Source organism: Microcebus murinus, chromosome 18, assembly GCF_040939455.1.
Source record: "Microcebus murinus isolate Inina chromosome 18, M.murinus_Inina_mat1.0, whole genome shotgun sequence".
In the NCBI taxonomy this organism is placed as follows: Eukaryota; Metazoa; Chordata; class Mammalia; order Primates; family Cheirogaleidae; genus Microcebus; species Microcebus murinus.
In genome coordinates this window covers 26,123,899-26,265,650 of record NC_134121.1, presented here as the reverse complement: position 1 = coordinate 26,265,650, position 141,752 = coordinate 26,123,899, and the positions used below count along the sequence as shown (strand labels likewise).

The window sequence follows — 141,752 nt, the reverse complement described above, 5'->3', positions numbered from 1 at the left end:
GACCAGGTAAGTCACATGGCAGGACTCTGGCCTCTGGACACTTTGATGAGTGGATGCTTGTCTGTGGCTGGGTTCCATGTGTTCCTTTCCTGGGACTTTCAGGTTTGGAACCAGGAGAGCTGTGGAGCCTCCCTCCTACTGTCCAGATTGTCACCTGTGAGGCGATGAGCTCCCTGGCACCGTAGTTCCCACCGTGTGGAGTAGGAAAGAGGAGGATCGGTCTGCTGAGGGAGAAGGGTGGAGGCATCATACAGACAGAAGTGGAGAGGCAGAGAGCAGAGGAAATCTCTCTGTCATCGAGTCCCTGCTTCCTTTTGTTCCTACCACCCCGCTGCTTTTACACACTTGGTTTCCAAGAGATGCTCTTGTGTCCTGACATTATTTCCCCTGCGTAGGTAAGCTGGCTTGAGCAGCGTTCCTGTCCCATGCACCGAAGGAAGCCTGGCTCATTCACAAGGCACTCGGTTCCTTCCTCTCCCACTGTCAGAACCCGCACCTTCCTCCTTCCAGGACAGCAGTAAGAACATGGCGACAGGAGTCGTACCACCCATGCCTCGGTGACAGTGACGCTTTCTGGGTCCTGGTGTAATAAGAGTCTGCCATAAGTCAGGCTGTATTTTCTTCTCAATAACATACCTTCCTTAAGATTAAAGTCAGATTTGACTGTAGCCACGGGGACAGGGACAGACTGCAGCAGCATGGCCAAGGCGGCCCATCCTTTGGAAAATGATGGAATAAATCATAAACTATGGAACCTATATTAATAACATTTTTAAAAACTTGATGACACACCTACACAGCAGGTGCTGTCAAAATAGCTACCACCAAATATTGAAGAAGTGTAGGCTGAGTATCTCATTCAGACTGGGAGCGGTGTGAGGCCCGGCATTCCAAGGCCAGCAGAACTCAGTCACTGTCCCGTGGGGTCAGGCTGGGCAGGACACACACACACACACGGACAAACAGAAGGGGCAAAGTACCAAGCACAAGGAACAGGGTGCTAAGGGCTGCAGAGATGGGGACTTCACTCCGGCCGGAGGTGTCGGTGGAGGCTGCCTTGGAAGAGGAGTGTTTGCTCCGAGATTCACGACTGAGCGCCCAGGCGGACGGGGCAGCGGGAAGAGCATGTGGAATGGCCCCAGCACGGCCTGGGGAAGGAACCCGCGCGTGGGGTCACTGCCGATGGGGGCCTGCGACAGAGCAGTGGAGACAAGGCCGGTGGAGGCCGCCCTGGAGGGCCTCGTGTGCTCTGCCCCGGGGCTCGTCCTTGGGCTTGGGAGTGGGAGAAAACCAGGAAGGGTTTTAAGATGGGGAGTGGTCTTGGCACACGTGCAGTTATTAGTGCTGCTCAGTAATTATTTCTGGCTCTCCTTCCGGGCCCTGTGGTGGGACTGCACTGCCTGGCCGCCTGTGGTTGGACGGGATCCCACGGAGATGGCCAGCGAGGCATGCGTGGGAGTGACGTGTTGTTTCTCATGTCTGGTGTAAGACCCAGTGGAGTTCTCTCTCCTTCCCTCTGTCATGACCACTGGCATCCAGGGTGATGGCTGCTCCGTAGGCCTGGGCCTGGGACAGCAGCCGCAGAAGCCCCCACTAGACCTGTAGCATGAACAAGCGATGGACCGTTACTCGTTTTAAGCCACTGGGATTTGGGGCGATTGGGTACCGGCACATCCCGGTCTCCTGATAGACACAGCAGACTGGTGGGCTGGGACGTCGGCAGCGTAGGCCCGCGTGCTGGGCCTGTGTCCATGCCCACGGAGGACGCTGGGGCCTGGGGGCCTGGAGCCCTCAGACGGGCAGCCCAGGGACTGGCCCTGGCCTCACCCACATCTCATTGTCCACGTGACCAATCAATACCCTTGACCGGGCCAGGTGCGGTGGCTCATGCCTATAATCCTAGCACTCAGGGAGGCCGAGGCTGGAGGATCGCTTGAGCTCAGGAGTTCGAGACCAGCCTGAGCAAGAGCTAGACCCTGTCGCTACTATAAATAGAAAGAAATTACCCCAACAGCTAAAAAAAATAGAAAAAAATTAGCCAGGCACAGTGGCGCATGCCTGTTGTCCCAGCTACCTAGGAGGCTGAGGCAGGAGGATCCAGGAGTTTGAGGTTGCTGTGAGCTAGGCTGATGCCACAGCACTCTAGCCCAGGCAAGAGAGTGAGACTTTGTCTCAAAAAAACAAAGAAAAAAAAATACCCTTGACTGCCCTGCACCCCCAGCCACCCAGTTACTTCCCAGAGAAGTGGGAAATTCTGAATATGACCATAAAAAGTTAAAAGTGAAGGCCCAGAGAAGTGACACACATAAAAATGACCTTGACTTGAAAACTAACACATGAACTTTAAAAATGCAAGTCTCCTTTCAGCTAAATAAATAGAACCAGTCCAAGAAATGGCACACACGAATTTCGAAAAGTGTGACTGAAGAAAGAGCCTCAGAGAAAACAACATAGAATGGAGAGACTGAAAAATATAGCAAAAAGAAACCTGGACTTCAAGGTCCTAGATCCGCCTTCAAAAGATCCCGTTTTTTGATACAGACAATACAGCCTCCCAACACCCATCCACATGATCCCCTTCCATTCAATGCGTAGGGAACACCTCCGGGTGCCCAGGGGCCCTGTGTCTCTGGGACATTCAGACACCAGCTCTGTCTGCGTGGAGCTTACAGTCTGGTGGGACATGCAGACAGCAAAGTGGGGCAAACCACTCACCTGGCCAGGGGTCATTGGGGTCAATGTATAAATCACACCTGGCAGTGCACACAGCAGCCCGGACATGCTAAACGGGTAGTGATCACTATTATTAAAATGCCAGAGACCAGTCAGAGACCACAAGGTAGTGTGGAAACAAATCTTCTGTTCAGTAATCACTGGAGAGATGTGCATTATTTAAAGTCTACAGGGAGGCAATTTGTAACATTCAAAGGTACAATGGAAACTAAAAGGACATTATCGCTTTATACTCTTAAGTCCAAAACACTTCCTCCTAAGCCCATGCATGGGAGTCTCAAAGGTCTGTTGTAGCTTCTGTAGCTTATGTGGTCCCTATAACACCGGGTGGGCACAGGGAGGCTGGGGAGGAGGGGGACTGGGCTCAGCAGGCCACGCACTTGGCACTAGTTCTCTGATCCTGGGCCCTGGCACACCTGGGCTACACGGCTATGCCCAGACCGTGCCACCTGCCCTCTCCCCCACCCCTGCATATAGGGATTCTTACGGCCATTTACACAGAATTTAGAAGTCGTATTCTAGGGAGCTAGACTCTCTACGTGTATAGCTATGTTTTGCTCTTAAGAGAGGAAGCAGTGTAGAAAGAACATAGATTTCAGAATCATAAGCATTTGGAGTCAAATCTAGTTTTGTGACCTTGGCAAGTTACTTAATTTCTCTGAACCTCAGTTTTCTTAACTATAAAATGGGTCCGATAATGAGGGCTATTGTGAGGATATAGACAGTATATCCTATTCACACACACATGCGTGTAAATATATGTATGCATATGAATACATATATGGATATAACACACATATGTATATTTATATACATATACACACTTATATGCAAAATATTTTAATGTATATATTTCCATATATATACACACAGATATGTGTGTGTGTGTATTTATATATTGATATATGTGTACACACATGTACATGGCCTACCACAGTGCCTGATACCTGGTCAGTCTTAGTACCTTTCTGCAACCGAGGCCTTCCTTAGTATTGACCTACAGTAGCGGCTTAGGATCTCTATGACTTGAAGAATAATAACTGTAGGGTCTCCAGACCACCCCCACCAAATCCCTTCACAGCTGCTAAGCACCATTATTAGAGTTCAAGTGCCAAGCTGTCTCTCCAAATGCCATTAAACCTGGTGCCAAGATAGAAGAATGACATCAGACAGCTGACAAAAGGTGTTGTTCTAGGCCAGTAGAAATGTCACCTGCTGGTCCAAGTCACCTTAGAACCATATGGGCCCCAGGCCAGGCTTGAGCATGTCTGTCCTGGTCTCTAATCAGGTACTGAGAGCCCAAACACCAGGAGCACAAAGGTGACATTCTTGGTCACCTTCTCCTTTTGGTTTTCTAAAACTTCTAGACTTTAATTTTTGTGAGTAATGTAAATCTATCCATCTGAAGTCAAATGCCCCATTTTTGCCAGTTCCTAAGAGGATGGCCGGGGAATAACTTCTATCTAAAGAGGCTTCTGGGGCACCTGTTAAGCAAGGCGGGCACTCTGGGCAGTGGGCTCTCCTGGGATGTATGTTCAGGGGCCGATTCCCAGGCTACACCCGGGGAGGTGGGGAGTGGAGTGTGATGGGTGGGCAATGGCTGGCTGGGAACCGTGCTCTGCCGTGGGCGGCTGTCCCAGTGGGCCTCCGGATGAAACAGGATGGGCTCCCAAGAGGGGCTGTGGGCCCGACTCATGGGACTCACCAGTGGCCACCTGCATGCTCCCCACTGATCAGAACCCTCCCCCCAGGCTGGAGCCCCCTTCCTCCTGCACTCCCCACGCTTCCCCTCGTCTCCGACAGCAGAGGACAACGGGGAGGAGAAAGAGCTCAGCTTTCCTGAGCGCCAGTGTGTGCGGGCCCTGGGCTGCCGGCTCCCCCTCGTGTGATCACGCTCCATCCTCAACGTGCAACAGTGTCCGGTGATGTGTCGAGATGAGGAAATGGAGGGAGGAAGGGAATCTAAATAACTGGCTTTTATGGGCATGCATGAAGCTAAATTTAGGATTCTATGACTCCAAAAGGCAGGCTCTTCTCACGGAGCTGCTGTGAGTGACAGACCAGCCTTGGATTTCAGATGGGGCCCTCTGACCGCCCGGGCAGAGGGTCTGCACTTGAGGCGAGGGGAGACACAGCCAAGGGGTCTCACGTTACATACGGGTCCAGACATTACGCTCACCCCGTTGTGGTCTCATAATTATCCGCCGAGGAAGGAACTATCATCTCCCCCATTTTCCAGGTGGGAAAACTGAGGTCTCCAGCGGTTGAGCAATCTACCAAAGGGCATGAAGCTGGCACACGGTGGTTCAGGCCATCTGGGTCCCGAGCCTGTGCTCTTGGTCCTTATGCTCCCTCTGCACCCAGGGGGTGGCCTCCAGGGTGGGGAGACACAGGGGTTTAAAGATCTTTGAGAGGGAGAATTGCCAGGACTTGGTGAACAGTGAGATGGGGCCGAAGAGGGACAGGACGGGGTCCAGGGTGACAGCTAGTTCTGGCCGGAGAGCCCAAGGATGCAGCCTTCTTCCCCCATGAGAGGGAGTAGTGGATGGCGGAGGGCTTAGGCAGGGAGCGGGCGACAGGAACTCGGTTTGGGGCAGATTCATTTTGAAAAGCCTGTGGTGCGAACAAGCCAAGTCTGTCTGGATTCACAGGCTGATCACAGTCCAGCCATCCACTTAACAAATATTTATTCAACGCTTAATTTGACAACGCTGTGTGCCAGCCCTTGGCGCGCAGGCTAGAACCTGCTCCTGAACGAGAGGCCCCATTTTGCCGTGTTTATTTCTGATGGCTTCTCTGGTGTTATCTTGTTCCTTTCTTCAAAATTTCCACTCCCAGCAGTCATCAGTTATCAATCACAAATGACAGGCCTGTGGCTGGAACGACACCTCCACCACTCAAAGCCACAGGCGTGTGTCTGCCAGCGTGTGGAAGGACCTTTGTGCTGACAAGGGTGCAGGCTCTGCGTGTCGCAGCCGGCGGTCAGGGGGGACTTGGAAATTCGTGTGTCTTTGTTCATCTTTCCCTAAGTGTTTCCTCCTGCCAGGGACACGGAGATGAGAAAGTGCAGGTCTCAGCCTGCGGAGAGGAGGGGAGGGGAGGAGAGGGAAGGGCAGGGGAGGGGAGGGGAGGGCAGGGCAGGGAAGGGAGCCACACTCCTGCCAAGGGGAGAGGATGGACTGACTGCAGAGAGACAGTTGGGAGGGGGTGAGGTTGATTGAGAAAAACCTCCGACTCACTGATCTTGTATCAGATTGTGGCTGTCAGTAGAGCTTATCAGAGTGTGGTGAGGTGGAAGCTACGCCCATATCCCCTGGCAAGTCACTTCTCATCTCTGAGCCTCCCTTCCTGATCTGAAAACGGGGAGAATGCTACCTACTTTGCAGGGATAGTTTCGGGGTTCCCACGGGAAACTGGTTGCAAACTGCTAGGCACATAGTAGGTCCTCTGCAACGTCAGTCATTTTGGGGTTCTCGACGAGCAACAAGCTTCCTGTTCCAATGATGCCTGTGAATCCACTTGTCCTTCTGTAAGTGTCTATGGGTGTGTGTGTGTGTGTGTGTGTAGGTAACTTTGTGTATTTTTATATAGGTAGAACACATCTATATAAGACTATGTTTTAGATTAATTTTATGCAAAAGAGCAATACATTTGGTTTGCATTGGTGTGGTTTTTTACATAAATGTACAACACAGTTCTATTCCTCAGTTTTTTACATTTCCATTGAAAAGACTATAACATCAAAGAAAATTTCAAAAAATTATACCCTTTCCCTGAACATTAGGACACTTTCCCATGCCCTCTCTCTGTCTGTCTGTACTCACAGCCAGCCATGGTTTCCCGTAGTTGTATCACATTCTACCCACTGTTTTGTACTGTGCTTTTTGCATGTAACCCTTTCTCAAATGCCTCTGTGTGTGTGTGTTGGGGGGGGAGGAGTGGTTAGGGGTGTATTTAATGTCTTCGTATAGATAAGCTTTGAGAGTTTCATAATATTCCATTGCATTGATGTTTAGTTAAGAAATCACTCCACAGCGTCTAATATTTCTGTCTTTGCTTGCGATTCTTTCTGGATGAGATAAGATCTTGGGATAGGATCCTTTCTATGCTAATGCTGGTGTCCTTTCTGGATACTTGGAGGACTCTCTTCTCCTAAGTATGCACATGCTCTTTCATTCTGAACACTCTGCTAAAGATTAGGATTTAATATCAGAATTTGGTCCTTTCTAGACCACGTGGGTTGACTTTTCCTCTTTTAAGATGCAAATGCAACAATCCCAATTGGTTGCTACTTAAACAAGAGAAGAGGAAATTTATTGTATTTCAACGAAAGGATGGAATGTTCAAAAGAATATACATATAGTTGAAAATAATTAAAATAACAGCTTAAGTTTACTGAGTGCATGTAACTATCAGGAACTATTCCAAGATCACTGTGTCCTCACAACAACTTGACGAGTTGGGTGCAATTCTTATTCATGCTTTGCAGAAGAGGAAGTTCAGGTCAGAGAAATTAAGTGACTTGGCCAAGTTCACACAATCAGGAAGTGACCTGAACCTGGATGGGCCGACGGCAGAGCCCATCTAGGGCAGACCCCAGGTCTAGGTTAAAATCCCAATCATGCTATTTGCAAATCAGGTGTCCTCTTTTGCCAGCCAAATGACTGCTTGGAGTCTCAGCTTCTCACTTGCCAAGTGGTAGTGGCAAATCCTGTCCAGAAGGATAGGGTGTGAATTAAACAAGGTGACTTGCAGAGAAGCTCACACCTGCACCTGCCATGAGGTGTTTGCTCAGTAGCCCAGCTTGGCCCCTGGACCCAGAAACGTAACTGTTTTCTACTGAGATGTCTGTGCTCCTCATTTGCCTTGTTATTTTGGCTTGTGAGCTCATCTTCCCTGAGAATACTGGCCACCTCTTCAGACAATGCTGGTCGTGAGAGGCCAGGTCCCTCTGTTTCAATCGCAATGAACTCAGTGCAGGGGGAGGTACACCCGTCAGGACAAAGCTCAGGCCAGATCTTTTTCCTTTGCCTCTTAGCTCCATTCCACTCCACTCTTGCATCCCCAGAAATCCAGATTGGATGGAAACTGAGTAAGTCCATCTGCTTTCCTCAGCCTTTCAGAAGCACAGGTCTTCCACCCCACTCTGATTTTATTCCAGAACACACACAGGCCACAGGTCAAAGTCTCCATAGGTCTTTTCCAAGGCTGTGACTGGGGAGAAGAAAGAACAGACTTCTTAATATTTCCCCCTCTTTTTTAGATATCTGCTGTTGTGCTTGGCTGCCTCCTGCTCAGGCCAAAGCCGCCATCACCTCCCACCCTACCCCCCAACTCATGATAGCACCCAACCTCCAGCAGTTTCTCGTGGCTTTCAGTTTTTCTGTTTCTAAGTCTTTCGGGTTCTTCTGGAGTTAATCTTGGGAAGGGAGTGAAGCAGCTGTGCTTGTTCTGAATCTTGGCTGGAAATGCAACCTGAAAGCAGCCTCCATTTTCCATCCCTCTCGCATCTCATAGAACCCATTCCATGGGGCCTTAACCTTTCAAATGCACACACCCATGTACACACACATGCACGCGTGCCAGGCTACTCCCCAGCATCGCCAGGGTTGGGGGAGACGTGTGGCAGGAGGAACTGACAAGACCCAGTCTCCGCCCTCGCTTGTCACCAACTCCTCCTTCTGGGCTGGCCAGAGCTGCCCATGATTCCTGGTCTTCCTGAGGCTTTGATGTCCAGGTTTCTCGTTGAGACCATGAGATGCCCCAGGGTCCTTCTGATCCCCTTCCTACCTTCTTACTCATTCATCACATATTTATGGAGCATCAACGATTTGCTAAACACGGTGCTCAGTGAAAACTTGAATTGGCTTCTGCTTCTGTCACTTATAACCAAAAGTGTCTTAGCTAAGACCCCAGGTGCTATTCTGTTTCATTTTACAGATGTGAATCTGAGGAACAACAGGGCACATGAGGAACAACAGAGCCCAAGCGAAGAGCCTCAAGAGGTAAAGGTGGAGCTAGGAAATGGACTTTGGGGGTCAAGCAATCTAAGCACAAATTCTCACTTGCCCATTTCCTGGGTAGGTGACCTCGATGAGCTTACTTTCTGAGCCTCAGTGTTCTTCTCTGTAAAATGGGGAGAATTACAATAACAGCTGCCACTTGTGTTTATCGTAGGATTCAATGAGCTCTACCTGAGCACTGAGCTCTACCTGCCTGGCATAGAATGAGCACTCAGTGAATACTGTGTTAAGATGATGACAGCGATGATGATGATGACGATGGAGAAGGAGACACATTTAAAGTTGTTCATGTTGACAGATGCACTGTGGCCCCCACATGGTTAAAACCACTGGAGATGGGAGTGTGGGGAAGGAGTCAACATCCAACACATGGAGCAGAGCTCAGACCTCATGAGAAATCCCAGGCAGGTCTCAGGGAGGTAAACTGTTTAATCTCTGTCAATGGGCTGAGTTAGAACTGTCCCTCAGCCTGGATCACAAAGCAACAAACCCTTCAAGGACAGCTACAAAGTGAAGTTTTTAAATCTCAAGGTTATTGCATAATTTAAAAAGTTTAATATCTTGTGTAATAAAAAAAACCATATATTATTTAAATACTCTCTTTTTCCCTATAAAGTATCTAGAAGAGGAAGGGAGAGACAGAGAGAGGAGAGAGAGGAAGGGGTGAATAGAGACAGACAGACAGTGAGAGAGAGCTCTCAAATATCATTTAATGCCTAAATGTCACAGGCTTAAAAAATTCAACAGAATTCTCATGCCTTCTTTCCCACTGGGGGCTACCCTTTAAACAATGACCTTTAAAAAAACTCAAGTAAACAATCAGCTCTGATACGGATGACATCTGTTCTTTATCAGCCTGCACATTCCACCACTGCTGACAGTATAAATTTATTAGCCCAGATGGTCAGTATTTTGAGCAATAGATCTTTGGATCTAACAGATTCTTGTGGACTGCATCTGTTTGGGGGCAGATTCCGTCCTGGATTCTTCCAAGATGAGATGGTTTAAATAATTGTCATGTTTTGTGGTTGTAAAAAAAAAAAAATCCCATTTTGACGTTCCATCTGCCATAATTAATCTGTAGACTCTGGAGGGGAGGCAGGATTGGCACACAGAATACTCTCCAGGAAAACATATCAATTAAATTGCAGGAGCGGGCTCCCCAAAGAGCTGGAATCAGGGATCAGAAGTCAGTGTTGCTCAGTGGAAAGGGCATGGTACCTGAAGTCTAACTACCTGGGGGTTCATGTCTCGGCGTCATTAATAAGCTCCCAGAGGAAGCGGTAGTGCCAGAGAGAGACTCCTTTCCAGATAACAGCAACCACAGGCAGGTGTTTTGCAGGCATCCTGGAGACAGCGACCCTGTTGAGAAGTGTAACCCTGCTTGAAACTGGAACTTTGAACAACTGCACACCGAGAGACCAATAATTCTTTGTCATTAGCATTAAATACATTGACACATGGCAGTGAACCTTCCCAGACCAGGCTAGTGTGGGGTCAGAACAGCTCGGGTGGAGGTTTGGCAGGTTCTGAACGGGCTCAACACATGGAAATGACTTTCTTAGCTAAGGGATTTATACTTGCTGGAGAGAAGGAATGGGAAGTTAGTTATCGGAATTTTACTCTACGTAGTATGATTGCAAATATTCTATCCTCATTCCTTTGCCTATCTCTAAAGACTCAAATATGTAACAGCCCTTGAGCGTATTAAGAAAAGTAAGCTCTGAAAATGGTTGTCTGTACTGTCTTCAATGCTTTTCTTCCATCCTCTCTTGAATCCTTTCAAATGACTCTTGTCAAGATCCCCAAGTGATGAATGCTAAAGCCAATGGTCAGTTCTCGGTTCTCATTGTCCTTGAACTCTCCAAAGCATTGGCTCAGTTGATCGCTCCTTCCTTTCTGAAATGCTTTCTTCCCTTGGCTTCCAGGACACCACATTGTCCAGGTTTTCTTGTCTACCCCACCTATTCTCACTGATCCTTCTTAGTGTTCTTTCTTGGTTTCATCTCACCTTCCTGAAATGTCAACAATGGCAGGAGCCAGCGCTCAGTCAATGGACCTATGTCTTCTTCACCTACATCCAATCCTTGGTGACCTAATCCAATTCCATGGCTTTAATAACCATCTGTAGTTGAACCATAAGAAGTCATCCTTTTGTAGGTCAAATGGTTAAATGTCAACGCTTCCAAATGGTGAAATCTAATGACTCCCAAACGTTCTCTCTCATGAGCTCTGAACACCCCCATCTACCTACACATTGAGCTTAATATCTTCTCTTGGATGTCAAAGAAGAACTACAAGCATAGCTTGACCCAAACCAAACTCTGATACCCCCTTGTCATTCCCCTCACCTCCCCTTCCAAACCTGCTCCTCCTGTATTCTTGCTTATTTCTGTTAATGGTAACCGCAGTTGTTGAGTTGTTGAGCTAAAAAGGAAATAAATAAATCCATGCAGTTACTGTTGAATCCTCTATTCTCCTGGTACCAACATCCAGTCCACCTGAAAATCCTTCGGCTGCTAACGTCACGTTGTATCCAACCCTGACTGCATTGTGCTGTCTCTATCACAGGTTGGCTCAAGGCACTACTACCTCTCACCTGGTTTATGCAATCGCCTCCCTACTGGTCTCCTTGCTTCTGTCCTTATCACCTAAAGCAGCCAGAGGACTCCTGTTAAAATACAATTTATGTCATGTTAATCCTTTGCTCAAAAACCTCTCTAGGGGCTTACTGATTTCCGAGTCAAAGTCCTCACAATGGCCTCCCGGTCTCTGCAGAGAATGGGTCACTGTTTCCTTGCTTGGCTTTAACCCTGAACTTCTCCTTCTCACTCGTTCCAGGCACACTGGCCTCCTTCTTGTTCCTGCAGAAACGCATCTGCCTCCGGCCTCTGCGCTGGCCGGTTTCTGCCTGGACTGCTTCTCCCCGGACAGCTGCATGGCTCACGCCCTCACCTCCTCCAAGGCTCTGTGTATGCGTCACTTTCCTGCCCCCCGCTTCAACACGGCAGCCCGCTCTCCCGCCTTCCTGTATTGGTCTTGTCTCTTCGCCGTCCCCGATGACTGGCAAGGAGGTTTCTCCCTGCGTTGCTCACTGACGCGCCCAAACACTCAGAGCGGCATCTGGTACATCGGGGGGTTCAATCTGGGCTCGTTGAGCACATGAGTGCCAGGGCCAAGCGTGTTTGTGGGAGAATGTCTGTCACCCAGAAGGCTTTTAGGAAACTCTCTTGTTTTCTCGGGAGAAAACAGGCACTGCAGTAGCCAGCAGGGACGTGTAGCCTGCCCTAAATGCAGCCGAGTCATACTTGTCGTTATGCTTTGGGGCTCACTGGTTCTGTTATGTGCCATCAAGTGGCAGATCCCACGCTAAGTGCCGTGGATTCACGGAGGGCAAAGCCAGACTGGAGCTCGGGTAACTGTTGTGAGGGAGGAAACAGTGCAAGGAGAGCTTGATCAGGAGTATTTGGGAAGGCTTCTCGGAGGAAGGGGCGCGTGAGCCGGGATTGTTAGGGGGATATCCTCTTCCTGGACCCCAGATAGAAGCCTAGTGCTATAGCTGCATGGTTGGTGGGGAAGTGAGTACCTGACTCCTGCCAGGCCCATTACGGTCACTCGCTGGGAGTGGGAGAATGTGACTCTCTTCTTCTCAGGTGGCTGAGCTTTTGGCTATGAGCGCAGAGCTGCTGGTGCAGGGGACCTACAGGAGGGGACTCAGGCCACGTGAAAAGGAAGTTGGGCAGGTGGGTGGGCAGCTCTGACGGCTGTGCGTCTCTGCTCCAGTGTCCCCAGATTCAGTCACCTCTGCTCTCGAGTTGTCTATGGGATTGAGCCAGTAAGTTGGGTTCTATGAGCTGACCGATTAGGTCAGTGGTTTAGGCTAGTTCGATTCAGGGATTTTCCGTCCCTTGCAGTCCAAGCATCCCAACCCAACCCCTCCACTCCCTAAATGGAACAGGGGGTCCCCCCGGGGAGAGGGCTGGACAGGCAGGGGTGAGTCCCTGGGAGGAGGAGCCCAACACAGCAAGACCTGGACCCTCCTCCTCGGCCTCTTTCTGCTTTCTTGCATTGACATCTCTTCCCACAAGGGCCATGTCAAAAGGGAGAGGGTCTTGGACTGTGGTGGGAGGGTCATGCCAGGGCCAGAGGGCAGCCGTGACAATGACCAGGGATAGAGTTGGACCAGGTGGGGCCTCAGCTGGCTTAGCCAGTGTCTTGCCTTTTCTAAAGGGATCATTAAGATAGGAAAAAAGCCTCTCGGGATCCAAGATTAAATGATTATCATGACTCCTTTCCCTTTCCTTTCTTGCCTTTTATTGCCGATGCTCCCAGCCTACAATTCAAAAAGCTCGGACACTGAGAAGCAGGTCTCTCTCTGTCCCCCACCCCAGTTCCTCTTCTTAGAGACAGTGTCTCTGCCTCCTTCCAGAGGAGGCTCACACACACACACACACACACACACACACACACACACACACACAGGGAATATGTAAATTTGAGTGACTGTGATGTCACCCAAAGGTTACGTACTATGCATGCTATTTCCTCCTTTGCTCTGAGTACTTAATAGATGTTGGATATTGTGCCATAGAAATACACACTACTGTGGCTCTATTTTTCTCAACAGTTGCTGACTACTCTATTACATAGAGGTAGCATGTGCTTAACTAGTTCCCAATGAATGGCTATTTGGTTTGTTCCCCATATTTTGCTGTTACAAAAGCCTTTTGAGTGTTCAAAGAGGCTGCACACATCTGTGGGCCTATGTTCAGGCCTATGGGTAGGGTGCATTTGGGGATGTTTCTCATTTAATTTTCATTTGTGTCCCTCTCCAGATCTGAAATATACACACACTGTCTCTCCTGGCTCGGAGAGAGGGTGTGGTTAGGTGACGGTCACAGAGGGGATGATGAGCAAAGGCAGAATTGGAACTCAGACCCTTGGCCCGCAGCCCGCAGGCAGTGGCCCTGCCTGCCTCCACGTGGCCTCCCAGGATGGAGGTGGTGAGAGTAGCACCAACCGGCGATGAGCTGGGGCAGGTGCAGGAGTGGGGCTGGGGAACGGGGTGGCCACATGCCAGACTGTTGCTAAGGAAGGGGCCACCCAGAGCGCCGTCCAGATCTGGGGAAGGAGAGGTTGAAAGAGGCAAGATCTAGAGAGTAAATTTCGGAGTGAAAACCAAAGGCAAATATTTATTCTTCTTCCACTGTAATGGGACTTTCAGCTGGGCTCACGGACACCCAGAATAAAAGTGACATTTCCTGAGCTATAAATGGCTATATCATGTGACAGCCTCCAGCAGCCCTTGGGGAAAGGCAGGGCATGCACCCACTGCACCGCTTCCTCACCCTGCCCTGCTGCCTGGAGTGCAGGCCCCCTGGGGCTGGGGCTGTAGGTCGGGGCCATGCCGTGGGGATGGAAGAGGTGCTTCTGGAAGGAGCCGGGGTCCCTGGCAACTTTGTGGAGCAGAGCCTGGACCTCAGGCCTCTGGACTTTTACTTGAGAGATTACAGACTCCCGTCATGCTTAAGCTAGGAATGTTATGTGATGCCTTCGTGCAGCCAAATCAAATCTGAGCAGACACAGAAGGCTGGCACGCTGAGTTTGTTGAATGCTTATGGTCACAGCAATGGATTTGTCTTGGGCTCCATTGGCGAGATCACCTGTCCGCCTTGGTTATGGGCACAAATGAGATAGTGTCAGGGAAAGGGCTCGTGGAGTTAGGAAACCTGGGTCCCCACCAGGCTCTGACGCTGACAATACGTCACACGGCTTTATGGAAATAACCATCCCCTCTGGGCCTCAGTTTTCTCATCTAGAAAATGAGAAGTTTGGGCCACAATATCTTTGAGATCCTCCTAACTCTGATGACTAAGCTCTGCATTAGACACTTGACCTGGATCCCACTAGCCGTTCCCTGCCCACTGGGTGGACAGTGATCTTTCCCTCCTCTTGCTCCTTAGGGCATGTCACTGCTACAGCCTTGGGACTGTGGTCCCGTGTTCCTGGCATCTGTCTTCTCTGCTAAAGTTCTCTGAGGACAGGCTCTCAGCCTGCTTCCTGTGACAACCATGTCGGATTCTAGAACAGGGCCTGGTGCATCATGAGTGCTCGGTAAACATTTGTCTAATAGAGGACCCGTGGGCATAGGCGTGCCGTGGCTCCAGATGGAAAGGGCACCGAGGTCTGTCGGAAGGTCTGCAGGGGAAGAACATCGCCGCGTGCGGTCTGCCTGCCCTGATGACACGGGCCTCCCGTGATAACAAGATGGTCCACTGTGGGCCTCGTGCAAAGGAAAGAATGTTGGCATTGGAGTCGGACAGCTGGGTGGCCTTGGACAAACTCCTTTGAGCCTTAGTTATTTCTTTTTTGGAGAGAAATATACCATGCCTGCTCTTCAGGGCTGCTGGGGCGCCTGGATAAAGCAGCTCATGCCTGGCTCTTGGCGTGGCCCCTGGTGCCGAGCAGGGGTGATGCTCATATCCCTCTGTCCCCACATCCCGAAGCATCCTTGCAGTGCCCTGTAGGGGAAGGAGGGAGCCTCGAGGGATGGAGACCAGAGGCTGCTTGCTTTCTCCAGGGGAGGGGGAGGGTCACAAGTGATCCCTGGAGAGAACTTTCCCGATAGGCCGTTGGAGTCCACATCTTCAACTCTCTGCTCTCTGAGTCCAGCCCCCTACCCTGACCTCCCGCTGCCCCCCACCAGCAGATGGAAGATGCCACGCTTGAGGCTGGGCTCCAGACCGCAGAGACGGATGCATTCGGGGTCACTATGCTTCCTCCTGCTAGATCACCGCCCTGAGTGTCCGTCATTGGCATGCGGGGTCAGACTGAGAAGCCACTGTGCAGGGAAAGGTGCTGTCCAGAGCGGGGACATGTCTGGCGGCAGCTTCTGGGGCAAGGGCTTTGCACCAGGGGGCCACAGTCGTCGACCTAGGCCAAGGATAGAGCCAAGTAAGCATGGCAGCTGCTGGGATCGGCGGAGTAGGGACCAATGGAGCGACTGTGGAGGGGCGAGTGAATCGTTATTGATCAGTTACCATGTGTCAGGCATTGAAGTGTGGCTAGGGTCCAGCAGTCCTGGGGTCTGACGGTGAACTTGCTGTTAACCAGCCGTGGGACTTGGACAAATCCCTTAACCTGTCTGTCTGAGCCTGTTTTCCCCCTCTGTAAATGGAGAAGAAAGCACCACCCAGCAGGGCTGCCGTGAAGATTAATGAAACGGCACGCACCCTGGCCTATCGCCGTAGTGTGGTCTCCTCCCAGCCACTCAGTGAGGTCGGATGTTCTTTCCATTTCAGAGATGACAAGATGAAGGTCCAGGAGGGTGAAGTCTTGCCTGCAGCCTACAGAGCTGGAGAAAGACACAGCTGCGATGTCATCCCAGGCCTGGCATGCCCCTGCCCAGCCCGTGCTGGTCCCCGTGGGGCTGGAAGAGAGAAGGGAGAGGAGCCGCTGCCCACACCCGCCCGCCCTGCCGCAGCCCTGCCCCCTCGGTGCTGCTGAGCTGCGGCAAGCTGCACCCACAGAGGCTTTCCCTGCCCACCCCGGCTGTTAATTTTGGTCTCTGTGGCTTGGTCCTCTGCAGTCACACCTTCCTGTGAAGTCCCCTCATCCCCACCCCCCAGCGGAGAATGCCCTGCGGGGGGGAGGGGGTTCTTTCCTGAGGTCTTTGACCTCTTCCCCTCTGAGTAGCTCATTCCATCCCCCACCACCCTCACCCGCCACCCCCACCCCGTTGTCATCCCTCCCACCCGGGAGCCCTGTCAGCGGCACTTTCTCCTAGCGTGGACACCAAAAAAGAGAAGGAACAGAGTAGGTGAGCCACTTCCCCTGGGTGACACCTTCCCCAGAAGGTCCCTGTGGGCCATCAGCGCCCTGGTGGCTTCCTTGAGGAGAGGGGACAAAGAGAAAGATAAAGCCCCGGCTCAGAACCTCCCCATTCACCTTCGCCCCTGTCCTTGTGCCTGGGGACCTCTCACCCAGGCTTCGCAGTGGGGCTGTCTGTGTCTTCCTCCTGTCACTGGCTGCCAGCTGAGCAGTCCCCTCCTCCACAGGGAAGCGTCAGTCCCTGCCTCCTGGCTGCTGTTCCACTCTGCACCCTGCTGGGTGCTGTCATCTCCACGATGTCCACCCCACAGTGACCCTGCTCAGCTGGGGCGCCCTACCCTCACGGCAGAGAGGAGGTCTCTGCGTCTCAGGGGAGGTCTAGTGAATCATCCAAGGTCACGGCCCCTGCAAGGTGCGGAGCTGGGATCCCAGTCCAAGCCCAGCGCTCTCTCCACCACCCCCAGCACGGGCTGGGCACAGCCGCGCTTTCTTCCGTTCTCTGGGGGGCTTTTCTCAAGAAGAGTGTGAGCTCTGTGGGGGACACACATGGAGTGCCAGCTCTGTCCCAGGCTCGGACCTAGCTCCTCCAATCCCCTCCACACCTCCGGCAGTGGGTGCTGGCTTATAGCCGAGGAAGCAAGGCCAGGAGAGACAAGTGACTTGCCCAAGGTCACACATAGCTGGTGGAAGCCCCCCAGGGCCTGAGCCTGGTGCTCTACCTTCCTGGAAGGACAAGCGTGGGGCTGAGCGTGCAGCCAGGCTGGGTGTGACTCCCTGCCTGGCCTGTCCACTGGTGACAGGCTCCTCAGCTATGCTACGTGCTGCAGAGTCGGGCGTTTTGAGGTGAGAGGGACAGTCAGCGGCAAAGCTTACTGTAGCCTGGCCCTGGACACCGAGTAGGGGCTCAGTCAGCCTCAGTTTCTCTCTTCTCTGTCCAGGCCTCAGCCCCTGGGAAAGGGATCTTGGATTAAAGCAAAGGGGACGTTTGGATGGAGTCAAGCATGTGCCTTGCTGGGTCCCTGGCGGCTTGCTCTTTCAGCTTCCTTGACCCTGCTGTGGGCTGTGGGCCCTGGAGAGGCCGATGGCCATGCTCCCTCTCTGATCTGCAGCCTGACCTTTAACCTCCTCCCTCCTGCTGCCCGCCTAGCACTCTTTCCCCTTCCCTAGCACACTGTCCATGGGTTTCCACCACCGAAAGACCCTTCCTTCTAAACGCCTTTCCACTTCCTGTAGTTAGCATCTGGGCAGATTCCCTGAGTGGGCACATCTGTCTGAGTCACTGTCCCCTCCCAGCCCCCACTCGCTTGGCACTGGGCTTCTCACGGCCTCCTTCCTGCCCTGCTCCACCGAGGGGAGCTGCTCTCTGTTCCACTCTGACCGCCTGATTCCTTCTTTGACAGCTACTTTGAGACGGGGCAGCGTTCCCTCCCCATCCCCCCTGTGAGCACTTAGTCTGAGCCCAGTACTGCCGTAAGCACTTTCCGTGCATTGTCTTATTTGACTTTCACATCACTACGTGGTCATGACGACTTAGTAATTGTTTCCTCTTAGCGATTCAGAGAGCTTAAGGGATTTGTCCCACCTCACATAATCAGCAAGTGGTGGAGCCAGGACTTGAACCCATGTCGGGCTGACTCCAGATCCCAGGCAGTGTGTGATACACAAATTCATCTGTGTGGTGTTATTAATAGGTCCTGAAGCCAAGGGAAGGACAGACAGGGCTCCTTCCAGCTGGGAGAATTTGGGTGCCCCTCCTCCACTCAGCTTTGTGGGGAAACTTTGGCCGCTAAGCGCCCACTTGGAGCCCAGAAGGTGCTCTGGGATTTCCCAGAGCCGCCAGAGGGCCACCACGTGTGGGAGGGAGGAAGACTGAGTCTTCAGGGGGCTGAGGGGTTCTCAGAACTGAAGGCCTCAAAGGCCTGGAGCCCAGCCATGCTGGGGAGGGTTTCTCAGCTCCTCGGGGGGGGGGGGGTCAGGGCTGCACCCTTGGCCTGGGCATAGCTTCTCCGGGTCCTGTTCGTGTCCCAGTGCTCTGCCTGCAGGGACCCCTGGCCGTGGGGGGACAGACACAGAGACAGGCATTGGTGGGGCATGGGGACAAAATGAGATAAAGCGTCTAAGGAGCTAGGCATGGAAGCTGGGATATAGAAAACTCCCAAAAAACGTTAGCGGGTTCTACTGCTTGGAAACCGAGCCTTTAGAACGCGTGCTCTAGAAGGGCAGGCGGTGCCGAAGAGAACTTCGGTGGCCGTCTACACGCGCGGTTTTCACATGGGGAGATTTTGGAGTGTGCAATTGCTCTAGGAGCCCCTTGTCAGGGTCCAGGGAGGGGGTGAGTCGGCTGCCCACCTGTCCTCGTCTGTTCATATTTTGGGGTTCCCTGTAACAGTTGTTTGGGTAAAAGTGTGGGGAGCAAAGCAGCTCTGTTGCTTTTTGAAAAGTTTGAAACCTACATATTTTGCCCAGTGATTTCTAACTAACACGGGCCCCTACATGAGCACCTCCGTGGGCCAGGGGCAGTGGTGTTCTCTCACTGAGCTTCCACAAGCAGCTTTCCTTCGAGCCCCATTTTAGACTCAGGGAGCACAGGCAAGGGGCAGGTAGGGTGTGGGGGTGTGGCCTGTCTAGTATCACTCACCCGGTAAATGGTTTCTGGGGTCCTCTTTTCATTTCATTCTCTGCAGGAAAAGAAGAGTCAGTTCCCTCCTTGTAGTGATCTCTCTGCCTTTTCTGGTGAAACAATGCTTCATTGTCATTTGGAATCCACATATTTGTTCCTTATGTTAGTGTGGCTATGCAAGGAGGGGACAGTCCACGAGAAGGCACAGGTGGGAGGTTTGAGTTAAGCCGCCTGCAGTCTATGTTTGATTTCACTGGTTGCTTTGCACCTACAATCTCACTCAGATCTGGTATTCACATACACATAAACATGCTCCGACCAACACATGCTTAGACACGGCATCTACAGCAGAGCTTCGGGTAAAGACACTCTGTAACACATGTGTCTGTGGAGGTGCACACACAGAAGCAGGTGCCCAAGCAGAGAGATGGTCAGACACGCAGACACATACATGTATCCAGACACACATAATCACAGACACACACACATGTGCATGTGCATATAACTACATACTAATTGAAATAAGTTCTCTCGGAAGCCCAGTTTGACCAGCTTTGTCTTTAGAAAAAATAAGGGATCTGGGATTTACAAAAAGAAAAGTTAAACCAACAACAGGATACAATTTCATTCTTATTAAAGTGTTAAAAAAAAAGGAGGGAGCTAACACCATCACTCAATGCTAGAGATGACATTTTGGGAGTCAGGTGTATTCATACTGCTACCAACAGAGTTAACCGTTCATTTCTTTTGGGAATGCTCCTCATGCATGTTCCAGCAGTCAGAGGTGTTCTCGTGCCTTCTTTTCCTGTAATTTCACTTCTAGGAAGTTAATCTAAAGAAAAACATCCTAAGTAGAAAACAGGACTTATAGGAAAATAGTCATGACAGTGTTATTTAGAAATAACCCGCTAAATATCTATAATTAAATCGCATCACCTCAGTCTGGTGAAATATTTTCAGTCATCACAGTGGCTGTTATGAAAACTAAGTGGCAGCCCAGAAAACGCTTAGGATAAAGTCAGTGAGAAAAGAGGACACAAAATTTGGTGTTCACAGTGATTGGGACAATATAAATATTGGTCTAGAAAGAGCTAAGTAATAGAAAGGGGGAAGCCGTTCTCTGAGAGGGATGTGACTATTATTGATTTTTGTTTGCATTTACTTTAATGTTTTATCATAATGATTTTCAATTCCAAAAGCTACCTGTAATATATAAGTTAGATTAGACCCAAGCCAGCCTGACAAGTTCAGCAGAGATCCAAGCCACTGTGGATGATGGAGACCTACCCCCTACGTACGACACGAGGGGCCAGGTAGACAGTCACGCTCTTATATAATAATGCCATTGGCACACTGGCCCTTGTGAGTCCCCCAGACTCAACCTCCAGGAGTCTAAAAGGACAAACTACACAGTGCCCATGTGTAGTTTTGCCCCATGCGCGCCCCATGCCTGAGCCTCAGCTCTGCTATTCTTCCAAGCCCTGAAACGAGTATTTCCTGGTAATTTCTACTTCTCACTGATGTTCTGACCTGAAGTTCTGATCTCCCCCGAAACAAAGATCTCGCTCCTAGGAGTTAAGGTGACTCTTGGTGGAAAACGTTGTCTGGAATCAGTAGGGCCAGAGGCCAAGTCCTTGGCTTGCCATGAACTAGCTCTGCAACCTTTGGCCCAAATCCTGACTATCCATTGAGAGTCCGCTCTGTCGGGGGCTGTGGCAGATGGCCCGCATCGGTGGTTCTCAAATTTTAGGAGCATTGGGGTCCCTTGGAGTGGACGGCTTGTTAACACAGAGGTTACGGGGCCCCATCCCCAGAGTTTAACACTCAGTAGGGCCCAAGAATTTGCATTTCTAGCATGTTCCCAGGTGTACTGAAGCCATTACTCTAACTACATATCTCATGTAAATGAAGGGCCTTACACACAATCCCTCTAACTAAGGGCTAGAGGAATGGACCCACTTGGCACGCCTTTTAACCATCTCTGTCTCATTGTGTATGAGGAGTAATAAGATTACCTTCTTCTCTTGCAAGAACTAAAGGATACAATGACTGTGAACGTGACATTCCAGACACTGGTAAGGTTTGCTGCTCTGTGTATCCCTCCCCTCCCCCAGCCCCAAGAAGGGTGGGGCAGGAGCACCCCAGCCCCCCACCATTGCAGAGAACAGCGAACAGCCTTTTTCTTGGAGTATGAACCATCTCCAGATGTCAGGCCTTTGCTAGTTGGTTTTTGCTGTAGCTTGTTGAGAATGAGCTGACTCAGATGTAGCCGGGGCGGTTACTGCTGTCACCAGGAATCCTTAGCAAAGTGACAGACATGCACTGCTGGTGACTCTGCAGATGTACCAAGTTTTGTGGTTTGGGGCTTCTCGCTCCTACTTTAGGTGCGGCGTGGCTGAGCTGAGGACGGGGGAGCGTGCAGAAGGAGAGGAAACAGGAGCTGTTTAGCAATGGGCCCCAGAGGGCAGCCTTGCTTCAGCGCCCCGACCCCCAAACCCGGCTGAGCACAGGCCAACCTGAGCTGTGTCATGTGGGCACGACAGGGGCTCTGGCGTCAGACATGCCGGGTTGGGATCTTGGAGCTATTAATGCTACTCTCAAGCTGTGAGCAGCCAGTCCCTTCTGTGCATCTCAGTTTCTCCACCTGTGGTATGGGGAGAATAACAGTGACGCTTGTTGGGTTGTTGTTGGGGGCTTGATAAGCTAATATATGTGAAGAGCACGGCTTGGTGCCCCACCAGAATTGTTTCCTGGAAGTTGAGATGGTTCAAAAACTCCTAAAGCAGAGTAAGAAGGTAAAAATAGCCAGGGCACTTCTGGTGAAGATAAATATAAAAACACAAAAACCACAGAGGGGGGATTTATGTTGCCAGACACCATGGCTTGTGATGAGTTGTAAGCTAACGCAGCGGTAGACAGGTTGACCAAAGAAATGAAACGAGAAAGTCCAGAAGCAGAACCACGTGTGTGTGACGCTATGGTAGGTGATAGGGTTTGTATGTCAGTTATCTGCTTTAAAGAAAATATGAGAAAAATGCTAGAAAGAGCTACTTAAATTTTGACACCTATAAAGGTTCAGGTTTCTGCTTTCTTCCAGTGGCCAAACAGTATGCTGCTTTGCCTTGCAATCTAGCAAGGCTAAAAGCATCCTGTTTTCAGCGCTTGCTGTTTAAACTATTTTATTTTGGGAAAAGAGGTAAAGTATGGAGGTGAGGTAGAGGTCACCTCTTCACAAATATTTCCATTTATCCTGAATCTTAATATCTAAGATAATCACAGAGCAGTGTCATTGGTGGCCAGAGCTTACATGAGAGGAAACATCAAACTCTTCCTGCGATGGACCCGACCCAGGTGACCTATCTGGGACCAAATTTATGCTTTTTATTTTATCCTAAGACCTATAGATGGACATCAGCATGGAGACTTGGTCTTTGTTCTAAACTAGACTTATATACATTGGAGGAAGAAAAACCCTGATATTCATTGCCTTTTAGTGTGCCAAAGAAAAGCAAGAATGTTTGAGAAATCTTCTTTGCCATAATGTTAGTTAAGTTTGACAACAGTCATAATTTATCTGCTTCATGTGTGGCAAGTACAGTCATGGAATTTTGCGGTTTTTTGACAGGTTTTCTGCCAGTGTGGATATTATTGCCACTCTGCAGTTGGAAACTTGTCCCTTATCTAACTAAATATTAACTAAGGTTTGGAGAAAAATGAATTTGTATCTTTTATTAATTACATAAGGGCCCATTTAACATCCTTATTAGCCAAGCAGAGTAAGTGGATCAATATGTGGACAACCAGTAAGCTTTTGTAAAAATACTTAAAAGTACCATTATGGAGAGTGTGACCGTCTCTAAAAGCTTGTTTTTAACAGTGAAAAAAAAATCATCATCAGAATTTGCTTCTGTTTACTGTAATTCAGGGAATCAAACCGAAATACCTTCAGGGGGCCAGGGAGGGTTGCCTAGGGCAGGCAATGAGTTAATTTGCTCTAGTTTATAGGTTGATAGGTGGCAAACAGGATTTACATACAGGTGTAATTACCCATAAAATTATAGGCAATTTTCCAGTTTATCAAGAAAGGCTGGTGATTTTCATATAATTTAATATTTAAATTTTGATAATTAAATGTTTTAAATAAAAGGCTGTTGCTCCAACAATATGTGGTAGACTGGGTGTTAAGAGTACTGCTTTTGCATCTTCTGATGTCATTTAATTACTTTCTTGTTCATCTGTAACTTGTTTGGGGTTTGATTTTAAGCAAATGCCTTTCCAGTTTTTACTAACCTCATATGGGCAGTAACTTCTTAAAAGCATCCGTGAAAGAATTCTAATTGATCTGAATTTGAAACAAAACTAATGACATCTGCCAAGTAGAAGACCAGCAAGAAAAAAACTGGTTCCTGGGAAGAGGTATAGACAGTATGTTACGTAGTTTCAGGGCAGAGATTTTGTCCATAAGGTTAACTATACAACCTGCTGCCTTTCTTAGGGCCTTATTATTCCACAGTAACCCGTTTCCTTGCTATTTTGCTTTGGTGTAAGCAGAGTTCTTTCTGCAGGTTTTCTCATAAATGAAAACATTACAGGAATACCAAAGACAGCAATGTTTGCACTAGTGATTTATAAGCAATAGCATGGAGCCAACATCGATTACTGAAAGTCAACTAATGAGAATTTGAGACTTCTGAAGTATATGCCTAATTGCTTATGTGTCTTACTTCAGAGTCACTGGAACGTTCACTCCCAATATATATATATATATATATTTGGAAAGCATGCTTTTGTTTTCATTTGGTAGTTTTGCTTATGTTCCCCTTTCTGCAATCTAGAGACTGCCAGCTATTCATCCTCTCTGTAATCCCTATATTATGCCTGAAGAGTAAGCACTTAACAAAACTATTGAAATCTTTTGCTGTTTCCGACACTGCATTTGTAAATATTTATATTGCTATTTTTCTGGGTTTCTTTGTCTTCTGGACTTAAAATCTGGGGCAGTTCTAAGGGTGGCATTGCAAGGTGTGAGAATTGGTAATTGCATTGTGGTATGTAACCCTATGATTGAGTTTGTTAGACATGCACAAAGATTTGAAGATCAATAAAAATGAAAATGGTTCTCAGAATAGTGGAGTTACTATCATTTGCGAAATTTATACATCATTTCAATTAAAATATATGCTTTAAATAGCACATATTTGAAAACAAGTAATGAAAGGGAGACTATATTGCAATACACAAACGAATGGGGTTAGTAGAAGGATCTATATCAAGAGCTCCTTCATATCTGTGGGAGGCTGCATTCTTGTTTAAAAAGATTCAGAATATATTTCCTCACACCACTGACTTGGGGCTTGGCCATGTAACTCCCTTCAGACAATAGAATGCTAGCAGATATGACATGTGCCCTATCCTTGCAGAAACTTTAAAAGCATTGCAAGTTTCTGCTCAACTTCTTTCTCTCTTTCTTTTTTTTTTTTCTTTTGAGACAGGATCTCATTCTATTGCCTAAGCTAGAGTGTAGTGGTGTCATGATAGCTCACAGCAACCTCAAACTCAAGGGCTCAAGGGATCCTTCTGCCTCACCCTCCCAAATAGCTGGACCTACAGGCACATGCCACCATGCCTGGCTAATTTTTCTATGTTTGGTAGAGATGGGATCTTGCTATGTTGCCCAGGCTTGTCTTGAACTCTTGGCTCATGCAATCCTCCCACCTTAGCCTCACAAAGTGCTAGGATTACGGGCATGAGCCACCGCATCTGGCCCATCCTCTTTCTCTAGGACCCCTTACCAAGAGAATGACATGTCCTGAGCAAGAGCACAGGGACCTGTCATTCTAGGCACAACAATTGGGAAGACCCATGACAAAGACCTGACCTGACTCATAGCTTGGAGCAGAGATGCAGTTGGCCCGTAGACTTGAGAACAAAAAAGAAATGTGTCTTGTGATAAAGCCACTGATATTTTGGGGATGCTCGTTACCGAAGCTGAAGCTGACCCATACGGAATACCTAGGATAACTAGAAGTGGAAGATTGCTCTAACCAAGGGATAAAATGTATGGTTTTGGCTTTGGGGCCGAATAGCAGATGGCGAGGAAATTTCTATAGGGGGCTGGAAAAATGGCAACCTACGTAATGTAGCAGTGAAACTATTGGTAAAACTGTCACATATGAGAACTTGGAAGGCAGAAAGAAACCTACTGACTTTGTGGCTTTGGGAGAAGAGGTTTTGAGACAGAATGTGGTTAGTGTGAGTTAGTTGTTACTAGCTATATTTTGTAAGGGACCACAAGAAAGAGAATGACATCAGCAAAGCACAAGCTCATTTGCAAGTGGAACTGAAAGGGAACATAGAAAATCTAGAAATTCTAGGGCTTACAGGGTTGAAAGATGAAATAATTTTTCATCTCTAACTTCTGCAATGTGTAAAATATTCCCAAAATAGGACACAGCTTTAGGGCACAGATCAAAACAAAGACATGAGCATTAACACTCAGCCTGCAGGCCAAGACCAAATCCAGGAAAGGACTGCCACTGCCTTTGTTAAGAGCTCTGATAAGAATGAGGTGCTTCTAGGGAATACTGATAGTTGGACAAAATGATATGGAAAAGGTCTCCTAAACCCTGATGGTGTCAAAGCACTTGAAATTGCATCTAGAGAGAGCGAGGCCTGTCTCAAAATGAATTGTAGATTTGGCTCCTGACACTCTGAAAAGAGTTTTTGAGAGAGTTCCATGGCTGAAGGTGCTGCCAGTCTAGATTAAATACTACCATAAAATGACCATAAAATGACCTTGAGCCCCAGCATTCTGCAGGCAGGAAGCAGGCTGATGATGCTGATAAGAAAAACACAAATACCCAAGACAAAAACAGAAAAAAAATTAGGACTAGACATTTCGCAGAAGAGAAAACACTTACGGCTGATAGAACTTTGTCTGAACAGGGAATATTCTGACCCAGCAATTCCACTTTTTCACATACACCTAACAGAAGTCTTACATAGGTAAGAATGTTTATATGGAAGAATGTTCAGAACTGTGTACGAGGGCAAAAAATCTAGAAAAGACTCAAATGCCCATCAAAAGCAAATGGATGGATAAGCAATAGAATATTTATCCAGTGGAATATTATACAGCATGCAAAACAAATGAACTGCTGGTGATATCCAATCATACATGTACTAGATCATACATGTACTAGATCATACATGTACTGAGTAGTAATAAAGTACTACTCAGCAAAAAAGTCAGTCTCTATGATTATAAACAGTATGATACCCTTTTTGTAAAGCAAAAATAACTAAAGGAAAATCCATATACATTTTGGAAACACATATTGACTAAATTTATAGAAAACAGAAAGCAGGGGGATTGGGGATATTGGTGACCTTGGGTTGGGGGAATCAGGGAAAGTAGTATACGGTGAAAATATGATTAGATGTAGGTTGGTGTCAAGGTCCTGGCTTTAGTTTTAAGTAGTGGGTCACATGGTTTTATGGCATTATTTAAAATAGCTAAAAAAATTTTTTTTAAAAAGATACTGTTTTGATGGTTTTTTAAAAAAATTATAGAATATTAGAGCTGAGAGGGTCCTTAGAAGTTGATTATTTCTACTCCCTTATTTTCGAAATGAGAATGCTGAGGCCGGGACTGGGAGAGCAGCTGATCCATCTTACATAAGACGTGAGGACACAGCCCACCCTGGAGACCAGAGCTATTAACCTTGTTCCTCTTGCAATCCTCGTTATCTCAATACTGCTGCCCTCAAGCCAAGCCTGCATCCTTCCTTCCACTTGTCCCCCAGCCCGTCCCCCAGCCCACCTCCCAGTCAGTCCTGCTGCCCCCCTGTGACACACCTGGATCTACCCACTTTGCATTGCCCCTGTGTCAGCTAGAGCCACCGCCACTACCACCGGGACTCCTGCCATGGCCTCCTGAATGGTTCTCCTACCTTCTCTCTTGTTCTCCACACAGGGGAGAGAGAAATCCTACTGAAAAAAAAAAAAAAAAAAGGAAGTCAGCTCCCATCCCTGACAACATTTCACAACTGGCTTTCTAACACACAAAGAGTAAAATTCAAACTCCTCACCATAGCCCTGCAGGCTTCACATGAGCTGGGGGTCGCCGCCTTCCTCTTAGACGTCATTTCCTGCCATGATCCCACCACAGGTTTTGCATGTTACCCTCTCTTTCTTCCCGGGACGCTCCAGGCTGGCCCCTGCATGGGGCAGACCTTCCATTTCAGTTCAGCCGTGAGCAGGCCAGGCCAGGAAAGCCAGAGAGCATCCCTGGGCCATGGTGGACAGGAACTGGGGTATCAATGCCCCAGCTCCCTCCCTTCTGGGTGGGAGAGCTCAGGTATATACTACAGGCTGTTTCACACTGCGTCCCTGGAGGATGCCGCCCCACCATGGGGCTGGCTTGATAACAAGTCCTTTATTAAGTCCTCCCTTCCCTATTCTCCTCCCCCACTTCCTTACTAATTTTTCCTGCACCTTCCAAATGGACCACTTTTACTCAAACCTTTGTCTTGTGCAGAGGGTAAGCTAAGACACATTAAGCCGTGTGTTTGCTATTTCCTCTGCCTAAAATATTCACCTCCTTCATCTTCACACCTTGTCATTCAAGTCTCAGTTCAAATGCAAACTCTTTAATCCCCCTCTAGTCATAGCCTTTTGTTATGTGTCTTTCATTGACTTATCCTATTTGAAATTATCTTGTTTATACACCCCCTTGGTGGAAAATGATGTCTCTCCCGCAAGGTGTTAGCTCTACAAGAGCAAGTGCCTTGTGGGTCTTGGTTCCCGGCACATAGCTGAGCGCCCAGCACGGAGTAGGAACCCTTTAAATATTTGTTGACTTAATTAATGAGGGCTTCTTGCTGGGAGGGATGTCAAATATTGCATCAGGGGTGAGATTTACTGTAGCTGATTGAATATATGCATTTCTAATTGGCACAGCAATTGCCGGCCTGTAAATGGATACTGCTTTTGTGTTTTTGAGTGGTTGATTCTCTTTAATGGGTTTAATCTGCTTCCAAGTATTTTAAAGTGCTCACAATTGCTCTGCTAATTACAAATCTCCGATAAACTCTCCATTAAACCATATCTTCTAAGTACCTTCGGCCCGATAATACTGTTAGAAGGAATTATAGATGGCTGAAAGTAAAAGAACCACATTTATTTAATAACAGTGTCTTAAATTCATCTTCCCTTTCTGTTGATGGGCCTGAACGAGTAAAGCCAGATTGCATTTACCTGGTTTCTCATTTACATAGGTGACACGCTGGCGGAGGCTTGCCCAGGGAAACACCGATGTGGAGACTACACAGGAATGCTCCAAATGCAGTCCTCTGGAGGGGGCTCATCTTGTTGCATGGCCTTGACCCATCTCTTGTTCATCTGGCATGCACCTGCTTCAACGTGGGACTGCAGTCTTCTGGACTTGCAGGGCTGTGCTTGGGGAGAGAAGACTATATATTAACAGAGTCATGTCAAGTCTGATGGGTTCTCTAATGGGAGACTTCAGACCCCCTGGAGAAAGAGAAGACACAGTGAGTCATCATTGGCTACCTTTTAAACCCTCAGCTTGGCCCCAGTACTTTGCCTGGGGCATGTGGGTGGAGGCCTGTGTGTGTGTGTGTGTGTGTGTGTGTGTGTATGTTGCTAATCTCTAAGAGCCTTGATTTCTTCATCCCTAAAAGTACATTTTTAATTAACTATTCCACATCCTGTTGTGAAGCTCAGAGTTGCAAATGAGGATAAGGGACCGAGGGAGCCACAAGTCACTGTGAACATAAGGCTATTGCTGTAACTGGCGGCCTCCGCTTTGCCCTCGTCTGACACGGCACGTGGCCACGTGGCCCTGTGGTGGTGTTCTAACTATTACGCCCCACGAAATGACCTGAATATTTTGGAAGAATGCAAAGCTCCCTTCTCACAGAGTTGGGAAGACACAGTGTGGAAAAGGCAGGGTTTCTCCGATGCCTGGGAGGCTGAGCCGACGTGGAGAAGGGCCTGAGCGGGCTGGGACGGCCCAAGGCAGGGCCCGGGCCTGGGGAGGGCGAGTGAGGGCTCAGGAGGGAATTTGCGTGCATCAGGTATCATTGCATGCATGTGGTACCATGTATCCGCGGGAGTGTGAAGGCTTAGGGCTTTAATCAGCTCTGTTTGTTAAAACATGGGCAGATAAGGCTCTGGCTCTGTTTAAACGTGGGCAGCTCCTGAACGTTCACCTAGGTGTTCCTTCAGCATCAGCCAGTGCTTATCACATCACACCTGGCATCGGCATCGTGTTGGGCAAGGAGCTCAGGGTCTAGCCAGGAAGGCGGGCGTGGGATGGATAAATTACACGGTAAGGCAGTATGGATGACTGCAGAGAGAGGAGCAAAGTGCCTGGACCCCCAGTGGAGGGGGATTTGGGAGGAAGTGGAGAAGGCCTCACGGAGGAGATGTGGAACAAGGTGTTGTCAGAAGAGTAGACAGGGTGACAAGGGTACTACTCCCTGTAGAGGGAGGAGCAGTGACAAAGCCCAGGTTGCAACTGGCGAAGGGTGTGAAGTTCAGTCTTGCAGGATAAGATAAGAGGTTTGGGCAGCACCCAGGAGCCACCTCTGCTGAGATTGTGCAGAGGACTGGTTCAGAGGTGGTGTCTAGAGGCTTAGAGCTTGTGTTTGAATCCTCTTCCCCAATGACTAGCCAAGTAACCTTAAGCAGCTTCTCTGGGCCTCAGTTTTCTCATCTACAAAATAAGGGATAATGATTAGATCTACTTCCGGGGCTATTGGGAGGATTTGGCAGGCTGACATGTGTGAATTGCTTACAGAAGGGCCCAGCACACAGAAAGCAGCCAATACATGTTAGCTATTCGCTACCATCACTCCCTGGAGGGCTGAGGAAGGACAGAGGATGAGGAGCCTCTCAGCAAGTCTCAGAGGAACAGCCACAGAGGTTGGAGGAAAACCTGGAGGGTCACATGTCATGGAAGCCACAGCAAGGGGACGGTCCAACAAGGAGAAGGGCCAACAGATGAAGGGTGCTGAGAGATCAGGCTAGAGGGGGGCCAAGGGCACGATGGATTTAGCAACATGCAGGTCACTGGTGACTTTGGCCACTGCAGTTTTGGTGACATGGAAGGGGCAGGGGCCAGTTTTTCTATGTGTTGAAAAAGTGGGACTCGGGACCAGGATCGAGTTATTTTGGCTGGGAGGGGAGGCCGGCAGGAGGCAGCAGGGCATGGTAATGTTGATAACTTTCTGCTCGGCCAGACACCCCTTCCACCCAGCCATTGTCTCCTTTGAGGTTCATGACCTCCAGGCGGCTAAGCAGGGAAAAGATCAGAATACATAACTTACAGATAAGGACACTGATGCACGCAGAGATCAAGGACAAAAGCCAGGCTGCCCATTTCCTGTCCTTTCTCTGCTGCGGCTATGACTGTACGAGAGGGGCCAGGCAGGGGGGAGCGGGGTGTTCAGAGCCATCTGCCTGCTTTGTCACACTTGGACATCAGAGCACACCCCTATGGAGGGTGGATGGAGGAGGTGGCAGAGGAGAGTGATGATAGAGCCCTCATGTACGCCAGGCACGGTCTGGGCACCCAACACGCTCCACTACCGAATCACACCACGTCGGGGGTGGCTGAGATCAGTCTCAGTGAAAAACCGGGTGGGATGGAATCCAGGTGGGCAGAGTGAGCACTGTCACTCTGGTCATAGCTGCCCCCTCTCCACAGTCCCTGCTCCACAGTCTTCGCTCTGGCTGGCTGGCAGCAGCTCTGGCCTTGGGCTCTGCTGGAGGTACGGGGGGAGGAATTGGGGGTGCAGGACTTGGAGGTTGGTGCATCACTTGGAGCAATGTCAGTGGCAAGTGAAATGGATCCCTCGGCCTCAGCTAGGAAAGGCCTTTATGTCGAGGACTTTAAAAGGCTGATAACGTCATAATGGTGGGATTTTGGAAAGTCACCTTCTGGGCCAGGACAGAGGGGACACAGAGAGGGCTGTGGGAGACCCCAGGGAGTAACCTGATGGATGGATGTCCCCCCCCCCCCAGTAGGAAGCAGGAACATGGCAGGAAGACTTCATGGCATCTGACCTGTGCTGTCCTGAAACTCTTGGTTTTTGAGTAAGGGGTCCATCGTTTTCATTTTGCACTGAACCCTCAAAATTGTGTAGCCCGTCCTGGTCAGGGGCCCGGGGTGGGTGGGACCCGCAGACTGCAGAGTCTACTGACGTTCGCAGGCAGCAGCCCTGACTTTCCTCGTGGACTTGGCTCCTGAAACCCCTGCCTCAGAGGAAGCCAGGCCAGACAGTGCTGAGAAACAGGACCCGGCCGACTTAGAATCAGCTCTCAAGAGCAGCTGTACATACAGAAGCCTCAGGCAAACCAAGCAGGGAAGGGGGAAAGCACAGAACACAGAAGGCACAATGTCCGAGCCAGGCTCTGTGCTCGAAGCTTTCGGCACAGTTCCGTATTTAGTCCTTACGGCATTCCTGAGACGGAGGTGTTGTTAACCCAGTTTTACAGAAGATGACTCAGAGGCTCAGGGAGGTGATCAGACTGACCAGGTACAAGAGAGTGGCCGCCTGGATTACAGGCCCAGGTTCTGTGTGCTCTATGGGAGGATGGGGTGAGGGCCCGGAGGCCGGGTGTCAAGCTCTGGGTGGGCCAGTACGCCTGAGGCCTGGCTTCGTTGGGGAAGGGCGAGTAGTAAGTAGGGTGTGTGGTCGGTTCAGTTCACTGCACAGGCCAGGAGGCCTGACCTGACCACAGGGCCTTCTCCTGGGTGGGCCAGGCCTGGGGGACACTGCCCGATGGGCTCCTGGGGCTGTGGGCACAGGATGCACTGGGAAATGGGCTGTGGGCTGTGGAGTACCCCAGGCCGCCCCACCCGCCACCCTAGAGAGGGAAGGGCTATTCAGGGGACTTTCCCAGAGCCTGTGGGTGTGTCCCCTCAGTAATGGGTGGCCCTGGTGGTTTTAGTGGGCATAGTATGGGGTGGCTGTTGTCACTTCCTGCACCTGCATCCTTGCTCCGTGGGCTGGAAATGCTGGCCCTTTCCCCCATCGTCCCCGGCAAAGGTGGGCACCAGGCCTGGCCTGCAGGGGGCTGTGGGATCCTGCAGGCTTCAGGTCCTGGGCTCTGGGCACCTGTCCACAGCCAGCAAATCACAGGAGGAAGAGCCTGGCCTGGGGGTTAAGAGGCAAGGCTGTCTCCAGGGCTCTGTCACCAAGTTCCCATGTAACAACTCACTTTTTCTGCTCTGCCTCAGGCTCCTTATCTGTAATGTGACCGGGTCCACCCCAGTTCTTCCAAAAGGCTCCTCCTGCTCTATGGGGTAGGGGCCACGAGGGAGAAGGATGAAAGGGCCAGTGTGCTCCTGGGTGCCAGGCTGGGTATGGCACATGCCTGGCCCATGGAGACCCCTTGAATACTCACAGGGCCTTTGCAAGGTGAATATTTTTGATACAGCATCAAATAGCTCAAGCACCACTATACTGAGTCCACAGAACATTCCAGGCCATGTCTTACCTACCAGGCTTCCCTGGGCTTCTGTATTCCTCGGTGCTTGCTAAGCTTCAGAGGCACGCGTTGGAAATGTGCTTCCCAGGGTGGGTGAGGGATCTAGAGTCTTAGGGTCTGGAATCAGTCCCAATAGGCTCTATCGCCCTTGCTGCTCATCAGAGAGGAAACAGGCATTTACGGTGACCTTCCTGGAAGGCTCCCTCAGCGTAACCCTTGTTAACAGGCCTGATCCAACTGCCAGTCCCCCTAGGGACAAGCCAACGTGTTGCTTTGAGCATGGCTTGTGGGCAGGGGTCTGGGAGATCCAGAGAATCATTTAATGCCAAGCCAGAGAGGGTCCTAGTGGCTGTCCAGGCTTGGGGCTTATGGTGGAGTGGGAAGTGGTGGGATTGGATTGTCATAGGGGGCTTTTTAAGATACCTGGCTGCCCTGGATTCAGAATGCAGAGGTGTAGACTGGGGTTCAAGCACGTGTGAAGGGCCTCGGTGGCCCACAGGGTCAGCACCAAGGATGTAAACAGGGTCTCGTGCAACCGGAGCACCCAGTCCTCCTCCCCTTCATCTCCAGCCACTCCCCGTGTCCTGCCCCCTGCCCCCCACCCTCTGGGGACACCAACCTACACACTTCCGTGCTGTGATGTCACTGCTCTTGTTTTCCTCCAAAAAAATATGCCAGGCATTATTTTAAGCACTTTGCATTTAATTTCTACACCAAGCCTGCAATAAGATGCTATTATCATCCCTACATAGAGGTGCGGCTCAGGGGTTGGGCAGCTCAAAGAGGTCACACAAAGAGGGGTTCGGAGCAGCTGACCGGGAGGCAGGGAGTCTACGCTCATAACCACTGCACACCACACTGGGCCCCCTCCCTTCTCCCCTCCTCACGAATCCCACCTTCTTCCTCCCAGGCCCGGTGGAAAGATGTTGGCTAAGTGAATGAATGCATGCATGAACAAATGAAAGAATGCGTCCCTCAGCTGTGACCTGCCGCTGGGATCCCACCTGTAGAATGGTGCCCGCCAGCAAACACAGACACCGCAAACAGCCTCAGACGGGACAGTGCAGTACAAACAAACTCCAGGTCTGGGCCAGAGTGCCTCTTCCTGATTCTGTCCCTGGCAACCTGTGTGGCTTCCGTCTGTCCACTAACCTCCAGGGCCACCATTTCTCATCCGAGATGTGGGTTCCACCACAGTGATGATGGAACCTCTCCTTCCTCTCTTCTCCAGCTGATAGTCGCCGCACACCTGCGGGACGCTGGCCACTGCGGCGTGAGATGCCAACCGGGGCACGGGGAGTCCCGCCCTCTGGGGCCTTCTAGACAGGGAGCAGCGTGGACCGCCGGGAAATCACACTTGCACGTGGTGCCTGCTGTGAGGAGCTCGGGGTGGGACAGCCCACAGGAAGTTAGCCACATGAAGTGGGCAAGGGTGTCTGTCCCAGGCAGAAGGGGCAGAGGAGTCCTAGTGCATGTGCAGAACAGCGAGCTGGGCCAAGCGGTGCGGGACTTTGTGAGCCCAGCCAAGGCAGTGGCACTTCACAACGGGCTCAGCAGCACCCTGAAAAGCTGGGTGCCCGTCACTGCTATGGCAGCCCCTGGGCGCCCCTCAGTCTGCCTGCTGCTAAGAGGGACACTCAATGCCTCCTTCACACTTCTGCCGAGAGGTAGATGGCAGAGGCCTCCTAAAAAGAATGAAAGTGCCCAGTGTCAGAAAAGGAAAGCAGGGGGAAAGAGAACAAAGGCAGAGCGTAAGAGAAAGAGCTTTGAGTTCCCAGGTGTTTGGGGACCAGGGGTCCTTGCTGTGGACAGGACTTGTGCTTGCGGGAGGCAGCGGGGCCGGTGCAGACTCGAGGACCAGAGGGGATGCTGAGCTCACCTGCACAATGACACGAACCTGGGCCTGGGTGTCAGGTGGCACCAGAAAGGGGTCCCTGGGTGGGGGAGATGGCAGCGCTGCCGGGGTTCAGTGCTGACCCTCAGCGGGGAGCACGGTTTTGCTGAGCATCTACCGTGTGTCAGGCCCTATGGCAAGGACTTACATAGACTCCGCTTGTCACAATGCCCAGTGCCCGCCTCCCGTGCAAGCTGTAAGCCCCAAGGGCGCGGGGCCTGTGTCTGGACCTCTGCGGCATCCCCAGGACCTAGTACACATTAGGTGCTCCACGACAGTTTCGAATGATCCAATCTTCCTTCCTTCTTTTATTTTTTTAGAGACAGAGTCTCGCTCTGTTGCCCACACTGGAGTGCAGTGGGGTCAGCCTAGCTCACTGCCATCTCAAACTCCTAGGCTCAAGTGATCCTCCTGCCTCAGCCTCCCAAGCAGCTGGGACTACAGGCATGTGCCACCATGCCTGGCTGATTTTTTTTTTTTTTTTTTACTTTTTGTAGAGATGGGGTCTTGCTATGTTGCCCAGGCTGATCCAACTTTCTTTTCCTTTCCTCTCCCATCCCTCCCTCTTAAATCTCACGAGATCCTTCAAATAACTGCAGATTGGGCTAAGGTTTGGAGGGCTCATCTTGATAACAGTGGGGAGAGTGTACCACGTCCAGCTGGCAGCGGAGCTTGCGATGAGGGAACAGAGGCTCAGAAAGCCTAAGTGACTTGCCCAAGACCGAGTGGTGGAGCAGAGCTCTGACCAGCCTGTCTGGCCACCATGCTCCTCCTCGGCAGCCTGCTTCTCCTAAAGGAGGAGACTGGACCCTGGGGATGGACACAGGCAGGCCGGTATTTTGGGGGCCGTGTGATGCTGACGATGACTTCTCATTCATGCTGCATTCCCGGGCCTTGGTCCATAAGGGTCGGTCTGAACTGAAACGGGAAGGCAAGCAGGCAGGGCTGGCTCCAGCCCCCTCAGGCCAGCAGTGAGGACACTCTTGGTCACCCTGGACACCCCCAGAGGAGATGATTTGAAGAGGACTCCACACTGGCTGAACTCTCTCTGGTCTCTGCCTATCCTCGGTACATTGGTACCTATTTCCTAAAAGATGGCGATGGCTAATAAGGAAACCTGTCGACAGGTGCTTGTGCTTTCCAAACTTCCAACCCAGACAAGGTCTGTTCAGATGAATACCTGGTTCCGGGTTTATCCCAAGAGCACGTCTTATGCATCAATCCTTCCCACGCCATTCGGGTCCAGCTCACGCAATCCCACAGCCGTTTTGTTGAGTTGTTACTTGGTCCCTGCCTTTGCACTGGGGCCTGGAGAAGAAGTCGGTACCCTTGACAGCCACGTGGGGTGGGAGAGAAGCCCACCTGGAACATTCGGCTCCTGGGTGACGAGAACCTCCAGCCAGTTCCTGCCAGGTGCCGCGGGAGCCTGGAAGGGAAAGCGTGACTCAGCCTCGCTCTCACTCTTTTCCCGAGCTGGGCCGGCTGTGGCCGCAGTGAGGGGGCAGAGGGGAAGTGTGTGTCGGAGGGACAGTCCTGTTCTCCTCCTGAGTGGGCTGGGCAGCAGCCCCAGGCGAAGGGGAAGAGCGAAGAATTTCCTCTGTGGCCACATGGGGCCTCTCCACTTCCCGAGTCGAAAGGACCTGCAGTTTCACGGGGCTGAGAGGCACCCCCTCTCTGTCCTGAGACCTCATGGCACAAGAGTACAAATGTATGCCTCTCCAGGGACAGAGAGCATGGGAGAGAAGAAACAGTACCTTGAGATTTCAGCTACTCTAACTAGTTTTTGGGAGGCAGGAAGCAGTGGAGGGATGAATGGTGCTTGGGTGAGCCAAGCAGCAGTCAGCTGTGGACCGTGCAGAGATGTGTTCTCAGAGACAGCTGCACGTGCAGGGCAGAGGTCCAGGGCTCAAGGGTCACCATCCCATCTCTGCAACTAAGGTCACCATGACCTTGGGAATGTTGCTTTCCTCTCATTTTCCCATCATTCATATATATATATATATATTTTTTTTTTTTTTTTTTTTCTTCGAGACAGAGTCTCCCTTGATTGCCCAGGCTAGAGTGAGTGCCATGGCGTCAGCCTAGCTTACAGCAACCTCAAACTCCTGGGCTTGAGCAATCCTGCTGCCTCAGCCTCCTGAGTAGCTGGGACTACAGGCATTCGCCACCATGCCCAGCTAATTTTTTTTCTCTATATATATATATTAGTTGGCCAATTAATTTCTTTCTATTTATAGTAGAGATGGGGTCTCGCTCTTGCTCAGGCTGGTTTCAAACTCCTGACCTCGAGCAATCCACCCTCCTTGGCTTTCCAGAGTGCTAAGATTACAGGCATGGGCCACCGTGCCCGGCCCCATCATATATTTTTTTAATAAGTTCACATGTGAAAGCATCATTTTCCCACCATAATATGAAGAGACTCTACTAGATACATGATTTGTATCTTCTAATGCCTGAGAATTACCTGGAGGTCTTTTTCTAACATGTACAGGCACATGTGTTTCAATTCTGATTCTGAAACAGGGCGAAGACATGCACATTTTTGCAGAAACTCTCCCAGAAAACTTTAAGAGCCACTTGTGCAGATGGTCTTTCAACTTTGACAGGCCAGATTCCCATGCAGGTGTTAGTTTGGAGGGTGAACCGAACCGGGGGAGCTGCAGGAATATAAGACCTGCATACAGCGATCCGGGCACGGTGGGGCGTGCCTCAAAGGATGCTCAGATCCTATCTGCTGGTTGTGGCAGAAGGGTCTTTCTGGAGACAATGGCGTTTGAAATGGGGAAGATGTCCACACACAGAAGGAGGTGGCTATGCAGGGGGAGGCTACAGAAGGAGCAAAAGCCTGCAGGTGGGACAGCACGTGGCAGGAGGAAATTGCAAATACAGGAACCCACAGACACATGACATGAAGAGCCATAAGCATCCGAGTGAGCAGCTTGTATTTCATCCCATTGGCCATGGGGAGCCACTGCAGGTTTTTGAGCTAGAGAGTGCACGATCAAAGTAGATGAGCCGAGCTGGCTTCTGTGCTTATATAATGCACACGGGTCTCATGATTTCTGTCTTCATGACCTGGCCCTCTGTAGCTGTACAGCCACATCTCTCTGCAGCCACGACCTCACTCCTGTCCCTCTTCCTGCACCCCACCGCCAGATCTACCTGTCAGCTCCTCGGAGTGCTCCTGTGTGCCTTGTCGTCCTTACACAAGCCCTTACCCACACGTAGCATGTCCCCCTCCCCACTTCAGCCCACAGGAGACCCGTCCTTAACAAACGTTCTCCTGGGCCAGGGGCGGTGGCTCATGCCTGTAATCCTAGCACTCTGGGAGGCCGAGGCGGGTGGATTGCTCGAGGTCAGGTGTTCGAGACCAGCCCGAGCAAGAGCAAGATCCCGTCTCTACTAAAAATATAAAGAAATTAATTGGCCAGCTAAAAATACATAGAAAAATTAGCTGGGCATGGTGGCGCATGCCTGTAGTCCCAGCTACTTGGGAGGCTGAGGCAGGAGGATCACTTGAGCCCAGGAGTTTGAGGTTGCTGTGAGCTAGGCAGATGCCACGGCACTCTAGCCCAGGCAACAGAGTGAGACTCTGTCTCAACAAACAAACAAACAAACATTCTCCTGAGGGGGCTCTCGGATGCCGCTGGAAGGCTCCCAGCCAGCCCTCCTCTGTGTCCTCAATATAGCGCATCTCACCCTGTCCTCACGCTGGATGGCTCTTCCCTGTTGACCTATGAATTGAAGGGAAGTGGCTCGAGATCGGGAAGGGCATCTCATTAGTAACTGCCTTCCCTGGGGCTAACTGAGGACCTAGAACAGAGGAAGCTATTGAGTAATGTTGAGGATTGAAAAAACAGAAATATCTGAGCCAGGTGCTTGACATGAGGGATCTTATTTAATTCTTGCCACCCACCCTTGAGACGTGCGTTAAGATCTCCCTTTGGAGTGGACATGCACGTGGGCGGGTTTGTGCCATCACTGGCTTGCAGAACTGGGATTCGAACATCCAGATTCACAATCTTCTTCTACCTTGTCATGTCCCAGAGGCAGTGTCTACATGCTCGATGGAACAGCATGGGGTTAGACAAGCCACACGCAGGCCACTTCCTCTCTCACTCACCTTTCTTTACTTCTCACTCGGCCAGGACAGTCCCCACTCACTCTCTCAAGATCCTTATCTGCTCCTGAGCTCGGAGCAGCTCCTAGCACCACCCAGCACTCCACCACCACTGTCGTGGAGAGGTGTGGAAAGGAGTTTTCCATGTGGTCATTAGGCGTGAGTAGCTGTCCTCTGTCTCTGGGACTCCCACCTTCTCACCATGGCTTGGAAAACCCCAAGAGGCCTAATAAAAGCTCCCCGCACTGCTGGATGGGGTACAGGAAAGCTCTGAGTTCTGCCAGACTCATCAAGGCTGCTCCAGGAGGGCCCGAGCCAGACCCCGCAAGATGAAGCTCATCGCCACGGCCCTGGCGTGCCTGCTGCTGGCCGGGATGTGGCCACACCACGTGGACAGCAAGAGCAGTGAGTGTAGCAGGAGCTCCTCTGCTTCTTCCTGGGGAGGGTGGGAACGCAGGCGGGGGCTCTGGCGTTGGGGTGGGCTCTATCTGTCCTGAAGCGAGGGAATGGAGGGCTTGGATGCGCTGGGGGCAGAGGGCCAGTAGGAGGGCCACGAGTCAGAGGCAAACACAGAAAACTGAGCGTCCTCGGCCCAGACCCTGCAGAACGATGGGGGTACCTGTGAGGTTATTTCCGTCCAGCTGGACTGACCGGGTCTTGCCTCCTCCCCGGTGCGACAGATAACCAAGCAGAGTCCAAGGGCAGGACCAGGGCCCTGAGAGTTGCCTACCTTTGGTCAAGTCACTTTGCCTTTCAGACTCTGGTTTCTCCACCAGTAAAACAGAGTTGATAACACACATGTTTGTTGTTATGAAAACTGAGGTCGAGAAAGGTAGAAATATTTGTCTGAGTTCACCCACGTTCTCCCTGGCGGTCAGGAGAATACTGACCTGGTAACAGACTTGAAAGGGGGTGTGAATAGTAAAGCCGGGAGGGAGGAGCCTGCCTTGGAATGCTGGCGTCCTGGGGGTGCAGATGGGCAGGTGGAGAGGGCTGGGGGCCTGGGGAGAGCTGAGGACCAGGGAAGAGGGGATTTGAGAGATTGAGGAGAGCAGCGGTCCCCAACCGTTTTGCCAGCAGGGACCAGTTTCATGGAAGACAATTTTTCCACGGATGGTGGCAGGTGGGGGAGGCAGAGGGGACCAAGGTGGGGAGGCCGAGCTCAGGCGGTGATGCACGACCCTGTTTTCCTAACAGGCCATGAACTGGTACTGGGCTGCGGCCCAGGGTTGGGGACCACAGGGTTAGGGGAGCCAGCCAGTTCCTGGGGGGCTCTCCCCTTGTCAATTGGTCACTTTGGACTCCTTGAACAGCCCCTAACCCGGCCCCAGGTCTGTGGGCCCTAGACCGCAGTGTCCCGTGGGCATCGGACTGACCAGGCTCCCGGGCGTGGGTCCCGAGCCCTTGGACTCAAATATCGGGCAGATATATATATATTTTTTCTTTTTTAAAGTTACGCTACAGGCGAGAAGTTGAGAAATGGCTGCAAGCTGTCGCATGTGCTCTCTTCCAGTGCTTGTGTCCTCCGCCAACTGCTGCTTCTCTTTCGTGGAGAGGAGGATTCCCCGGAAGTTAATCCAGTGTCACAAGCTGACCAGCTCCACCTGCCCCTATAACGGTCTCATGTGAGTGATCCCCTCCCCAGACGCCGGGACGCCGCCGGCCTGCAGCCAGAATAGCCGACGCTAGATGGCGATGTTCCTCCAGAATGCGCCTTCTCGACCGCGCCCGCCAGGCCGCCAACGCCTGGGTGCGAGCCGTGCTCGGGCGCTAGGGGGAGCGCGCGGCCTCCTCGCAGGCGCTGGGGAGGACGCACCTGCGCTCCCGCCTGACCTGGGTTTCTTGGAACGCCACGTGGCCAAGTGTCATACCCCCGTGCTATACGCTCAGAGGAGGGGATTGCTTAACAAAAGCACCAGGCATTATTGTGTAGTGGAAGTGGCAAGGGAGTCCTGAGTAGTTCCTGCCTCTGGATTTGCTAATAACACAATCTTGAGTGACCTTGGATAGGTACTTCCAGTGTACCCCATTATCTGTGTACCCCTCCGTGTTCTTGCCTCACAGGGTCGTTATGATCTTAACTGGTACTTACACATACACGTCAGTATTTTTTTTCTTTTTTTTTTTAGACAGAGTCTCACTCTGTTGCCCAGGCTAGAATGAGTGCCGTGGCGTCAGCCTAGCTCACAGCAACCTCAAACTCCTGGGCTCAAGCGATGCTACTGTCTCAGCCTCCCAAGTAGCTGGGACTAAAGGCATTCGCCACCATGCCAGGCTAATTTTTTCTATATATATGTTAGTTGGCCAATTAATTTCTTTCTATTTATAGTAGAGACGGGGCCTCGCTCTTGCTCAGGCTGGTTTCAAACTCCTGACCTCGAGCAATCCGCCCGCCTCGGCCTCCCAGAGTGCTAGGATTACAGGCGTGAGCCACGGCGCCCAGCCTACAGCTTAGTATTTTAAAGTGCTTTTGCGTATTTTATCTCTGCTGACTCTCTTGGGGTACATATTTTTGTTATCATGAAAACTGAGGGCCAGGAAGGTAGAAAGATTTGTCTAAGTTCTTCCAGATAGTAAGAGGCAGAGCTGGTCTATAGACTGGATGATGGCCAAGTTTAGGAAGTGGGCAGATCAGAAAAGAAAACAGACATACACACACACACACACACACACACACACATGCACATACACACATGCACATGCACATACACACATGCACACACACGCATGCACATACACACATGCAGATACACATAGAATCCGAAGCAATGGGCGAGGTCCCAGATGGACACAGACACATTCTTGTTGGAGCAGTGAGCTGCTCTAGGGTGGGAATTTTTCATCATCAGAATGTTTGCAGGGTCTTTAGCCCCAGCCTGGCATGCTGAGCTGTGATCTCCAGGAGGGGGGCAGGAGGCTCAATTATAACAAGCTCCTGGTGCACTGTACACTCCTTGCAGTGTGCTAGCCCCGGATGCTGAGCAGCGACTTCATCTGCAGAGGGCAGCCTGAGGCCCAGGGAGAGGTGCTAAGGGGCACCTAGCAGCAAGGAAGTAGAGACGGGGCTTGTGGGGTGCCCCCGCCCAGTGGGTGGCTCAGGCGGCTTAGCCCTCCCCTGTGTTCTCTGTCCACAGATTCCAGCTGAAGGGAGGCAGACAGAGCTGTGCCTGGAAGACGCTGGGATGGGCCCAGGCGTATCTGCAAAGTGTGAAGCCCTGTCTGCCATAGGAAATAGGATCTGGGCTCTGAGACCACGTGGCTTCACGTGTCCCCGAAACTGCCAGCCCGACACCATTCCTTCTGCCCCACTTGGGTTAGGTTATGGGGCATCCGCTCAGTCTTGATAAGCTTTGTGCTTGCACTTTATATATTAAAATTCCAGGATGGTCATCTCCTGTTTCTCTGTGCTTCTTGGACCCCACTGGGATTTCTGGGTGAAAACATGATTGGCACTGAGGGCCAGGGGCTGGAGGGTGGGAGATGAGGGGGCACATGTTGGCCCTGGTGCTGAGGGACTGGCTGCCAAAGGGAGTCAATAACCGACCCTGCCTCTCAGCAACTGTCTGTGTCCTGGAGAGAGCTTGGACTCGGGCCGTGGTGCAGGTTTGGCAGCTGCGAGAGGCACAGTGGCAGCACGCTGGGGCTCAGGGTGGGGGCCACATCTGGGTACAGGACCCTCTCCCTCCCTGCCCTGCCCAGAGGGTTCGGGGGTCCTGTTATCCCAAAGTCACAGCCGCCCTAGATGGAGGACATCTTGGGAGGTCACCTGCTTGTAAGATGTTGCTAACCCCATTTTATAGATGAAGTGACTGAGGACTAGAGAGGGACACAGGAAGTCAGCAGCGGATCTGGCGTGAGAGCTCAGGGCTCCTGCCTCCCAGGACTGAACTCTTTCTGGTGTCCCAGGTGACCAGGTGCACTGCCTGCTGCGGTACAGCCCAGGAGCCTTCTCCCCACCAGATCTGGGATTGGGGACTGTCCTGGGTGGGAGAGGGGTCCAGGCATGGGTGGGTCCTAGGTCTGATATGGATGCCAAGGGAGTGGGCAGTCTCGGGACAGATAGGACGTATAGGGAGAGGAGGCCCTGTCTTCTGGAAAGGGACAGTCACAAGCTCCGATGTGTGTGATGTGTGATTTGCGGAAGCAAAGCCAGGGAGGGAAGGGAATTCTGGTTCTCAGGATTGGCAATGCTTTGCAGGCCAGCTTGGTGGCTTTAGGGAAGATGGTCACAAGCCCTGTGTCTCAGGGTTTCTCCCTCTTTCCCCAGCATTCAGCATGGCACATGTCTGGCCCAATCTTCTCGCTCTGCCTCCTCCCCTCCACCCCATGACTGCCCTGCTTTAGGCCATTCCCTCTGCCCGGACCATTGCAGTAGGCTGTTCTCAGTCTCCCCTCCCCCCTCCCACAGCCACAGGCTACTCTTCCTGGCACTGCCCTCTTTCTGATAGCTCAAAAACCTTCTTCCTTCCTCCTGCCTTCAGAACTGAATTGAAACTCCCCACTCTGATATTCTAATTCCTCTATAATCTGATCTCCACCTTCCTTTCTAAAGCTCTCTAACTTTTACATTCTGGAACCCAAACTCTGACCATATGGGGATATTCCCTCTGGGCCCTCTACGCCCCTTTCCACCTTGCACTTTCCCTAGAAGAATCTTTGCTGTGACCACCCCATCCTCCAAGGTCGGTTCTGCCCAAGTCCCATCTTCCCCAGCAAGCCTGATGCTAACTAGGACTCAGTTGTCTCATTTCTCTCTGGGGGGTTCAGGTGCGCATAAAAGCTGTGCCACTCTCTCCAGAATGGGGGAGGCACTGGGGAAGGGGGACCAGTTAGGAGGCATTTGCAATAGATCGGGGCAGGGGTAGCCTTTGGGCAGGAGTGGGTTCTTAAGGAGAGAAATGAACTGAAGGTGAGACTGATGAATTGTGGGCCAGGGGAGGTCCTGATGGGACCGGAGCCATCCTGCTGGAATAGCTTGGGCTGGTGAGGCAGGCCCCGCCCCCAGCCACCGGCCACTCAGATGAACCCAGATTGGCCACAGAGCCAGGGTCTCTGCACACCTGCACTCCGCTAGCCAGCTCCACCACCCACCTGCACCTCAGAGCACCCTCTGGAGTTACCCCAGAAGAAAACACCACTGATAGTGATTTTAAATAAGGTGTATTTTCTGCAAAAAGTCAGCAGTCCTACTGTTGCTTTCGTCTTTCCATAACAACATAGTTAGCAACTCCTCCCATTCACAAGGCAGTCCCCTCCCCGAGTGACAGCGTCCCTTCCCACCCAGGGTTCCTGCAGCACGCTGTCAACCCCTGGGAGCAGGAGACAAACCCACTGCCCACCACGCACAGCGGATGGGACTGGGGGTCACAGACAGGGTCCACCTTGCTCAAGGCCTTGCTTTAGAAAAAAAATCGTCCATATCCAAAATAAACCAGCAGCAATTCAAATGCTAGCAAATATTACCGAAGACATAGTACGTTTGCTTCATAACACAGAAAGCATCCTGTTTGGAAATTACAATAAAATTATTCCAGAGTCTAGGTGGGGAGGCTGGAGGAAAACTGAACAGTCATTTCTCATACTCTGGCCTGGTCCGAGCTCAAACCATCAGAGTGTGGGTTTTGGTTTCAGGTGTTTCACGTAACTCTGGACCCACTTCTCCTTCATGTCGGCACAGATCTCCTTGCCCAGTTTGGTTCTGAAGCTGTGGATGGAGGAGAGTTGGCGTAGTTAGATGGAATCCTTTGAGCGTTTTACCCAGATGATGGCTCGCTGGGCTGGAAACCTACCTGGCCCACCTGGCCCACCTGCCGCAGGTGAATTGTTGTCCTGGGATGGGAGGAAGGAGGTGCGTGGAGAAAGGGGACCTCGGGAGGCAGCTACTGCTCTTGCTGTCCCTGGGGAAGCGATCCTGGCAGCCACTAAAGAGTGTGGGCTGGTGCCCATTCAGGGACAGGGCAGGTCACCAGCCCTTGATCTACTGGGAGGGTTTGCATCACATAGTCTGGTTAGATCTTATCCTCTGAGTGTAAGATGCCAAGGCAGCCTGGCTTCTGCCTTCTGGGGCAGAGCTTTGCATCGGGGAATGTGGGGGTGGGGAAGGGTGGGGCGAGCAGGGTTTTTCTACCCACATGACAGCCTTCTGTTGACACTGGCTGTTGGTGATGTAATAGCTCTTCAGCCTCTGCAAAGGGATCTTCCTACTGCTAAACGTGAAGCAGCAAGTGGCCAGGGCATTGAGTGCATCTAGAAGGAAAGTCACACACAAAAAAGCCTTTGAGGATGTGCTAGGCTTTTCTCATCTCAAACGCAGGGAAGGCAAAGCAAAGCAGGGAAGTAGAAGTAGATCTTGCCCACCCCCAAGTCCAGGACCTTTGCCTAGGTTCCCAGGTGGGGTGGGACCTGGGCCATGTGGCTCAAGATGTCATGCTCTCAAACTCCCAGCTGCATGGTGGGAATGTGGCACTGCCATCTGGGAGGAGGCCAGGGACAAGGACAGTGGGACAGGTCGTGGGTGTGGCCCCCGGATCTACAGAGCTTGGGATGATCAGCTGGGGTCGAAGGCCCTGGATTTGGAGTCGGCAGTTTAAGTTTCACTCTTGCTCTAGGATGACCTGGAGGTGGGTGGGCAGGGTCCCTCCTGTCCCCAACCTGGGCTTCAGCTTTCTGTCTTTAAAATTAGATGTTACACTGAAAGAGCCTTGCTGCTCTGATGGCTTAGAAGTGGGGCGGTTTGGTCTAGGGCTTGCCGGGAGAGAGAAACAGAAGGAAAGGGGGTCAGAGAAGGGGGGAGAGAGACTGGGCTTACCTGGCTGAGCAAGGCCCTGGGGGCTGAAGGCAGCGGCCAGGAGCAGCAGGCCCAGGAGCGCCGCGGGGACCTTCATGCTGGAGGGCGAGGGGCAGCTTCACCTTCTGGGTCCTTCTTGGTCTCTGCTCCTCTGGCGGCTCCGCCTGCCTTTTATAGGGAGCAGACAGGGCTGGCACTCTTAGAGGGCCTTTGCCTGGGCAGGGTCACGGTCAAGTCACGATGAATGGGGCCCTGAATCTGCTGAGCTGCAGCTGGGCGCCCAGGACTTTTCTAGGAATTGCAAGAGGGAAGGAAGCTGCGGGCCGCAGCAGCGCCAACTCTGTTTCCTTCTGGCTGCCAGGGCCTCGGAAGCAGGAGAGGAAGCAGAGAGCGCAGATGTGCGGTGGGCACGCACCATAGGAAGCCGCCGATCAGCTGTTCTGCGCACACTCTCTCCAACGTGAAACAGAAAACGATGGACAGTAACACCTGTAGAGAAAGAGCACCGTGCTAAGGGCTCCGAACATGTTACTTACTCGGTCCTGGGGAGGTGCATCCCATTATTATTGTGCCCATTTCATAGATGAGAAAATTGAGGCACAGAGAGATTAAATAACTTAAGCGTTTCAGGGGAAATGAGTGGGAGAGCAAGCTAACTGTTTGCATTTAAGCACCAAGGCGGTTTCAAACTTTCATTTAGCTGCCAAGTTTCATTTTCCAAGCCAAGTTGCATGTGGAAGCCCAATACCTGAGAAAGAACGGGTCAGGTGCTGGCAACAGGGCTCCCTGCGTCACACACTGGTGGGCCCCTCCTGCTGCTCAGGCCCAGAGGGACATGGTTTGCAAACCTCTGATGTATCCATGACCCTTGTTTCCAGGAAGGACCTCTGGGCTTCTAGAGCTCTTGACGGGTGTCGTCAGCACAGAGCAACGAAGTGGGCTCTTGGCTCCTGCTCCTGGCCCCCTTCTGTGAGCTGGGGCAGTGGACGGAAGCGCTGCAGGGGGCAGGGTAGGGAGGAAGGGTACAACGTGGGCTGACGGCCCAATGGCCAATGGCAGAAATAAAAATAAAAAGATGACACCATCACGGAGTCTGCAGACACCAAAAACAAAAAAGAACCTTATGCCAAAAAATTTAATTTAGAGGAAATGGATGAATTTCCCAAAAATGTAACTTACCAGATTGCAAGAAGAAATGAAAAATAATAAGGCAATGCTAAAACTATCAAAGAAATGGAATCAGTAATTGAAAATATTCCCACAAAACATCCTCCGGGCCCAGAGTGCTTTAACAGCTAATTCCTCCAAGAATTCAAGGAACTGATAATTCCAGTCTTACGCAGTCTTTTCCAGAGAATAGCAAAAGAGTGCACACTGTCCAATTCATTTTATGTGTCTTACATAACTTTGAGACAAAAATGTGCCAAGACCTGTATCAGAAGAGGTTATAACCTTGTCCCTTCGGACACACATTTCATTCCTTTCCATCCTATTCTCTGCCCCGGGAAGCCAGTATCGTGGGGTTCCATCAGTGCAACGGCTGGCCTGCTGGCTTTAGGTTGGGTTTGGACACTAGGGAGCCACTGAGGACACTGGAGAGGGGGAGAAGAGTTAAGTTAGGGTGCTTTCTCCTCTGCCATCACCCCGTGTAGCTCAGTCTGGATATGTCCTTCCACCAGTGGTTCTAACTCTTTAGAGGTGGCCTGTCCATGACTTTCTCTACCCACGTTTGGGGAACCACCCCCTGTCCTTCCTCTTTAAATCTAGTGCGCCACCATGCTCTTACTAGCCTCAGAGAACCAAAGTACCCCTGTGGTTCCTCTTCACCCACTCAATTGGATTTTGGGGATTGGGTTGCTCCAATGTTTTAGGGTTACCTTGGAAAGAAACACAGGAGTAGCATCTGTTGACATCATGACTTAAATGACCACCAGTGGCACTGACAAGCCCTCACAACGAGCCTGATAGACAGGCAAGAACCACGGAGCTATACCATGTCCCGCTGTCATCGCTGATCTCATAGAATAGCCACCATGAGCGCTTGAGGATGCTGCCCCCCTCCCTGGACCTCATCGAAGCCTTTCTCAATGTCTTGATAAGGAGAGTGTCCCCCTGGGCTTCCTGGGAGTGCAGTCGTGAGGGTGGTGGCTGAGTAGTTTGCACAGAACAGATCCATTGCAACAGGGCTGCTTCCCTGAGCCTTCCGCCACCCCAGGGAAGTTCTGGCATTTCAGTTTCATCAACTGCAGGCTTGTTTTGTAAGTAGAGAATTCAGTTAGCCAGTCTAGCTGACCATTAACATCACTCCCAGGTACTTGCGCAAGCACATCGTATCCTGAACTTGGCTGGCTGAGCCCTACAGGTTAGTCTCCTCCCTTTAACATCTTAACATCCACTCCCACACATACACCCCAAACTTTCCTGGAAATTGAGCAGGTGAGAGAGCATTCAGATCCTCCCAGATGTAAAAACGCCCTCTTTCTTTCTTCTGCTTCAGGACTTAAAATGACACAGGAGCCTGGGTTCTGGAGCCACTCAGACATGGGTGCAAGTCCTATATCCACCATTTACCGGTTATGCGATTTGGAGCAAACTGCTTACCTCTCTGAGCCTCTAAGAGGGAACAGATTGCTAATCACCACCTCGCGGGATGTTGGGAGAGGCAATACGGTGACGCATGGACAGTGCTTGGCACAGTGGCGATAATTTGCATTTCTGACAAGTTCTCGGGTGACGCTGATGCTGCTAGTCTGGGACTGTTCTTGGAGAACCACTGCTGTCGTGGAGCTGGATTTGCTGGTGTCACTGGGAGGAACAGAGCCCAGGGATGGCAGAAGCTGGGTGTGGGTGCTCATTGAACAGCAGAGAAAAGGTGGGCGTAACTACCCCCGAGAAACCACAGGGCTAGAGAGGTGAGCAGAGTGCTTTGATTGGCAGGGAGCTGTGACAAAGATTACAGAATCTAGAAACAAACTAGACGGGATGCTTATTAAAGTGCTGCTTGACTTTAGGCAGAACATCCTAGTGGGCAGAAACGTAGTACGAGCCCCTGCAGAACTCATGTCTCTTACCCAGTCGTCAGGTCTAGGCAGGATCATCGACTTGGAGTCCCGTGTTGGATGGGGAGACCAGGTCTCTTTGAGGAAGGGCCCAGCAAAGCTGGGTTGCCAGATTAAACACAGAACACTTAAGTTACATCCGAATTTCAAATAAACAGGGAGTGATTTTTTTTAGTATAAATATGCCCCTGGCAATATTTTTGCTAAATGTGGCAACCCATAGGTCTCAGACTATATAAATCGTCCCTCATGCCTTGCCTGGAGGAACTGCTGCCATAAACCAGGGTGACGCTGCACCAGGGAAAGAAATACTGAGACCTTCTGGGATCATTTGATGATGACTCTGAATGGATGGTATTCGGTGGAGACCTGACTGTCCACCCCAGTTCATCAGAGTGGGAGTTTATGAAGGCCCTATATCAGTGACACCGTTATGTCTGGAGCAGAAGTTCAGCTAGCTGTTTTCCAACCCAGTGATCTTTATATAACAGAAGTCTCTGAAATCTAGAGAGTCCTGTGAGCTCAAAATCATCATGCTGCTGTAGAATCTTAGCACTCAAGCATCCTGCAGTCTGTCTGCACAGCACTGGGCCACCTTGGTGGCCACCAGCCTAGGGAGTGATGTCGTAGAATTGGCTAGTTTATGCAACTTTGTGGTTTTCAGAGGTTTGTTTATCTGCTGAAGTCTATTCTCAAGAAGTGACTTACTGGGAAGTTCTGATGTATGACAGATTAAAACTGCTCCTGGGAGCAGAGGTGGGACACCCGGTACCTATACTTCTCCCTGTCCATCTCATCTCGCTCTAAGGCTCTAAGGAGTATCGCAGGGGTGCAGAATTTCCATTTTATAGAACACATGTCTGCCTGCTGGATGGGGCTATTGAAAAAGGAAGGGAACTAGCACTAATCAGCACCCTCAGCCCCCAAGACTGGGTCCCTCCAAGCCTGCAGAGGAACAGGAGGTTGCTACTGGAACGTGGGGGAAGAAAAAACATTGCATGCCTCACCCACAAAAACGTTGCAAGGCCACTTCCTTACTTCTTTGTTCATACCACTTTCACTCCTGTCTCTGTTCTTGCTTATAATATCCCATCCACTAAAATATTCTTATTTCCATTTCGTTCGAACAGGAATCATCTGAGACTTTGTTTACATCGTTTGTTGTCCAGGAAGACTTCTCAGGCTACATAGACCTCATAGGCAACCAAACCTGACTCTGAAAATGAATGGCTGGTGACCTTTCAGGGCAAGTCTTACTTCGTCTACTTTAGGAAACCCAGTCCTCTTTCTGGCTTTCTCTGGACCAGCACACAGTCAAAAATGAGCACTTACCAAAGATCCGAGGGATCTAAGAGGCCACAGGGGAGTTCTTCTCTGGGAGGACTATCATATATGCATTTAATCTTGCAACCCAGACAGGAATGAGCCAGTGTTGTCCCAGGCAAATTGAGGTGTACCAGCTTCCTATCCAGCGGGACTTGGCATCTCACCAGTTGTTGCATCACTAACTTTAGTGTTTACAAGTTCTAGCTTCTTCTTCTTCTTTTTTTTTTTTAGACAGAGTCTTGCTTTGTTGCCCAGGCTAGAGTGAGTGCCGTGGCGTCAGCCTAGCCCACAGCAACCTCAATCTCCTGGGCTCAAGCAATCCTCCTGCCTCAGCCTCCCGAGTAGCTGGGACTACAGGCATGCGCCACCATGCCCGGCTAATTTTTTTCTATATATATTAGTTGGCCAATTAATTTCTATTTATAGTAGAGACGGGGTCTCGCTCTTGCTCAGGCTGGTTTCGAACTCCTGACCTCGAGCAATCCTGACCTCCTGACCTCCCGCCTCGACCTCCCAGAGTGCTAGGATTACAGGTGTGAGCCACCGTGCCCGGCCTTCTTCTTTTTTTGAAGCAATCAATATCTTACATTATTTTAAAAAATTTTAATTATTATGGGTACATAATAGTTGTACATCTTTATAGGGTACATGTGATATTTTAATGCAGGTATATAATGTGAATTAATCAAAACAGAGTAATTGGGGTATCCATTGCCTCGAGCATTTAGCATTGCTTTGTGTTTATTGGAACATTCCAATTCCATTCTTTTAAAGTATACCCTAACTTATTGTTGATTATAGTCGCTTTGTTGTACTATCAAATATTGTTCATTCTACATATCTAACTATTCTTTGCACTCATTAACCATCCCCACTTTATCCTCCCCTGCCCACTACCCTTCCCAGCCTCTGGTAACTGTCTTTCTACTCTCTGTCTCCGTGAGATAAATTGTTTTTAATATTTAGTTTCCACATATGAATGAGAACATGTGAGATTTGTCCTTCTGTGCTTGGCTTCTTTCATCTGACATAATGTTCTCTAGTTTCACCCATGTTGTTGCAAATGGCAGAATTTCATTCTTTTTGTGGCTGTATAATATTCCATTGTGCATACATACCACCATTTCTTTATCCATTCATCTGTTGATGGACACTTAGGTAGATTCTTTATCTCGGCTATTGTGATTAGTGCTCTGTATAGTTTTGGTATCAGAATGATATAGGCCACATAGAATAAGTTTGGGAGTATCCCCTCCACCTCGATTTTTTTTGGACTAGTTTAAGTAAGATTGTTGTTAGTTATTCTTTGAGTGCTTGGTAGATCCAGCAGTGAAGGCATCATTAGTTCCTGGGCTTTTCTTTGATGGGAGACTTTTTATTACTGCTTCTATCTAGGGCGTTCACTTGTTACCGGTTTACTGAGGTTTTGGATTTCTTCCTGGTTCAATCTTGCAGGATGTATGTGTCTAGGAATTTATCCATTTCTTCTAGATTTTCCAATTTGTTGGTGTATAGTTGCTCAGAGTAATCTCTGATGATCCTTTGGGTTTCTGCAGTAACAGCTGTAATGTCTCCTTCTTGACCTCCGGTTTTATTTATTTGGCTTCTCTCTGTTTTTTCGTAGTTTGGCTAAACATGTGTCTACTTTGTTTATCTTTAAAAAAAAGCTGTTGGTTTCGTTGATCTTCTGTATTTTTATTTTGTTTAAATTTCATCTATTTCTGCCCTGATATTTATTATTTCTTTTCTTCTACTAATTTTGGGTTTGGTTTGCTCTTATTTTTCTAGTTCTTTGAGATGCATCGTTAGGTTGTTTATTTGAATTTTTCTACATTTTTGGATGTAGGCAATTATTGTATAAACTTTCCTTTTAATACTGCTTTTTCTATATCCCATAGGTTTTGATATGATGTGCTTTCATGTTCGTTTGTTTTGAGAAATTTTTAAATTTCCTTCTTAATCTCTTCATTGACCTACTGGTCATTTGGGAGCCTACTTGCTTAATTTCCATGTGTTTGTGTAATATGTTTTCCAAGGTTCCTCTTGTTATTGATTTCTAGTTCTACTCCATTGTGGTCAGAGAAAATACTTGGTATGATTGCATACAGTTTCTAGCTTCTGCTGCCCATTCGCTTTGGGGAACTTCCAGGGTGATTGCCTGGAGCTGCTCTTTCCCAGGACCAAACGGAAAATGCCGACAGGAACAACCTTATATTTGGCACATGCTGGTACTGAGAATGAGCAAAGAAACGGAAGCTTTTCTGTTAGGGCAGCATTTTGCAGAAACAGTTTTGTATTTTTAAAAATAACATATGATGACTTAGAATACTTGGGAAATCTGTCTTAAAAAGCATAAAGATATTATAAAACAATTTTCACACTCAGCATTGAGACAGAACTCCAGGAAAACATTTCTTTTCGTTCTTTTTTTTATTTTTCATGTGATAATATTAGGGGTTTTTGCTAAATACAGATTAGTCTCGATTTGTTAGTTGATGCTAAGCCAAAACATTGCCAAAAGTCATTTTATATCTTTCAACAACTTAATTTGCTAATGGGTAGATAGACTTCTGTTATATGGAAGCACAATAACTTAACCTAGACTACATACCGTGCTCTTGGGCATTTAGTCTATTTTACTGGGATTCTAAATGAAGTCATGGCACGTGTAAGAAATCTCTACCGATATCATTGTTTACTTCATAGACATGGAAGTGGGCTTGCGAGATCAACAGTGTGAATAATTTCAGGCTACTAAAACATACTTTCAGATTTTATTTTAATATATTTCTGTATTACACATATAATAAGACTCACAAATCTTACAGGTATAGCTTAATTAACTTTTTAATCTGTGTATGCAACATGTAACCACTGCTGACATCAAGACTGACCCTGGCAGTTCTCTTGCGTTCTTTCCTAATCAAATGCTCTATCTTCTAGAAGTAATCACTATTTTGACTTTTGTCAACATTGATTGCCTGGTCTTGAAGTTCATATAAATGGAATCATATGGCATGCAATCTTTTGTGTCCAAAGTCTTGTGCTCAATGTAATATTAAAAATATATGTGTGTGTGTGTATATATATATATATATATATATATATATATATATATATATATATATGCCAGTAGTTTGTTCTGTTTATTTCTAGGTAATATTCCATTTTATGAATATACCACAGTTTGTTTATCCATTTCCCTAGACCCTTGGGATGCTTCCAGTTTTGAGCTATTATGAATGGAGTTGGCTGTGAACATTCTTGTTCAAATCCTTTTGTGCATACGTGGACTCATTTGTCTTAAATATTTACGTAAGAGTAGAATTTCTGAGTCATTAGGTAAGCATATTTCATTTTATGACCAACTGCTAAACAATTTCCCAAACTTTCCAGCAGCATATAAAGGTCTTCATTTGCTCTACCCTACATTCCCACCAATATTGGGTATCATCAATCTTTGTATTTTAGCCATTTTGGTGGATTTGTAGAAGTATTTTATTTTGCATGCAATCGCATTTTCCTGATTACTTGTGATATTAAACTACTTTTTATATGTTTATTGGTTGTTCGGATATTTTCTTGTGAAAATGTGAAATGGCTGTTCACGTTTTTTGAGCCTATTTTTAATTGGGTTGTTTTTCTTTTTTTTTATTAATTTGTAAGAATTCTTTACATAATCTGGAATAAGGTATTTTTATATGTAATAGGATTCATTTTCTCTTAGTCTTTAGTTTGTCTTTTTACTTTTTTAACAGTACCTTCTGATAAATAGTTATTTTCAATTTTGATAAAGTCCAATTTATACATGGTTTTTCTTTTATGGTTATGCATCCTATATTTTGTTTAAAAAAACCATTTTCTACCCCAGGTTATAAAGGTATTCTTGTATGTTTTCTTCTAGGTGTTTTCTAGCTTTGGCTTTATATTTATGTCTATGGTCCATCTTAGATTATTTTTTGTGTATAGTTTGAGGTAGGGAAGCGGTTATTTTTTCTGTACAGATACCTGGTTGCTTTCGCATCATTTATTTGGAAGACTTTTTATTCCTGCATTACATTGGGCACTTTCTCAAAAGTCAAATCAGTGTGTGTGTGTGTGTGTGTGTGTGTGTGTGTGTGTGGGTGATGATTAATTCTATGAGTCAACTTGACTAGGCCATGGGGTGCCCAGATATTTGGTCAAACATTATTCTGGGTGTTCCTATGAGGGTGTTTTTGGATGAGACTAACATCTAAATCCGTTTACCGAGTAAAGCAGATGGTGTTCCCCAATGTGGAGGGGCCTCACCCAACCAGTTAAAGGCTTTAATTGAACAAAAAGGCTGACCCTCTGAGTAAGAGAGAATTCTTTTGCCTGCTTCCCTCAGACTGGGACCTCAGCTTTTCTCCTGCCTTTGAACTGAAACGGAAACATTCGCTCTTTCTGGGTCTCCCACCTGCTGTCCTTTGGACCAGAGCTGCACCGTCAGCTCTCGTGCTCTCTGGCCTTTGGATGTGGACTGGAACTGTGTCACTGGTTCTCCTTCGAGTCTCCAGCTTGCTGCCTCACCCTGTAGATTTGGGGACAAGTCAGCCTCTATAACTGTACGAGCCAATTCCTTATAATAAATCTATCTCTTTCTCTCTCCCCTTCCCCACCCTCACTTTTCAGTCTATTTCTTGGAGGAAGTTTAACAAATACAGATCTATCTACCTATCTGTCTAGACCATCTATGTATAATTAGATGCACATATTTATTTCTGAACTCTCTACTTTGTTCTGTTGAGCTGTTTGCCTATCCTTACACAAATATGACACTATTCTAATTATTGTTTCCTTATAGTAAGTCTTAAAATATGGTAGTGTGCATCCTTCAACTTAGTTCTTTTTCGAGATTGTTTCGGCTATTCTAGGTCCTTTGTATGCCCATGTAATTTCTACATAAAAAAATGAATGTGGGAATTTAATTGGGGTTGCATTGACTCTTCATACTAAATTGACATCTTAACATTTTTCAGTTCTCTACTCTGTAAATGTAGTCTACAGCACTCCGTTTATTTAGGTTCTTCTTTATTGTCCCTTAGGCATGTGCTCTATTTATCAGTAGAGAGTGCTTACACATATTCCGTTCATTTTATTTTTGCATATTTTACATTTTTTGGTGATATAACAGATGAAATGTTAAAGATTTAATTTTCCAATTTTTTGTCATTAATGTATAGGAATTCAACTAATTTTTGTAAATTGGCTTATATTCCTGGGATCTTGAGAAATTCATTTGTTAGTTCTAGTTGTTTTCGTAGATTTCCTTATGTTTTCTTTTTAATATTTATGTCTCTATTTCTTTTTTTCTTATCTTATTGCACTAACTAGAACCTTGAGAACAATGTTGAAAAGGAATGGGGGATACTGGACACTCTTGTCTTGTTCCTGAGAATTTATGATAATCTTCTTCACTCCCTGAAGATCTGTGTCCCCACTGGAATAATTTCCCTCGAGCATTTAGATTTTTCTCATAGTGAAATATAATTATTCTGGTAACAAATTCAATCAGCTTTTGTTTTTTCTGAAAACGTCATTAGATTAGAGCAACCCTGCGAACAAAATTTACCTAGTGAAAATATCTGTACCCAACGACTTCAGTACATACATTTTTTTCAAATAAACATAAAATATTTATCAAATTGACTATATGCTGGACTATAAAGCAAGTTTCAACAAATATAAAAGGTTTGAAAACATGTAGAATGTGTCCTTTAGCCACTGTGGAATTAAATTAACATCAATAACAAAATTATTAATTTTTTTAATACCTCAAAGCTTAAAAATATAGCCATGTTCATCTAAATAATCCATAGATTAAAGAATAATTCACAACAGAAATTAGAATATATTTTCAAATAAATTATGATAAAATGTGTCATATTAAAATTTATGGGATACAGCAAAAGCTGTATTTAAAAGACTCATGAAATTAAATGCATGCATTAAAAAAGAAAAGCTTAAAATCAACAATCTGAGTCTTTTTTTTTTTTTTTTTTTTGTTGAGACAGAGTCTTGCTTTGTTGCCCAGGCTAGAGTGAGTGCCGTGGCATCAGCTTAGCTCACAGCAACCTCAAACTCCTGGGCTCAAGCAATCCTTCTGCCTCAGCCTCCCGAGTAGCTGGGACTACAGGCATGCGCCACCATGCCCAGCTAATTTTTTCTATATATGTTAGTTGGCCAATTAATTTCTTTCTATTTTTATAGTAGAGACGGGGTCTCGCTCTTGCTCAGGCTGGTTTCGAACTCCTGACCTCGAGCAATCCGCCCGCCTCGGCCTCCCAGAGTGCTAGGATTACAGGTGTGAACCACCACGCCCAGCCCAACAATCTGAGTCTTCATTTCCTTTCCCTCCTGCAGTGGCTCTGAACAACCTCACCCTTTGCTGTCTATCACACACCTGTCCTTCAAGACCAGTCGTGTTGGACACACACCTTCAATGAAAGACCCCGAATAGACCTGAACTAGTCGACACCAAGTTTCCTCTTATGTCCAGGTTCACTCCTGGGGTATTACATTGAGTTTGAGAATTAATGAGATGGGGAAACCTGGGGTTATGGAGAAAAGTTTGAAATCTGTTGCAAGAAATCAGGAGAGAGGCTTTGGGCAAAGCTAGGTATGTGAGAAAGGGGAAGAGAGAGCCCCGTGAATAAGGGCTGGTGATGTTGGGGACCAGAGCCAAAGGGCTGGAACCTCCTGTTTGGGTTCTGCCAAGTTCTCCCTGAGCCTTGGATGGAGGCTAGCCCCACCAAAAGGCATTCCTAGAAGGTGGCTCCATGTGTCCCAGACTGCCACCCACTGCTGCCATTTTCTCCCTCCCAGCTAAATGTTACCCCATGAAAAATAAGACGAAGTGGTTTAAAATTATGTGTATTTTTTCCTTCGAAAATTACATAGTCATATACTGTAACATCGAGTTCAACAACAGCAGTACAGAGCACACATGTGACTTGAAGGAGCACGGATTCCCCGAGAATACAGAGGTGTTTCACCCAGTCGGTCCATGCAAGGACCCCACAGTACTATAGGCAGGTAGGAAGGAGAACAATGACATTTTGCCATGAACTTAATCGAGCTCACAGGAAAAAAAAAATACACACATACACATCACCAGGATTTTGTATCTTACATCCACTAGGATTGATGGCAAATAAAGTCAAGGCATCACTATCTTAAATATCATTAAATATTATTTAAGAAATATTGTGCATTAAATTATTAAACAAAGTGCCTCTGTTTGGAAATTATAATAAAATAATGTCACACTGTATCTGGGGAAGGTTGGGGGAAAATAAATAAGGTTTTCTTCAGGCTCAACCTCTCAGTCCAGGTACGAAGAAGGTTCAAGGTTTCAGAGTTTGGGACTTTTGGTCCAGATGCTTCATGGAATCCTGGACCCACTTCTCCTTGGGGTCAGCACACACCTCCTTGGCCAGTTTGGTCTTGAAGCTGTGGGGAGAGGGGCAAGGTGAGATGGAACACCTTGAGGACCCTGCCCGGGGGTAGCTTGTTATCCCCTAGACTGGATCAGCTCTTGCTCCCTGGGCGCAGGGCCTGGGGCCAGGAGAGGAGGGAGGTCAAGGCTGGCAGCTAGAGGACTCGGGAGGAAGCTCTGCTCTTGCTGTCCAGGTGAAGCCCTCCAGGCTCTGGCTAAAGGTATGGGGACAATCTCACCAAGCACCTGGAAGGGGAGCCTGGAGTGATTACGGACTCCTTTTCATGGGCTCAATTTCTCTTTGGGATAAAGGGGCCCTTTGGGTCAATGGTATATCCTCATCTGACTCATTTGGATATGAGTCCTCTCTCCCTTGTCCCCCAGAACTTTTGAGTGGGGGTGATGCCAGGATCATCCACTCACATCACAGCTTCCCGGGGACACTTGATGTTGGTGACCGTGGTGTAGCTCTCCAGCCTCTGGAAGGGGATTTTCCTACTGACCATATTAAAGCAGCAGGTGATGGGAATGGAAACGGCATCTGAAAGAAATTTTGCAAAGAACACGACAGTTAGGGAACACTGCAAATGCACATTCGCAAGAGGAGGAGGAGAAGGTAGAAGGCCTAGGTATCACCTTCCCCAGTTCACCGCCTCGGTCTGGATCCCAGAGATCAAGCGTTACCTGTGCATCACTTCCCTCTGTTGAATCATGGGGCCCCTCCTTGTTGACTGGGCATGGAAAAATCCCGAGTGACGAGGCTAATACTTGTCTACTAACCCCAAACTTCTGACACTGGGAAAATAAATTCTAAGGCCTTGCTTCCCAGCTGTTTTTCCCCATGCGATTCAGAGCCAACTTATGTCATGTGCTAAGAGTCCCCTGGGGCCTTATCCTCCTGATACTGCTGCTATTCTGGAAGCTACACTGGACCATAACCAAAATGTGAAACTTCAAGCAGTCAGTCCCTTCCTCTCCACCGCTGCCTGCAATGTCCTTCAGATGCACAGCGAGGTGTCCTCCCCTTCCCAGAAGGACGAGAGGGCTGTACTGCGTCTCTGCCCAAAGCTGGGGTCAGGAAGGCTCATGGGGCCTGGCCTCAGTGGCCTGGGCCCTTGGTTCTGGCTCTGGCCCTGACTAGCTGTGACATAATGGCTCTTCATAACCCGTCTCTTGGTCTCGCTTTCTCCACCTGTAAAATGCAGGCGACGCAGCAAGTCCGGGATGGGGATGGCTGGTGCTGGGATGCGGGTACCTGCGGAAGTTACAGCGTTAGCCCTTAGGGAAGGAGCGCCCTTACCTGGCTGAGCGAGGCCCTGGGGGCTAAAGGTGGCTGCTGCCAGCAGCAGGCCCAGGAGCACCGCAGAGACCTTCATGCTGGAGGGCGAGAGGGGAGCTTCAGCCTGAGACTGGGAGGTGTCTGGGTCTGGGTCGGTCTCAGTCCCTCTGCTCCCGTGGTGGCTCTTCCTGCCTTTTATAGGGAGCAGAGAGCCTGGGTGGGGTCACAGTGGAGAAGGATGAAATACGACCCTGGATGTGCTGAGTAAGCACCAGACCCTGGTGTGATTTCCAGACACTGAGAGAAGACAGAGGTGCAATTTCCATCGTTCGCTCAGACTTCTTGGAGTAAAAGCAGAAGGAAATGTGGCCGTGTCCAACAAAGTGTAGGAAGTGACCTCACTGGGCTATTAAGGGCTCTGATTTCTTTGAAATGGAAAATGGAAACAGCGTTTGTAGGAAAGGAAAAAAGGAAGCTGAGGTCATCGTGGAGTGAAGGCCTGCCCCGTGGAGGGGGCCAGGAGGCCAAGATGGCTAAGCCCGCTCCTAAGGCTTTGCCTGTGCTCGCTCCATCACGCTGAGTTCACTGTGGCTCTCAACCAGACAGGCTTCTTTTAACACCAGACAGGCAGCTCCACGGGAACCTTGAAAGGATGATGGAATCCAGGCATCCTCAAGCCTTAACGCCCTGGAATCTTAGTGTCGTGGAGCTTGAGCCGGACGGCACGTGTCTTGTGGTGCAGTGGTTCCCAAACCTCTCATGTAGACACCGAAGTTTCTTTCCAAGTGCAATCGTATGGAGAGAAGCCCACTATTTCATGCAGATCGAGGCGGACCAGGTCTGTTTGCAGAAGGCCTCCCAACTGCCTTTGTTCACATCGGGGACAGGGGGGGCAGGAAGGGAAGGAGCCGGCTTTGCTCACCACTAATCACCTCTACTCCCCTCCCCTCACCCATCCATCATTGCAGGAGCTTTATGGAAGTTCTACCACTTCCAGAATCCCCTGCATTCTTCTTGACATCCTTCGTCCTGCCCCCAGATCTCTGGCTACCACTGATCTCTTTACTGTCTATTTTGTCTTTTTCTGAATGTTGTATATGTCCAACTGGAATCATATAGTACTGCAGCTTTTTTAGACTGGCTTCCCTCACCAAGCAATATGCGTTTAAGGTTCTTCCATGTCTTTTGGTGGGTGGATAGCTCATTTCTTGCTTTCTTTTTTTATTGATTTATTATTTTTTTATTATTGTGAAATACACGTAATATAAAGTCTACCATTGTAATCATTTTTAAGTGTGTATATATAGTTCAGTGGCATTAAGTACATCCCCATTGCTGTGCAACCAATCTCCATAACTTTTTTTCCTTTTGTAAACTGAAACTTTATGCAAATTAAACCCCATTTCCCCTTTCCCCCAGCCCCTGGCAGCCACCCACTACTGTCTATCTCTAGGATTTTGACTACTCTACCTTATGTAAATGATCACACAGCATTTGTCTGCTGTGACTGGCTGATTTCACTTACCATACTATCCTCCTCATGGTTCAACCACGTTGCAGCATGGGTCAGCATTTCCTTTCTTATTAAGGCTGAATAATATTTCATTGTATGTATATACCACATTTTACTTATCTGTTCATTTGTCGATGGACCTTTGAGTAGCTTTCATGATTTAGCTGTTGTAAATAATGCTGTTATGAACATGACTGTACAAATACCTCTTCAAGACGCGCTTTCAATCTTTTGGGTATACACCCAGAAGTGGAATTGCTGTATCATATGGTAATTCTATTTTTTTAATTTTTTGAGGAACTACCATACTGTTTTCCACAGTGGCTATACCATTTTACATTCCCACCATCAGAGCACAAGAGTTCCAATCTCTCCGCATTCTCACCAACACTTGTTATTTTTTTGTCTTTTTGGCAGTTGCCATCCTGATGGATGTGAAATGTATCTCATTGTAGTTTTGATTTTCATTTCTCTAATCATTAGTGACGTTGAACTAATCTATATGTTATTATTTGTATGTCATCTTTGGAGAAATTTCTATTCAAGTCCTTTGCCCATTTTTGAATCGAGTTGATATTTTTTTGTTATTGTGTTGAGTTTTAGTTCTCTATATATTCTGGATATTATACATATTTTCTTAGATTCACTTATCAGATATATTATTTGCAAATATTTTCTCCTATTCTCTGGGTTGCCTTTTTATTCTCTTGACATTGTCTTTTGATGTACAAAGTTTTAACATTCTCATAAAGTCCAATTTGTCTATCTTTTCTTTTGTCATCTGTTTTGATTATTTTATCTTTGTAGTAAATTTTGAAATCAGAAAGAGAGCAGCTTTGTTCTTCTTTTCCCTTTAAGATTATTTGGGTTATTGGGATTCTCTGATATTCTGTATGAATTTTAGGATGGGCTTTTCTATTTCTGCAAAAAATATCATTGGGATTTTGTTAGAGATTTGAATCTGTGGATTATTTTGGATGGTATTGACATCTTAACAATATTAATTCTTTCAATGCATGAACGTGGAATGTGTTTCCATTTAGTTACGTCTTTAATTTCTTTCAGCAATGTTTTATAATGTTCCTTATACAATTCTTTCACCTCCTTGGCTCATGCTGACAATATTGACTCTTCCTACCCATAAACATGGAATATTTCTTCATTTCTTTAGATCTTCTTTAATCTATCATCAAAGTTTTGTAGTGTACCTCATAAATGTTATACATTTTTTTAGATTAATTCCTAAATACTTCAATTTTTGGTGCTCATGTAAGTAGAATTATGTTATCAGTATCAAATTCTAATTGTTCATTGCTAGTAGGAAAGGTATTGAATTTTACATATTATATTAACCTTATATCCTGCAACTTTGCTATAATTGCCTATTAGTTGCAGGATTTTTTGTTGTTGATTCTTTGTGATTTTCTACACAGACAATCATGTCTTCTACAAACAAAAATTGCTTTCATTCTTTCTTTCCAAACTGTACATCTTTTTATTATCTTGTCTCATTGCATTAGCTAGGACTTCCAGGATTATGTTGCATTGAAATGGCAAGAGGAAACATCCTTGCCTTGCTCTCAATCTTAGGTGAAAGACATCTAGTTTCTCACTATGAAGTATGATGTTAGCTGCAGGTCTTTTGTAGATATTCTCTACTAAGTTAAGAAAGTATTCCTCTATTACTAGTTTGCTGAGAGTAAATCATGAATGAGTATTGAATTTTGTCAAATGCTTTTCTTACATCTACTGATATAAGATTTTTTTCTTCTTTAGCTTGTTCGTGTGATGGATCACATTAATCAATTTTTGAATGTTGAACCAGCCTTTCATACTTGGAATGAATTCCATTTGGTTGTGGTGTATACTTCTTTTTATACATTGTTGGATTCTATTCGCTAATATTTTGTTGAGAATTTTTGCATCTATATTCATGAGTTTGGTCTGTAGTTTTCTGTTGGTCTGTAGTTTTCTTTGGCTGTAATATCTTTATGAGGCTTGGGTGTTAAGGTTATGCTCAACTCATGGAATTCATTAGGAAGGGGTCCCTCTGCTTCTATCTTCTAGAACAAATTGTAGAGAATAGATGTCATTTGTTGCTTAAATGTCTTGTAGAATTCACAAGTGAAACCATCTGAGCAGGCCTGATGTTCTCTGTTTTGAAGTTTATTAATTATTTATACAATTTTAAAAATAGATTTATTCAGATTAACTATTTCTCCTTGTGTGAGTTTTAGTAGAGTGTGTCTTTCAAGGAATTGGTTTATTTTTTCTAAGTTATCAAATTGGTGGGCATGGAATTCTTCATAATATTACTTTATTTTCCCTTTAAAGTCCCTGGAATCAGTAGTGATGGCCCCTTTTTCATTTCTTATATTAGTAATGTGTGTCTTATATCTTTTTTCTTTGTTGTCCTAACTAGAAGTTTGTCAACTTTATTGCTCTTTTCTTATTGCTCAAAGAAGTAGCATTGGTTTCTTTGATTTTCTCTGTTTTCTTATTTTCAATTTCATTGATTTCTGCCCTAATTTTTATTTATTTTCTTCTACCTGCTTTAGGTTTATATTGCTCTTCTTTTTCTAGTTTTCTAGGGAAGAAGCTTAGATTATACATTTTAGATCTTTCTTCTTTTTTAATATTTGCATTCAATGTTGTAAATTTCCTTCTAAGTGCTGCTTTTACTGTATCCACCAAATTTGGAAAATTATATTTTTATTTAGTTCACGATATTTTTAAATGTCTCTTGAGTATTCTTCTTTGATTCACATGTTCTTTAGAAATATGTTGTTAAATCTCCAAGTATGTTGAGAACTTCCAGCTATCTTTTCATCATTGATTTCTAGTTTAATTCCTTTGTAGTCTAAAAGCATGCTTTGTATGATTTCTATTCTTTGAAACTTGTTTATGTTCAAGAATGTGGCATATCTTGGTGAATGTTCCAAGTGAGCTTGCGAAAATGCATATTTTGTTTTTATTGGATAAAATATTTTATAAATGTCAAATACATCTAGATGATTGATAGTGCTGTTCAGTTCATCTATATCCTTACAGATTTTCCTACTGGGTCTGTCAATTATGGATAGAAATATGTCAAAATATTCAGCTATAATAGTGGATTTGGTATCTGTCCTTAATTTTGGAGCATTGTCAACCATTAATGACTCAAGTATTTCTTCTGTTCCTTTCTCCTTTATTCTCCTTCTGCTACTTTCATCATGCATACGTTATACCTTTGTAATTATCCCATAGTTCTTGAATATTCTACCCGTTCTACTCTGCATTTTAACTTGTTAAGTTACTATTGACATATCTTCAAGCTCACTGATTCTTTCTTTGGTTGTGTCCATGCTGCTGGTGAGCCCAGCAGCGTTTTTGAGTTCTGGTATTTCCTTTTGACTCTTTTTTTTTTTTTTTTGAGACAGAGTCTCGCTTTCTTGCCTAGGCTAGAGTGAGTGCCATGGCTTGAGCCTAGCTCACAGCAACCTCAAACTCCTGGGCTCAAGCGATCCTCCTGCCTCAGCCTCCCGAGTAGCTGGGACTACAGGCACGAGCCACCATGCCCGGCTGATTTTTATATATTATATATATTAGTTGGCCAATTAATTTCTTTCTATTTTTATGGTAGAGACAGGGTCTCACTCAGGCTGGTTTTGAACTCCTGACCTTGAGCAATCCGCCCGCCTCGGCCTCCCAGAGTGCTAGGATTACAGGCGTGAGCCACCGCGCCCGGCCTCCTTTTGACTCTTTATGAGAATTTCCATCTGGCTGCTTACATTATGCATCTGTTTTTACATGTTTACTTTTTCTATTAGAGTCCTTGCGATGTTAATCATAGTTATTTTAAATTCTCAGTCTCATGATTCCAAAGTCTCGGCCATATCTTAATCTAGTTCTGTTGCCTGCTTTTGCCTTCAGAGTATGGATTCTTTTCTTGCTTTTTTAGCATGCCTTGTAATTTTCTGTTGAAAGCCAGGCATCACATACTGGATAATAGGAACTGAGGTAAATAGGTCTTTAGTGTCAGGGTTTATGTTTATCTGGCTAAGAGTCAGGCTGTGTTTACTGTTTGCTATAGCTGTGGGTGTCTGAGGCATCAGATTCCTCTTGTGTCCTTGTTTTTGTCTCCCCACTGTCTTTGGGTTTCTCTAGAAGCTCCTTGTTAAATAGAATCTGAGCCTTACAGTTCTTTCAGTGGTAATCCTGTTATGATACACCTGTTATGCCTGTTAATGTATATTAATGGCACAGGGGAGGAGCAGCGTTCTATAGTCCTGGGATTAGGTCTCAGTCTTTTAGTGTGTCTTTGGTCTTGTGCTGTACTTTTCAAACACATGTGCATTTCAAACCCCTTTTCAAGAAGGCTAGAGGGGCTGGAGTTGGGTATTTCCTTCCCCACACGGGTTATGTTAACCTGAAAGGAAATAGCTGAGGCAAAACTAATAAAGAGAGTTTATTTGGGCCAAGGTTGGGGACTGCAGCCTGGGACACATTTCCAAGTTGCCCTGGGGAGTGCTCCAGAGAAAAAAGAAAGGCTCCAGTTTTTGAAGGAAAAATAAAGAAACAGTAGCGGTGTGTGTGTGTGGGATGATGCCAGGAATTCTCAGTGGTTTACAGAAATAACATTAGCTAGTGATTGGATACACATTGTTGAACTATAGGGTGTATAGCATTTTATGACTACTTGACACCAGTTAGTCTCGTTCCTGCATAGCGAGCAGTTTCAAGAGGAATCCTTTAGCTCAAGGGGAAATGACTCAACTGCTGTTCTGCTGTTTCATTCCAATGACTTCCAAGTCTTCTTCTTTGGGCCTGATAATTTAAAGGGCTCATATGCCTCAGATAAAACAGCTTCTCCTCTCCTCCTCTTCCTCCTCCTCCTCCTCCTTCCTTTTCTTTTCCCACAGTTAGGCTCTGGTAAAACAGTCTCCCTTATAGACAGTGGGGTGCACAATGCTCTGGGCATTTTTCAAAATGTCTACATCTCTTCTGAGTGTATTTTTTAAGTGGCTACTTCCCCCTGCCCCTTCTGGACGCATGAGGGACTATTTCTCTGATCTTTACTGTAAGAACCTGGTGTAGCTCCTGGAAGTAAAACTCATGCAAATGCAGAGGCCTCCAAGACTGGGCCCCCAGGAATTTTTGGCTCTCAAACAAGTCCACATTCAGGCTCCAGCACTTTGTTGACAATGGTTTAAATTTTCTGAACAGTTCCTGGCTCCATGGGCTTCTGCTCCTGGTAAACTCTGGTTCTCAGTAATTCTCTCTCCAGTTTGGGGGCAACAGTCTGCCCTGTGCCCTCAACTCTGTGACAGATCTAAGAAGAGTTGTTGATTCTCAGTTTGTCCAGTATTTTCCTTTTTCTGAAAGCAGGAGTACTGACTTCCAAGCTCTTTCCATGTCAAAGAGGAAACTAGAAGTCACTGAGCATCTTTTCATATGTTTATTTGCCATTTGTATGTCTCCTTTGGTGAGGTGTCTGTTCAGATTTTTTACCTATTTTTAAACTTCAGTGTTTTTTGTTTGTTTATTAGTTTTACCGCTGACTTTAAGAGTTCTTTGTATATTTTGGCTACAAGTTCTTTATCGGACACATCCATTGCAAATATTTTTTTCCCTATCTGTGGCTTGTTCTTTTACCAGTGTCTTTCACAGAGTAGAAGTTTTTAACTTTAGTAAAGTTCAATTTATCAGTTTTTCTTTCCTGGATCTTGCTTTTTGCATTATGTCTTAAATCTCATCACCAAACCCAAGGCTAAGTACTGCCTTTTCAATGAATATGTCTAGACTTCTCATAAGGCATTAAATATTCTCCAATTATCTTGAACTCTAAAGGCTCCATAGGAGTTCATATATATCAGTGCACTATCACTGATTTAAGCATTTCTCTATATTTGGTAATTACACAGTTTCCCTTTTTTTTTGCAATTATAAACAATACTTAATAAAATCTGATATAACATTATTATTAATGTCTCTATTGAATTCTATAGCAAAAATTTAATAAATCAAAATATGTGGACAGTACTAAGGTTCTTAATCAAATTACCACATTGCTCAAAAATTTGTACCTTCACTGAAATGTTAGTCTATTATTCTTTAAAACATCTGTCAATTGTAAAGAAGAAGACATTTATCTTGTTAAAAGGCAAAAGTAACCTATGGTGATGGAGGTTAGAATAGTGGTTTCTTTGCAAGTATTGGACACTGTGAGGGAGCCAGGAATGTTTTACATTTTGATCAGAGTGGTGGTTAGATGGTTGTCTATATGTGTAAAAATCATGAAATTGTACCCTTAAAATGTCTGCACTTTATGTATAAATTATACTTCAATATAAAGTAAATAAAAGAAAAAAAAACTATTTACATTTTAATTTATTTGCTTTTTAAAAGTATATGTTAATTGCTTTTCCCCCCTGTGATTAGTATGTTCTTGTTCTTAAATCAGGGGGCTTTTAATTTTTTTATTATTCAAAATAGATTTTTAAAAATATTTACCTCATGCAGTTTTCATTTATTACAAATACTGGGTGAACTTCTAATAGTAAAGAATCTGTAGAGTGTGGAACACATAAGAGTCATGTGGATTTCTTCCGGCCAGAAAGGAATTTTAGCTGCTCCAGGCTGGCAGCTCTTTCTTCATTTGGGGGATGGTTCTCTGCCATATGCATTGTGTAGCGCCGAGCTCTGAGCGGGGTCAAGTTTGTGTGTGTTTTTCATTCAGAATAAAGTCATTGTCTGACAACACACTCTCAGGACTTTGTCAGTTTCTCCTCCGTGCTGACTTCATGTGAAAAGTGCATCCACACGCAGACCACAGAAATAATTGTGAAAATAATGGCTTTTGGGAATCAATAAGAGCTAGTCAAAGTGAAGAGAATTAAGTGTGAAGCAACTGGATCTAGTTCTGAGTTAAACAATAACTTGCCCAAAGCGACCATGTGCAAGTGGTCTTCACTTGGAGATGCACTACCCTCATCTATAAAGTGTGGAGTTTGGGCAAATTCAGTGACAGCAGATAGTCTTCAGTCGTGTTTCAGCTTTATGGATTGGTGGTGGATGACCAGAAAGTTTTATTGTGAAAACAAAACAAAGCAGTGAGGCATTGCCTTGGGTGTTTTAATATAATGCTGAGATTGATTAGTGATGTCTGCTATGAGCACAGCAATAGCCATCGGGACTGCCTGCGTGACATAGTTGCTATTCCAGGGTTAAATAATACTTAAGCTCTTCTCTAGCTTGATTCATCTATGACTGTCTGCAAAGGATCAAGTCAGAAGCAGAGAGGCTAGGATGCCAGGAATTGGCAGAGGAATGCTCCCTGCTGCCAGGCCTAAGAGAGGTGGAATAGCATGGTGGTTAAAAGTCTGGATTTGGATCCTTGGGAACACTAGTTAATATCTGTATTAGAGAAGGCACTGATTATTTAACTTCTTTATATTCAAATTTCTTACCTATTCTTTAATTTTCTTGTGTAGAAATGGGGTTTATTATGAACACGAAATTATCTGGCACCAAAAACGTGTTTGGAAGAGCAAGTAGCACACGGTAAGTGGTCACTAAGCTGGCTGTGCTCAGTGGTCACGTAAGGTGGACGGAGTGCCCAGAAAGTAAGTGGACGCAGATGGGTTGTAGGGATGAACCTTGGGGAATGCTTGTGTTGTAGATGAAGAAAGAAAAAATGTCTCCCAGAGACAGGGGACACGTGGGGTCCTGGGATCCTGCCAGAAACCAGAAGAGTAGAATGTTCTGGGAACTCAGAGGGAATGGGAATGAGATCGCAGTGTTGTCAGATGCCAAGGACACCAGGACTCTGGTTCCATAGGGAGTTTGGAGATGTCTGTCAACAAGCCACTTTGATTATGCAATTTCCCTCTCTTGCTTTATTTTTCAACTGAATTTGAGAAATGGCTACATAAAAAGTTAAAATGAAACTTGAGAACAGGCAAGTTCCGCAGCTGTTCTGTGCAGTGGTCTGGCTGTGTTGTTCAGGGAAGTGGTCGTTCCACCTTTTCTCTTTCTTTCCTCCTTGGTGGAGTCCCAGTGAGCAGTTCTCTAAAGCAGATTTGACAACTGTCTCATATAGGACACATATGACAAATGTCCGTGGCTCGGTGGCTAATGGAGCAGAGCTTGAGATCAGAAGCAGCTAGCTGTGATGAAGGGCAGAAAACAGACACCCTACGGGGGACCAGACTTTCTGATTCTCACCTGGTTCTCAAGGAAGGTGACTAGGTGGGAGAGCTTCCTGGGAGCCAGGACTTCTGTTTCATGTGTCAGCTCTGCCCCACGTGTTCTTAATGATCACAATATTACAAGACGTGTTGCCAGAGGCACTTGCATTTGATTTAATTGATTCAACCCTTTCCCTACACAAATGAGAGAAAGAATTACCGAGCCGAAAGGATTTGTCATAGGTTGTACAGGTACTTCGTGACAAGCCAGGACTGGCAAGTGGGCATGTCACAACAAAAGCCGTCGTGCAGTTCCGGTTCCAAGGCAAGCTCTAGGCGGAGAACTGCAGCGAGTTTCCCAGGAGCCTCAGAGACCCTCCGCTGCACTGGTCTCCAGACCTGCCGTGACATCAGGGTGCCCTGGGCACTTGCTAACAACATGGAAGGGAGGCCTTCACCCACCCCAAAATACAGAGTCAGAATCTTTAGGGATGATGCCTCAAACTCTCTGTTTTTGAAGTGCTCCAGGTGACCAGGTGATTTTTAACCAAGGCCATTTGGGGAGCCGTTAATCTAGTTCAAATGCATCACTTACATATATAAACTGAGGCACAGGGTAGCAAGAGGGTTGCCCCAAAGTCACTTTGACAATTGAGGTAAGAACCAAAACCGGAACTCAAAGATGGGGTCGCCATGCCCATTTATGCACTGGGTCTCCTTGTGCGGTCCCTGGTACCTGGTAGAGTCTTCACTCTAATGGGGGCTCCAGGACCCTCAATTTTGTCTCCATAAGTTCATGCAGCAGGGATGAGAAATCCTGGCCTCAGCTGGGATACAGATGATTTCAAGGGGGATGATCTGATGTGCCTTAACAAATGGAGCATGAGCAGATTCTATTTGAACTTGGAAACAGTCAAGGAACCTTCAAGTCCTTGCAGCACCGGTCCCCACTCAGTGTCTAATATTTGCTCAGCACAGGGGACCTTCTGAGACCCAGTTAACTATCTGTTGGTGTATATACTTGTCCTTTATAACTCCATGAAACCAACTAGAATTTTAGGATAAACTCTTCAACGATGCTTGGAAATAGGGCTGGGTGTGAGGAGGAGAGGTAGGCAGGGCTATTTTATTACGAGAACTAAGTTATCATGATGCCAGTGTGCTGTCCAGTTGCTCCTGGGGCTCTGGGAGTGTCACTGCATGTACATGGAAGTGTCCTGGCCTGCCCCGCTGGTTGTTTGGGGGATATTTCATGATCCTGGGCTCCTGGCTGGCTTGGTAGTGGGGGTTCTAGGCTCTGTCTCACTCCCCTCTTTCCCTGTTGGCGGCCGTGGTGTTGTGATCCAAGAGTCATGGATTCAAGAACTAGGGTGACATGGAGTTTGTCTGCTGAATCTCCTCATTTCCTACATGCACACATTATTGTCTCAATGTTATTGATGGAGCAGCTGAAAGAGAAAGAGAGAAAGAGAGAGAGAGAGAGAGAGAGAACACGCAGAGAATTGATCTGCCCCAGGTGTCATGAAGCAGAGCGCCCAGGTCTCTGGCTGTTCAGAGCAGGCTCTTCCCAGTGCCCCTGGCTGGTTTCAAGTGTAATGCATGGAACAGTGTGGGAGGGCATGGCACAGCATAACGTGGGCTGCCTCTTATCCCAATTCTAGTAGTTTCCTCACCAGCTGCAGAGGAGGGGGTTCTGCTCTGCTGTCTCCTCACTTGGGCTGTTGGAGTCATTGTCATTGCAACATTCCTGGTAACTGTGGCAGGTGAAAGAAAGAGACTCTTCTCCTTGCTCTTAAACGCCTCTGCCTGGAATGACACATGTCACTTCTGCTTACCCTTTTTTTTTTTTAAATCAAAGTGGATCATGTGGCTTGTCTGTTTTCAAGATGACATGAAAGTACAGCCCTGCCATGTGCACAGAAGAATAAGAACTGGAAACATCAGTGGATAGTTCTAATCACCACCACATGTTTACATTTTCCGTATCAGTTTAGCAACTGTGAAGTGTCATAAGAGGTGACCGGACTGTGTAACGTTACTAGACTAAACAATTTCTAATGCTTCCCATTCAAATAGTGCATTCATTTAAAAAATATTTTTAAATTTTAACTTGGGGCAGAGTGGTGGATCCAGATGGCTTCATAATATTTAGTGAACTCCATAGCATTCTAAAGAAAACATGCAAAGAAACCCACAAGTGACTTTTGTCTAAATGTCAGAGAAGAGTGTGATGATCGTCACCTCAGGTAACCCACATCAACTCAGAAAAGTGGGAAATTATTATAAAGCCCTCAGTGGCCACAGGTGTTAGTTGGTACTTAGGGCGTTATTTTTACTTCGTTATTTATTAAGATCAGAATTAAGCTTATAAAGGCTCATAAGCCTCTAGCTTAGTATCTGGTAAGCATCGCAAAGAGGTCATTGGGCAATTAAATGTTCCACGTCACAGACAAAATAGTTTGTTTATATTGCTGTTTTTTAAAACAAATTGAGACCCGGTAGTCTATTTGATGATTTACTCTGTATTATGCTCCATAACAGTCTCAGCTAAACAGGATGTATTACCTTTGTGTCAAAATTAACAGTTCATTTTTATTCTACATTTTTAAAGATAAGAAAGTATAATATTAAGGCAATTGCAGAGGCTTTAGGCCAGTGTAACAAACACTAACTGTGTTTTGTATTACATGAACTAGTTACAAATGCAAGACATTTCTTTCAAGGCACCAGCGACATTGGCGTTAGTGATGGACGGCCACAGGGTGGCGCCATCTCCCCAGGGCTCCCCACGTTCACCTGCAGCCTCCCTGTCGAAGTCCTTCCCACCAGAGAGATGTTGGAAAAGAAATCGTTATTGCAATTTCCAGTTCCCAAGTAACTCCGCTGTAGCTTTGTGGGTTTTGATTTAATTATTTTTCTCATTCCAGTCTCTGAGATTGCTCTAATCATCCTTTTTTTTTTTTTCTTACTGACCAGTGGCTGCTGCAATCTGTGGGAATACTGTGTGCTTCTTTGAGCATCTGCCCCCAAAAGTCAGGAGGTTTCTATTGCATTGGTGGAGGGTACTATATACTTCCATCACTTATCTGAAGCATTTTGAGGATTTGCTATATTTCTCAGAACGTCTTCTGAGATGTTTCTGAGCCCCTAACTCTGGCATTTTCCCCGACAGAGGATAAGACACCTGAAGACTTTTAAATGATTGCATGTGCTTTGTAGAAACCATAAAATATATTTTTGCCTAACGAAAAGGACAAAATTTATCTGCATTTAGGGTGACCAACTTATGCTGATTTGGCCTGGATTTTCTTTTAGTACTGAAAGTCAGTGTTCCAGGAAACCTGTTAGTTCTGGGCCAATCGGGACAGTTGGTCACTCTCTGTGTGTGTTTTACACACTAAGGTTGAACCTGGCTTCTATATTTGCGTATTTTCTCCCTTTCTTCTCTCTCCATCTCACTCTGTGTGCGTATGTGTATGTATACATATATGTATGTACACAGATGTGTGTGTATAAGATATATAAGAATACACACATATATACATATCTATAAATACACATACATATGGAAATAATGCACATATGATTATAATTACAGCTCTTTTCACTTAACATGGGTGATGCACTCTTCCAAGTCATTAAATATTCTTCAATTGCTTGAATTTTAATAGCCTCATACTATTTCATTATATAAATACACAATAATTAAAGCATCTCGTTACAGTTGGGCATATGTTATAGTATTTATGTTTTCATTTTAAAAATAATTTTGATCAACATTATGATGAAAAATCCCAGTTTAAAAATCTTCCTTCACACCTTTATTTCTGTAGCTGTGGAATTTAATACATCACAATATATGAAATGTGAAGCTTTAACATGTATCACCAAATCGCTTCCTGGAAAGTTTTTACGCTGGACAGCATCTATTATTTGTGGTAGGCAGAATAATGGATCTCTAAAAGTTTAACTCCTTAATCCCTGTAACCTGTGAATCTGTTACCTGCCATGACAAAAGGGTCCTTATGGGTGTGATTAATGGTACAGACCTTGACATAGGAAGATTATCCCAGGCTACCCAGGTGAGCCCAGCCTAACAACATGAGTTCTTTTTTTTTTTTTTTTTTTTTTTTTTTTGAGACAGAGTCTCGCTTTCTTGCCTAGGCTAGAGTAAGTGCTGTGGCGTCAGCCTAGCTCACAGCAACCTCAAACTCCTGGGCTCAAGCCATCCTCCTGCCTCAGCCTCCCAAGTAGCTGGGACTACAGGCACAAGCCATCATGCCCGGCTGATTTATATATATATATATATATATATATATATATATATTAGTTGGCCAATTAATTTCTTTCTATTTTTATGGTAGAGACGGGGTCTCGCTCAGGCTGGTTTTGAACTCCTGACCTTGAGCAATCCGCCCGCCTCGGCCTCCCAGAGTGCTAGGATTACAGGCGTGAGCCACCGCGCCCGGCCAACATGAGTTCTTAAAAGCAGAGACTTCTGCTGCTGCATCAGAGAGAGGAGATGGAAGAAGAGACTCAAAGTGTGAACGGGACTTGACCCACGGTTTCTGGCTTTGAAGATACAGAACGGAGCTATGAGCCCTGGAACACAGAGGCTTCTAGAAGCTGGGAAAGGCCCTTGACTGACAGCCATTAAGAAAATGGGTATCCCAGTCCAATAACCCAAAGGGAATGAATTCTGCCAAGACTCTGAGTGATAAAAAAAAAAAATAGGTCCTTCCCTAGAACCTCTAGGAAGGAACATAGTCTTGACAAGGCTTTGGTTTTGGTCTGAAACTCATGTTTGACTTCTAATCTTCAGAAGTGTAAGACAAATGTATGTTGTTTAAATTTGTGGGAGTTTGTTACAACAGTAATAGAAAATGAATATGTTATTATTTTTATATTTATGAAACTTTGTTAATAAAAATATTATTTTGTGTATAGGAAAAACTAACCTATGGTGGTAGACTTGAGACTAGATGTTCCGTTTTGAGGTTATTGACTGGCAGTGGGCATGAGGGAGGCTTTTGGGGTTTGGAAATCTACAAATGATCTGGGTAGTAGTTCCTGGGGTGTACGTATGTAAAATTGATTCAACTTCATTGACCTTTATTGTAGGAAAGAATCATCTCAATTAAAAAGTAAGTACAAAAAGAAAAACATTTCCAGGATCAGTTTGTTTAAATTTTTATTTATTGGTTGGTATTTTTATGTACACTTTCAATGGTTTAGGCTTTTATCTTGTGAATTCTCTGACAGTCTCCTTGGCTTAGGAGTTCAGTTATTTTTCAGTTACCTTTTATTTATAAAAATCTTTAGAACTTCCACCTCTTGTACATTCCATTTAAAAATAAAAACACTATGTCACCTCTTAACAACAGAGAAGTGACAGAACTTGAAATATATCCCTGACCTCAGGATTTCCTCTCGCAAGAGGGAACTTAAACCCTTAAAAAAAAAAAAAAGAAAAATGTTTGGGGACTGTCCCCTGCCAATTGCATCACATAACCCTGATGCACAGAGTCAAGTTTTATTTAGAAATTAAGTTTGCATAAACCCCCAGCCCACATGCAAGGCCAGTGTCCTGCAGAATAAGCTCAGGAAGTTTTTAGCCTCTAGCGATGGGGCTTGAAGCAAAGGTGCATCCGAAGGCAAGAGCTAGAAATCCTAAAGTCATTTATGTGGAAGCAAAGTGGGTTAGCAGCAATGCAGGGGATTGTTATCAAGCATCAGGCACAAGCTCAGCCTCCCTGCTAAGTAGCCATCTGTCCTAACTCGATACCATTCGATCCATTGCTTTGTGTATAAAACGTGGGGATGTGAAAGACCAAGGATGGCAAACAGGTTTCACTGTGAGTATCAGCCCCAGAGGTTTACTGGGAAATACAGTGAGGCCTTATATGAGCTATGAGAAATAGGGACCTGCTTCTTTATTGATATCCTCCATGGCCACAGGGTTAGGGATGAGCCCAGCTCTGGGACATGCGGGCCATTTCTGGGCCAGTAGATACCTATGCTCCTTTCTAGTTTATTCTCCCAGGATTGATTATTATCTTGAAACAGGTCTATTCTGAGACCTGGATGTTTAAGGCAAAGAGTTCTAGGCTGGTTGGCTCTAGGACAGGCAAGATGGTGGTTAAGATGATGGAGTTTGGAGCTGGATTGCCAGGATGTGGATGTTCAGGATGCTTTCAATGCTTATTGCAGCTCCCTGCCCCTCAGTTTCCCTAGCAGGAAAATGGGTGTGAGTTAAACTAGTTGACACAGGAAAAGGTCATTGAAGAATGAGTTGATAGCATATGGTAAGAAGTTAATAAGTTGACTGTTACGGATATTGACAATGAGGAGAATGTAGTGATCAGAGGATGCTGGGCAGAGACCCAGGATGTGGACTACCAGACAGAAGGACTCCCTTAGTTATCTTCATGCTTCAGACGAAGATGTGGTAGAAGTGGACCTTCAAGAAAGTCTGTGCTATAGATGAGGAAATAAAAACTGTGGCCTGGAAACAGGGAAGCATGAGGTCTGAGGATCTGCACATGACCCAGAGGTGCAGAACATTCTGGGCCCCAGAAGGAATGGCAGAAAGAGTCTAGGTACGACAGACACCAAGAGGCACCATGCCCAAGTTCTGCAGGGAAATCAAAGATTGCAGTCAGAAAGTCCCTTTGATTTTGCAATTTCCCTTCCTTTGGTTTTGCTTTTAATCTGGATTTGAGAAACCTTACTGTTGAAAGCTGAAATGAAACTTTAGGCTGCCCAGCTTCTGCAGATGTTTGGTCCCCGCAGCCTGGGTGCATGCCCCAGAGAGGCGGCCACTCTGCTCTCTGTCTCTCCTCATTGGTGGCTTCCTGGTGAGCACTTACCTAAAGCAGACATAACAATTTTGCTTAGGGGGTGGTGAATGGTGAGACCAGGATCTAGACACTGAGTTGGTAGTGGACAGGTATAAATTATCGCTGGAAAAGAAATGAGTTTCCTGCAATGGAAGCTGTTCTGGGTTTTAAGTGATCCTCAGGGAATGTACCAGGGTCAGGTAGAAGAATGTCCTGGGAGTCACAGGTTCTGGCCACATTCTTCAGCTTTGGCTCACATCTACTTCAGAGATCACAAAATCACAGAGATAGCGGAGACATTAGAAGGAGAGATGAAAGCTTCTGCAGCGGGCCACGCAGCTGGTCTATGGTGAGAGAGCGGAAGCCAACATGGGACTTGGACAGGTCATTCACTGCAGAGGCTCAGGACAGGGGGGGCAGAGCCCAAACTTGATGAGGTTTCCCACAACCCAATGCCCTGACTCAGAATCTTTGAATGAGGCCAGGAAATCTGTGTTTACAGAAGCAGCCCTAGGGATTTTGACTCACAGCCAATTTGGAAACGATCGGTCTGGTGCAAAAGCTAAGCTGAGTCCCGCAGAAGGAAAATGGTTTGCACAGGCTCACCCGACAGCGGAGTGTGGAGGCACAGCCTAAGGGGAAGAGTTGAGGCTGCAGACTCAACAATGTGCAACGCTTTCGTGTTTGGCCTGCGGGCTCTGCTCGGAGCTCTGTCAGGGGCCCCCGCATCTCCAGTGCTTGAGTTCACAGACAGGTTCATGCTACAGGAGTTGGAGGACCAACAGGCTGAAGACTTCTTTGACATAAAGAGATATGGGAGACGGGTGGATCGCTCAAGGTCAGGAGTTCGAAACCAGCCTGAGCAAGAGCGAGACCCCGTCTCTACTAAAAATAGAAAGAAATTAATCTGCCAACTAAAGATATATAGGAAAAAAGAAAAACGAGCCAGGCATGGTGGCGCATGCCTGTAGTCCCAGCTACTCGGGAGGCTGAGGCAGAAGGATCTCCTAAGCCCAAGAGTTTGAAGTTGCTGTGAGCCAGGCTGATGCCACAGCACTGTAGCCCGAGCAACAGAGTGAGACTCTGTCTCAAAAAAAAAAAAGATACAGCATTCACCATTCCCCACCTTCTGCCCAAGCCTGCCTCGTGCCAGAGGGTCTTCCCAGCATTAGTGCCTACGGTGACATCTCAGCCATTTTTGTTCCAACTCGTTGTGTGCTTCCACACTTGGGTGGCGTTTAGGGCTCACTCCTGATTGGTGTTTGGAGGCGAGATCTTGGTGGCGGGAGAAGAGATGCACAGGACTACTGGATCTGGCATGAGGATGGATGACGTTGTCTGGTTGCTAATTGCTCCCGGGGCTTTCGGTGCATTTGGGCAGGGAGCTCTGATAAAAAAAAAAAAATCTGTGTCTAGGCAGGCAGCACCTGAGCAAGGAGGGGGTCCCTTGTAACCCAGGTTTCTGGCTGGTTTGAAAGGCAGATTTGAAAGACTTTCCCTTCCAACTCTTTCCTGGCCAGTGCACAGAATGATAAATGCATCAAGATAAATGACTCCTGGAGGGGGGAAGCGTGAGATCATCTGCTGGATTCTGTCATTTCCTGCCTGTAAACCAGAACTATCTTCCTTTAATGGAGAGTTTCCCTCTGAGGCCCGGGAGGAGAACCGGATATGCTCAATGCCCAGGGAGTCGGTGCCACTTACGGAATCAGCACCAGTGTCTCCTGCTTCCCAGGTGGAAGGTTTCCAGTGCCCCATGCTTCTGTGCATTGCTGTCTGCAGAGGCCACCTCTCTCCCCAAGCCTGGCAGGCATGGGCTCTGCTAGTTGGTCTTTACTCTTGGTGAAGAGGCTGGTTTCCCTTTTTGGAAAGAGGAGCTGGCCACGGTCATGTTCTGCAGTGGAATCTTAGTAAGCATCCAGGATTTTTAAATGCGTGCATTTAAATTCTTTTTAAATGCATGCATTTAAATTCTTTTTAAATGCATGTTCCCAGACCTCGGTAGCTGGGGCTTAGAGGGATAGTGAGAGAGAGAAGGAAACTCAGAGCTCAGGGTGGGGCTGCTCCTAAATGCCACCTCAGGGTATTCCGAGAGCAGGTTCTAGGCCCTGGGTTCCTGGCCATCCCACTTTATCCTCTTAACCAAAGGTCTTCAGTAAGTCTAAGCTCACCTGGTTCTTCCTACGAGCTGCCATCTCTCCTCCCCCCTTGCCATCCCTTCCTGCCTGGATCCTTGCGGAGACCGGCTCTAGGGTCCTTCCTGCCACTTCCCATCCTGACTCAGCCACCAGATGTCTTTTCTTCAAACACAGCTCTGCTCAGAATGCCTCCCTGCCCTGCTAGCCCAAACAGCTTCACTGTTTCCCAGAGACCTTCAGAATGGAACCCAAACTGTTCATCTTGACGTTAAAGAGCCTCCAAACCATGGCTCCAAGCTTGCATTCTAAAATTTCTAAACATTTCTCCTATTCCCGAAGCAAATTCCAGCCAGACAAGATTTCTGCCTCTTGTTCACTCTTCTCCTGTCCACCCTACACCAGCTCAGTCAAACCCTCACTCCAATGTCTCTTCAGCCTTTAAGATAGGTCTTGCCTATGCCTATTCCTCCCTGGGAAGTACAACCTGTCCACTAGGTCCATTGCCACCTGCTTCTCCTCTGAGGTCTGGATTCATAGACAATCGGTGTTCCTCTAGGTTGAGGATAGATCGGACAGGAATGACCAGAGGCAGGGAGAACGTGCTACAGACTGTTGCATTGGACTGGGCAGGAGGCGTCCCCTGGTAGGAGTTGGGGAGTGGGCAGGAGAGGAGAGGGGGTGGTGGGCAGGAGAGGCTCTGAGCTGATGCTGGATAAGAGACTGAAGTCCTTGGGTCCCAGGAGGCTGGTGTTAGGCACTGGCACCACAGTGCCAGAGAGATCCTGTCTGTCTTGAATCTACATGGAGACCAGCCAAGTCCAAAGACCGTCACTAGAATCATGGCCTTTACTCTTCCTAAAACCATGCTCCCACCCCAAGCCTCCCCTTTCCAGCTTCATCTTGCCCAAAAAGAAAGTATACCACTGGATTTCATAAGCAAAATGTAGGCCATATCATAATCAGACCATATCATAATCAGGAATGGTTCTGTTCCCATAGCTGATGTCCTGGATAGAGCCCAGAGGCTGGCTTTGGTGGCCTTGACTCCTAGTTCCCTCTTGTTCAAGTGTGGTCCTTCTTGAAACATGTTTCCCATTTCTAAAGCGCAGGGTTTGCAGTGACATTCTGAGGACCGTCATTGCTCTGACTGTCCTGGAGGTGGTCTGCACTGCTCTAGGAGGGAGTAGCCTTCCTGGCTGAGCAAGCCCTGGGGAGCTCACCACGCCACCCCGAGCAGCAGACACAGCTGCCCTGCAGACGGACCCCTTCACGCTGGAGGGCAAGAGTCAGAGGCTTCTGGGTTTTTCTCTCCTCCTCTGGTTGCTTTGCCTGATTTTTACACACTCAGGATCTGTTATTTTATAGGAGGTGAAGCATTAGGGAGGTGAGAGGGAATTCCTTGGCAGGGTCTTGATCAGGGAATGATGAACTGAGACCAGAAATCTGCAGAGTAGGCTCTGGGCCCTGGAGAGGTTTCCAGGGAGTGAAAGGGAGAAGGCGTGGGCTGGGACTGGGCACAATTTCCATTCATCGCTGAGGCTGCTGGGGGTGGGTAGGGCAGGGAGGGGCAGTTGTGCCCAGTCTAAGAACAGAAAATGCTCTGAGTCGGAACCTTTCAGGGCTCCACTTCCTCTGCACTGAAATGCCTTCTGAAGAAAAGGGAAGAAGAAAGGAAATTGGGTCACCGGGGAGATGATGAGTGGAACTAAAATTTCTCCTGTCCCCGCCCCTGGCAGCATCCTCATCATGGGCTCAAACTGTGGCTGGGGTTCCAACCAGAGGCTGGAGAAACCTCTACATTTCTAAACCGTGCTAGCTTTCTTATGACCCAGTGTGGTATTAAATCAGAACTTTGGCTGAACGAAGGACTCCAGGAATCCTGTAGTGGTTTTTTTTTGTTTGTTTCTGTTTTGAACCAGAGTCTCACTCTGTCACCCTGGCTGGAGTGCAGCAGCGTCAGCCTAGCTCACAGCAACCTCAAACTTCTGGGCTCAAGTGATCCTCCTGCCTCAGCCTCCCGAGTAGCTGGGATCACAGGCACCCCCTACCATGCCTGGTTAATTTTTTCTATTTTCAGTAGAAGCAGGCTCTCACTCTTGCTCAGGCTGGTCTCCAACTCCTGAGCTCAGGTGATCCTCCCTCCTCGGCCTCCCACAGTGCTAGGATTATAGGCTTGAGCCACCGCGCCTGGCCAGGAATCCTGCAGTTGTAACACGCTTGGATCTGAGCGTCAGAGGATGTCAGAGCTGGGCAGCACTCGAAGACCTAGGAGCGCTGTGGTTTTCAGACCTTGGTTTAGCTGTCAAAGTCTTTCCCCAAGTGAAATCATAGGGGGATTCCCAGTAGATCGCCAGGGCGAGTGCAACGGGCTGCGCAGTGCAGAGCGGGAGGCGCCCACCCCTCACACCCAGCTCCAGGGAGCAGCACAGGGTGAGAAGGGCTGATCCCGTGAAGGCCTCTCCCTGCCTAGCGCACATCAAGGCAAGGTGTCTGATGCAATATGGATAGACCAGGTGCGAACACATCCAAGCATAGCCTCGACTTACTCCAGTGGATGGTCAGTGCAGGGTTGGGAAACTTTGCATCATGCATCGGCCTGGAAGCATTTCAGGGACATTTGTCCAGCTACCCATGTACTCTGTGCGCATCTCTGCTTCTGAATTTGCCCATGCTCAGCGTCATCACTAACTCCTCGGATGCTTGTCTTTTCTTCCCCACTGTTCCAAATGGACTCCCACCCCCCCCTCCTCTCTGCAGCTCCCCAGAGTTCAGATTTCATCCTAGATAATGGCCCTTCTGCCACCTGAGTTGTACATTTCATTCAGTTGACAGTGAACCTGCCAGGCCAGGCCTGGACCAGTGACTTCACTGAAACCCTTTGAATGGCATAAGGGCATGGAAGAAGGCACAGGGGTCTTGCCCAGGGGGGACTGGCCACCTCTATTAGATGTCAGATCAAAAATAGGTCAAGAGCTATGACCTTCAACTGAACTTTACCTCAAGGTAAAGCCTTAGGGTGTCCCTGTCCTGAGACCAGGCAAGATGTCCACTTGTGCCTACTAGACAGACATGCTGTGCTTATCAATCACAGAGTGTGGAAAGGACAAAGAATAGGAAGCTTGGTGCCTTGGTTTCCCCTTCTGAAAACAGTGTGACTACAGTGTCTTAAGGATTAAATGAATTGACAAATGCAAAGTGCCTTGGTCAGTGACTGGCACATTGCAAGCTCTCAACAAACTCAACAGTCATTCATTCCTTTGAGGAATCTTGGAAGAAGTATGACCAAGGAATGCCGGGAAGGGGCTCAAAGTGTGAGGGAATGGAATTTTTACAATTTCCTCACACACTGACTCATGCTTCCAAATTGACACATGTTACAGTAGGCATGGTTCTCCAAAGAATGTTCTGTGTTATGGAAAAAAAAAAAAAAAAAAAAAAAACGACGAGGAATGCCAGAGAGAGGGAAGAGGTCCAGGTATCTTGCTGAGGCTCAGATGTTTGGAGTGCTCTGGGCCTCAGAGAAATGGGGCTCATGTGTTGCAGGGACAGAACCCTCCGAGTGATGCCAGTGTCTTCACTGGGCAGCTGTTCAGGAACCCCATGCACTCGGTCTGTTATTTTCATTTTGCAGATTCCCTGCCCAGACGTCAGCTTGGCACTACTTTCGGAACTTCAGCCTGGAACGTCAGGCTAGCATTTCAGACCTTCCGGGTTAGGCTGTCTGGCTCCCTGGCTTCTTTCTGTGTTTCTCTTGCTCGGTGACTTCCTAGAAGCAACTTGTCTACAGTGGATTCAATTCACATTCTCAGTGGCTGGAGAGTGAGAAGCCTGTGGTCAGAAATCGCTCTGGTGGGGGCCGGAAATGAGTCCCCTCTTTTGGAAACAGGTCTCCTGTCTTTCTACCTGGTCCCTGGGAATCTAGAATCATCGGGTGGGAGCCAGCCTGACACTGGGACTTCCAGCTCTGTGCTATAGCCCCATCTCAGATTTCCTCCGAGACCACACAATTAGCGAAAGAATTGAATCAGACCCGAGAGCTCACTGTATTCCACCCTGTCCTTTCTCAGATAGAAAAACAGAGGTCCGAGGATTGGAACCTAACCCTTAAATCCATGCAGGATATTAGAGGCTTGTGTGTCTTAGTGCCTGGGTCCCCTGACATACCCTGTGAGTCTCCTACTCTAGCGTCTAGCTCTCTCATGCCTGGGCCTCAGCTCTCCTTCCCACAAAGCAAAACCAGCTGGGATTTGCCCCCAGCCTTTCACAAAGTTGCTTGGAAATCCTTGGAAGAAGCATTCTACAAAGTCATTTTCATAGGGAGCTTCGCAGTGCACTGGCGTGCAGTAGATGATAACTCAGTAAATCATGACAGCTGCCTTCGTCGAATTCCTTCCCCATGCCAGGGACTGCAGAGTTTGTGTGTGTTATCTAACTTAATCCTCCCGACCTACCGGTGCAGAAAGGACCTTTTTGGTGTTCATTATAAAGATAAAAGAACTGAGGCGTAGAGAAGCCAAGTGCCTCACTTACAAAGCCTGTGAACACGCACGCACCCACGTGCCTTTGTTTACAGAGCTCGCTGCCTATTATTTCACCTAATCCTCTGATGACAGGTGTCTTTATCCCTGCTCTACCCATGAGATTAAGTGATCTGGGGACAAACCAGAGCTGGAGAAAGTCCAGGAGGTACTATATGATCACAGCCGCCTGGGGCCTCATTCCCGCCCTGATACATTGAACTAGAATCTTTGGTGAGGTTAATAATCTAGACTCTGTGCTTTTAGACATGCCCCTGGTGATTTTAATATGCAGCCCATTAGAAGCCATCTATCTAGTTCGAGAATTCATTTTATGGTTGGGTAAACGAAAGCCCAGGGAGAAGACGTTGAGTTTCCCACAGTTATCTTACAAGTTAGCAGGGACAAAGGAAAAGGAAAGGAAAGCTCTGGAGGGTCTTGCGTGGGGCCCACACGCTGACTCAGACATGCCGCTTGTCCCTTCATCTCCTCCCTGATCTGTCAAAACGAATTAACCCAATTTTGCTGGTAAACGGACAGTCACAGCAGGCAACAGGCTCCTCTTGGGAAGCCCATGAAGACCAGGGCTGCGTCCCTCCGGGATGCGGGCATGAGTCAATCCGGAAGGGAGGTCACCTCGTGCAGCAGAGGGGTGGGCGGGGGCAAAGGGACTCTAGGTCGAGTGTCTGAGCGGGCGGTGAAGAGCACCCTTTATGGCCTCAAGGTCAGCGGCAGCAGCTGTGTGTGGGGCTGGGGCTGGGGTGGGGTTTAGTTCACCCCATTAACCTTCCCCTTGCATGCTTTCCAGAAGAAACAAGGCTCAACACATTCCTGGGTGGATTTCCAAAGCACATTCCATAAACACGTGGATCCGGAGCGTGCAAAGGGTGGGTCCCCTAGTGGAGCCCGTGGTGGAGAGCTGTCCCCGTCTTCCCCTCCCAGGGTCACAGTGCTTCGTCCCCAGCTGCTGGGCGTGTTGGCAGCCAGCAGCCCTCAGCTGAGTTTCCTCTTGGGACCCAGCCCCGGCTGAAGACAGTCGCCTTGCCCAGAGTGCTGTCCTGTTGCAGGAACAGCCTGCAGCCACGCAGGATGGGATGGGATAGGAGAGCCTGGTCCCTTGCCCTCACTCGGGTTGTCGCAGTTCTAAAGCTCCCCGTGGGATTGCTGGGGAGGTGGGCTGCGACTGCACCACAATGCAAATTCTCCCTCTGCTCAGTCCTGCTGCCCGCTCTCTCAGGACACACTGCGTGACCATTTTCGTCTAAGAGTCTGCTTCCCAGAGAAGCCAGCTGGTGACATCCCTGGCTCCTGGCTGGGGCCCGTGTGCCATCAGAAGCTTAAACACCTGCAGCGCTTTGCACCTGCGGTGACACACCCCAGAGGTGGTGATGCTGTTCCCAGTTGGAGGTGAATTGGGTTCAGGATTCCTTGAAAGAGAAGAGTGAAAGCTCAGCATAGAGATGCCAGCAAATTCTATTTGGTTTCTCGAAAAAAGAGGGCACCTCTCCCCTCTGCACCCACTTCTTAATTCCCCTGCCAAGACCTGGCACCTGAGGGTCTGCAGATCCCAGTGAGTGATTCTGTGGCCTCCCATGGCTGGTGCATGCCTCCACGACATGCTGGGATTTGGAGGTACATCCCCGATGGGTGCTTAGGGCTGAAGTCTGCCAGGCTGTAGGAAAGGCAGAGAGGCTTTCTGTACCTGTAAGGAGGGCCATGGATTGCTCTGAGTGGAAACTGTTCTATGGAGCCTCCAGCAGCTCTCTGATGGCTCCTGGTTTCCCTGGCTTCCACCTGAGGCTCTCGCAGAGAAGCCTTCCAGAAATAGAGTGGGTGCACCAGTGACCTCAGCCCTGTCTGACTTGGGACTGTGACTATAAACCCTCTGCCAATCTTTCCGGCCCCAATAAGTAAAGCTAGTGATGTTTTCCAAGAGAATGCTCTCAGAGTAAAGCTCATTGGATTATTGGTCAGATACTTTGAAAGATATTATTAATATTATCCCTTCTCTGGATGGGTAGATCAGAGCTCTTCCTAGAGCCCAGTGACATTCACATCGCTTTGTGCCACAGCCACCACATGGAGGGGCACAAGGGGACTTCAGTGTGAATGGTGCCCCAGAGAGTCAGGCAACGCAGTGGCCCCGCTGGACAGAGCGTGACACAGCAGGTGACTGGACCTCCAGATGGGCAGCCTCAGACCATGCAGAGTTCCATCAGCAGGACACCCGTGACCCTTTTCTACTCTTAGGGACATAGTTGGTCTCTGGGGACAGGCGCAGGGGTCACATGACTGATAGAAATGTTGGTTGGATTTCACATGCTGAAGGGGAATCCTGAAGAGGAGGTCTTGTCCATTTGAATGGCAGCTCTCAAGCTTATCAAGTTAGGATGTAAGGGATGCCTGATGGAAGGGAATTTTCTGGGTCTAAGCAGTGAGCCTTTAACCGCAGCTTTGTGAGGTTCTAGAAGTTTCCATGTCACTGTCCACAACGTTCAGCATTCTACCCTGCCTTGGCCCATCCTGCTCCCAGTTACCTTCACCCCTCCCCACCTACCAGGACTCTGGTTCCACCCCATTTCCTCGTGCCCATACACTGCACAGTGTGCCGACTGCTTCTCCCTTCCCCCACATCTGGGCCCACGGCTGCCGGCTGCCTGTCCTAAGGCCCTGTGGTCGTGCCACTCCTTCCTCCCCACCAAATCACGATTTGCAATGCCTGCTATTACCAGGGTGACCACATGCTCCAGTTTGCGGGGGATAGTGTTCCTTTATATCTGTTGTTCCATAATAATTACTATCAGTGTCACCTTTTGCTCTCAAATCTTCCTAACTTGGCTGATGAAAATCATACATTCATCTTACTTATTACTACCTGAATGGAGCCAAAACGCCCCACCCTGACAGTGAGAAACAAAACTAAAAATCCTAAGCCATCCAAGCTGACTCAACAAACCTTTTCTTAGCCAAGGGGACCTCAGAGAAACCTTAAAAGCTAAAATCCCAGCCACGATAGGATAGGAGGCCAGACATACCTCATACTACCCCTCCCTCGATATCTCCGCTAAGCTTTCTTCCCTAAGGCTTAAACGGAACCCACCCTTTGCAAAGACTCGTTCCACCGCTGACTTCAGCCAATGCCTAATGCTGTTCCTCCCTTTTGTGGTTTCAGCACAACCGAGCAGCATTTCTTCCTTATAAGAGGCCACAAACCGTGGAGTGGAATTGGCCAGTCTATGGAGGGTGTGCACAGAGGGGTGTCATGTCCCTGCTTCACCTTTTGAGATCAGAGGGCCAACTCCACCCTCGGATCACACTAAGGCCACTTTTTTGTGCACGTGACCTGTGAAGGGGCATGAAGCTCAGTTGTGCATGTGCAGGTTTCTCTTTTCATAAATATTCATGACTCCTCCTATAGCTTGTTAAATATGGATATTCGGCCACCCTGCTTGGCATAAATTCCTGTTCCCCTTACTCTTCCCTCAGAGTGCTTGCTCTCTGCTTCTGGCTGAAGGCCATGCTCGCAGCCTGCAAGATGGCCAGCCTGCAGGCTGCAACCCTTTATGAGGAATGAAGGTCTCCTTTTCACACTTACGGAGCTCCTCGTTCTTCAGTTGACAACAGCCTGGCCTCAAGCTTCTTCCAAATTTCCCCACCACCTCACGTCTCACTCCAACCCTAGACACCTCTGGATGGGCTCCCACCCCGTTTGATAAGCACATCGTGACCATCTCTACTCCTTGGTATTTGCTCAGGCAATATCTCTTCCCTTCGATTGAGGCTGAAATACCTCTAAGAGAGCCCCACTGTGTGCATCCACCAAGACCTCATTTAAGTTCCATCTGGTCCATAAAGCTTTCATCCAAACCTCTGGTCAAGGGTCATCTAGCCCTCCTCTGCCTTCCCAATGTCTGTAATGTAGGTGCAGTCCGGTCGGAGCAGGGTCGGGGACAGGGAGAAAACCACAAGGCTATTGAAACAGGTCACAGGAGAAGCAAGCAGCTGCTGAGGAATGAGTGGCTGGAGTACGTGGCATCTGTGAAACTGCTGTTGAGACCGGGAACCAGAGGGCTGGGACGGGTTTGTCAGTTTCACCCTGGATCTCAGAGAAGACCAGCCACACCCAAAGGTCACTTCTAAGGACCACAGTCCCCACCCCATAAATATGCCTCGCCCCACCCTCAATGCCATCCTCCTCCTCCCCCTCAGCGAAATGTGCATTCCCCACACACAATAAAATGCAACTGCCAACTACAATAATATATGCATATATTGTTTACATTCCTAAAACAACATTTACTTCCATTTAACATGATAAGCCATGCACTTTAGGTTTACAAGAGCAATGTTGTCCTAAAATCACAAGCCACTTTCACACTGCTGATCTTTGCCAAGAGTCCAGGGAGGTGGGGAGGAGAGGCACCATGGTGCCCACACTTGGCAGGGGATGGAATTGGGGCTCACAGCAGGCAAGGGACCTGCTCCAAGCTTTGCATTTTTTAAATGATAGATCAGTTTTAAAACGCCAATAACTTAAATGCAATATATTTTTCAAAAATTATTAAATAAAACTCATCCCTTTAGAAATAATAATAATATCTCAGAATGCGTCTTAGGATGGGAAAACAAATCAAGCATTTCTGAGGCTTTAGTTGGGTCTCAAAAAAGGTGACTATCTATGGCTTTGGAGTCGAGGACTTTTGGTCCAGGTACTTCATGGCATCCTGGACCCACTTCTCTGTGGGGGCAGCACAGACCTCCTTGGCCAGTTTGGTCTTGAAGCTGCGGGTAAGAAAGGAGGCAATTAGAAGGATCCTCTTTGAAAATATTTGTACCCCCATAATATGAAGTAATAAAAAAAAAAAAGAAAAGAAAATTCTGCTCATATGACCCTAAACCTTTCAAGACCATTTGCCATGGGGCAGGGGGGTTGCGGGCGTGGGAGAGGAGGGAGAGGGCAGAGGAAGGATGGGACTCCAAGGTCAGTGCTGCTGGCCCGGTAGAACCATCTTTGCTCTTGACTCGAAGGAACTAATATGACCTGCTCAAGTTCCCAGGCAGGGAGCTGGGAGAGAACATTTACTGCTGTGAAGATTCGCAAATCGGATTATAGGGTGGAATGGTCTGACTCCAAATAACTCTGACACAGTTCTTGACTCTGTGCCTTAGACACTCATTTTTGGTCCAGGGCAGGGTGAGCATTGTCTACTTACATCACAGCTTTCTGGGGGCATTTGCTGCCTGTGATCCTTTTGTAGCTCTTCAGTCGCTGGAAGGAGATCTTCCTGGGGGCCATGGCAAAGCAGCAGGTGGCCGGGGCAGTGGCTAAATTTTGGGGTAAAATGAACAGAAAGAATGAGCCTCTGACAATAAGCAGCTATTTCCAAGCGTGAGCTTGTAAGGGAAGGAGGCAATTAGGAGAGGGTGAGGACTTGGCAGGAGGTGGAGGTAGAATCCATCAGCTCTGGCATCCTGTCCCTCTGCCCGTGGCTCACTGCTGACAAGCTATGGAAAACGCTTGGTCCGCGTGACAAGCTGTGGCTCTGTCATTACAAGGAGCTCCGTGGCCGTGGGATAGTCATGGTACCATTCACCAAATAGCCTCCATTCTCTGCTCTCCGGACACAAGGTAGACTTGCATTTCTCTACCCCTTCTGTGTGCTTGGAGCCACTAATCAATTTTGACCAATGAGGGAGGTGACATGTGCCATTTCTCAGCCAGAGTGTGCTGCCTAGGCAAGACCCTCGAGAGCTTTCTTTCACTTTGTCACAGTAGCCAACAATGTCCCCAAGGGCACTGCTCCATCGGTTTAGAATCCCGGGTATATATAATGCAGAAGCCGGAATCCATACGTTATAGAGGTTTAGTACGAGTGAGGAATGAATCTTTGTCAATTTGGTTCATTTTGCTAGGCTATTGAATATTCAGCCTTGCTCACGACACACTCAGTAAACATAAGCCATCAGAGGATGGGCGCATGAGTTACGGAACAAACTCCTAGATATTTTTCCCAAGCAGAGTCAAAATAAGTCACATTGAGAGATTTTCCTGGGACCCCAATCCCCTTCTCTTAACCACTGTCTCTGAAAACTGTCCTGGAGTCTAGTAAACTTTCTGGGCTTCCAATCAACAGATTTCCCCAACTCCCCCCAGCCCCCTAAAAATGCCCACCATGCACACAGTGAGAGAGGGTCTTTCTTTTGCGTGCCCCACCCCCAAACATTGTAAATGCAGCTGGGTCGTCCCTTTCGGTACTCTTATTCCGATGGCAGGACGTGAGCACTGAACGTGTGGGGACCAGCCTCGGGGACCTGGGCTTCTAGCTCTGGCTCTTCCAGTAACTGGATGAGAGGTTGGGGCATTTCTTGTCCACTCCTGAGGCCTGCTTGCCCATCTTTAAACTGCAGAGTTTGCAGTGAGCCTTTAAAGATCCTGCTCTGGAGGTGGTTAACTTTCCCTGCAAGGGGCTGGGGCGGGGAGGGTCCTTACCTGGCTGAGCGAGGCCCTGGGGGCTGAAGATGGCTGCCAGGAGCAGCAGGCCGAGGACTCCTGCAGAGACCTTCATCCTGGAGTCCAAGGGTGAGGGACCAGCGTCAGGGAGAGAGTGGGAGGTTTCTGTGTCAGTCTCAGCCTCTGCTCCTCTGGCTGCGTTGCCTGCCTTTTATAGAGAGCAGAGAGGGTGGGAGCTTCCAGGGAAGCCTTTGAATGGATAAGGTCGTGGTAAAGAGGGGTCCGGATGGCTGCCCAAATTCCAGATCCTGGGGGTGTCAGCAAAAAAATAAGAGAGAGGCAAACTAGTAGGAGGGACTTGGCACATCTTTCATGTGTCCTGGGACTTGGGGTGAGAAGGAGGGGAGCACGTGATTGTGAAAGACATGTAAACATCTGTAGTGGGGAAAAAAGGCAAAGAAACTGAGGGTCTGGGAGACGAGTCGATCTAAGAACCATCCTGGGTCCCCGTGCTTGTGGGTGGTCTTGAGGATTTCGGTAGCCAGGAAGTCCTCCTAAAACTTGTGCTCCCACCCAGATGCAGAGAGAGCTCTGTAGCTGCGACCAGTGCTGGGTCTCTGTGAGCCTGGAACAGCCTCTCGCTCCTAGCATTTTATCTGCTGATGATAGGATCTTAGTTCCCCTGGAATGCAGTGTTACGGACACCAGAACTGGATGGTTCCTATTAATCTTGACTGCCTGTGCATTTTTAAACTATTTGCTTAGCCACTTAAAGCCCTTTTCCAAATGGAATCACAACAAACCCCTGTACATCAAACACACTATAGTGGAGCAGGTTTGTTTGAAGCAGAAGAGGCAGCCCCCCCCCCCGCACCCCATGCCCTCACACCCCAAGGATTTAAGGAACACATTTGGAAAACCAGCCATCTAGCTCACCCTCACCCATGAGCACACATCGCCGATAAGGTATCTGACGACTAAACATATCAAAGAGACAGCCACCCATACGTAAGCCTTTGTGTGTAGCCATAGGCACCCTAGTCGGAGAGGGTGTAAAGGGGAGGCAAAGTCTTTAATGGGGTCACTGTGGTGAATGACGGCATTAACACTGGCATGCAGGTGCTGCAAGGCTGTTTCCTGGATTTTCGTGCACACTCTCATTTCAGAGTGATTAATTGGTACAGGGAGCATAGATACGTGTGTTAAGAAGGACTCTGAGGACTTGCCTTGGGTCAGTCGCACACAGTATTGTAATTGACTGATGATGTTCGTCACGGGCACAGGAGAGAGTGTCTTTGCAGGCCTATGAGGTCTCTAATGGCCCATCTGGAATAATTGGTCTGTAATTACCTAAAAAAGGGAACAAGTAGAGGCCCCCCCCCAAAAAAAAAACCTGAGTCTTCCCTCTTCTTTCCTGCTCAACTCCAGGTGAGATGGTCTAGTGTAGGCTCTGGATCCAGGATGCATGTCTGAGTTTGGATGATGGCTCCGCGACTGGCTAGCTTTGACACCACCAACAATTTAAAACAATTCACTTAACCACTCTGTGCAAGGGCAAGGGGGGGATGATGATCAGGCCTATCTTAGGGGATTGTTGTCTGAATGAAGTGAGTTCATACCTATATAAAGTGCTCGGAAGAGTGGCCAGATCACTGCAGGCGTTCAGTGAGTGAAAGTTACTATTTATTATTATTAGGACATGGGGCAGATTTTGTGGACCAGGGGTTGCTGGGAAGGGACCCAGGGTCTGGGCAGATGGGTTCTCTTCACATATCCTTCCAAATCTTTCCACTGCTTCCAAGTAAAGACATGCCCCCCGGGGATGGTTTCCATGAATTCCTGAGTTGCACGCGTGGGATATGTGAGGTCTGAAAATTGTGTCAGAGCAAGAAGTTTGGAATGTTCTTGACATCAGAAGTGTTCGGCTGATAGAGTTAAGTGATTCTGTTTCTTTAGTAGGAATCGTTTCATAACTCTGTTTGGAGTGGTTTTTCATTTTTGTGTTTTCCTCCCTGGGTTTTGGATTTAACCAGAACCAGAGAAACCTCAGTGGAAATAAATAAAATCAATCTTTTGATATCTAAGATCTGCTGCTGTTTCATCCAGCTGCCTGACTTCCTCTAGCAAGTGGGGGCAACTTCATGGGCTTTTTTTTTTTTTCTTTTGTCTCTCTTCCTGTTTCTTCCCTAGGGACTTCTGATTCAGCAGCGACCTAGAGTAGATCCACTACTTGCTTGTTACTTGGTGTCTGATGAATGGGGCGGTGTGGGTCAGAAATGAGCCTGAGTGATGGGCAGGAGATGGGTCCCCACTGTGAAAACAGAACCTTGGCTTGCTTAAGTGTCTTTCAAGAAATGGTGAATGATCAGTGGAACAGGATCCCAGGAGCCAGGACTCTTGGCTTTGTTCTGCAGGTTTATTTCAGATTTCCCCTAATATTAAACAGTTATAGACAGACTTGAAAGAGACATTGACATTTACTTTATTCCAACCCACTCTTCAAAAAATAAAAATAATAAAACGTAAAAGAATATCAGTGTGACAAAATCTCTAACTCTCATGTGCACATATGGTAGTAAAATTCAACGGAAATAGAGAAGGTGGGAAGGGGAGGAGGGGATGGGTAAATTCACACCTGACAGGTACAATGCACACTATCTGAGTGATGGACACACTTTCAACTTCGACTTGAACTGTATGAAAGTAATTCATGTCACAAACATGCTCGAACCCCCATAATATTCTAAAATTTAAAAAAGAACTTAAAAATATTCTTACTGCTATATGATCTCCTATAATCCTCTTGGGGTAATCAACTTTATCCATGTACAGAGGCAAAAAACTGAGGCATAGAATGCTGTAGCTATTCCCCTGGGCCAACTGATCATGGCAATGCTGGTCCATGCTTAAATAATCACCATAACCACAATCTCAGCGGCTTACTGCAACAGATATTTACTTTTTGTGTCACAGACTGATGTTGGTTAGGCAGCTTGCCAAAAGTGCTTTTCTAAGGAGTGACTCAGAGATTCAGGCGGCTTGTGATTTACAGCTGTTGTTTGCAACATGTGGTCTCCAAGTTTACCAAGGCAAGAGGAGAGAGAGTTGACAGATTGTGCAGGATATTGTAAGGAATCACATGTAGAAGCAGCTTGCATCACTTCTGCCTATATTCCATTTGCTTTAACTCATCACGCAACTCCAGTAAAACTGCAAAGGAGACCGAGAGATGAAGACGGACACGTGACTATTCGGTGAAGATGAATACTTTCTATCAGAATCTGTCCTTTGCTCACTTCTGTTCACACATAGAGAACACAATTAGCCCATCCCCAAGAGAGACAGGCCCAAGTTCCATTTAGTCGTAGTGTTGGTCTAAACGTACAGGGTCTCTTGACCAGGAGGAGCCCTCTCTTTCAGATGAGGAGATGGATCTACTTCGTCCAGTGACCTGTGAGCTAAAGTCAAATTACTTGCCCCTCACCCAGATTATCAAGCTTGAGAAGGACAGGGTGTTTGTAATCGACACCCCCACTTATGGAGGGGAAGATGGCAGACGCCCATGGCCAACACCTGGCGGCAAGCCTGCAAGCCCTCCAGGCAGAGGTGGTGACAGCCCTCCACCCTGGATAAGGCTTTCTTCCTGGGAAGCTGTCCTGTCCCTTTGATCCTGGCTCCTGGTTGTCCTCAGGAGGCCACTCCTTTTCCACTCTTCCCCCTTTGGCCTCCTCTGAAATGGGCTTTGAAGAGAGGCCTGGTCTTCTTGGGGCTCTGCAGGCTTTGAGGACTGCTTGCTGTACTGTAGGGCTTGGAGTTTGTTTTCATCTTGACCTTTCCAGGCTCACTCATGGTTTCTTTCATTGACACTATAGTACAGTTCTTTCACTGCCTTGGTAGGCTTCTGATCTCTTTGCACATTGTCAATCCCACGTGCCAGCAGCCACACCCACTTTCCTTTCTAGAACATGCTTCTCAATTTATTCTTCTGCTTTCTCTTCTCCTCTTTTATCCTCTCCTCTCCTCTTCTCTCCCCTTCTCTTTCTCTCTCTCGCTTTCTCTCCTCTTAATGAGGCTATTAGGCTTGAAGTAGTAAGGCTACAGCTTCAATCTGATTTTTGTCCTATGTCACCTCATCCAACTACGAGTTTTTTCCTTGACTTTTATCATGATTTTGTTTTTTTCATCCTTAAATACCTTTTCTTAATCTTTGGGACCTAGAAACAAACGGCTTTGCCACCAAGGTAAGGTCCTGAGTTTGGGGACTTTATTCTCTTTCATTTCTACTTTAAGTTCAGCTAATTTTTTTCCTGAGCTCATCAGGATCAGCTCATCTTGCAATACCTTAACAAATGTAGCCAAAAACAACCAACATACTACTAATGCATATTTTTCAAACTTTGTCCCTTGGAGCCACAATTTCAGCAGTTGGGACCTGAAAACATTTTGATACCTCGTAGCATGAATCTCCATCTTTTCAACCTGGGGTATCAGCTTCCTCGCTGTCTGCTACTGAATGTCTAGTCAGTGCTACACATTTCAGGTTTTTAATGCCAGTGCATGATCATGGTACCAATTCTTCTATTAATCAAGGTTAAGCTAGGCTCCAAACTTCAGTGGCTTAACACATCAAATGTTTAATTCTTTCTCACGTCACAGCTCAGGATAGGCGAGGTGGCTGTCCTGTAAGCAGTGGCCAGTGACTGGGGACATGGACTGCTTTCACCTTGCAATTGAGACATATGGAACACATTGCCCCCAAGGTAGCCACAGCAGAGGAAGAGAGGGCTGGAGGTATGAGTTATTTATAGGCACAAAGCGTGAAAGCGAATTACATCCTTTTAGTGCTCACCCGATTGGTTAGAATTCAGTCACATGGCCCTCCCAAGTGAATGCTATTTACTCTTGAGTTTCTTAGGCTGGAGGACATAGAGGAGCACTTGGATGCCTGGTGGGCATTTATAGTCCCTGCTACTTCAGGACTGGTGCATGTCCTACAGCCAAGTCTAGCAGGTGGGAAAGTTCCAGAAAAAGACACTCTTTATGTCTAAGTCAGAGGTCACAGGTCAAGCCCAGAGACTACATTGATCTGAAAAAGATAGCATTGGGGAACCTGAAAGTGTACCCACGGCTGGTCCCTAGACATGGCTGAGAGCTAGCAAAAAAGGTGGATGGATCATCCTCCCCACTCAACACCTCCATACCAAAATCTTTATCGATGATGCCTGGAAACCTGTGTTTTTTATTATTATTAGTGTCTAAATGATGTTAATGCCAATATGGGAGCCACTGATCTACTGTACATGTAAATTATATGGAGACCTCCTCAGGCAAAGTAACTTGTCCAAGTTTACTAGGCACACTAGTGGCATAACCAGTCTAATCTATGAATCCCAGTGAACTCGATGCCTGGTTATGTATCAGCTTCCCTTCCTGGTCATGAGATTTCTCTCTAATTCTCTGTGCCCATAGAGGACAAGAGCCCCCAGGCCTGCACGAAGACAAATGAATTTAGAATTCCTTGGGAGTGAAAAGACAAGGTTTGACAAAGACAGTTGGAGCAGATTCTGTTTGGGCTTGGGCACCCAGAGCCCTTCTCTCCTTGCCTGTCCTCCTGTCCGACACCCTGCTTAATATCTGCCTGTGCGGGGGGCTTGCTGTGTCTCATTAGGCTGTAACATCTATTCTTCTCCCTTCCTAATGCTGTCTGCCTCTTGGTCGTTCTCTCCTGGAATTTGAAAATACACCCCTTATTGGTGTGTGAAGTTAAATAATTCAAGCATAAAGCTGTTCAAACTTTAAATTATTCTGAGCCTTGAGAGGAATGTGGCTATGTAACCTGAGTTGCCTGACATGCAGCTACAACTTCTGCCCTTTTTTTTAAATACATATAAATAATTAGGAAAACCAAGCGACACCAGAGATAAGACCCCTCCCTCTGCAGAGAGCAATAAAGTAATAAAGTAATCTTCCTTGGAATGTATCGATCTGTAACCAAGCAAGTTGCTCTGGCATATGCACCTGGTCTTGCATGGAAAATGTTGCAATTCTACTGGAACTACTCTGTCTTCTGCCTACAGATTGAAATCTTAACTTTTCCACTTTGGAAACACAGACTCCAAATAAATAGACTCGGTTCATTTGGAGTCTGTGTTTCTCAAGTGGCTATCCTCAAGCTTTGCACTTGAATAAGCCCTAAAGGCAATCGTATTTTCTGAATCTCATTAGTTAGGGCTGGCCTTGGTGCGTGGGGATGAGGACTGTGGGCTGGAGAAGAGGGAGAAAGTGCTGTTGGACCTGGCCTGAGCAGCAGTGGTGGCAGTGAGTGGTCACTATAGATTGTCTGCTTACCTCTGAGGTGTCTGATATCACCTGACACCTTGGGATATTCAGCTGGTGCTTTGATGGAAATCCTGTCTCCTTCAAGCTCAGCTTGAAGGAATCAGGGGTTTGTCCATATCCTGTACTGGGTGCAGGACCTTCTCAATTCCCCACTGGAGAGATGGAAGTTTCTTTTTAAGGCACATGGTTTCCAGATGGGGAAGAGAACGTTCAAGGTCATCTGTTGGTCCCCAGCCTGATTTCTCAATGCAGATGATGTTTGTATTCTTCTGGGGTAGGGGGTTGATTAGAAGGGGAAAACCAGCCATTCACAAGGCTGATGTAACAGATGAGGGGAGAGACTTCTGGGTAGGGCGTGGGGTGCTGAGCAAAAGAGAGGCTTTGGTAAGGAAGAAACGGTATTTGAGCAAGTGGCTGAAGCTGCTGGCAGACCTGGAGCTGCTGGCTCAGCCTGGCCCTGGCTGTCCGTCTGTCCATGACACGCAGGCGAGTCCAGGCTAGGGGGAAGCCCCCGGGTGCCCATCACATGCTTGTTCCTCCACAGTGCCAGTCCACCCTCTGCAGCCATGCCCGCCTCCCTGTCACCCCGTTGCCTGCCCACCTCCAGCTTTATTTTATCCTTTAAAAAAACACCAAAGTCAGGTGTCATGCAAAACTATATTTTATGAATTTAATAAAAATTAAAGATTCATACATATAAATATATTTAATTCTATAATAACATGGTTTCATAGGAACATCACCTGCTAACATTAAAAAAAAAAGAACAACTAACTTTGCATCGATTCTTGCAAGGACCTACCTAAAAACATCAAGAGGTAGAGAGGGGAGTGGCATCCCACAGTGTTTATAGGTCTGAAGTGACATGATGGGTCCAAGGCTTTACAGTTAAAACTCCCCAAGATCAATGATGGATTAAATTAAAATATTAACTTTCAAACACATTGAAGAAAAACTATGGTTCACATTATTACATAATTCCTTAAATTATAATAAATTAATATCAGAACAGCCCCCAGAAAGGATGGGAGACACAGATTGCTTCTGGAGTCATGGCTTGGTTTCAGTTCAGGCATCAGTGGTCAAAGGCACTGGAGTTCGGGTTTGCTTGTCCAGATACGCCATGGCATCCTGCACCCACTTCTGCGTGGGGTCGGCGCAGACCTCCCTGGCCAGTTTGGTCGTGAAGCTGTGGGGAAAGGGGCACGGTGAGATGGAGTATCTTGAAGATTTGACCTGGGGCTAGAACCTGCTCTATGGGAAGCCTGCCTGGCCCTTTAGCCCAGAGGATGGGGGAGCCTTGGGACAGAGGAGGAAGATGACAAGACAGAGGAGGAAGATGACAAGATAGAGGAGGGAGCCTCAGGCAGGCAGTCGCTGACCCAAATGAAGCCCCCTCTTGGCTCCCGGGTGAAGGAACTGAGATCAGAACCAATGGCTGAAAAAGGAGCTAGGAGCAGAAGTCACTTTCTTTTCTTGGATTCAGTTTTTTCCACTGGTTTCAGTTTTTTCAATTCCAGAATTGAGTTAGAGATGGTCTAAGCATCTGAGTGCTTGACCCGAGCCCATTCGGATGCTAGCCCTACCCACTGCCACAGGGAGGAACTTGGGAGTGAGGGTCGAGGGTGGGCGGTCCCGGGTCACTCACATCACAGCTTCCTGGGGACACAGGGTGCTGGTGATTTGTTGGTAGCTCCTCAGCCTCTGGATTGGGATCCTCTTGTTGAACCTATAGCAGCAGGTGGTTGGGGTATTAACCGCATCTGCAATGAAACAATGACAAGGAAAGGCTCTTGAGGGTGTGTTCTGGGTCTTTCTATTTGCAAAGTAGGAAATGGTAAGAAGGTGTTAGAGAGAAAGCTGCCCACCCCACGTCCGATGTCTCTGCCCTTTGAGATGGTCCTCAAAATCCCTCTCGTTTTCATGGACTATGGAGTAGGAATGCATCACCCATAACAGGTGGAAGAGAAACTGAGAAAATGCACGGTGTTGCTAGGAAGGGCTAATAGGTCCAATGCTTTAGGGCATGGGGACCCCAGCTCTGGGTCCCTTTTAGGCTCAGAGTAGTCTGTGCCTGGTTGTGAGTTACCCCAATACCCACTCCCCCGCAGAGCCACTGCCTCTGGAAGCTGGGCTGAGTGAAGCTTACACCAGGTTCTGTGTCTCCTCTCCCCTGGCCCCTGCCTGCACACCCACCCTAGACACCCCTTCTCTTTGATCCCCCTGGTCCCCAGACTCTGCTGGAAAGCAGCCGGGCAGTAGCTGCACTGAGGGTGTTCCCAGGGCTGGGGTCCTGGGAGGAGCGGGACGTGGGGTCCCCAGCTGGACTTGTAGTTCAGGCTCTGTCTGGGAGCAGCTGTGAGATCTGACTCGGTCCTTGTCCTTCTCTGAGTTGCCTTATCTCGGAAAAGCAGCTGTGAAGGCGAGACTGTGGGTACCCCTCCTGCTAGGAGGGTCCACGATGCCCCAGAGAGGGGGCAGTGCGCTCCAAGGCGGGGGAGGAGCGCCCTTACCTGGCTGGGCAAGGCCCTGGGGGCTGAAGGCAGCGGCCACTAGCAGCAGGCACAGGAGGGCAGCAGAGACCTTCATGCTGGAGGGAGAGAGGCGAGCGGTGAGCTGTGAGCTTCCGCGGGAGAGTTGGAGGTTTCTGGGTTGATCTCAGCCTCTCTGCTCCCCGGGTGGCTCTGTCTGCTCCTCAGGTGGCTCTGTCGCTGTCTTTTATAGACAGGAGGAGAGAAGGGGGTGGGACGAGAGGCCTCTGTTATTCCAAATGAATCACTTAATGGAGTAGCAAATCTGCCCTCCCCTGGGGAAAATGATAGGAAACCGAGAGAGGAAAGCATGAGTCAAAGGTGGCTCGCTTTTCACCGAATGCCAGGGTGAGGGATCTGTCTGGGCAGATCGCAGCGTGTGATCTATGGCTATTATGTACAGCTTAGCTTCTTTGAAATGAAACACTTGTTCTGTAGAAAAAGGAAGGAAGCAGGGATGCCAAGGTCGAGGAGTTGCAAGTGATTCCCCGTCCCCCAACCCCCCCAACTTCCCTTTCAGGCAACGCCAGGACCTCAGACTCCACAAAGAGGCATGGAACCTTTGGCTGGAATCTACAATGGACTCAAAGATTTTTCACCATCGTGCATCCTGGTAACTGTCGAAAACCCAGAGAAAAATAGAACAATAGCAGAAAAATAGAGAAAAGCATTTTTAGAATAAAGGTACTTAAAACAGTAGTGTCTATTCTAATAATCTATTGCTGCATTAACAACCTTTCTGGAAAGGGTGACTTAAGACACGAACAATAATTTATTTTGCTTTTGAATATGAGGGTCAACTGGCCTCCGCTAGGCAGGGCTTGCTCAGGGTCTTTCACGTCTTTGCAGTTAGATGACGGCTAAGATTGGGGTCACCATGAGGTCTTCAACCAACACGTGGGATTTGGGCTGGGAGAACATAAACAGCTGGCAGTTAGACCAGATGGAGTTACTGGGTTGGTCTCTCTCTCTCTCCCTCCCAGTGGTCCTTCCACATGGCTAGATATTTTACATGATGCCTTAAGGATTCCAGGTGCAAGGAAAGGGAATATAGACCACATCTCTTAATGGGAGAAATATATAAAAAAAATTACAGATATGTTTTAAAACCACTGTCTCTTTCATGTGCTATCAGAACCGCATGGCATATAAAGACCTTAGGATGCTGTGGTTTTAAAAACTATCTGATTAGCTATGAAAATATTTTTTTTAAGGAAAAGAATACAAAGAAGTGAAATTCATGAACAAAATCAGAGTACCCTCAGTTTGAAACACGGACAAGAGACTTCATATCTCCCTCCCCACACACAAACTCAGAGACACAAAGTATAGATTTTGGAGACCACTAATCTAGTTTCCCATCTCACACACACACGTTACAAGATGACCAACTAATTGTTGATGGTATTAATGAAAAGGGGTTTGATGAGAGACCATGAGTGGCCTCCTCACACGTGTAACTGGACCACCCATGCTGGGCATGGGATGCAAGGGAGGAAAATTCTTCAGTGGGTGAGACTGGAACACTTTACAACCTCGAACACTACTAATTTGGAAGCAATTCGAGGCTTTGATGCAAGGCTTGAGCTTTACATCCAGTTGATTCTCACCTCTGTTGACTTTGCTCAGGCTACTCACTCTATTAGCTCTTTTTCAAATTGCTATTACCCCCAGTCCTAGAAACTGGTGAAGATTCAACCTACTTCCTTATCTATGGAGTCCCAGCCCACTCTGATGTAACACTTTATAGCGGAATATTTTCTAACCCAGTGTGTGTGTTTCATCTGTTTAGTGCTTCTAAGAAGCAGAACTCATTCTTTCCATTGATTTTTTTTTTATCTCGAAGACAGCTGTCATGGATATAACCTGCTGATGACCTACAAACTGGGAGTAGAACACCGGGGTCCTGCCCAGAAATCACATTTTCTGGATGGGCTTGGTTAGTAGGTCAAGGAAGTACTCATGGGCTACAGTTGCTGCAGCCCCTCTTCTTCATAAATCCCTAAACTCAAGTCCCCCAAGATGCCCCTGCCTAACACCCCAGAGAAATGCCTACCTGTGTTCATCATGAAAAAGGCTGTACTTGTCACATCCATGGGAGCTGGGAATGAGAAAAATAAAAGAGGCTGTCGAACTATTGCAAAATTTGCTAAAAAACTTTTTAATGATTTAAAGACCTGATGGCAAAATTAGAAACATTTAAAAAAAGAGAGGACAAAATCATCTTGCATTACCACTAACACTCAAAAATATGTGGTTAATTTTCTTTTAGATTCAAAAACATGTCAATCCTTTATCACTATGAATATTCTTCTTTGTCTCTAGTAAAATTTTTTGTCTTAAAATCTATTTCTCTGATATTAGCACAACCACTAGCTCTCTTTTGGTAACTATTTGCATGAGGTAACTTTCACTTTCAAATTATTTGAGTTTTTAAATTTACAGTATATAGCTAATAGATAGCATATAGTTGGTTTATATTTGAAATCCATTCTCCCAAGCTTTGCCTTTAGTTATAAAGTTTAATCCTTTTACATTTAGTGTAATTAATGACAAGGTAGGATTGTCATCTGATTTTTTTTTTGTTTTCCATATGCTTATATCTTTTTTGTTCCTTAATTCTTCCTTTACTGATACATAGATCTTTTTAGTGAACCATTTCATTTCCTTTATCTTTTATTATGTATTTTGAGTTTTTTCTTAGCAGTTACCCTGGGTATTACCATTAACATCATAATTTATAACAACCTATTTCAGATTAATACCATTTTAGTTTCAATAATATACAAAAACCTTGATCCTTTTATAGCTCCATTCCCTTCCTTATCTTAATGTTGTTGTGGTCACAAATTATACCTTTACATATTGTGTTCCCTGCAACATAGATTTATAAGTATTGGTTTATGCATGTGTATTTTAAATCAGATACAAGAAAGAAAAAGTAGTTATAAACAAACAAAAAACATGTGTACTGCTACCAATAATCTAGCTCTCACCAATTGGATATAAGCAGAAGTTACATACACCATCTCTGAGAGGAAGTAAATAGCCATCCTGTGGTTCCACCATGGGGCTCCCCCTTCCCCCTTAACTATGAGGATGGCATGACCCAGATGAGGTTGTCCCTTCAACCTGGATCTCATACTGAAGAAGATATATGGAACAGAGAAACAGCAAGGTTTATAAGATGTGAAGAAAGGATGATGCTAACACTGGGGGAAGCTAAATGAGGAATATACAAGACCCTCTGTACTATTTTTGCAACTTTTCTATAAGTCTACCATTTGTTCAAAATTCAAAGCTTAAAATACAACATTAAAAAAACTTACAGGATATAGAGAAATCTATGCTAAGTGGGAAGTATATAGCTGTAAATGCTTACATTAGGGAAGAAAAGATTTCAAATCAATAGTCTAGCTTGATACCTTGAGGAGCTCAGAAATAGAGCAAACTAAACCCAAAGCTAGTACAAGAAAGAAAACAATAGAGATTAGAGCAGCGATAAATGAAACAGAGAATTTCAAAAATAGAAAAAAAAAATCAATGACATGAAGAGTTGATTTTTTGAAATGATCAACAAAAATGACAAACCCTTAGCTAGATTAACTGAAAAGAAAATAGAGAAGACTCCAATAACTAAAATCCAAAATGAAAGAGCGGACATTACAACTGAGCTGCAGAAGTAAAAAGGACTATTACAGAATACTGTGAATATTGTATGCCAACAAACTGTATAACCTGGAATAAATGGATAAATTCCTAGAAACACGTAGTCATGAAGAAATAGAAAATCTGAACAGACCCATAACTAGTGAAGGGATTGCATCAGTAACAAAAAATACCTCCCAACAAAGAAGAACTCAGAACCAGATGGCTACACTGGAGAATTCTACCAAACATTTAAATAAGATTTAACACCAATACTCCTCAAACTCTTCCAAGATATCAAAGAGGAGAAAACATTTCCAAAGTTATTGTAGGAGGCCAGGAGTACCCTGATAGCAAAGCCAGATACAAAGACACTGCAAGAAAAGAAAACTACAGGTAAGTATCCTTGATAAATATCGATGCAAGAATCCTCAACAAAATGAATGGCCAGTAAGCATTTGAAAACGTGCTCAACATCACCAATCATTAGAAACATGCATAGCAAAACCACAGTGAGGTACCACCTTCCCCCATTAGGATGGCTAGTATCAAAAAGACAGAAAATAACAAATGCTGACAAGGATTGTGGAGAAACTGGAACACCTGTGCACTGTTGGTGGAAATGTCAAATGGTGCAGCCATTATGGACAACAGTATGGCATCCACAAAATATTAAAAATAAAATTACTCTATGATCCAGCTAGCAATCATACTTCTGGGTATATATCCAAAACAACTGAAAGAAGAATCTGGAGGAGATATTTGTGTATCCACATTCGTAACTGCATTATGTGCCATAGCCAAGAGATGCAAGCACCTAGTTGTCCATCGTGGAATGAATGAATAAACAAAATGTAGTGTATATATATATACAATGGAATATTATTAAGTCTTAAAAAGAAGGAAAATCCTGTTACATGCTACAACATGGATGAACATTAAGGATATTATGCTTAATGCAATAAACCAGTTACAAAAAGACACACATTGTACGATCCCACTTAGATAGGTATCTAAAGTAGATAAATTCATAGAAAAAGAAAGTAGAATGGTGGTTTCCAGGGGCTGGGCAATGGGGAAATTGTTAATACCCATTGTTTAATACCCAGTTTTGCAAGATTGAAATGTTCTAGAAATCTGTTGCACAACAATGTTAAGTATATTAAGATGAACACTACTGAAGTACACACTTAAATATAATAAATATAATAAATTTTATTATGAGTTTTTTAACCACAATTTAAAAAATAAAAATTATAAAAAAACAGAGACAATGAAGCCTCATAGGAGTGAATTTTATAGCCTCCAAATAATAGATTGATGGTACTTTGAATAAATGAAGTGTTCAATTTACACAGCCATATACAAGGTAGAATAGGAAGAAGACAACTGCAATAAACACTCTCATTGCACAAGTGGACAGGGAGACACCAGCAGTGACTGGTTATAGCAGTTCTGATACAGCGCTGGGTAGGCACTGGGGGGCCCTTTCCCCAGGGGCTCTGACCCCTCTCTCTGGAGGAGCTTCCTTGTCCAGGGCCCTAGATCCCCCTTCGGTGAGGCTCTTTCTTCTCCTTGGCCACAATGGATGTGGCATTTAGTGGCCATGCCCTCCTCTGGTGGCCACCATCCCTTGTCTCTAGCTCAGACAAGGTCTGAAAGCTTTTTTACAGTTAGAACAATCAAAGCCTTTTTCAGTCTTGGCTTCTGATGTTCTTGGCAACACATTCCCTCAAATACTTACTAGCGCTTTCCTGATCTACCAGTAAAGACAGGTAAAATCCCTCCGTGTGTGCAGTCCTTAGCTGAAGTCTCTGCTTCCTCCACACCCGAGGCATGGCTCTCTTTTAGGTGAGGCTAGGATGGGAATGCCACATTCTTAACCCACTCTCTTTCCTTAAGCCACCCTATCCCACTAAAGGGTTTTGTGGATACCTTATTGTTCAAAGCCTTTTAAAAATTCCATCTCACTGCTTGGGATGGTGAAACAATTGATATTTCAAATTCTATAATACCCTACATTTCTGGACTCTGTATTCCCTTTTGCTCCTGATTGTAAATTGGCCAAGTCTAGGTCAGAACAAAGGACACTATGGAAATCCAAGTCAGAGGCCACAGGACTGGCTGTCAGCTCCAATAACCTGAAAGTGAGAGAGCTAAGGAGCACAGGGCCTCAAACTTGTGCACCACGACCTTCTATGAAACTGGTAAAATCTACCCATGGGAGGGGGAGCCTTCCCCTGTTCTGACATTCTAAATCAGAGTCTTTGGAGACTCACTGATGTTTTGGAAGGAACTCAGGTGACTTTAATGCACAGGCAACTTAGAAAGCACTCAATGCATAAATAAAGTTCATAACCTATGGACCCACAGAGGAAAGGTGACTTGTACAGGGTTACCTGACAAACTAGTTAAATCCAGATCTAGATCTCAAAAGCCAAGTGGCAGTGCCCAGCTACCTATTGTAAATCTTCACCTGACTCCTAGCGGTGGTCGCCTGAATAATGTCCTCCTCCCAAAGATGCTCATACCCTTGTCTAATCCCTCTGACCTGGGAGTATGTCACCTGGCATGGCAAAAGGAATTTTATAGGTGTGATTAACTTAAGAATCTTGAGAAGATATTATTTTGGATTATTCAGATGGACTCAATATAATCACCTTTAAAGATAAAAGCAGGAAGCTCAGTGTCAGAGATAAGATTTGACTACAGAAACAGAGGTGAGAGATTGAGAGACAGAGAGACAGAGAGAGAGCAAGGGGGGAGGAGGGAGATTTTGAAGCTACAGGCAGAGACCATGAGTTAAGGAATGCAGGCAGCCTCTAGAAGTTGGAAAAGGCAAAAAAAAAAAAAAATGTATTTGTCCCTGGAGTCTCCAGAAGGAATACAGCCCTATTAGTAGATTTCCGACCTCTAGAACTCTAAGACCACATATTTGTGTTGTTTTAAGCCGTTAAGTTTATGATCATTTGCTACAGTAGCAATAAAAAACAATTAATAATACGGATTTCAGTATCTAGAGGTGTGGTGCTGCTGTAACAAACACCTGGAAATGTGGAAATGCCTTTGGAATTGGACAGTAGGCAGAGGCTGGAAGAATTTCGAGCATGATAGAAAAAGCCTAGATTTCCTGGAATAGGACTTGGCGGCAAACGGGAAATGAATGCATTGCTCTTGGCATTCTCTTCTAAGACAGTTTCTCAACGCTGCCAATGCTTTGTGCTCCGTGTCATCGTGTAAGGGACAGGGAATCCCATGCTTAGCTGGAAAATGTATGGATTCAAGATTTCCTGAAAATGAATAGATGAGATTTGAAAGGGGAATGTGAGCAGATTCTTTTGGGATTTGATCATATGGATGCCCCCCTCCTTCTGCCTGCCCTCCTCCCAGACCTTATGCCTCAAATCTGCCTGGCGTCAGAGGGCCTGCCGCTCGGTGACCTACGTGATCGGGTCGCATTTGTTTGCGTTCCACTTTCTTTTTGCCTGTTGGCATCCGCTGCAATTTGAGATTTCACTCCTGGTTGGTGATCAAGGCTGAGGACTGGAGGGGTGGAGGAAGGGCAGGGAGGGGGGTTTGACCTGGAATGGGGGTCAGTGAGTTTCATAAATAGCCGTCAATAAATTGTCTGCAGACTGATGATGTATCGGGGCACTTGGAGCTTTGAAGGAATCTCTTAGCGTGACTCGGGGACCCTGGATGGCTCAGGAATGCAGAAGCAGAATCCCGTCTCTCCCTGTCCAGTTCCGGAGGTTAGAAATGGAAGTTTTCCGAGAGACATGCTCCCAGATCTGGAAAGGAACCTAAGTCCCCTGTGTGTAACACATTATCACCCTGCATTATTGACGAAGATGCAGAATGCCTGACTTGCCTTGACAGAGTGAGTCAGTGGCGGCTCTGGGATTGGAGCCCACGTGTCTCTTTCTTGCAGCCAGACTTCTCCCAGGCCCTGCCTGATCTAGCCTGACACCGTGGTCATTTCCCCACCAGATTGGGACGCTGAGGACTGTGTGGTTTATTCGACAGAGTAAGATATCCATGTATTTTCCTGAATATAGCGGCTGTCTGGGTGCTCAGGTGGGTCAAATGCCTTACGGGTGCATCAAATACCATGCAGGGGAATGACATTGAGGTGGCCATTTAGGAAAAGGAGGCCCATCTGTTTAAATGGTTGATTCCAGGATGCGGGGATTGGGGATGGGGGGTGGATAGCGTTGGTGGGAAGCACATTCTGGTTTCGGGGAAGCTGCTCCCTTAAAATGTGGGTTGAAGAAGAGGCTTCCATATCTGAAATCACAGGTCCTTCTGCTCCATCGACCACATGCAGCATTTCACCCTGCCTAGCTCATTCTTCTCCAGTGCTGCCTCTTAGGCTCCATATTTAGGCCTTCACCATTGCTTGGACCATAGCAGTAGCCCCTCACTTGCCCTCCTTCTCCACATCTGCACAAAGCCAGTTAAGTTACATTTCCAGAAACTCATCTCTGAACCTCTGAAAATGGGACATCCTTCCTCACCGGAGTAAGGATTTTTAACATTTCCATTTAACCTACAAAGTTGAGCACCAACTGCCCCCACTCCCAACATTCAAAACATTGTACTCAACCTTCCTTTCTAAACTTCCCATGCCTTTGTATAGATATGGACCCTGGCTCCCATGTGATGTTTTTTTTTTTACTCTCTTTGATGTACACATCCTCATCATTTCTGCCTCCAGGTATTTCTCCTTTTCTTAATGATCCTGCAATTCTTCCAGAAAGACCTTATGCATTCCTCAAGGATAGGTTCAAGTCTCATCCTTTCTATGAAACCTTAATCTAACCATCTTAGTGGTTGATTAAGTTTTTTCTCATTTTCTCCTATCTGCAGTGCCTGTCTTGCTCCAGGTTGGAGGATTGATTGGAGAGGCACAGGTTGGGGATGGGTAGCCCAGCTAAGGGGGCAGCTGTAAAATATTATGGGAAGGATTGTGGGCAAGGGTCAGGGGCTATGAGAAAAGGAAGGAAGGTGGGGCTGTTGCTAAACAGGTGACCAGGGTTGTTGGGATCTGGGTAGCTGACGTGGAGGACCGGAACGATGGCACTAGAATTCCTCACTGGGCCCTGCCTTAAAGATTCTCCTATGGATGCTCAGATGAGACCACTCTGTGGACAAGAACAGGACCAATCCACATTCCCATTCCTCTAAAACGGGAACCCCAACCCCCCGAAACCCATGCTTCTCCATCCCCACCAAGCTCATACTCTCAGCTTTGTAACTTCCTTCAAGAAAACACCGGAAGTCAAGTTTTGTACAAAAATATATATTTTATTTAATAGTTACATCATACTCATTTCCACAATAACATTTTTAGCAAGGCCTTGGAATTTAACAAGAAGTCATTGCATTAACAATCCTTGCAAGGACCCGCAAAATATCCCACTCGGGGTTCACAGGGGAAAAGCAATTTGCCCGAGTCTCCGGATCTAAAAAAAATCACTAGTGTCACAGAAGATAAACTTAACACATCAATAACTTAAATAAGATTAACATTACTTAAGGCATTCTGTTTCATATCGACAAACATTTGTGCATTTTAAAATGATAATAAAATAAAATAGGGTATTTAGGGAGAGCTAGGGGATGATAATAAGTTAGTTGTAGATTCTTGGGTCGTGGAGGGGGTGTTTGAAGGCGTTGGAGTCTGGGTTTTCTTGTCCAGTTTGGCAATGTAATCCTTGACCCAGTTCTGCTCGGGGTTAGCGCAGATCTCCTTGGCTAGTATGGTCTTGAAGCTGCAGGGAGAGAAGACACAGTTAGATGAAGTTTCAGCCTAGACATGCAGCCCATTCTGCGCCAAGGGGCCACCATGGGAACCAGAGAAGGAAGGCAGGTGGAAAGGTGGGACCCAGAGCAAGCTGCTCCTACAGGTGACCCAGGTGAAACCATCCTGACATGAGGCTAACGAGATTGGGATGGTCTGAATAAGCTCCCACATGGAGAGGGATGTTAGGAGTCACCTTTTCCCTCTTGGCCCAATTCCCCCTTTGAGAACCTTTGGCTATAGGGTTAGATGGTACAGCTCTAACTGGGAGTTTGTGAAGCTTGTCCCCTGCTCCCCAAGGAAGATCTTCGGACCCAGGGAGGGTTGGTGTGTTCAACTCACATCACAGCTTCTTTGGGGCACTTGCTGTTGGAGACTCTTCGATAGCTCGTCAGCCTCTGCAGTGAGATCTTCCTACTCGAGAACGTATAGCAGCAGGTGACGGGGGCGTTAACTGCATCTGGAGCACAGACCACAAAGAGAAAACATTTTAGGGTGAGCTGGATTCTTTTGATCTAAACCAAAGCAGAGAAGAGTCATGAGAAGCCAAAGGGATGGCAGGAGAAGAAGTAGAGCCAACCAAATCCCAATACTTCTGCCTATACTTCAGAGCTAGAATGTGATCTTTGACACGTTGACTCAGTTTCCTGTGCTATAAAATGGGTACGCAATGTTGATAATGTACAGACAGAAAGGGGAGCTGTTAAAGCTAGGTAACATTAGAGAGGCTAATAATCCAAACTATCAGGGCCAAGGAAGATGAGCTGGGAACCCCAGCTCTGGGTCCCTTTTAGGCTCTTGGTCCTGGGTTTCCTTGATACCCACTCCCCCGCAGAGCCTCTGCCTCTGGAAGCTGGGCTGAGTGAAGCTTACACCAGGTTCTGTGTCTCCTCTCCCCTGGCCCCTGCCTGCACACCCACCCTAGACACCCCTTCTCTTTGATCCCCCTGGCCCCCAGACTCTGCCTAAAGCTGCCGGGCAGTAGCTGCACTGAGGGTGTTCCCAGGGCTGGGGTCCTGGGAGGAGCGGGATGTGGGGTCCGCAGCTGGACTTGTAGTTCAGGCTCTGTCTGGGAGCAGCTGTGAGATCGGACTCAGCCCTTGTCCTTCTCTGAGTTGCCTTATCTCGGAAAAGCAGCTGTGAAGGCGAGACTGTGGGTACCCCTCCTGCTAGGAGGGTCCACGATGCCCCAGAGAGGGGGCAGTGCGCTCCAAGGGGGGGGAGGAGCGCCCTTACCTGGCTGAGCAAGGCCCTGGGGGCTGAAGGCAGCGGCCACTAGCAGCAGGCACAGGAGGGCAGCAGAGACCTTCATGCTGGAGGGCGAGCGGTGAGCTGTGGGCTTCGGCGGGAGAGGTGGAGGCTTCTGAGTTGGTCTCGGCCTCTCTGCTCGTCTGCCTCTGGAGGCTCTGTGGCCGCCTTTTATTGAAAGCCAAGAGGGGTGGAACCGAGAGGGAGGGCTTGGCACAGGGCAGCATCTTCAATGAATGATGCAGTGGAATGTTGAATCTGCTGAGCAAGGGCAGCGCCCTGGGAGATTTCCAGGAAGTGGAAGAGGGAAGCGGTGGGTCTGGATGGGGCACGGTTTCCATTCACTGTTGAGACCAAGCACAGTGGGGGGCGGGGGGAGGACGGGGTGCCGTGAAGCGCAGACCGACCAGGGACAGATGTGGGCCGGGCGCGTTATTCTTAAGGACTCAGCTTTCTCTGAAGTGGGGACTCTGCGGAAAGGGAAGGAAGCGAGGAGACCGAGATCACCAAGCAGCACACGGGGCTTGTTGCTGGCCCACCTTCAGGCACCAGTCCAAGGGGCCTCTGAGCCAGGAAGGGCCTGAAGCCTTGGTGGGTCCCCCAAAGCACCTTATAGCCACCCGTTCGCTGAGAGGCAGGGTGATGACACGGTGGAACCCTGGCAGAGCCGTAGGGGCTTTGTAAGCATTGAACTGAATTCTGACAGTCCTGGAGTCCCAGACTTGGAGGAAGGCACACGCATCCTGTAGGGCTGAGGAAGGAATGTCCGCGTCGTACTCAGCAGGGCACTTGCTCTGTGCCAGGAACATTCTAAGCACAAATGTTAAGTCTTTAAATTCCCGAGCTCTCCCTAGTGGGTATCCTTCATTCCCATTTTATAGATCAGGCAACGGAGGCACAGACTAATGGGTTAAATGACCTGCCCAAGGTCCCCTCGAGCGGAAGCCAGGCAGCCCAGCCCCAGTGTCTGTGCCATCACCACCGTGACATGCTTCTGGAAGGGGACATGTGCAAGTCGTCCAGCTGGCTGCCTGGCCCTATATCTGGGTCTTCTCTCTGTCCCCAGCATCTTCCGGAAGAGCAGACAGCGAAAGGGGAGTGAGTGGAGGAACATTCCTCGTGGTAAAGTCACCCTGAGTTAGGAGCCTGTGGCTAGCACAGTGGTGGGTGAGAGGTGTCCCTGTGTGACAGTGGCCATTCTCCTCGTTTCTCTCTTGATTTCCAGGGAGCAGGAGTGAGCAGCGGCACGGCCTTTCGGGAACTGGAATGTCTGGCTCTGTTCTGTGGTTCTGCCTTTGGTTTCTTCAGCAACCACAGGATCATAGCAATACAATCTAGAAGACCTTAGAATTCATTTGCCTGAACTTCTTTCTCTTACAAATATGGTAGGATTCCTTGAGGCGTGTTTGTGGCTGAGCCAAGCCTAGAGTTCAAGCCTCTTGACACCCCCAAACCCCTCCACCTCTTCCTTCTGAGCCTGGTGCCTTGGCACAATGGGCACGGAAGGACCAGGGACTCTCTTTCATAAAGGGTCGCTGCGATAATGTCATAAATGTGTGCAGCTTCTTGGAAGAGAACACTTGCCAGCCACCACTGCATTTGTGATAAGAAGGGGACAAATGACTGCATTTTGTTCCCAGCGAGGGTCAGCAATGGCACGACTGGGCACTCACCGGAGCCAATGTGCCCCCCAGCAGCCCAGCTTTCTTTAGGTGGAAGTGGAAGTTAAGTACTGTGCCCAGGATCAGAGGTAATAGCAGGTGTGGCTGAGATGCCCACCCGGGACTTGCTCCTCTGGCCCCGGGCATGAGACTTGACGTCACATGATGGATATTGGCTTCCTAGAAAATCCCAGAGTAGTGCCATCCCAGACTCTCAGGTGGCATTGCAGAAAGGCAGAAGGAAGAGAGAACAGACCAACCTGAGCCCTGCTTTGCTCCCACCTCTCAGGGAGCCTCATGTTCATTCAGCCCGAGTCTCTAGCGACTCCTTGGCTCCCCGCTGTGCTATGATCTCCTGTGTTCGGCTAGTCATTCACCCATGGCTCATTCCATTCTTACCAAATGAATAGACTATTTCCAGGACAGGAGACTCTGCAACGTCATGCAGTCATTTCTCCCCAGATCTTCTCATCTGAACTTCCGAGAAGTGTCCCCTCCTAGTCATGGAAACCCCTCTCCCATCTGTGAATGCAACCTTTCATTTGCATTTATAGATGCAAATGACCCTGAGGGCGGCGCCCCCTTTCCCTGTGGAATCCAGGCTTTCTCTGGGTTTTCTCCAGGTTGACGAGGTGGAAGAGGCTGAGATCTCAATTCTCTCTGGGCTTAGTCACGTCCCCGTCACTCACAGATGCCTAGACCCATGGGACCTGTCGAGATGCTAAAGCACAACCTCCCCTTTGTGTGTGAAGAAGCCACATTCCAGAGAGGGGGGACCCACTGGCCCACGGTCGCTGACCGGGAGAAGCTTCCCGGCTTTGCCGAGCGCTCGGTCAGACCTCTGAGTGTGAAGGACCAGAGAAGGATTTTCATCCTCTGTCTGTGCTCCTGGGAGGAGTTGTCATCTTTGGAAAGTGACTCGCCAGAGGATCGAGGCGTGGAAGGTGAAAGGGTGTGAATGAGAAAAGAAAGTCCTCTGGCAGGTGACAGCTTGTCGCCCTCCCACTCTGCTCTGTCCAGCAGGAATGCTCTCCCCAGCTGGAAGGTCGGTCACAGGAAGGGACGGCGGCGTGGAAATCCCCGCTCTGAGGCAGCTCTGGAAGTTCCCGGACCGGCAGGAGACGGCGCATCTGGCCCAGCCTGCCTTCCAGATGCCGGGCCCGCTGCCAGGCCGCGCTCACCCGGGCTGCTGGGAAGCTCTGGGCGGCCGGCGCAAGCCTGGGGTGGGCCCCTGCAGGGGGGCGTTTGAAGGAAAGGCCGGGCGAGGGGGTGCAGAGGGGGAGGTGAGGATCAGTGTCTTTTTGCCCCGCAGAATCCCCAGCTCCCCTGGGGCCCCCCACCGTCAACTCATAGACCGCCAACTCATACATGAGGGATGGAAAAGTTTCTCTGCGTGAATAATACTTTCTTCCTTCCTCCCTGCGGGCTGACTCCACAATGGCCAGGGTCCTCCGGGTGTGCCTTGGTCATCGCAGCGGACTCCCACTCAGTGTCAGGGGTGAAGGAGAGAGGAAGTAAAAGTGAGCTTTCTAGAAAGATCAGAAGCCAGTGTCGGGGCCTCGTCCTGCCCACCTAGCGCAGGCCCCTTGCCTGTGCTCGCCAGGCACCCCCTCGGCTCAGGCCTTCGGGAGAGATGCGCACCCACCACGGTGTCCTTTCTAGACGCCTCCTCGGCTTTTCCTCCAGGTTAGCTCTTAGCTCCAGGGAGACCAGAGCCCCTTTTCCTGGGGCCTCTGCTCTGCAATCCCTTTCCTCTCAAGCACCCTCATCCTTCTTTATTCCTTCACAGAATGTCAGATATGAACGGGACTTTAGGGATCACCTACCGGTTTCTCTGATGGGGAAACTGAGGCCAAGGACAAAGCAAAGAGAAATCAGAGGTGCCATAGAAGAGGAATGGCCACGTTTGTGTTGGTTCGGGCATTTCTAGGCTCTCAGTATCCTGCTCTTTCTCATCTGCCACACCATCTCCTTGGGACATTCAGACAGTTAGCACCTACCCTGTGCGGCACCCCAGGCAGGGGGCCCTGGGGGGGTTGGAGAAGGCAGGGGGGATGGAGAAGGCAAGCACCACGGAGCTTACTTTCCAGAAGAGATGCTAGAGTGAGCGCTCGTGGAAAGTAGGACTGGGCAGAGAGGAACAAATCTGAGCAGTGCTCACCCCAAGCTTCCAGCATCGAGGATTCTTTGTGTTTAGGGTGGATCTGCCCCAAGTCTATTTGCAAGAAGAAGCCAAGGATATTCCTGAGGATGGGGGGGAGGGTGCAGTGACAGGAATGGCATTTGGGAAGAGAGAGGGAAGGTCCCTCTGCAGGGGGTTGGTGGGGGGAGGGAGAGGTGTCTGAGCCAAGCAAGGGGGCTTGTCTCTTAGGCTGTGCCGGGCCAGCCCGCAGGGATCAGCTCCTGGCTCCCAGGGGGAGGGGACCGCTGTGGGGGAGGGCTGGGAGCTAAGCACACTCTTAGGCTAAGGGCAGTGTGAGCTTCTCTGCAGCACCCTCGGGTTACACCTGGGGGAGAAGCTGCTCTCCTCGTGTGGGGTTTGCATTGCACAGGTGGCCTGAGCAGTGTGATGCAGGGGTCAAGGGACAGGTGAGCACATTTGAGGTGCCCCGTGAAGGCGCTGAACTGGGAGGGTATGAGGGAAACAGGGGATGTGAAAGTCATCTGGAAAAGAGATTGAAACAATGTTTTAGTAGCCTTCTGTTGACTCCTTTGACACCTGTGCTGGGGCCACCCAAGGGAAACTCAAGGGACACAGAAGAATAGCATTAAACAGAGGCATGCAGACCTGTGAGAGCCCAGCTGGGGGGCCCAGGGAAGGTTCATGGTGGTCCAGGTAAGATGGGCTCAAGGGTTGGGTAGATATTGGACCCTGGGTGACTGATTATTGGGTAGAGGAGGGGGCGGCGCAGTTTGGAGTTAACTTACAGAGATGGCAAATGTTACAATAATATGCTTACCCATCTCCTTGGGATCCCGTGAAAGCGTAGATTCTGCTCTGTAGGTTTGGGGTGGGCCCGAGAGTATGCATTGCCACCCGGCTCCCAGCTGAGGCTGCCGCTGCTGGCTCACAGCTCTGCTACAACAACCTCAGCAGAGCCGGGAGCAGGAAATGCTGGTCAGGTGCGGGGAATGGTGAGCAGCTGCTTGTGTCTAGACCAGGGCTCCTGTCTGTGGCTCTTGGATAGGCTCTGAGAACCATCTGGAGTTGTCGTCCACAGTTAAGAGATTGCACCTTTTTCTGGAGACGGGTCATTAGCTTCTATTAGATTAGCAAAGGCATTCATGACCTTCGAATAGTCAAGTACCATTGAACCTATCAGAAATAGAGAGTTCTGGGCCTCACCCCAGACCTGCTGAATCACAATGTGTATTTTTTCTATATAAACCTGAATTTTTCCTATGCTCTTCCTGCCCCGCCCTCAGATGATTGCCAGGCTGTGTTTGGGACCCCCGGAGCTGCAGAATAGGGCATACGAAGTAAGGCCTGTGCTGGCCGGGCTGGGAGGCACTAACAGCTGGTGTCATAGTAATTCCAGCACAGATAAGAGGAAAGAAACAAGAGGGGAGGGAGAAAGAAGAGGTAACCTGGACTAGCAGGAGGAGACACAGGTGATGTCAGAACCCTAGGGCCAGAGGCCTAGCTCTGCCTCTGTCTAGCTGTGTGGTCTTGAGCAAGTTCCTTGACCTCTCTGGTCCTCTTCTGTGAAAGGGGATTAGTAAGACAGCTGCTTCTAGCTTTGTCATGAGACTTGCATGAAGTAATAAACCAAGAGTGCTTTGTAAGCAACTCGTAAAGAGATGTCAGTCTAGGGACCGGCGACCTGACTCTTGGGGGACATCCCAGGGCACAAGCCAGTCCCCAAGCAGCAGATTCGTGCAGTCCCCGTGCCCAGTGCGAGCCTCCACTCTTATTTCTTGCTATGAAAATGTAACAGCTATCTTCATTATATAATGCGCAGCCAGGTTTCAATTTCCTAAGCTCTTTTTCATCCCTGGTTTCCTGTCTGCCTGTGGACAAAAAGCCTTTGGGCGCTGGTGAACAACTGAAAACCGAGGGTCAGAGAGGGCACCCCCAGAATCACATCAGCCCCAGCTGCTCATACAGCAGTGGTTCTCCCCAGAAGGTCAGGTCCTGCCAGGCTCTTCCTGGCCTCCTCACCCCATGTCACCCCCATCCTCACTCTCTGCTTCTAGAACTCTCCATACTCCATCCCATGCCAGATCCCAGCAACGGGTGCACCACCTTTCATATAGTAGGTTCTTAATAAATATTGTTTAAGTCAGTTATGAACAGTCCAAGAATCTCAGATCATTTCCCCCAGATATCCGAATTGTAGGATGATTTAACATCAGACAGGGAAATCAGCAGAGAAGCAAGACTTTTGCTTCCGTGAGTTCCCTGCTTACTTCTTCGATTTGGGGAAGAGAGAGTAGCAGGCTGAAAAGAGAGTTGGGATTGGGGAACTATTATCAGAGAGAGTGATTTCAGGGGGCAAATGGATTCTTCTTTGGGGATGATCTGTTTCTTCCTCTTGGTTGCAAAATGTTGCATGCTAAAAAAGGGAAACTTCCACTGCCCCACCCCCCAAGCTACTTCTTTGCTAAGAGTTTTAGCTGGCTAGCCGGTGGAGCCCCAAGCCACAAAGCTCCGGCTCCATTCAAAAGCTCCTCTTGCCCTTTCCTGTAGATTAAAGTCTGGAGAGAGAATCTGGATGAAAATGCAAATGGTATTTTTCTAGTCGGGGAGGCAGGTCAGGAGAAATGGTTTTCCAAAGCACACACATCTCTTCTGATATAAATGCAAGGAGTTGAAAACAAAGCACTACCGAATAATTAATTCAACTCTGCAGCTTATTTATTGCTTAAAAATGTAGCCAGGGTAATGGGAGAAACTTTGCAAGCACATTGCTCCCCTTGGAGCTGTTGGTAATGGAATGGGAACAACAGGGATGTGAGTGTCACAGTGTGAGGACAGGGTCCCCAGCATTAGCGAGTAGCCTTAGGTGCTCAATAAATACCTGATGAATGCATGAATTAGGGAAAAATCAGAGCTGGAAGGCATCATAGAAATTCCAAAGCTGAAAATCCCTGCGCTGCTTAATTTAAGATTGGGAAATAAAGTTGCCCAGGATTATAGAGAGCATCAGTGCCAGTCCAAGCTGTGTGTGTGTGTTTGTGTGTGTGTGTTTGTGTGTGTGTGTGTCTGTGTGTGTGTGTGTCTGTGTCTGTGTGTGTGTGTGTCTGTGTGTGTGTGCGCATATGTGTTGGGAGAAGTGGCTGGTGACCCGGGCCTTAACATTTTCCAGCAAGACTGCCAGTTTCTTTTTCCCCAGGGAAACACCTCCTTGGGTAGAGAAATCTTGCCCAAGTACAAGCAGGCACTTGTGTATTAATGAATAGGCACGTATTGCCCTGGAGCAAGGGAGGGAAAACACTTTGGTGGCCAAGAGGACTTCGCTTCCTAGTATCTCTTACTGTGCAAACCAGAGGAAGTGGATATATTTGCTTGAGGATCAAGAGACCCCCTAAGAAGAGAGAAACTGAGGCTCTTTCTTCTGGGTCCAAAGTTATTAGACACAAAGAGTCTGAGGACCAACTGGATTGGTCACCTGAGTTCCACACCGGTGCTGAGAAGTCGGTGGGTGAGGACTGAGGCAGCAAGACCTCCTGGAGCCACTGTGTTGATGCAGTTGTCCTGCCTTGAGAGCAATAGCCGAATCTGAGTGCGACATGAAGATGCTACAACCTTGGGAGCCCAAGAGTGACACAGTGGCCAGGGGTGGAGGAGGGCCCCTTAGAGCCAGGAACAGGACAATCTTTGGGTGGTGTGCAGCTAGTGACCCACAGCTACCCCTTGGGCAGTGACAGAAGCAATGGCAGCCAAGAGCCCTGGCCCCTGGTAGGTAGGCGGGTCAGGTTACCCAGCTCCCACTTAGCCTGAAATTTAGCAGCGGGACTTTTCATCTTGACTGAAGAGGTCCCCAAAGTTCTTGGGCACTATGAGGAACTTGGGAGGGGGTGCTTGAGCATGAGCTACTAGATTTCCACCTAATATGGACAGCCTGGGACCCTGGGGATTAATAGAACACAATAAAAGAAATAGGAATTATTTTTTTTTTGCCCTGAGGTGACAAAAAGGACTAAACCAGAGACACACACACGTTTGTTTATTGTGGCTAGTTTGCTGCACCGACACATCGCCATCCCACTCTGGTCCCTGTCCTGCTCCCAACACAGTGAGGACGTACTTATATTCTAAAATCATGCCATAAACTTTGTCATTATACAGTGCTGACTTCATGAAGCTGGGCATTAATTTTAAGTGTTTACTTAACATCTTCTAGAACTTCTAGTTAATGAGGAAAGATTTCAAAATTGCTGGTCATGGCATACCAAAACCGATGATCCCCTATGTGTGCTTTATGATTCATTAAGTCATGTGAATCTACAGGGACCTTGTAACCGAGGTGAGGCTGGTGCCACTATGCCCGATTTACAGATAGAGAAGTTGAGGTTTAGAGGTTGACTTGCCCAAGGACAGGGAGCTGGGAAGAGGAGGTGCTGGGATTCAAATCCAGGTGCTCTCACTGCAAGGCCAGGCTCCTATGGGGGGTTTCTTCCTTGAAATCCAGGCCTTTCCTTTCCGTCTGATGGTTACGCTCCATTCCCTTCACCCTAAGCCTCCCCTTTGGAGCCCACCTCCACCCCCCTCTGCACACGGAAGGCCCAGGGAGGAGGGGTAGGTTAAGGGTAGGAACCACTTAGGAATGTAAGTTTTCCAACTTCCTCTGGGGCCCTCATCAAATGAATTCATCACCACTTCATCTTAGCCCTTGCTGCGTGGTCACTCTCGGGGCCTTGTCATCTCCCTGAACTTCTCCATTTCTTGGTGCTCAACTTAGTAATCCAGTTCTTTGGCCACAGCCTTTGGCTTCCTTCCCCTTTGTGACTCTGAATTTACTGCATCAGCTCCTCCAGGGCCCCCAGCTCCTACCTGGCTTCCTCTCCTCCCGGCCCAGCCAGTGTCGGGCACTCTCTGCCCCCACGTATGAATTCTCTCACTCCTGCAGTCCTCCCTCCCCACCCTCCAGTGCCCAAGTCCAGGTCATCTGATCACCTGACCCCCCCTGATTGCTGCAAGGCCTGGCCATCCTGGACGACAAGAGAGCTACAGATGCAACAGACTACTCAATGCCGCTGCCATTCTGTAACATGGCCGTGGGTCTTTCTTGCTGCTGTGCCCCACTGTGGCACTGCACACCTTCACCACTCCCTGTGCATCTTGCACCGCAGTCTCAGGCTTTGGTGTTCTCAGGAGACAACATACTCCCCCACTGAGAGCAGAAACCATGAGACAAGATTTCCCTCAATGCTCACCCCAGGCCCACATCGAAACTGAATTCCATCTTCATGGCATGGCATCTCTTCTTTGCTGGTACAGAAGAAGAGCAGGTCACTCTTGCTGAGGGTCCCTGCTCAACCTTTATCTGTGATTTACTGCCATCTCTTCCAGAAACTGGCCCTCTGTCTTCTCCATCTTCTTTTATCCAGTCTCCCCTTCCCTTCCTCCAATGACCTGCTCAAGTCTTCTTCATTGTTTACAAAAGCTTGCGTTTCCCTTAATCCCATCTTCCCTCAAGCCACTCCCTTCTCTCTCTCTTGCTTTCCTGGAACATATTTTTGAATGATGGGTCTCTACGTTGTCACCTCCGATTAATTCCTTACCCTGTTGCCATTTATCTCCCACGTCCACTAATCAACTGAAATTCTTATTATCTCATCAGTGACATCCTCATTACCTAATGTGAAGAATTCTCCATAGCTCTGGTCCAACTTGAAATCACTGCCGTATTAATGCTGCTGATCTCCTTCCTGTGTCTGGGCTCTGCTTTGTCCTCACACTGCTCCCTGCTTCTTTCCGTGCTGTCTTCACTGGTGTCTATAGTCTGTTCATCCCCGAATGCTGGTCTTCTCTGAGGGTGTATATTTCCATTCTTGCTCTTCATAAGAGTTTGCAAACTGGTGGCCCATACCGGGTTCTCACCTGTAGGCATGCCCTATTTGGCCTGTACAGTGCTTAAAACAAATGCAATTAATTGTCAACACTTACAATTTGGAGATTTCTCATTTAAAAATATGAGTGTCTGGTTTGCCTGGATAGAATCAGACTTGGCACCACACTTCTGCTGGCAACAAGCCATGAGAGCAGAGTGGCAGGTGTCCCCCTAGGGGAAGCCATATGCTCACAGGCCATCAGAGACTCCCCCCACCCTGTCCCCAATTCCTCTGTGATCTTACGCTCTGTCCTCTTCACTCACTTAACTTACGTGCCTGGCCCCTGTTGTAATAGAGTTTAGAGTCTTTTTTCCTATAACTCTCACATTCGACACTCTTGTAATTCAGCAAATAACTCTTCAGATGAGAGCTCTATACTCGGTTTCAATATGCCCACTGGCATTTACACTCAGACGTCACTCAATGAGTGCATTCTTCCTTCTCTGCATTTCTCTGTTCCTTTGCTCTCTTTCTTCTTTCTTTCCTTTTGTCAGCCAAGGTGTAATAAGCCCCTGTGGCAGATGTAGAATTCCTACCTGAGTGTGACTTGGGAAATCAGTTTTGTTGGAAGATGTAGTGACACAGGACTGGTGTTGAGGTTACATTTGCATAGGAGGTACATTATGTTCCTTTAATTGGTATATTCATTTGAGGGGACTTTGCAGGGGAGGAGCCTACAAAGGATTTGATGCCATCCTTTGATGCCATCACTTTGAGTGTCTGCTCTTCCAGGCACCATGCTGAGGGCAAGGAAGGCAGAGAAATCCCCCATGGGTCCCGCTGTCACCGTGCCACCCCCAGATCTGCTTCCCCTACCACGAATCCACAGCCCAACCCACTCAGATAGCCACAGTAGAAAGTGAGTCTCCCTCTTTGGATTTTCCTCCCTGCCTCCTTTCACATTTACTTGATCACGTAGATCTGTGAGTGCCACTTTTGAAGTGTCTCGGCATTCATTTCCTCTTCCTTATCCCAAAAGACTTGGGCTCAGTCTGAGTTCTATGAAATCAGTTTAGTGTCATTGCTTGCCAAGAGAAGCTCTACCATCCACTCCATCCTTTTGTACTCTTGGCAAATGTATTTACCCCAAATCACCAACCTGATCTGCTTAAACTGCTCCAGCCACCCTCCCACGTCCACGCGACAGAGCGCAGTGCCTTAACACGGCCATTCGGAGGCCTGGCCGGGCCCCACTGTACCTTTCAGGCCACGTCTCACCTGTTACTTCTTTCAGATGTTCTGTGGTGCAGCGACACCAATTTTCTCATCTTTCCCAGAACACGGCCCTTTTGTTATGCATTGCCCCCCTTGCCTGGATAAGCAGCAGGCCTTTTCTGAAAAGCCTTTCCAGACTCCTCTGGACACACAAACCTTTGCTTTCCCTTAGCACGTTACACTTTCACACAGCACTTGATTGCACCCTGTATTTGGAAGGTTCTTTATGTGCACGTCTTCTTTACCTCATCTATGCCGGGACAGGCAAAATCTACCTCTTCTTTGAATCTGCCTTAGCACCCAGGACAGCGGCTGGAATTCATTTATTCATTTATTTAATCAGCGGTAATGAAGTGCCTACTCTGTGCTGGTCATGAGCTTCGTACCGGGCGTATGTTTGCTGAATGAATGAATGAATGCATGGAGAGGTTGGGGATGGTTAGATTCCAGCTAAATAAAAGAGTTAAAATCTGACAATGGCTACTGTGCTTTGACTGGGCATTGATCCAACGGACTGGCATTCCCTACGGAATTATCCTCTGGCCGTGGCCGCGTGGCTGGCTGCATTGGTCCCTCATATGCCGAAGAGAAATGAAAAATCTCTGAATTTCTTTATAATTCTTAGGTGGGCTTTTTCCGTTACCTTTTTGCTTCCAAGGCAACTGCAAAGGCAGGAAATACATCAGTTCTGGGGATTCCCCACGGGATGGGACACGCAGTTCCATGCCCTGGGGCACAGTGTTTAGCATCGTTTTGCTTCATATGCAGATCACCTTTGTAGGGCGTGGGACAGAGACTATGGTGTCATTACACAGAGAAGCCAGATGACCTGCCCCAGGTTGCAGTGCAAGAACCCGGCAGAACAAGGGTTGGAAGACAGGTCTTCTGCATCTATAGCCAGTACAGTTGGGACTCTTTGGCACTCCTCTGCCAGGCATCTGGGCGACACAGTGGGTCACAGGCTGGACCCCGCTGTGGTTCACAGTCTGGTCTGCTGTCCCATCCTGGCCCAGACCGCATCCTCCTCATTCCCATTTCTCGGATCTGTTTTGCAATGTCATTCTTTTATCTTCACAGCTCTAGACCAAACACCAAGACCCTGGTTCCCTTTTTTGGTAATCAGCTTCCGCTGCTTGTTTTTCTTATAGCTATTTTTTTTTCTAGTTCCCCATTTTTCTTTCTCTCAATTCATTTTCATCTCCTTGGAATTTGTCATGAGCCAAACTGGCAGTTTCAGTTGTGTCAGATCTCCCATTTGGAGGGATGACACAGATTTTTCCAGCGTGATGTTAGTTTTCTAGGCCTTCTAGGAAAAGTCAGAAAAGCTGCACCCCACCCTCATTATTTGCATCTTGCATTACAAACGGGTCTCCCACCTTGCTGGGGTTGCTGGGCTCCTAGAGAAGCTCTTGGAGAAATCTGACTGTAGACCCCTCACCCTTTGCTTGTGGCCTTTTCTCCAAGCCACCTAGAACTCAGGGGATAACTGACGTCCCACAAGCTAAGAGATCAGTCTAAGAGATCACTCTTCCACCAGTGGGTGCAGTCATCACGTAAGAGGGTTGCTTGCCAGGAACATTGCACAGCATTGGCATCCAGACCTTGCTTTGCAGATTGAAGATCCTAAAACACAGAGAAAGCAGTGACTTTTCCAAGGTCACACAGCAGATTGGTGACCAGGGCTTGCGCTGGGATTGGTCTCTAATTCCTTTTCTAAGAAGGGGTCTTTCCTCTGTTGCAAGGTGCTTATAGCATCAGGAACCCCTGGTAAGTGATTTTCAAAATCCCCAAGCATGCATTCTGTTTAAATCTCTTGTACTCACTCTAACTTCATACCCTTAACCCTGAAAGAAGTTGCCTGGTGGTGGGCGGGGGGGTCACACCTCTGGGTCACGTGCTCATCATGGGAAGTGCAGAGCTCTTTAAAGACATGACATCAGCCATTTGAAGCATTGATGAGGGAAACTGAGTCACAAACATGTTAACTGTTGGTCATTCAAATGCCTGCCCCAAAGCTGCAGTGACACTTGCCTGTGCTCACAAAACAGTCGTCCCCAAAGAAGAGCAATCATCAAATTGCCTTTTCTATTGTGATTAATATAAGAACAATTTTAATTCCTTAAAGGTATATTACACTTCACAGGTGATCAACCTCATTTGCATATAGTCTCTCTTTTCTGGTCTTTACAACAGCCTGCTGTAACAGGCACTCTGCTTCCCATTTAAAAGTTGAGAATCTAAGGTTCAGAAAGGTTAAACATCTTGGCCAAGGTCCCATAGATGGCAAATAACAAAACTGAATCTCCAAATCTGGGGCATTTTTGCTAAACCGCTCTCACACACGAGCTCATGGTAATTCCATGTATCCGTAGCAAGCTCCTTCAGTAGCCTCGTCTCTTTAGATGCTTACAGCGATCTTGAGATGCTGATCTCATTTTTCAGAAGAGGAAATTGAGGTTCAGATCATGCAGCAATTAAATGGCAGAACCGGACCACAAATGCAGGTCGCCTTCTACCACCGGGCCTCGCCTCCCGTGTCCAGGCCCCTAGTCCCGTGGGAAAGTCCCCGGCCGTGCCCCGGGAAACTCTGCAGGCAGACGGCCAGGCCCGGGACAGCCAGCAGCCGGGACCTTGCTTCCTGCCCAGAGCTCCCTCTCCCCACGGCCTCCGGCTGGGGCTCTGAGAGGGAAGGAGGGAACTTTCTACTCTGAGCAGAGTGGAGTTTTCTGTGATTCTTCTTTCTTTAGGGTCTCCACTGACCCTAGAAGGAAGCCAAGATGCAAAGTAATAACCAGTGTTGATTAGACATTGGTGATGCTCTAAGGGGTCTTAGAGGAAGGTTTTATTCACTCATTTATTTATTCACTTGTAGATTCATCCACCCCTCCTTTAACAAAGCTTTATCAAGGATATGTTCTGTGTGAGGCACTGTGCTAGCTTCTTGGGGTACCGGGATTGATAACACATGGTCTGTGACTCCAAGGAATTGAATTTGGATTTGGCAGATTGAATAGAAAAGGGTAGGTCTCCTGGACTCTTCCAACTACCTTACACTCCAGGTCCAGCCCCTCCTCACCCTGCTATTTGGCACTACTCTCCTTTGGGGTTCTTTTTTTTTTTTTTTTTTGAGACAGAGTCTCACTCTGTTGCCTGGGCTAGAGTGCCGTGGCGTCAGCCTAGCTTACAGCAACCTTAATCTCCTGGGCTCAGGCAATCCTCCTGCCTCAGCCTCCCGAGTAGCTGGGACTACAGGCATGTGCCACCATGCCCGGCTAATTTTTTCTATATATATTTTAGTTAGCCAGCTAATTGCTATTTTTAGTAGAGACGGGGTCTCACGCTTGCTCAGGCTGGTCTCCAAACTCCTGACCTCGAGCAATCCACCACCTCGGCCTCCCAGAGTGCTAGGATGACAAGCATGAGCCACTGCACCCAGCCTGGGTTCTTAAAACTCTTTTTCTGGACACACAAGGCTCCCTAGCGGGATCTTTGTGTACCATCTCATACCTCTAATTCGTCTCCTACCCTGCTACCAAGAGATTCTGAAAAGCCCAGCCAATTGTGCCCGTTCCCTGCTGCGAGTCCTTCAGTGGCTCCCTCTGCTCTCAGGTGCCTGCCCAGAGCTCGGGCCCCCCTCCTCTCCCTCTCCAGCCTCACGGCTCCTCTCTCCCCCCAGGGCAACCGGCCTCCAGAAAGGCTGAGCTGGGCTTTAACGACCCTCGTTCCCCTCCACCCTCCCAAAGGGACACTTCCATGTCTCTGCACAAGCTGTGTCCTTTGCCTGGTGGATCTTACTTCTCTCATTAACCAGGCTAATATCCACTCATCCCCCCAAGCCCAGCTCAGAAGGCCATTCTTGCTACCACCCAAGGCTGGGAAATACACCCCTCGTGAGATTTGATCTTAGGCGTCAACTTGACTGGGCTAAGGGATGCCCAGGTAGCTGGTAACACGTTATTTCTGGGTGCGTCTGTGAGGGTGGTTTTAAACGAGATGAGCATTTAAGTTGGTAGGCTGTGTAAAGAAGATAGGTCTCACCAGTGTGTGTGGGCATCCTTCAATCCACGGAGGGCCCAAGTAGAACAAAAGGGCAGAGGACAGGGCAAACGCCCCCTCTCTTCTGGAGCTGGGACACCCATCCTCTCCTGCGCTTGGACGTCAGTGCTCCTGGTCGCAGACCTTCGAACTTGGGCTGAAACTTACAGCATTGGCTCCTCTGGTCCTCAGGCCTGTGGGCTTGGACTAGAGCTACCTACTTCTCTGGCTTTCTTGGGGCTCCCGCTTGCAGATGAGCCTGTGGGTCTTTTTAGCTTCCCTAATCGCATGAGCCAATCTCTTGCAATACTTCTCTTTTCTACGTATCCATCTCTAACCTTTTGTGTTCTGTGTTTCTGAAGGGCCTGGACTGGTACACCCTTCTCTATTTCTACAACACTGGTGTTCTTTACCCCACACAGGTGTCGATCTGCTCTGTTGTTGGCTTTGCTCATCTCTCTGATTTATCTGTGGGCTGCTGAATCCCTGCTGCCTAGACGATGCCTGGCCCAGGAAGGTGCTTCATTGTGTTCCGTTGAATGAATGCAAGAGAAATTCCAAAGGGAGAAACTGCTCATTTTCTCTGCTCCAAAGCAGCTTGCACAATGCAGCCAACTTGGTCCACCCTCGTGGGTGGCTGGGGCTCAGGAGACAGGAATGTGTCTCGTTTTCTGGGAACAAAGGGGCCCCTTTCAGTCCCATGGAGGCTGCAGAATGCAGGAGCAGCTGTGAGTAATTGTGACTGGGAAAGTCCGCACACGCTCCTGTGGCTTTTCCCTTTATGATCTGGCCTTGGGCGGATTTCAGGAGGAAAATCACAAGCTATTTGACCTTTCTCTTTTGCTAGCCAGTGTTTCTCTCTCTGTGCTCCATGGTCAGGGTTCCATCCTGAATCTTTCTGCTCTCCCTACTCAGGGACAAACTGACAAAGCTGGAGCTTGGAGAGCCAGAGGGCTGGCCCTGCACGTGGGTCTTATTGGACCGAGGAGCTGGGACTCATCCACCTGCCAACTTCTATGTCTCTGGGGATCCACAGAGAACCCTTGAACTTGTCAACGAGCTTCCCCCATTGTTCCCTGCCATGGATTCATTCTCACTGCAGAAAGTGCTGGTGCTGAGGATGAAGGAAGGATGTAGACCTGCCAGGTTCAAGAACCTACACTAGTAGGACATTCCTGCTGGACATTTGCTTATATTAAATTCATGCAAAAAATTTAATAATTGGGAACCTACCATGGACAGGTACTGGGTCTGCATTGCCTCTACAGGAACAGGCGTGGTTCCTGCCTTGCAGAAGCTCACTTGTAATTCTCCCCAAAGCCCCTATGTGCTAAGAGATATTGCCCACCCTGTCCTTTTGCAGATGAGAAAACTGAGGTCTGGGGAGATGAGGTGACTTGCTTAAGGTCAAGTAATTGGCTGAAATCAGACCTGAAATTAGAATCTAGAGGATTCTGACTTCTATTTGTGTGGTCTTTCTATGACACAGTTTTAACAAGTGATGACCTGTGACCTGGCCATCGGACCTTCTGCCACTGGCTCAGACTTGTCTGGGAGCAGCATCCTGACTCAGACACGGCACATGCAGCTGGTCGCCACCCATGTGTGCTCAGCCTCAGACAGCCCAGTGCTCACACGACCAACAAGCCCAGACCTTGCCAGCCACCCAGTAAGCAGCAGAGACTTGGCCTGCCCACCCCTTTTCCCCTCTCCCCAGCTGTACCTCCTAGAGCCCAGACTTGGCGCAGAAGAGAACTCCCTGTTCAGCAATTTTTTTGTCTGTTAGACCCTTTTTTTTTTATTAACATGACTATTTGATGACTGCATGAATGGTTCAAGGAAGGAAGGCAGGGCTTGTTTTATGGGTATTTGATAACCTTAGAGCTGAGATTCGAGAGGACATCAAGATACTGTGTACCAAACATCTCATCCACCAACCAGTCCCGGGGCCTAGAATTCTCACTGTTTTGGTGTGTCTCTCAGTGAAAGCATATTCTTGAGTTTGGCACTGCACCTTTGTGATTTTTGACAAGTCTTTGTAACACCTGTCTCTTATATACTTGGCAGTTTACTTTAAAATGACTCATTTTTTTTTTCACCTAAATGCATTCATTTTGAAAGGAAATGTAAAACTGCTGTAAATTTTAAACAGGTATTGCCTGCCATAAATACAATCAAAACAAACCTGTTTTTCAATTCAAAGTTGATGTAGCTGCCTGCCTGGTGTACTGAGTGCTGAGCTTACTCTCTTATTAAGAAAAAAAAAAGAAAGAAAGAAAGAGAGAGATTGGCAAATACAAGCACTGAGGTTTTCTTCTTAATGGAATCAGAAAGATTAGAAGATAATTAAAAAGAGAATGCCTCTCTCTGCCAGCGATTCCTTGCTATCGAATGTCCTGGTCTGGGGTAACAGTGGGCTGGGCTGTCACGCTGTGCCTGTTTGTCGCACTGTGGGGCTTAGTGGGGCAGATGCCCTGGCAGAGAGACCGTCTGCGGACACACGCACTTGGCCGAGGGCAGCTGGGGCCGAGCCTTGCCAGGCTGGGCTGTCCAGGTAGCATTCAGGGGAAAGAAGGCCAAGGGCAGGGTGTTTTGGAGTGCCAAGGGGAAGCCCCGAGGAAGATCTGGCTGGCTCCCATTCTGCCTGGAGCCTGGAGGGTGGGGCAGGGCGTGTTAACTGCTGCCCCTGCAAGAGCTCGGATCCTCACGTGAGCCTGGGGAAAGGCCCTGGGCCCAGAGGACTTCCTCTAACTAGGGCAGGGCAGTCCCTATTTGCTGCCCCAAACAGAAAGGACACTTCTCAGAAAAACACACAAATGTGCTGATATTGGGCAGAGACGGAGATGAAAGGGAGCTTTGAGCAGCGCCTGGAGCAAGGCCTGGGGCAGGGCGTGGGGGAGGCCGGCACTCACTGCCGGGCCACCTGCCAGGCTCAGGGGCAGGGGTATGACAAGCATCTGCTGCCTTAGACCTCGCTAGGCAGCAGATGAGGAAATGGGGGCCCAGAGAGGGCAAGCACCCATAAAGATTGCACAGCCGAGGAGCTGTCAAGCCAGGAGGGGTCCTGGGCCTTGGCCTTCTGACTCCAAGCTGGGGGTGTGGACTGGCCTGGGTGCCCCTCTAGGGGACAGATGACGTGTGGGTAGGTCTGAGCCCACAGTCCGCCCTGGGCCCGGCACTGCCCTGCACACGGTCTTGCGCATCTTCCTTTAACTCCATGAAGTCACCCCTTTCTCCTCCTTTAGGGGTGCAGAAACAAAGGCCGCAGAGGTGACCCTGGAGTCACGTGGCCTCCGTCTGATTCTAGCAAGTGTCCTGCTCCACGGGAGTACCTGAAGGAATCACCCACTCCCTCTGGGTGCGGAGAATCCCTGACACATCCCAGATGCCTGCGGGCCAGGGCGGACACAGGCTGGGGGAGGCCGCGGGCAGCTGGCAGGCCCCCCTCTGGCATCAGGACAGCCCCAGAGTCTGGTGGGAAGGAGGCCAACCCTCCAGGCTCAGAGTTCAGGCCCGTTTGGGGGGGGTTCTTCCTGCCTCTGGGGACATTCAACATAACTGGGACGTTCCCGCGTTCGACCCCCCTGCGCGCAGGGCCCTGAGCCAAGCGCTGTCAATGCAGCATCTCTCCTGAGGCTCAGCATGCCTGCAAAACAGCACTGCTGCCTGCTTGTTCAAGGTCAAGGAGGTGGCTGCTCTGGAGAACACAGGGCTCTCTAGGTAAGACGTGGCCCTGTAGTCAGATGTCTCCACAGGTATGAAAAGTCTTTTGTCCGGAGACCTGTGTGAGGGACACCCCAGGAACTGAGGGTGGAAAGAGTAGGAGCTCCAGGGCGTGGCGCTCTGTGTTCCTGTCCCGGGACCAGCCCCTCCCACTGGGGCGCAGAGTGGGGTGCCAGGTGCTGGGTGCCGGGAGAGATGGTGGCCAGGTCTGGTGAGCGAAGCTGGCTGGGCACCCCCTTACCATCCCGATGCCGGGAAGAGGACAGTTCTCCTGTGTGTGAGAGACTGCAAGTGCCTGAACCTCTCCGTCTGGTCAGGGGGCTCAAAGAGCAGCCCCAAGAAACTGATTACTTGGGGGATCTGAACCCCAGCTCTGTTACTTGTGATGTTATATGACCTTGGTCGAGTTACTTACCTTTTTATTATCATTATTTTAAAAGTTTCAATAGATTGAGGTAGTAGTACGAGTGGAGTTTTGTTGCATGGATACGCTGCAGAGTAATGAAGTCTGGCTTTAGGCGCATCCATCATGGGAATAGTATATGTTGTACAAATAGGCAATTTTCTACCCCTCCCCCTCTCCCCCTCCCCCCTCCTGAGTCTCCGAAGTCCACTGTGACACTCCGAATGATCGTGACCGTGCACGCCCATAGCTTAGCTCCCACTTGTGAGGTAGAACATATGATACTCGGTTGAGCTTAGTCTTTTAGTACTTGTTTCAACATCTGTAAGATGAGAATAATATTAATAGTAATAGTCCCTACCTCCTGGGGCTGTTGTGAGGATTGTTGTAAGTTAAACAGATACTTCTCAAGCCCTTAGACTAGTGCCTGAGGCAATCCACAAATGTTAATTGTCTTTGCTATCTCTGCTGTCTTTGTCTCGGTCTGCCCTACCAGTCACCCTGCTCTGCGGGTGTGCGTCTGTCCCTACCAGACACCCGGCTCTGCGGGTGTGCATCTGTCCCTACCAGTCACCCGGCTCTGCGGGTGTGCATCTGTCCCTACCAGTCGCCCGGCTCTGCGGGTGTGCATCTGTCCCTACCAGTCGCCCGGCTCTGAGGGTGTGCATCTGTCCCTACCAGACACCCGGCTCTGCGGGTGTGCATCTGTGGGAGAGATGAGAGGGCAGATGCGCCTGGCCCTGCTGTCTCTCCACTTTATCTCCTTGGCTGGGTCTTGTTGTCTCCTGCAAAGAACCTAGCTGAGAATATGTTGGCAAGGAATGACCTGAGGAGACAAAGTCCTACTGTGTTGGTCCCGTGATCACCATGATCACCATGATCACCAGATCGTGCCCCACCACTGTTTCCACCACTGGCAGCGCCCAACGTGCAGCATGCAGAAGCTGGAGCCCAGGGGTCCTGTGCCAGTGACAGGGCCACGTGAATGCTGGCACCAGCTGCCTTGCTTTGTAGAGGAGGAAGCGGATTCCCAGGCCTGTGGGTGCGTGCGTGTGAAAGCAAAGAAGCAAAGTTGCACAGTGAGTAAGCTGCAGAGAGGACCTCACATGGCACCTGCTGGGATTTACTTCGGCAGTGGCCCTGGCACCCTGGGTGACACCCGCTGAAGTGTGTTGCTGAGTGGGAGGGAGGTGGCCGACTCTGGCGGGAAAGCAGGGGCAGGGGGAGCAAAGGTGGGAGCCGGAAGCAGGCACTGGTCCACAGCCCCTGGGAGCCGCCAGCAGCCCCGGGCAAGTGTCAAGTGCAGAGGGGAGGGCTCGGCTCCCGCCAGGGCAGACCCGTGCTGGGAGAGTGAGAGGACGCTGGCTCAGGGGAGGGGCGAGGCACGGTTCGGGGATAGGGTGCAGGGAGGCTGTCTACACGATCACACTTGGGGGTCTTTCCAGGTCAGCGTCCATGCCACGGAGCGAGGGAGAGCGGGTCAGGCCCAGCCCCCTGGCGCTGGGCACTTGTCCAGGAGACGCAAAGGTGAATGAGGAAGGAAAGACACAGACACAATTCGTTCTTCCTTTTAGTCCTCCCAGTGCCTGTAAAAAAATCCATTTTGCAAACCATGCAACTGAAGCTTGCTCAGAAAGGGTGTTTGCTGCTGTGATTGTTCAGGTTTGCACAGTCATCGAGGGGCAGACCCTGTCAGAGGGCCTGAAGCACCTGTGTTAGGGCAGTTGTTGGTGAGGGGTGAGACGGGAAGGGAGAATGAAAGAAGGAAGACGATTCGCCAGTACCCATCATCTGGCACAGGGCGGAAACAGAGGCAGGAGGGCAGCGCTGAGTTCTATATGTGTTCTGAAGGGGAAAGTTCTTGTCCGTTTGCAAGGGTCATTACGGAGAGGTAGATGGTGCCTGCCGGGAACACGTGCCCACCTCGAAAAAAGGAAGATCATACATAGAAAACACTGAGAAGTTCTGCGTGGGCCTCTCTCTCCTCCCCTAACCCCTTTCTCCAGACTGTCAGCACCGCGACAGGAACCGGGTCCCAGGGCAGAGCTGCTCTCCCTGCTCTGCAGAGCCTGGCACAGAGCGGGGCTTCGGGACACTGTCTGGACTGGACGGAACCACAGGCTTCAGCAGGACAGAGTTGACCCCAGAAATGCATTTGAACGGAAGCATTTCAATTCAGTGTTCCCTTAGCCAATGTCTACTAAATTTTCCAGCACTGGGTTGGACTCCGGGAGAGAGGTGAGATATCCAATAGCATATCAAGAAAAGAAAAGCAAGTGAGATGCGGAGTGTGTTTAGATGAAAAGAAGAGAAGGGGGTGGGACTCAAGTTCACCAGTCTGTGTGTCCTATTAGGCGTGAGGCATTTTACAGAGAGTATTTCATGCAATCCTTACAATACCCATATTAAGAGCGGAGCGTACTACTCTTCTCAGTTCACAGATGAGAGACCTGTGATTCAGTGAAGTCAAATAACTTGCCCGAGGCAATAAGGCTGACAGGGGACAGATTTGAGCTTCGATACAGGATTGTACAAATGCAAATACAGGATTGCACAAATGCAAAATCCACAGATCTGTCCCCTCTAACCACACTTCCTTCTAGAACATTCTACAGACCGTGATCCCTTAACCAGAGCACTCCATGCAGCTCAACTGTCAATTCCATTTTGACACTAGGGGCCTCAAAACTGTAGAAGCATCAATAATAATTATCTGCTTGTATTCACTATTGGACGTTGAGACTTGAACAGTGAAAGGAATGAGACAGTACCATTGGGACCGGAGGCTGGAAACATTAATGTGTGGGACCTCATCTTGTGCTTTGATTCTCACCACCCAGCCTCAGAAACGTGACTTCAGTTGAAATCCTAGATGATTGTTTTTTTTTTCTCTCTCTCTTTCTGATTTTATAATGTTAAGTTCCAAGGCCACAATAGCTTTTAATTCACTGCACACATCTGCTTCTCCATTTTTCCATTTCTTCTGAGTTTCTGGGTTTGTCTCGGCTTACTTAACTCCAGATGCCTGAGGCTACTAAAAATAATGAGGTCACAGGAGTAAATTTAACCTCAAATCAGATCATCAGGTCTGTAGGACATAACTTCTTTATACTGATGATTCACGCGTTTAGTGAAGAGTTGGAAGTTCGGGCCTTCAATGTCCATGTGGTTAATTACTGTATCTCCTCATATCATGGAGACCGTTTTTCACGATTGAGTTGGTTGGGTCTCGTGAACTGTGAAAAATTGAGCACTTGACATTCATTCCTTCCTGCATTCACTCATTTATATGGCAATTATTTTGCTGAGTGCCTACAATTCGCAATGATGAATAAGGTAAAGTCCTTGCCCTCAAGGAATTCAGGGTCTGTGAACCCCAAACAACCTGTTATATTCTAACACGGCACCTGCTGCCGTGAGAGTTTGTATAGCATAGGCATCTAGATTTTTCCAAAGCATGAAAACTTCAGTTTTGAATTTTTAGAACCTTGGTACTGCCTTTGCTCTGTACGAGGGGTTTACCTTGGGGTTCGGTTCTTTCCTTTCGAGCTGGGAAGACCTCAGGGTACCACCACATGTGCTGCTAGCCAGAAGCAGGCAGGGAGTTGGGAGTAGGGAATCATCCTTCCTCAGGTGAAATGGGACCTTGAATGTCATCTCCTTTGGTTGTGGATGGGCAGGAGAGGCCGATTTTTTCCAGTCTGAAACATCAATTACTACAGAGTTCCTGTTTGGTCTGGTTATTTGATTCTGTGATTTCAGAGCTGGACAGAGACCATCCCTTCTCCACCCTTTATTCTCCTTCTGCCAGAGCCCACTAAAGCCTCCGCAGTTCTGGAGAAAGGGTGACTCACTGCAATGACCACTGACTCGTGTAACTAAGAGAAACAGTGAATCACTAACAGAGGTGGGGCCCCTTGTAGACACCATAAAGGTGAAGAGGAAGACAAATTGCTTCTAAACAATAATGGCTCTACACCTGCAGTTTCCAGCTAACTCACAACCAAGGTGTCCAAGAGCAGAGGGAAGGGAACACTCTCTCAGTGGGCTTTGTGTGTGAGCGTGTACATACGTGTACGTGCATGAGTTGGGACTGGAGAGACCTGCCCTTCTGCTGTGCCACTAGAGTCCTACAGTAAGCAGAGAAGCAAGAGTCACTTGGAGACCAGTTCCTTGGGTTGGCAAGTGCCTGCTTTCCAGTATTGGCTGTTGGTATAAACTTCCAGACCCAAACACACTCGCCCACTCCCTAAAATAGGTATGTTGCTATGTGATTTCCCTTAACCCCAACCCCTACGCTTCTGCAAGACTTGGCGTCTCGTGTTGAATGCACAGGCAAGATGATAGCTATGCAAATAAAGATGAATCATCTTTGAGTTTTGCTGTTTTAGTAGATAAAATACTTGGTGCGTATCCAGGCTTTGGGACTTCCGTTTCAATCATCTTATCAAGGTACTCTGAGATTGAGCTCATGTTATGGAAATTAACTTTTCCTTCAGCAAGAAAGCAAGAGTGGTAGTACAATGGTCCATAAAGGACATGTTCAGTTTTCGATCTGCCATGCCACAAGAAGGAATGAGGAAGGGGTTGGTATGGGGTAATGCACAGTGGGGAAAAAAAACATTGCTATTTGTTGTCTTTTACACAATTCTTTGAGCCACACTAATACACTTCCAGCCTGTGTCCCAGGCTTTATCTAAACTTCAGTTTTTTAGAATTCCCTGAAGGCTTTCTAAAAAAAAAAAAAAAAAATACAGATTTCTGGGCTCTACCCACTGAGATTAATTTAATCTACATATTTAGTTAGGGAAAGCAAGTGGTACCAAATGACCCCACAGTTTCAATGGTTGAATGAGAACAAGATAAAGGCTTGTTTTCCATGTAAAAACCCAGTAAGGGTCAGCGGGAATCGAGTTCTCTATTTCAGTCTTGGTTATTCTGGGACACAAGCTCCCTCCGGCTAGTGGCTACATCATTCCCCATGGCCTCAGGGTTTTTTCCTGGGACCTCTGTGTCCATCCCACAAATGTTGAGATTCTCTGCTCTTAACTGCTGCAGTGTGGAGACCATGTCACTTCTATCCACATTGCACCCATCAGCAAGAACTGGTCTCAGGGTCCCAGGCAGGGGTCTGGGAGATCTACTCTAGTCATGTGCCCAGGGGGGAAAGGCAACTTGGAGAAAAATGAACCAGTCTCAGACATGATCTGGGATGAGGACACTGAGTACATTTGAAGTTTAGAGCATGATGTTACAAATATGCCTTTATTGCAAGCAGCATTGGTAACTCCAACAAAGGTGGCTTGGAGCCCATTTTGTTGAGAAACTCCCATCCACAGCAACCTGTGTGGGTAATAGCAAGTGGATGCTGATCCACTTTTGGATCAGGGAGATTGGTTTGTAGGGGCAGAAATGGAAACATGCGAGGCAAATGCCCACCAGTATCCAAGTATTCTCAGGAGGGCAGATGTTATTTGCAGCCACAGCTTCCCCAGCTGCAGCTCAAGCCCACAATTCCACAACGAATGAAAGCCCAGCAATTAAGAAGGTTCTTTCATCTCCTCGAGACTCAGGTTCTCCATCTGTAAAATGGGGGTGTGAACACATTACATAAAATGGTCCAGTCGAAGTGCCTACCACACTGAGTGACATACAGTCGGTGCACAGAAATATTAAAAAGTATTTAGCAGAGGACTGGACTTCCTAAGTTCCAGGAGGATGGCGAGATCCGTAGTTCAGAGGTACAGTGTGCCCCTGTCATTCATAGCGTGGTCCACACACCAGCACCATTTGCACCACCTGGAGTTTACGAGGAACACAGATTGTCAGATTTCTCTACAGATCTACTGACCCAGAATCCACTGTTTATGGGATCTGCAGGTGGTTCCACTACTTAACAAGATAAGCATATTAAGGTTTGAGATTCCCTGGGACAGAGGCCATCTCCAACCTCTTCAGCTCAAGTGTCTTCATTCAAGGGTGACACAGTGAGGGCAGGGTGTGAGGGTGGGGCCAGCACCGTTGGCCTGGAAGGGAACAGGTGATGACAATCATTCTGGGAAGGAGTCATTGCCATGGCCTAACAGATCTCCTTGATTGTCCTTGTCTTCCTAATAAAAGGCCCTCGGCCCCCTAAAGGTTCACTGACAATCACTGACATGAGGCAGATCGATTAATTGGAGAAAAGGCACACAAATTTATTTAACACGTGTTAAAGAATGAAAACCCAAAGATACAGGAGAAATTGTCCATTTTTATGCTAAGGTTGAACAAAGAATGGGCAGCCATGTAGAAATATGATTGCACAAAAAGGGTATGGATTGGTGTTAACAGACTGAGTGGGGAAACCCGGCAAGGTCCGTCTGTCTAGATTCTTCTTGGCCTCTCTGATCACGCCTGCCTTCCTTCCTTCCAGGAGTGGGGCAGAGCTGGAATGGGGGGTCTTATGACCCACAGTCAAACAAGGTAGGTCAGATAATTTCTTTATGGCCAGTGTTGACGCAGAATAACTTTAGGATTTATGGCTGGCTCTCAGGGGGAAAGCAATTCTGGCTTTTATGACCTGCCTTGGGGAAGAGGGCTTCTAGTTTCTCCGGCCACCTCAGGGGAGAACGGGACTGAGAGGCAGGAGGACAGGGGAAGGTCAGAGAAACACTTTCACTTCTGAGGCTGCTTCTGAGGCCCCCGTCCTAGGGTACTGTTTTCTGAGTCCCAACAACACTTCATAGGCGTTCATTTATTTAATAAACATTTGTGGAACGTATATTCCGATACTGTGCATCAGAAACCAGCACAGGCGCTGGGGTTGCAAAGGTGAAGAAAACAGACATGGGCGCTCTCTCTGTGGAATTTACACTGTAGTAGTTTAGACTGGGATGGGCTTGGCTAAAGTATTTTTACTCAGTATTTGCTACGTGCCAGTCACTGTGCCAGACACAGTAGCCTCCAAGGAAGCCTCTTGGTGATTCTCTGAGGTTGGCGCCTTTATTATCTTCTTTACCCAGGTGGGTTTGATAGGAGTGCTCGAGGTTCCACAGTTTGGGTGACATGCCCAGGGAGACTGGGATAGTTGCTAGCAGGCCAAGAAAGAACCCATGCCTTGCCTCTGAGATGCTCATTCATCGAGCGTCTTCCATACCCGGCTGCTGGTCTGCACATATTTTGACAATGACAATGGAGCCAGGGCTTGGAGGCCAAGTAGGGTTTTGGAGGCAGAGAAGAATTATAGCAGGGAGTGGGGCTTGAGTAAGCTGGGAGAAGGGGAGGAGAAGACAGAGTGCTCCTTGGGGAAGGGCTCATCTCTGGAATTAGGAGTGAGGCCTGACAGTGAAGGCTGCCTTCAGGAAATGGCAGATGTCACATGCTATGACATGAGCCTAGAGCCTGCAGGCCCAGAGTAGCATCTAGTAATGATGGCAAGGAAGCCTCAGGCCAGATGCTGGCAGGCCTTGCATGCCACTCCACGGAGTCAGTCCTTCATCCTTGTCAACATATGCAAGAACGAAGGGGCCAGAGTTCTGTTTCAGTGCGATCACCCTCGCAGGAAGGCGGAATGTGAATCTGGCGCAGTTTGGCAGGGACGGCGAGCCATGCACAAAGACGAAAGCATTGCTCGGAAAGCTGTCACCATACCTGTTCCCTGCCTCCACACCCCGCTGGGTAGAGAGGCAGCCACTGCGTGTCAGACTTTAACCTGTATTCCAATTCCCGGGGAACTTGTTAAAACGCAGATTCTGATTCAACAGGCCCAAGATCCCCTGTTTCTAGCAAGCCCTCCGTGGATGCAGATGCCACTTCTCTGGGGACCACACTGTGTGGAGCAAGATGCAGAGAAAAGTGACAGAGCACGTGGAGCAGCTACCCCACGCCAGCAGCTCTGCTGAGCCCTTCGCGTATACATTTCCATTCAATTCTCTTAGCAACCGAGGGGCAGTTAGGATTTGTTGTCCCTATTTTGCTGATAAAAAAACCCAAACAAACTGGATTTCAGAGAGGGAAGGTAACCTGTTCAAAGCTATGGATGCATTTTAGCCCCGTCTCCCTGCGTCTGTCATGCCCTGTCGCACCAACAAAATACAGTCAGAGGCCCGTAAGCTTATTAAATTCGCATGCTCTTTGCAGAAACCCTGTTGCCCCATATTAACCACAAGAAAGATTCAATCATTACTCATATCCAGAAAAGAAGGGAGAAGCACTTTCCTCTTTTTATCTTGTGACCAAGAGGGATGACTTTAAGAAACGGGCCTGCAAGACTGCGGGTGAGATCGGGAAAGCTGCAAGATCAGTGAGGCAGGCGTCTTCAGGTGCCGGCATGCAACACAGCGTCTTGGGTGACAGGGGTGAGGAGGACGCAGCCACTGTGGGCCGGGAGAGGTTTGTTTCTCCGTGTGCATTCCAGTGTGCGGGACAGGCCTGGCGGGCAGCCCGGGGAAAATCTCACTCTCACTGCCGGGGATTTCGGGATGCAGGAAGCGCTCCAGCGGTGTTGCTTAATCTGCTATTGCAACATCCATGCCTGGGATTTCCTGCTTCCTCTGGCCAGAGCAGGAAAGCAAGCCAAAGGTCCCAGAAGGAGGCAATATTTAGGGGTCCAGGCTGAAAGTATCCCCCAGGAGCAACGGGAGGCAGCGGCTAAGGAGGGCCCTCACTGTCTCCAGGAAAGGCCGGCTGTCACTCACTCAAGAATTGACTTCTGGAGCCCAGTAGCTGGGCCGGCAGGGCAGGTGTTATATGTGGACCACTAGCTTCAGAATCACTTAGCATCTCTTAAAAGCATCCGAGTCCCTCCTCGGGCCTACTGAATCAGAATTTTGACAGTGAGGGTGGACCTTCATTATTAATACATTTTCCAGGTGATTCCTATGCATGATTCGGAAGTTTGGGAGTTACTTATAGCCATGTGAAAGACCTGGTACAGACAGAGAAAAGAATATGGGGCTCTGGAGTCAGACAAACCCCCCAGACTTGTGGCCCATCCTATAGCTTATTAGCTAAGTGATCTTGTGCAAATCACTCAACCTCATTGACTCTCATCTGTAAAATGGGTTTATGGTGCCCTACACAGAGGGTTGTTGTGAGGGTCACAGTAAGACCGAGTCTGCAAATGCCTGCTGCCTATCAGGTGCTCAGTAAATACTTCTGGGATTAAATCCAGAATCTCCCAGGCCCCAGTCTTCTTTCTTGCTGAAATAGCCTCAGGTGTTCATCTACCTAGGACAGAAGCGGTTTGTGGGTGGGAGGGTGTGGGCAGCTGGGAAGAAATTGATTGGTGTGATAGGATTTATTCTCATTACATTTGCCAATTTTTAGGCTTTGAGGTGGTCATAAGGATCAGGGCCTCGGCAGCCCGGGACATTTTGCTGACTGTAACAAGGGATGGGCAAGACATTGCCCTTGCACTCCATAAATTCAGGTGCAAACTTGAGGCTTAGGGTAGCCTCACCATGTGGCATAACAGAAAAGCAAAGATGATCTGGGGCCACATTACAAGAGGTATAAGTTTGGGAATGATGGAGTGAGAGACTCACTTTTCTCCCTCCACAGGTCAGAATAGCCTGAGGACGTTTACACGCTATGAGTTGGGGGGAGAGTAAGTCTTAACTCTAGAGGAGAGGAAATTGGGTGGTGAGAGGAGTGAAGCCCCCATAGTTGAGAAGTGTTTGTAGGGAGTGGAGCAGTTCAGCCTAAATAAAAAGAAGCAATACTCCTGCTGTATGCAGTGGCCTGAAAGCATGAACTGGGGAAGTCGGCTGAAGGAGCAGAATTAGGACCGGTGGGAAGAAACTGCAGAGACGTAGACTTCAGTTTCTTGCAGGAAAGAACGTCCGTGACAGCTAGCATTACTGCATTCCCCTACAAGTGGTTGCATGGCTTTATGTCATCAGTCCCCTAATAGCCTTGCCAAGTAAGTACTTTTTATCCATTTTTCAGATGGGGAAAATGGGTTCAGAGAGGGGAAGTGACTTGGCAATGCCACGCAGATCAGAAGGGGTGGCACCAAGAGCTAAAAGTCAGGATTCCGAACACTCTGCTCACCATGTTGGATTCTTTATCGGTAAGCAGAGGAGCCTGGAGAAGAAATGTGTTGCATGAAAAGTCATGAGCCCCCTGCCATTGAAGGCGGCCGCCTGTCAAAGCTCCTGGATGAGATTCGAGAAAAGCAGTGTAGTAGATCCTAGGAGTTAAGATCTTAGACTCCGAAACCATATGTCACCTCAGTATCTCCTGTGCGGAGTTTTGTTTGTTTGTTTCTTTATTTGCTTTGTGCTGCTTCATAGACCCTCCATAGTCTAAGTGTCTGTCGTGGGGCCAGGTACCTGTAAGGAGTGCCCAACAAATGACAGCTCTTAAAAAGGGCCAGAGTCATCTTCGATGGCCTCATGGTCCTCCCAGTCCTGAGAGTGTATGAACAGTTGTCCCCTGCTCCCTACACACGGGGTGGGCCTTCCTTTCTCCTTCCTTTGAATCAGCTATTTTTTTTTTTTTTTTTTTTTTGAGACAGAGTCTCACTCTGTAGCCCAGGCTAGAGTGAGTGCCATGGCGTCAGCCTAGCTCACAGCAACCTCAGACTCCTGGGCTCAAGCAATCCTGCTGCCTCAGCCTCCCAAGTAGCTGGGACTACAGGCATGGGCCACCATGCCCGGCTAATTTTTTCTATATTTATTAGTTGGCCAATTAATTTGTTTCTATTTATAGTAGAGACGGGGTCTCGCTCTTGCTCAGGCTGGTCTCGAACTCCTGACCTCGAGCAATCCGCCCGCCTCGGCCTCCCAGAGTGCTGGGATTACAGGCGTGAGCCACCGCACCCAACTTGGAATCAGCTTTGACCTTAAGTCTCTGCTCCAGACACTTGCCTACCCCCAAGAGTTCACCCTTCAATCCCAAACTTGGTGTGGAGGAATTCCACACTCTGTTAAAGCCAGGATCACCAACGAGCACAGAAGAGGAACAGTCATGGAAGTTGTAGAGTCCTTACTTCTTGGAGCAGAAGGAGCTTGACTTTGGATTTGAATCTAGTGCCTCTCACTGCTTGATGGAGAGTTTAAGTCATTTAACATCTTTCAGCCTCAGTTTGAATATCATTGAGTGGGATTATCAACACCCCCCCAAAGCTATGCAAAATCTGGAAGGCCACTCCCATACGTCGGACTGTGTACATGCTTAGGGCTGTCTGCATGCTCCAGAAAGACTTGAAAAGACCCTAAACTCTCGCCTCTGACTAATCTTGCAGCATGGAGCCAAGCAGAAAGTCCAGGCTAAGGCAGAGTTGTAAACAGCACAGCTGATGTTGAAGGTGATTGCAACACACAGAGCTCCCCGGCAAAGACCAGGAGACCTATTGGTTGCAGGCATTTGAGGAAATTTCTGTCCAATCACTAGCTGACCACTAAGCTGATTGAGAAGAAACTTCAGTGGCTACATGTGACCAAAAAAATGTAAACTTCATACAATTATCTCAGAAAGGTCATTAAGTAAACATATAAAAAACAAGAGCAAAACATGGGTAGAGAATTTGATTTTCAGAATTGCCACATTATATTATTTAAAATGTTTAGTTTCCAGCCAAAATTATGAACATGCACAGAAACAAGAAACTAGGGCATAGACATAAGATAAAATCAAAATAAAAACAAAAGAAGTCAATATAAACTGCCCCTGAGGAAGTCCAGATGTTGAATTTACTAGATCTCAAAAAATCTAAACTTCCACTTTACGAGCTAGAAAATCAAGAGCAAACTAAACCGAAAACTAGCAGAAAGAAGGAAATAATAAACAGTAAAGTAAAAATAAACAAACTAGAGAAAATAAGCAAAATAAATTAGTTCTTTTAAAAGATCAACAGAGGTGACAAATATTAACTAGAATAATTAAGACAAAAGAAACAACCCCCAAATTACTAGAATTGGGAATAAAAGAAGTGATTTTACTATAACCTTACAGAAATGAAAAAGATTTTTTAAAAGATACGATGAATGACAGCATAAACAGCTAACAGATAACATCATACATAAATAATGGAAGAATGAAATCTTTCTCTGTAAGATCAGGAACAAGATAAGGATGTCTGTTCTCAACACTTGTGTTAAACATGTGCTGGAGGTTCTCTTCAGGGCAATTAATCAAATAAAATAAAATAAATATAAGACATCCAGCTTGGAAAGGAAGAAGTAAAAATATATTTGCAGATGACACGATCTTATATATGGAAAACCCTAAGGAATACACACACACACACACAAAACCCTCGTCGTCTATTATTATAGAACTAGCAAATGAGTTCAGCAAGATTGCAGGATTTACAAGCTCTGTCTGTAAAAATCAATTGAATTTCCATACACTGGCAATTTAAAATGAAATTAAGAAAGTAATTCCACTTATTATTATAAGTACCCAAAAGAATAAAATACTTAGGAATAAATTTAATAAAAGTAGTGTAAGATTTGTGCATTGCAGACTACAAAACATCATTGAAAGAAATTAAAAAGGACTTAAGCATATAGAAAAAACATCTCGGGTTCATGGAATAGAAAACGTAATATTGTTAAGATGGCAACAGCTGTGATGCTTAATTTTAGGCATCAACATGACTGGATTAAGGAATCCCTAGAAATCTGGTAAAGCATTATGTTTGGGCGTACATGTGAAGGTGCATCCAGAGGAGATCGGTGCGTGATTCTAAGTGGACTAAGTGGGAAAGATCTACCATCAATGTGCAAAGTCACAATCCAATCAGCTGGGAGCCCGGAGAGAACAAAGACAGAACAAAGTAAATGTGTTGATCTATCTGCTGAAGCTGGGGTACACTCTTCCTCTGCTGTCCTTGGCCATCAGAACTCCAGGCCCCCCACCATTAGGACTCCAGGACCAACACCGGCAGCTCTCCTGGTTCTCAGGCCTTTGGACTTGGACTGAGTCATGCTACCAGCATCCCAGGGTCTCCAGCTTACAGATAGCTTATCTTGGGCCTTCTCAGCCCCCATAATTGTGTAGCCAATTCCCCTAACAAATCCCCTCTCATATAATTACATTTCTCTATATCTCCTATTGGTTTTTGTCTCTCTGAAGAACCCTAACATATTTCCTAAATTATTTGGCAGAACAAACACAATCACTATCAAAATATCACTGCCACTTTTGTAGAAACTGACAAGCTGATCCCAAAATTTATATTGAAATTCAAACAACCAGAACACTCAATAGTCCTGAGAAAGAGGAACTAAGCTGGAATACTCACAACTTCAATATGTACTACGAAGCTACAGTAATCTTACTAGCATAAGAATAGACATGTGTATCAATACAATAGAATTGGAAGTTTAGAAACAAACCCATACATTTATGGTCAATTGTTTTTGACAAGGGTGCTGAGATAATTCAATGGGGAAAGAGTAGACATTCACTGACTATTACTGGGAAAACTGGATAGCCACATACCAAAAAATGGAGCAGACCCCTACCTCATACCATATGCAAAAATTAACTCAAAATGAACTAAAGACCTGAATGTAAGGAATAAAAGCATTAAATTCCTAGAAGACAACAAAGGAATAAATCTTCATGACCTGGGATTAGGCGATGTTTTTTTTTAAAATGACACCAAAAGCACAAGCAACGATAAAAAACAACAACAACAGATAAATTGAGCTTCATCAATACAAAAAAAGACTTTTATACTTCACAGGACACTATTAAGAAAGTGAAAAATCAATCTGCAGAATAGGAGACTATAATTGCAAATCATATTACTATTACGGGTTTAGTATCCAGAATATATAAAGAACTCTTACAGTGCAACAATAAAAAGACAAAGAATCCCATTTAAAAAACAGCTCTATGACTTGAGTAGACATTTATTCAAGGAAGCTATACAAATGACCAATGAGCACGTGAAAAAAATGCTCAACATCATTAGTCACCAGGAAAATGCAATCAAAACCACTATGATATACCACTTTATACCCACAAGAACAGCTACAATAAAAAAGATGGACAGTTGCAAATCTTGGTGAGGACATGGAGGGATTGGAACCCTCAGATGTTGTTGGTGAGAGTGTAAAATGGATGGACATGCTTGAAGCTCTTATTCGAGGGGGGAGGGGGGCATGGGCAATATAAGTAACCTTAACACTTGTATCCCCAATACGCTAAAATAAAAAAAAAATAATAAAAAAGAAAAAGAAAAAAAAAGAAAACACTATAGAAAGCAATTTGACAATTTCTCACAAAGTCAGAGATAGAGTTACCATATGATCCTGCAATTCTACCCTAGGTATCGATCGACCCAAGAGAAGCTGAAAGAATTATTCATACAAAAAAATCATACATGTGTGTTCATAGTGTTATTTATCCACAGTAGAAACAATTCAAATGTCTATCAACTAATGACTAGATAAATGTCATACATCCATACAATGGGTTATCATCCAGCCATAAAAATGAATAAAGTATTGACATATACTACAACACAGATGAAACTTGAAAACATTATGCTAAGTGAAAGATGACATCACAAAATGCCATATATTATATGTGAACTATACAGAAGAGTTCTTATGGGTATGAGTGGTATATCATTGTGGTTCTGATTTGCATTTTTCTAGTGACTAATTACATTAAGTATTTTTTCATGTGCTCATTGATCATTTGTACAGCTTCCTTGAATAAATGTCTACTCAAGTCATGTACCTGTTTTTTAAATTGGGTTATTTTGTCTTTTTATTGTTGCACTTTTGGGAGAGACAAAAGTAGATTAGTGGCTGCCAAGGGGGTAGGAACCACTAAAGGGTATGGGATTTCTTTTCTAGGTAT

The 141,752-nt window shown here is 47.7% G+C and overlaps 5 protein-coding genes across 5 annotated transcripts; all 5 read right to left on the bottom strand.

Annotated features, from left to right (window-relative positions):
- Positions 1-43,885: 43,885 nt before the first annotated feature.
- On the bottom strand, positions 43,886-49,997 carry LOC105859268 (C-C motif chemokine 13). The gene is made up of 5 exons (XM_012742997.3): positions 49,920-49,997; positions 46,277-46,523; positions 45,550-46,017; positions 44,873-44,987; positions 43,886-44,445 (listed from the first exon to the last, which is right to left on the bottom strand). Exons 3-5 carry the CDS (start codon positions 45,623-45,625, stop codon positions 44,349-44,351), a joined length of 288 nt encoding a protein of 95 aa, XP_012598451.1. The 5' UTR covers positions 45,626-46,017; positions 46,277-46,523; positions 49,920-49,997; the 3' UTR covers positions 43,886-44,348.
- A 6,794-nt stretch (positions 49,998-56,791) lies between these two features.
- LOC105885739 (C-C motif chemokine 8) lies at positions 56,792-79,949 on the bottom strand. The gene is made up of 4 exons (XM_012790983.3): positions 79,942-79,949; positions 58,673-58,821; positions 57,796-57,913; positions 56,792-57,386 (listed from the first exon to the last, which is right to left on the bottom strand). The coding sequence occupies exons 2-4, from the start codon at positions 58,746-58,748 to the stop codon at positions 57,281-57,283; spliced, it is 300 nt and encodes a 99-aa protein (XP_012646437.1). The 5' UTR covers positions 58,749-58,821; positions 79,942-79,949; the 3' UTR covers positions 56,792-57,280.
- A 6,132-nt stretch (positions 79,950-86,081) lies between these two features.
- On the bottom strand, positions 86,082-88,563 carry LOC105885804 (eotaxin). The gene is made up of 3 exons (XM_012791080.3): positions 88,320-88,563; positions 87,043-87,154; positions 86,082-86,611 (listed from the first exon to the last, which is right to left on the bottom strand). The coding sequence occupies exons 1-3, from the start codon at positions 88,393-88,395 to the stop codon at positions 86,506-86,508; spliced, it is 294 nt and encodes a 97-aa protein (XP_012646534.3). The 5' UTR covers positions 88,396-88,563; the 3' UTR covers positions 86,082-86,505.
- A 6,694-nt stretch (positions 88,564-95,257) lies between these two features.
- LOC105885684 (C-C motif chemokine 2-like) lies at positions 95,258-97,340 on the bottom strand. Its single transcript, XM_012790869.2, has 3 exons — positions 97,133-97,340; positions 96,268-96,382; positions 95,258-95,808 (listed from the first exon to the last, which is right to left on the bottom strand). Exons 1-3 carry the CDS (start codon positions 97,206-97,208, stop codon positions 95,688-95,690), a joined length of 312 nt encoding a protein of 103 aa, XP_012646323.2. The 5' UTR covers positions 97,209-97,340; the 3' UTR covers positions 95,258-95,687.
- An 8,744-nt stretch (positions 97,341-106,084) lies between these two features.
- Positions 106,085-108,024, bottom strand: LOC105859340 (C-C motif chemokine 2-like). Its single transcript, XM_012743092.3, has 3 exons — positions 107,838-108,024; positions 106,944-107,061; positions 106,085-106,572 (listed from the first exon to the last, which is right to left on the bottom strand). Exons 1-3 carry the CDS (start codon positions 107,911-107,913, stop codon positions 106,404-106,406), a joined length of 363 nt encoding a protein of 120 aa, XP_012598546.2. The 5' UTR covers positions 107,914-108,024; the 3' UTR covers positions 106,085-106,403.
- Positions 108,025-141,752: the final 33,728 nt, after the last annotated feature.

Bases quoted from the DNA above. Each gene is read 5' to 3' on its own strand.
- LOC105859268 (XM_012742997.3), bottom strand. From the start codon at position 45,625: ATGAAGGTCCCCGCGGCGCTCCTGGGCCTGCTGCTCCTGGCCGCTGCC. The intron at 44,988-45,549 runs GTAAGCCCAGTC...CTTTCCTTCTAG, and splicing joins CCAGGGCCTTGCTCAGCCAG to ATGCACTCAATGCCCTGGCC. The intron at 44,446-44,872 runs GTGGGTAGAAAA...CTCCATCCACAG, and splicing joins TGTCAACAGAAGGCTGTCAT to CTTCAGAACCAAACTGGGCA.
- LOC105885739 (XM_012790983.3), bottom strand. From the start codon at position 58,748: ATGAAGGTCTCTGCGGTGCTCCTGGGCCTGCTGCTGGCAGCAGCCACC. The intron at 57,914-58,672 runs GTAAGGGCGCTC...AATTTCTTTCAG, and splicing joins CCAGGGCCTCGCTCAGCCAG to ATGCCGTTTCCATTCCCATC. The intron at 57,387-57,795 runs GTGAGTGGATGA...CTCTCCCCACAG, and splicing joins TGTCCCCGGGAAGCTGTGAT to CTTCAAGACCAAACTGGCCA.
- LOC105885804 (XM_012791080.3), bottom strand. From the start codon at position 88,395: ATGAAGGTCTCTGCAGGAGTCCTCGGCCTGCTGCTCCTGGCAGCCATC. The intron at 87,155-88,319 runs GTAAGGACCCTC...CCCAAAATTTAG, and splicing joins CCAGGGCCTCGCTCAGCCAG to CCACTGCCCCGGCCACCTGC. The intron at 86,612-87,042 runs GTAAGTAGACAA...TCTTACCCGCAG, and splicing joins TGCCCCCAGAAAGCTGTGAT to CTTCAAGACCAAACTGGCCA.
- LOC105885684 (XM_012790869.2), bottom strand. From the start codon at position 97,208: ATGAAGGTCTCTGCTGCCCTCCTGTGCCTGCTGCTAGTGGCCGCTGCC. The intron at 96,383-97,132 runs GTAAGGGCGCTC...GTTTCATTGCAG, and splicing joins CCAGGGCCTTGCCCAGCCAG to ATGCGGTTAATACCCCAACC. The intron at 95,809-96,267 runs GTGAGTGACCCG...CTTTCCCCACAG, and splicing joins TGTCCCCAGGAAGCTGTGAT to CTTCACGACCAAACTGGCCA.
- LOC105859340 (XM_012743092.3), bottom strand. From the start codon at position 107,913: ATGAAGGTCTCTGCTGCCCTCCTGTGCCTGCTGCTAGTGGCCGCTGCC. The intron at 107,062-107,837 runs GTAAGGGCGCTC...TCTGTGCTCCAG, and splicing joins CCAGGGCCTTGCTCAGCCAG to ATGCAGTTAACGCCCCCGTC. The intron at 106,573-106,943 runs GTGAGTTGAACA...CTCTCCCTGCAG, and splicing joins TGCCCCAAAGAAGCTGTGAT to CTTCAAGACCATACTAGCCA.